The following is a 129,444-nucleotide window of genomic DNA, read 5'->3' as shown; positions in this document are numbered from 1 at the left end:
TCGAAAAGTCGATAATCTACTTTCCTGAAAAGATAATCTACTTTTCGAAAGTAGATAACCAATCCAGAAAGTAGATATTTCCCATTTTCAGATACAAATTTCCGTTTATGATAATTCATATCGAGTAAATTAGTGTAATACTTTTAACAAACGCTAATAATCTACTTCCCCAGGGGAAAGTCGATAATCTACTTTCCTGTAGATATTCCATTTTCGGGAAAGTAGATAAATCAACTTTCCCGGAAAGTAGATATATACCATTTTTGCAGAGGATACAAATTTCCTGTTTTCTATGATAATCTACTTTATAAATTAGCAATATTTCTTACCAAAACGTCAATAATTCATTTCCCGAAAATCGATAATCTACTTTCCCTAGATATCACTTTCGAGTAGATAACCAACTTTCCTGAAAGTAGAGAGAGCTTCCATTTTCTGTGAAACAAATCTCCCGCGTTTCTACATATGATACTGTACTTCGAAAATTAGGTAATATTTTACCAGTTCGCGCCAATAATCTACTTCCTGAAAAGTCGATAATTCACTTTCCTGGTAGATATGCAATTCACTTTTCGGGAAAGTAGATAACCAACTCCTTCTAGAAAAGTAGATATTTCCATTTTCTCAGAAACAAATTTCCGTTTTCTATGAGATGTAACTACTTCGAAAATTAGGTGTATTTTTACCACAAACGTGTCAATAATTCACTTTGTCGATATCTACTTTCTCCTGAAAGTAGATAGCATTCATTTTCGGGAAAAGTAGATAAATCAACTTTCTCGGTAGATATTTCCCATTTTCTAGAAACAACTTCCGTTTTCTATGATAATCTACATTTCTTGGTAAATTAGTGGGTTGAGTTTGGTCAGTACTATATCAATCTACTTCATGAAGTCGATGATAATTCATTTTCCTGAGTAGATAATCTATTTCGGGAAGTAGATAATCAACTTTCCGGAAAGTAGATATATTTCCATTTTCAGAAACAAATTTCCTGTTTTATGATAATTCACGGAAAATTAGGGTAATATTTTCTCAAAACGTCATTATCTATTTCCTCGAAAAGTCGATAATCTATTTCTTAGTGCAGATAATCTACTTTCGTAGCAGATAACCAACTTTCCCAAGAAAGCAGATATTTTCCCATTTTCTGTGAAACAAATTTCCTGTTTTCTACATGATAATCTACTTCAGAAAATACTAGTAATATTTGCGCATCAGGTCAACACAAGAATCTACTTCTCGAATTCGTACTTTCTTTCCTGGTAGATATGGTCTACTTTTCAATCTCGGTAGCAGATATTTCCCATTTTCTGTGAAACGAAATTTCCTGTTTTCTATGATGATAATGTACTGAAAATTAGGTAATATTTACCAAAGGAAGCTGAATAATCTACTTCGAAAGTCGATATAACGCATTTCCTAGGTAAAGGCAGATATTTCATTTTCTGTAGAAAACAAATTTCCGTTTTATGATAATTTACTTGAAAATTAGGGGTAATATTTACTGTGTCGTTATTCATTTCCGTGAAAAGTCAGATAATTCATTTCTCTTAGTAGATTGAGCCTACTGGGAAAAGCAGATACAATCAACTTCCCAAGCAAGTAGATATTTCATTTCTGTGATACATATTTCCTCTGTTTCTATGATAATTCATTTCGGAAAATTAGTAATATTTCCCCAAAAGTCAAAATTACTGCTCCTCAAAAGTCGATAATCTACTTTCCACTTTCCGAAAGTATATAATCTACTTTCCTGAAAAGTAGATACTACGATCTTTTGAGAATCTGAACTTTGTAACCCTTTTGTTTTCAATTTTTTTCTGAGGATTAATTTAAACAAAAAAAATATATGTATTATTTATACGACACATTAAGTTTCTATACAAATAATGTAGCTGCAATATTTATCGTAATGATTAACACCGGAGGGTGTTACTGCTAGGTTAGGTTGCAATACGAAGAATGCTCTGGCAGCACCAAACAACCTCAAAAAATGCTAAAAAACACTTTGGCAGCACCACACAGCTTTTGCCTGGCCCACACAGCCTCTAACAATACTAAAAACGCTCTGGGAGTACCACACAGTCTTTAACAATGCTAAAAACATCTGGCAGGGCCATACCGTCTTTAACAATGCTAAAAAACACTCTGGCAGCACCACACAGTCTTTAACAATGCTAAAAAACACTCTGGCAGCACCACACAGTCTTTAACAATGCTAAAAAACACTCTGGTAGCACCACAGCTTTAACAATGCTAAAAACACACTGGCAGCACCACACAGTCTCTAACACGTAAAAACACACTGGCAGCACCACAGTCTTTAACAATGCTAAAACACTCTGGCAGCACCACACAGCCTTTAACAATGCTAAAACACACTGGCAGCACCACACAGTCTTTAACAATGCTAAAACACTTGGCAGCACACACAGCTTCTAACAATGCTAAAAAACACTGGCAGCACCACACAGTCTTTAACAATGCAAAACACACTGGCAGCACCACACAGTCTTTAACAATGCTAAAACATCTGGCAGCACCACAGTCTTAACAATGCTACTGGCAGCACCACCAGCCTTAACAATGCTAAAAACACTCTGGCAGCACCACACAGTCTTTAACAATGCTAAAAAACACTGGCAGCAACACAGCCTTAACAATGCTAAAACACTCTGGCAGCACCACACAGTCTTTAACAATGCTAAAAACACTGGCAGCACCACACAGTCTTTAACAATGCTAAAAACACTCTGGCAGCACCACACAGCTTTAACAATGCTAAAACACACTGGCAGCACCACACAGTCTTTAACAATGCTAAAAACACTTGGCAGCACCATAAGTTCAATAACAAGCAACACTCTGGCAGCACCACACAGTCTTTAACAATGCTAAAAAACACTGGCAGCACCACAAGTCTTTAACAATGCTAAAAAACACACTGGCAGCACCACACAGTCTTTAACAATGCAAAACACTAGCACCACACAGCCTCTAACAATGCTAAAACACTTGGCAGCACCACACAGTCTTTAACAATGCTAAAACACACTGGCAGCACCACAGTCTTTAACAATGCTAAAAACACTCTGGCAGCACCAACACGTCTTTAACAATGCTAAAAAAACACTGGCAGCACCACACAGTCTTTAACAATGCTAAAACACTCTGGCAGCACCACACAGCCTCTAACAATGCTAAAACACTCTGGCAGCACCACACAGTCTTTAACAATGCTAAAACACACTGGCAGCACCACACAGTCTTTAACAATGCTAAAACACTCTGGCAGCACCACACAGTCTTTAACAATGCTAAAACACTGGCACACACAGCCCTTAACAATGCTAAACACTCTGAGCAGCACCACACAGTCTTTAACAATGCTAAAAACACACTGGCAGCACCACACAGTCTTTAACAATGCTAAAAACACTGGCAGCACCACACAGTCTTTAACAATGCTAAAACACTCTGCAGCACCACACAGTCTTTTCAATGCTAAAAACACACTGGCAGCACCAGTCTTTAACAATGCTAAAACATCAGGCAGCAACACAAGTCTTAACAATGCTAAAAACACTCTGGCAGCACACACAGTCTTTAACAATGCTAAAAACACTGGCAGCACCACAGCCTCTAACAATGCAAAACACTGGCAGCACCACACAGTCTTTAACAATGCTAAAACACTTTGGCAGGGCCATACAGTCTTAACAATGCTAAAAACACACTGGCAGCACCACACAGTCTTTAACAATGCTAAAAACACTCTGGCAGCACCACACAGTCTTTAACAATGCTAAAACACTCTGCAGCACCACACAGTCTTTAACAATGCTAAAACACTCTGGCAGCACCACACAGCCTCTAACATGTTAAAACACTCTGGCAGCACACAGTCTTTAACAATGAAAACCTGAGCAATCACAATTTTACAATGCAAAAACAATGGCAGAAATCACACAGCCTCTAACAATGCTAAAACACTTGCAGCACCACAGTCTTTAACAATGCTAAAAACACTCTGGGAGCACTACACAGCCTCTATCAATGCTAAAAAACACTCTGCCGGCACAAAACATCCTTTAAAAATTCTTAAAAACACTCTGGCAGCACCACACAGTCTTTAACAATGCTAAAAAACACTCTGGCAGCACCACACAATCTTTAACAATGCTAAAAAACACTCTGGCAGCACCACACAATCTTTAACAATGCTAAAAAACACTCTGGCAGCACCACACAGCCTCTAACAATGCTAAAAACACTCTGGCAGCACCACACAGTCTTTAACAATGCTAAAAACACTCTGGCAGCACCACACAGTCTTTAACAATGCTAAAAAACATTGGCTCAGGCATTAATTCTTTCTTCATGCAGAATTACTGTACACAAATATTAATAACAATTACCCCCAATAATGACAATCAACACAGACATCCCAGGAATGTAAAATGGGTATTTATTTTGTACCATCATCTGCACCAATAGTACCATCATCACCATTATCTGTACGAGGCATGTTCAATTTAGTCCTTGACTGTTCACAATGTTTCAAATACAGTAATTGATGAGAACACTGGGCTCGTTAAGTTGATCAGTGCAAAACATGGCATGGCATGCAAAGATGGAAATTATAATACTGTACTGTAATCAGTAAATCAGAATACAGTGTTCCCTCTATTAATGAGCAGTTCAATTTACGAGATTTCGGTTAACGAATTAGCTCCCATAAGGATTTTCAGTTCTATTAGCGAGTACAACTTCTTTTAACGACAACCTTACGAGAAACACGTTTTAGTGTGCTCATCAGCTGATCAGTTAGTCTGCCAATACAGTAATCGGTTCTATGTTTACATTCGTTTCCAGTGGAGTAAATGTCAAGAAAGTTGTGTTCATGAATGTTTTTGCATTTTTTAAATTAAAATTATTGGTCATTCTGAAATTTAGTTTACAGTGAGGGAGTGAGAGGACCAGGTAGCCAACCACAGCGGCCAGCCTACAGCCTCCTCCCCCATCTCAGCCAATCACAGTGAGCGTCTATTTACGTCACGGCCCCTCGAGCGGGCAGGATCTACACTCTGATATCGATTAAAGTAAAAAAAGCCATAAGCGGGTAGGAGTTTTGTTGCTTCAAGTCAACATAACAACAACCCAGAACATTACTTTATGACAAGTTACCTACCATCTGCAAGTACAGTCCTTTAGCTTCAAAATGCATCAAAAATGAATGCTGTATCTCAAAAACAACAAAGTTATGTATGTTTGAAGTTGGAAAAAAATAAATGCAGTTTTCTCGGTTTCAAATTTTGGTGCAAATAACCCACACGATGCGAGGCGCCTCAATTGATGTGTTATGAAGTGTTGCTCCTCGCATTGTCCTAAGGCTTGAGGACAAAGATTTTTCTTGAGGTAGAACATACCATCCCTGACCCACAGTGAGGCTGGTGGCTCAGTAGGACAGGCTACACTCACGGGAACTTCCTGCAGGAAAAACAAGAAAACAGTACCCAAGATCTCTTTACAATTAATTGTGCATAAGTGCAATGGTTAATATTTGTCTCAGATGTGTTTGACAGAAACAAAGACCAAACTGTAATAATTCTCTAAGCCGTCCGTGGGAACCGTAGGGCCCAAGTTCTGAAAACTAGGAGCTATTTCCACGATCTTGACTAATTAACTAAAAGGCAGTAAATTGGGAGTGACATTTCCTTCATTCAGCAAATTTAAATTAGTTATTAGAACCATGAAGTAATTACTATAATACTCTACTTGGTTCGACAAGGAATCGACCAGAGTTGTCACCATCATGCAAGTTAAATGTGGAAACTTTAATGTCACTGACTATCTGATTCATAGTATTGTACAGTACTCGTGATTTTATCTGACGGCTTACCACGGTTAGCTAACAAGTAAGATTGACTGATCAGTACAGCTGCATGCTGATCAGCTTGAAGTTTTAGGGCATTTCTCTGTTTTTGCAAATTGTCCAGGTCATCCTCTGTGGCTACCACATACAAAGTCTTATTAACTCAAATCTACTTACTTCGAGTAGAAAATTCGTCCTTTGCCGTGCATGACGTCATCTGGTCTGCTTGTAGCCAAGGGGGGAGGGAGGGAGGGACTCAGTTACCAGCCAGCCATCGTGTGGTGTGATGGTCTGTAACAATGCCTGATAAATGCGCAGTATCTGGATGCATATCAAATTACAGATTATATGATAAAAGATTGATATTTTATTGATTTCTAAAAGATGAAAAACAGATAAAAAAATGGATTTTATTGTGCATGCAGCAAATAATAGGGTGCAACAGGAGGAAGGACAATACTTGAGAGCTGTTGGCAGTTTTAAATTTTGAATTCCCCAAAGTCTAACTTTCGACCAGGAAACCGGATATGGAGAGACGAGTACAGTACCTATTTGTTGCTTGAAACTGTTGTATAGCCTAGTCATCTGTAATATATCTGGTGGTCATATTGAAAAATTGAAAACCTCTACACATATACGTATACTTGTATTCACTGATTTACAGTAGAGTAGCAACTTACACGGATTTTTCTTATGCGGATTACCCCAGGGTTAGGTTACAATTTCCAATTTCAAGCTCAAAACTTTAAAAATGGGTCGCAAGAATGGACTGTACTTACATTCAAGTGTCATTATAGCAATGTTGGAGAGTTGTCTGATGAGCAGTGTGGAGTGATGACAGTTGTCTTGTTTGAAGCTGCTGCACACAGTCCACAGTGAGGGGGCAGGGTTCAGGGTTGTTGACATGCACTTGTAATACAGAATTCTTACTTGAAGCCACTTTTGTACCATAGTTCTATCTTATAGCTACAGTACTACAAAACAAAATATTTATATTTTTCTCAAAAAACTATTAAATACTGAAAAGGAATATTTAGGAAGTACAAAACATACCACTATTTTCAAATATATACAGTACACTATTTACACATACTTCTTCTGAATTTAGAACTTCTTGAGCGTGTGGAAAGTCTTTGAAACACAAAATTCACAAGGCAAATCCACATTCCTTGTACCAAGTTGCCACATCTTTGTGCTGTGGTTCACGGTGGCTGGTGGGATGGGGGTTGGGAGCGCCATTGTCGGTAGGTCTAACACTGTCCTCACGGCTTCAACAAACTGAACATCATTTCGATTCTGTTCCACCCCATCATTGTCTTTGTTACCTGATACTACATCAATGCCACTCAAATCAAGCAACTCTTAATGAACAGCACTCCTGTCAAGCAAACAGAGGAGTGAGGTGGGTCATAAGAGAGGTCTAAGGACGTGCATCCCTCACTACAGCTGGCGGATAAATGATCACGAGGCACTAGTCTTGAGGCAAAGATCACACGGGAGTTGAGTTGCCAGTTAGACAAATATCCCATACAAAGTATTTGCTCCTGCCTGGACATTCAAAATATGCTGTGAAAGTTAAGAACGCTCAGGAATGTCACCCAGGGTCGCCAAGGTGAATGTTTAGGAATGTCACCCGGGGTTTAATGGTTAAGGGTTATGAATTTTGGACTATAAAATTCACATCACTGAACATACCGTTCTTCAGGAAATACTCTCGGAAAATAACCATTTTAAGGATAAGAATTTTTTAACCCCCCCCCCCAAAAAAATCATTTTCTCAAAATAAAATTTTCTGGGAATTGTTCCTGGAAAACATTAATTTCAGGGACATGAAATTTTAGTAAAACATTCATAACCCTCAAAACATTTCTTTTTCAATTTTGAAAACTTAAAAAGAAATCTGACATTTCTTTGCAGCCCGTGTAATTATCTTTGAGAATACTAAAGGAAAAGTTATTTTATAATGGTATACAGTATTTTATTGCTAATATATCAGTACAATTCATGTTGGTTTCAGTGGTAGTACTGTTAATAAATACAATGGAAGAATACTTCATCACTGACACATATCAAACAAATACATTATGTACAAAAATAGATCGCACTAAGCCAAGTATATGCAGTCTACTCATCATATATACAAAACTCTACCTTACTCCTACAGTGTTATGCTACTATTGTTTTGGTCTCATTAAGGAAGCACCTGTTATGTGAAACATTCTCTGGATGAAAGCAATGCTTGGAAAATAAGTTTGTCCAATATTTGGTGAATGTGCAGATATATGAGCATTCTGTATGGAATTTTCTTACACACTACAGTTATAAAACATGAGAATAAGTATACTTTTTCTATGATACATGATTAAAAGTATACTGAAATATGATATGTGTATCATGCTATAATATTCAAATGATATGTATTACATGTGCAGCTTGTATGATTATGTATATTTATTTCAAACTTAATTCTTTTTAACTAAAAGTTTTGGCTTTATAAACTGTCCAGTCAGAAGAGGTAAATATTATGATAACAACTGGTCCTCAGCTCTAGGCAAAATGTTACAAAAGTATCACATAAAATTTTGAAAAAGACTTGAGGGAATGTTGTATCAAAATACATATTGTTTAAACCTACATTCAGATCTTCTAATATATTTCAGTTAAATAGTGTTTTTTGGCGACAAATATCTTGATGTATATCGTCATCATCAAATTTAATAGTAGTAATTTGTAAGGTGCAAAGTTACTTAACAGTGATACACTGTGCTGTATGTATAAACAGACAAAATTTACAAAGGACCTCACCTCCATTATGTATACAACAGAATCGGCCATTATTAAACTTTGCAAGAAAAAAGAAAAAGAAAGAAAGCATAGTTCCTACCTCCTCAAAAGGTCCAAGACTCTTCTTTAAGCAGCACTCCTATCGTGTACCCATTGACACTACATCCCACCACACTGTTCACGCCAACCCTGTAAGACTTAAGCACACAGGAGGTCTACGTAGGGAAAAATGACTAAGAGGTTGGCTGACCCATCTGGAATCTAGTGTAATGGATGAGGAACTATTGACAATTCATCTCTGAAAACTACCATTGTTAAGGATCAAAGAGCAGCAGATAGGTAGCCCCTTGGTATGTATTCCATTTTCAGTCCAGGTTCAATTTTGGGGTACAGTATTATACAATAAAGTAAAATTAACTCCTCCGTCAATAGATACCTAAATCTGGATACCAAAAAATAGGGTAACAGTTGAAGAAAGTTCTTATAAAATAATGTCCAACGTGATTTAAATTCTAATAAAATGAACATTTTACAACAGACAACCAGACACATAGTGACTGGTGGCAGGTGTGGGAATATTTGATATAACAAAATACTGACACAAGAACCTGGAAAGAATCAAATCTAAATTTGGTTGGAACATAGCTTATAGCAGAGCAACAAAGGGATGTTAGCCTTATTGTCCTATAAAAATATACATATATATTAATATTTACAGAGAACCTTGATTAATGGTCTCAAGTTATAATATTATCACATCAAAATGCTTATCTGTACTGTATATACAGTCCTGAATGTTGCTCAGACAACCACTCTAACACAAAAAAAAATAATAATGAGATATATATGTGGAATCTTACAAAGTGAGTCTGCAAATATGTTCTCTTCACTCCTAATACAGTACAGTACATTCTCAGTAAGTGGCACACTTTTTGTTTGGTAATTTATGATAATGTACCAACAGACAGACAGTACAGTACATCAATAAAGAAAGGCAAAAAAGTAAGCCTGTATTGTAGTACATGAAAGAACACAGAATATTGAGTGCTAGTGAAAAATATAACTGACTCTGGTTTACTTAGTGCAGCAACTTATTTAACTCCATGCCTCAAAAGTTAGAAATAACATAAAGGATTGACACTTTTAAGGTAGTAGTTTACCTGGGAGTGAACAATTGACTTGATGTGTTGATGTTGTGTAATCCCAAACAAGTTTTTGGCTACATCATCTACAACTCCTCTCCAGCACCATGATCAGAGCTGATACTATCCAATAAGAAGCAACTAAAGTCCCTTCAACAATGGAAGTGTTTATAGCTTGTGATCAGCTACTTAAATTGATATGGTTATTCAAGTGAAGTAAATACAATATCTTCCTTGATCACGGCATCTGGAATCTTTTACTTTTTACTTTACTTTTATCCTCTTCATCACTGATCAGCTCGTTAGCCACTTGGGCGGTCGGTCATGTCTCTGTTACATAGTATTGGCAAGTTCTGGGCATGTACAGGCTCCTAAATGTATCGGAACCTATTCCACTGTTGGTCAAGTCTGGTCTTGAATGAGCTCACACTTGGTGCAGTCACAACACTCTCTGGCAGATTGTTCCAAGAGTCCATTACGGTATTCTCACTCCGCCAGCTCCAGGTATGGACTGAGTAGTGCCCTCTGAGATGTTTATACTTTTGTTAGGGATTTTGAATGGTGACATGTTACACCATGGCACATAACCATTTTCTTCTAATCATCCTTGAAATTAAAACATTTCACAGTCTGATTCAGGGATTATGACACTATTTTCCTCGATAACCTTTTTAAGAACACAACATTGTTGACAATCAGACAATGGAAAATCTCTCACCGATACAGGATATAAAATATCAACCAAAATATACCATCCATTATAGTAAATTATCTGTCAACCAAAAATCTACTTAGAATACAGAATAATTTTTTCTTGATATTCCAAATATTACAAGAGAGAAAATGAGAAGAAACTGGACAACCAGGCACCTTGCTCAGTGACTGTGTGTGTGTGGTTGAGTGAGTGACAACTCTAGTTGTTTTCATATTAGTTTGAGAAAAAGTTATATGGTGACTGGAGGAGAATGATGAGACAATGAAAACTTCTTTATAGTCTTTGTATCACTGAGTGTTAGAGAATAATGAAAGAAGTTGGTGTACTGTACAGGTACAGTATTTACAGAAACTAATAAAATTACCTAACTAGCTATGGTGTTGGTAGTGCAGTGGTACATGCCTATCTCTCACTATTGTGTCATGGGTTCAAGTTCTGGCCCAGGCACATGTGGAAGGGTGTTATCCAGGTTGACCCTCACTACCAAATATCATAAGTTTCCTCTGGGTAGTCTAATTTCCTCCTGTACTAACACTGAACAATAAAATTCATAACAAAGTAACAAAGAACAGACTTGAACAGCTACAGTTAAATTAAAGATTTCATGCTTTCCTTGGACACAAGATCATGATAGTGTCCACTTTATGGAAGCCTCTTAGTCCCAAACTTCTAGGTTGACAGATACCTCACTTGACTTTACCACGAACAATCACCCATGATTAGTGTGAATAAATTGTTGTTTGATAATTGGGACCTTAAATGTAGCCTGTGAGGAAATGAGAAGTCATGTAAGAGATGCATTAGATGATGGGTCTGTACCTTCATATACAACATACAGAGACTGTACTGTACTGAAGCTGACTAATTAAAATACTGAAGTTACTCAAAAAACTCCAGCAAGTGGAGAAAATATCAAAATAATGGTTTATGAATTATAAAAAAAAAAATAATATACATAAAAATTTCAGTGAATTAAACAAGTAATTTCACAAAATATTTAACAACTCTAATACAGTTATAAACATTAATTTTAAAGGTTTCATGTCTTATGTGTACAATAACATGTTCTTAGCAACACAATATTGGATTATTCCACCTCACTTGAAGACATTACAAAACATTCATGAGAATCATAAATGTGAACAACCATTAGTTGTCACCTGAACCACTACATGTGTTACAATACAACATTATTCATCAACCAAAGATCTTCATGACACAAGATAATTAATTCCCATCAATAATACAAAGTCATTTACAGTAAATGATACAAAAGATTTTAAAAAGCCAAAGTTAACTAATTAGTTAATACACTGGTATAACAACTGAAGTACTTTCTGATTTTCAGAAAGACTTGAAATGCACCAGGAACTATTACATCCACAACCAATTGTTGTGTTCACATATTTCTGAGATCCATTCTTAAATATAAAACCTGTAGGAATCATTACACCTTAATATTCTAGTATATTAGAAGGCTGATATCTGATACCAGTGAAGATGCACTGTAACTTGGAGGTGCTGTACTGTAGTAACTTCCAATATACATCTATGATGCACAATATTAACACTTATATTAAAGATTCTTAACCGGTGATCACAGAAGTTGGATAAAATGTTTTATCTCCTCCAGGTACTTCAGGGGTTAGAGCCTGTGGTGGGTTGAAGATATTTCCCCTATCCTGTCCCTGATCATAATAACCTCTACCAAACACCCACAGCAGCAGCAGTTAATAATTGCAAGTAAAATTTTATGATCTGATCATTTCATTTAACACTTTTCTGTTACTTCTCATCATATGTTGAAGCTTAAGATTATAATGATAAATCTTTCTTCGAATTTCTCACTATGTACTGATGTCCATAGTACCAGACCAGTTTTGTATTTAGATTTATTCCATGAATTTGTTATGCCCCAAGATTTTTAGTTCATGGTTTGTTGGCATACATGTGATGTGATGTGATGTGATGTGAGTGGTAATAAAACTTAAGAAGTAACAATAGGCAACAGTGGACTTAGGGGAAAGAATCCTACAGGACGGGACAGAGGGAAAGCATCATACTGGATTCTGATGAAGGATGACAAACACATCATCCATCATGCTCAGAAATACACAGTGAGATTAGGTGTATCTGTAGCCAATGACTGAGGCATAGGTGTTACGCTCACTTCTGGGTCCAACTCCGTCTGGAAGAAATATTATACAATTACTTGAGATCAAACTGGTTTAAAAATTAAAATAAAAAAATATGTAAATCACACCTTGCTAATGAGCTAAATGCCATCACAAAACAAGAATTTCAAAGAATTGGTAATACATAACTGACAATTTTGAAAACATAATTCTAGAATTTATATCTAATATGAACAGTATTGTAATTTTATTTGAACTACAATACTAGTCAAGAACAACATTACTAGGCCTCAATCACCTATCAAGACTGAAATAAGGGAAAGTTGGATTATCAGCATAATCCACTCTTCTGAAAATGTTCAACTATTATGTGCAGCGGCTGTAGCCCTCAAAGAAAAATAATCCTTACTTTATTACTGAGTTCATCTTCCCAAGATAATTTTTTTACTCTCTTAGGAATTGACCCATGTGGCCAGGCAACCCTAGTGGATAGGGGACCAGAAGAGCCAGAATGAGGCGATCCTGGGGAGGATGACGTGTCAGGATATGGTGTGTTGGCTGGTGCAGGTGGTGTTGGGGCAGGACTCACTCTATTCTTGACTGGGAGGCCACCCACAGCCCTTGCTGACCCTCCTGGTGATGACCTGACAGATAAAAGATTTATTAATTATCATAAAATTAAACCTGAAATACTGTGTACATTTTTGTTGAATGAAGAAAATGGTTTTCAGAGATCAAATCATAGGATTTTTTGTTCATGCAATCTGATCATATTGATTAATCATTGAACGGAAAAAAAATACAGAAAGTCACACTTTATATAAATACCATTAACAATAAAGTAATCAAACCAAACCATTTTAGGCATATGCTAGTACATTTATAAAATTTGAATGGATTTTTTCATGGGGCTTGCTCTTAGGACACCTTTCCCCTTCTCATGAACATTCCAGTTATCCAATGAATATCCATAGGCACTGACCACAACGTGTGCTTTCACTAGGTATCTTGAATACCAGCCTATAGGGATCTCCTACACTTCACGATCTTGAATATGGTAAAAAGTAACAAAGAACAGATCAACTGTCCGAAAGGCTAGTAAGCAGATAAGTGGTGAAATGATGAATAAAATTGCAAAATGGGGTTTCATTATCTATACCAATGGTTGCCAATCTTTTCTTGGCCAAGGAACCCTGTTAGCAACATGTAATATTATCAGGAACCACAATCATCTACAGCAGTCTTTCCCAATCTCTGGCAAAATGAAAACTAAATTATATCTATGTGAAAAAAATAATCAAGTACTATTTTTTGGTTAAAGCCAAACACGAGTTAAAATTCATTTATGAACTATAAACTGATGAGCTTTTATTTGTTTTATTATTATTAATAATTAATTCTGTGGAACCCCTGCAAGATGCTTACAGAACCCTTGTGTTTCGGTAACCCAGGCTAGGTCAAACTATACTGATATACGAAAGTGATTCAAAAGTGGATTTTACACCTGAATGTTGATGACAAAATGACCTCTATGTACCAGCAAGAGACTGGGTGAAGTACATACAAGAGATTATTTAACTAAACATGGTATTACTGCATTACCATAATCATCATCATCAATATAAGTTTTCATGATAAATTCAATAATTTCCCTGAATGATAATCATTTTTAAGGTAATAGTACCACAACACTGGTAGTCACAACTGTTGGTAATGCACACCAGACTGATGCCTGCACTTTGGCACGTCAACTCCCTTGAGAGATTGGAGCGCCTGAACTTGCCGAGCTTATACTACAGACGGGCAAGGGGTGACCTAATTGAGGTGTATTAGCATCTCAAGGGGCACTACTCAGTCGAGTGTCCTTACTTGGAGCTGGCGGACGCTCGCCCCACAAGGGGTCACAGCTCAAGATTGAAGAAGCCGCAGGTCTAGAAAACTGTGAGGGCAAACTTTTTCGGAGTGAGAGTTGTGAACTCTTGGAACAATCTACCAGAAAGTGTTGTGACGGCACCGAGTGTGAGCTCTTTCAAGACCAGACGTGACCAACACTGGAGCAGGTTCAGTACATTCAGGAGCAGATGCATGCCCAGTACTTGCCAAGAGTGTGTAACAGAAATGTGACCAATCGCCCAAGCGGCTAACGAGCCGATCAGTGGTGAAGAGGATAAAAGTAAAAAGCAATGTTAAAATAACTTACCTGTTGCCAAGGGTGTACTATTATAAACAGTAATTCAATTTATAACCAGAAATTCACATTTACATACCAGATTGCAGACCAAATTATCCCAAAAAAGTGAAGTCTACTAGGTATATATATTTTGTAGCTAAAGGACACTTTGATTTTTCACAATATTTACTTTTTTGAGACCCATGTCCCCAAGATCATCTAAATTAATGAGGTTCTGCTGGTTCAGTGTGTTAGTCACTGAACCTTGCAAATTTCTACGGACTGTCAATGACCATAAATGTCCATGACTTCTCTGGCTTGGAATTTGTTTACTGAATATCTAATATTTCTGGTACACACACACTCTATAGCACATAAATATACGTAAACATTTAACTTACCCCCTGGATGTGGCACCAATACTGCGCCCACTCCCAGCTCTTGCACCATGACTCAGTGCACTTCTAGGTAGGCCATTTCCTACCAGGGATCTGCAGAAATATATACTGTATATATATTTTTTTCATATTAATATCCATAAAATGACATACAGTAATCTTGTAGTTACAAGTATAGATGCAATAAAATGTGTACACAAGGTAGTTCAAGAGGTCTAGAAACTGACTGTATGAGTGTTACATCTGGTAAATAAACTCAAGGCAACAGTCCAATCATTAGGTAAGCTTACACAACTACAGTACGTACACCTTAACTTCCCTCACGTATGGGTTCTATATGCATTGTTAATTTTTAATACCATAATTTTTCTCTTCACATCAAAGGGTGATGTGACTCACTGTTCAGCCCCACCACTGTCAAGTGTTTTCTCACTCCTTGGACCATGTGTTTCCAGCTCTATAATCCAGTACTCTTTTTATTTAATGACACTTTCAACTTTAAACAAACACTAACCTAACCGAGACTTTAAACAAACACTAACCTAACCTAAACCTTAATCAAACATTAACCTAACCTAACCTTCAACCAAACACCCTACAAGACACAAAGAACTGGAGACCCCCGACCATGATGCAGAAAACAATACTTAATAAGTGGTTGTACTCACAGCCCAGGAGAGAAATCTTGGGCTCTTGTGCTACCTTTAACTCCAGACCTCTTAACCCCCAATCCCCCATTACCTGCTCCTCCTCCTCCTTTATCTTCTCCCTGTCAGTATATAATAAATCCCTCAACTTATACCACTGGCTCACCTGATATTATGTCCAGGGGGCTCAGGAGTGCCACTCAAAGACACTGTTGATGCTGTAGTGGAGGATCTAACAGTGCCATTAAGGGAAAGTCCATCACCATGAACTCCTAAGTTCCCACTAGGTGGTGGTGGTGCTGGAGGAGTTGGAGGGTTGGTGGTGGAGGTAACAGGGAATGATCCATTTGCTAGGGGATTTTTGAGGTATCGTCGACTGCCCTGTGCAGAACCTCCAAGAGCACCTGAGCGAACTGAAACTGGGAAAAATACTGTAATTATTTTGTGTTAAAACAATATGCAAAACATCTCAACAGCATTCACCTTTTATTACTACGTATCTTAATATAAACTATAAATGCTGTACTTTCAAACTTTAACCAAACTAAGCAACCAAAATGAGTGAACAATCAAAAGTGCCAAACATTCAAGACTTGCCTTACTATGGTTACACCCCAGATAAATGGTTCAGAGTAAAAGCTGGACTAAAGCAAGGGTGGTTTGTAATACTGCATCACTGTACTTGGTCAATACTTTCATGAATGGGATTTGAAGAACAGTGAAACAAGAAACATGGGAAGGTGTACAAGTTTAACAAATAAAAATATAGGATGAAAATAAGAGGTGAGTCAGCTCCTGTTTCTGTATGATACATCTCAAGTGGGTGACTCTTCAGAAAAGTTACAAATATATGGTATTGATCAGTCTGTTAGTGAATAATTTTAGAAGAGTGTACAGTATGGTGACAAAAAACTGACTGTGAATGTGAATAACAGTAAAATAATGAAAATGAGTAGTAAGGGGAGATAGTGCCATATTGACTATTAGTTTAAATAGACTGGAGGAGGAAGGAAGACATTTCTGGTATCTGGCAATGGATGTGTCAGCGGGTACAACAGCGAGTTATGTATTAAATGACGAAGCGATGGAGGGAAAGAAATAACAAGCGCACTATGACGTGATGTTACATTTATGTGAAGGAAGGGGAGTATTTATGTGAAGGAAGGGGTACTCACTGGTGCTGGCTTGGACACTGCCATTGTTATAATTGTTATTTGTAGTGTGGGTATTGTTGTTCTCAGAGGATGGCATCTCAATCCCCACAAGGCCATTGGGTGAGATGGGGCTGCCCAATGGGGCCATCTGTCGTCCATTACCCTGCATCTGAGAAAGTTTGTTTATGTTAGGTCATGTCTACAACACTGAGATAGATAATGAAGCCATGAATCACATACAGTCACCTGCAAAAGTCCTGTCGCCACTCCTGTTGTTCCACGAACCCTGAGATTCAGACTCGTGAACCTGATCCATTATTCTGTCCATAATGCTTTGGATTCATGATTCTGAATCTCGGGGTTTATGGAACAACAGGAGAGGTGACTGAACTTTTGTGGGTGACTGTACCAACCATAGCATAACCTGCAGCACTGGATATGTTTTACATATGATGGCAGAGCTTACATGAATTACAAAGAAATTAGGACTAAATTAAATGACTGTCTTTTGAGGGGACGCTGTGGTAACCATAAAGATGTACAATAATCTTATATCACTCATGTGCAGACAGCAACACCTAGCATTTATTGGCGTGTTAACTACAAATATCCTAAAAATTCTCTGAATGAATCTTTGGTTTAGTGACTGAGCAGTTCCTGCATCACACACACCAAACTCTTATGATCCTAATAATTTACTTATCATTTAGAGGAAATCCTCAAGAAACTTTTTCTAGCATCAGACAAAATGGCAGTGAATAAATAAATCCTTCATAAAAAGCCATTTTACTTAGATCAGCTAATAATCAACTATCTTCACTAAATATATTATGTATATATAAAATGTTTGGGAAGAGCTATATGTGCAGTAAAAAACTATATGATTGCATACATCTGCACAAAAGCAAAGATAACTCAAGAAAAGAGTGACATCAAGTTTACCTGATGATTGAGTGGAGAGAGAGGGTCCAGCTTGGTGTGGGGGATGTTGTTGGTTACAATCTGACTCATCTTGGTGGGCAGCGCAGCATCATTATCATCCCGACACTTCTTACTGTCATGACAACAGGAAAGACTTAGTCGTAAAACAATACTATTGAAAACTGTGACTCCTAATAATGCTAACAGACATACCATGAATGTTTATTCTGGTTTTATTGAGTACAATAAGAAACTCCAAACTTCTGATGAGAAAAAATAGCATTGTTTTATTGAAAACTTAATGTCACGATCTTCATAAATTAATCAGTATTAAATGAAGGACTGTAAGTATATGAGCAATGATTGAAAATAACAAGAAGCTACATCAGCATGTTTGACAGACCCACATGTTATGAACTATAGCAGTCTGTGTGTGTGTTCTTTTAGCATAATAAAAACAACTTTAAATAAGACAAACTGTATTGACAAACATAAAAATAAATTATTAATAAGACACTGAACCAAATTGTTGTAAAGGAAAAAAAATCTAAAATAGTGTAGTTTGATATCTATTCATGGAACCAAATCTCCTTGATTAAATCTATGGAAGTAAGCCTGGTTATATTGGAAGGTAAAGTACATTAAAAAATTTACTTTAGAAATATGAATAAATTGATCTGAACTACAAGGAGGAAGAAATAAAGTACAACATATGTATTGTTTCTCCCTCAGTCTTACAGTCATCAGTTATGAGGTGGGGTAGACAAAGTACATCACATGTACTGCTATTTCCTTTGGTTCTGTTGAGTGAATGTATCAGTCAGGGGTCTGTGTAAGGAAGTAAACTAAACTGTTTCTTATTCTTATTAACTTTTTTCCACTTCACAATACAGGTATAGATTCTCTGGCATTCACTAACATTCATTCTTTCATTCTGATAGCTGTAACAGATGTGATTTACTGCAAAGTTCCCCTTCCACAGTGAGGCCTCTGTATACTATCCAGCACCACACAACAACATCATGCCTATCTCCATAAAACACTTAACTATACTATGTCCTATTGATGTTAAAAAACACATTGGTCTATATGAAGAGCTTGCAATAAAGAAGTGTAACGTACTACAGTACTTCCCCCTTATGTTCTATTATAGGTCATGGTAGTCTATGTCAATGTGCAAATGGCAAAAATGAGGAACAGGGCCCCAGGTGGTGCTTTACAGATGCAGAAGGTGCAAAACTGCACTTACATGGAGCCTACATTCCTCATTTTGGTAGGTAGGGCAGCAGAGGGATCATCAGGGTATTTTTTGCTGTAACAGGAGTACGTCTTTGTTATCAGTTATCTTGATCGTGTGCATCTTGGACACAATTCAGCGTGAACCAATATTCAACACAAATAGGTGTTTGCTGGGTGTCTCTGAATAATGTCTTGTTCTAAAGCCATTGTCAAGTGTCAACAAAAACTTACTGCTTTACAAGGTCTGATATTTGTGTCTTGTCTGAATAATAAAACTGATAATAACAAAGAGTAATACAGAAAATACAAATATTCACTGACCAAAAGCTACAATCTTTTTTTTTTTCACGTGGAATTTATATACAGTTACAGTATTTAATCTGTACATCACAATCACGTGCTAACACATCACCAAACCTCAGTCATAGTTATCAGTTATATAATACTGTACAGTGTATGTCTCCTTTGTATTTGCAGAGGAGTTACCGGTAAATACAACAGTGCAGATGTAAGAGGAGAGGTTTTCAGAATAGCAAGGAAAATAGTGGGTAGGAACAAGGATGTTGTTGGTGAGCAATGTGTGATAAACGACTGTGGTAATGTAGATGTTGATGACGACGACATTAAGGATGCCTGGAAAAAATACGATGATCAATTACTGTATGATGAGCACAAATAGGACGGGCAGCCAAGGGGCAGTAGAACCAGCACAGGAACCATGACCAAGGACTGAAAGAGAATGGATGAAGAAAGCAATTGATAAAATGAATAATGGGAAGAGGGCTGGAAGCTTTGGGACAGTTGCAGAAATGTTAGAAGCCTCAGATGATGCAGGTATCAATGGTGACCAAATTGACTAATGCAATCATGATGGAATGTACAGTTTCAGACGACTGGAGGATGAATGCAATCATGAATACTTCTAAGGGTAAAGGTTATGTACTTGAATGCAGGAACTACAGAGGCTTGAAACAGCTAGATATGGTTATGATAATTATAGAAAGAGTGAATGAGATATTGATAAAGTAGAGAGTGGGCATAAACAAAATGCAGTTTGGATTTATGCTAGGTGGGGGGACTACAGAGGCAATATGTATGGCCAAGCAACTACAAGAGAAATATCTAGGAAAGGAGAAAATATTTTACTTAATATTTGTGGACTTGGAGAAAGCATTTGACAGGGTACCACATAAAGTGTAAAGTGGACAATAAGCAAACTCGGTTAAGGAGTGTCTTGTTCGAGTGGCTAAGGTACTATATGAGGTGCTTAAAAATCTCTGGAGCGGGTTCATGTACATTCAGGAGCCGGTGCATGCCCAGTACTTGCCAACAGTGCGTGACAGAGACGTGACAGAGACGTGACCGATCGCCCAGGCGGCTTAGCGAGCCGATCTTTTGGTGAAGAGGATAAAAGAAGAGGAAAAGTAATCAGAGACGTGACCAATCGCCCAAGTGGCTAACAGGCCGATCAGTGGTGAAGAGGATAAAAGTAAATGGTGAGGAAAGTGAAGAATCTGAGGTGAAAGTAGAGATTCATCAGGGGTCTGTCTTGGATGTGCAATATGACATTGAAAGACATGAGTTGTTCAGAGCCAAGAGGGTAACTGGGTACTGAGAATATAGTACTGTATTAGCAAAGTTCTGTGTAGAGGCAAGAATAGATGGTTTGGGTGTGTAGAGAGAATGGTTGAGACTCAAATGGGTCAAGAAGTGCATGAATCTAAATCTGGATGGGAGGAGAGCCAGGGGTAGGTTAAGAATGACATGGGGAGAGGTTGTAAGAAATGACATTAGAGTTAGGAAACTGTCAAGCCATCGGGTAATTGTGGTGAACTCATGAAAGTGCGTAAAATGACCTTTGTTTTTATGACCAATGTAAAAACTTCCAAGTTGCCCTACATCACAGGTCAAGGGACAAAAATCCCTGAAAGTTACAATTATCAAACTTATGCAAGATCTTATTGTGATATAAAGTATCTGTGTACTTAGTTTGACTAAAATCCAGTGCTCTTCATCAGAGTAAGATAAACACAAATACCATTCTTTTCTAGAATCTCCTCTGCAAAAGCAGCAGGTAAAAGAAAATTACAGTATATTATGTACACAAAGTATTTGCATGTGAGCCTTACTTTTTGTGTATGTAGATAGCAAGGCAGATGATGATCAGCACAAAAATTCCAAGTAGAGCTCCAAAAATGACCATAAGCAAGAAGCTGGAGGTGGCACCAAGTGGTGACGACCGAACCAAACCCTCTGGGAAGGTGACACTAATGGGTGCCGATGCCTGGAACAGAACAGTGAGATACAGTCTAAGGTTGAGAAGAAAGACTTGGTTACACAATAAAACTGGCTCATCCAGTACATAAGGGAGCACTGCTATTATTCTTAAATGTGCTGGGAGGTTTTGTCTTATACAACAGGCTTATCTAATAAATGTTTTAGCTGGATAGTAATGACCATAAAAGTAATTAGCCCAAGGTATAATGTGAAGAACTTATTATAACACAAAATGTATCCAATATTTATAAGTATTGTGCGTCCATTAAACCATTTACCATTACATAAAGGAATAAAGTTTACCGTTCTTGGTGGGATCCCAGAGTCTCGGGCCAGTACCACAATGTGAGCTACTGTAGAATTTAGTGATGTTAAGTCTCGAATCCTCAACTCTCCATCACTGCTGATAGCAAACATCCTGAAATAGAAAACATAACAATGAAAAGCTCGCTGGTAACATGAAGTTAACGGTATTCAACACACATAATAACCTTGCAGCTGGAAGCTAAAATAACTTGATAAGATTATCACCAAGGAAGATTATAGATATAGCCGAGCCTTTAAAACACAGTTACATCATTGTAACAAATGGAGATATATAGTCATGAGTAGTTCATATTAATGGGTAATGGCAGTGAAGTTCTATCTTCTAATTGGAGGAAGCTAAGGCTATTTACCATGTCTTAAAAAGAGTTCCTAATAAAATTACTCAACTTTCTTTCTCTCTTGTCATTGAAGACCATGTACCAATCACTCCTCTAACAGAGAGAGACCATCCCTAGTGATGAGTAATATGTATGATGGTTGTCTGTGAACTACTGTACTAGTGTTTTGTCTTTTAATCCTCACACCTTAAGACATTGGTCTGTTTACTGAACTTGCATCTTTCTTTATAAGCCAAAGAGAAATACTGTCCAACTTTTAAGCTAAAGCCTTCCTCCTATTCTCAAAATTTAGGATAAAGTTGCCTTGTAACCGATTCAAATCCTTTTAGATACTAGACATCAGTAAAAAAGCTGGAGAAACTTCAAGCTGCCTCTTCTTATACAACCACTGATGGATCACTTAGCCAGAGTAAAGTGTTTTTCTTCAACACTCTTATGGATTTTCTATTAGTCTAAGTACTGTCGGGGTTCTGATGATCTACCCACTACGTACCCTGAGTTTAGGAACAGTCTCCGGCTATATTCGTGCAGTATAAGCACTTCAAATTTGACTGCTACGGATATTAATTTCTTCTGATCAAAATGGATAATTTTTCACCACTTTGAACATCAGTATGGAGTGTAAAGCCTTACAAAGTGCTGTTTTGTAGAGATACTTCTACACATACACACACATGCACACCCACACTCCTTTAGCAACACAAATGTTTCAAGTGTTCTGGGGCGAGGGAGGTACAGTGTACTGTACAGTAATAATGCCGCACAGATACTGAAGTCCTTATGACGAAGACTAATTCCTTTCACCAAAACTCTTCCAGCATAATTGTCTGTAGGGAATCTAAGGCCAGCATCTGGTATTACTCTGTTCTGAACTATTTACTAATTAATCCAGACACTAACATTCACTGAGTAATCTAATTTCCAGTAAGAACAGAAAAAAAAATCCTACTTCGCATCTTGTCCCAAGACTGTGAGAGTTATCTGGTCTCCTCGGTCTCCATCTGCCACTTCTACATTGCCTACTGCATCTCCTGGCCTTAGGGTGGTCGACGTGACAAAGAATTCATACTGAGGGAAGCGAAAGCGTGGATCCCAATCATTTATATTCAGTACCTGTACCTTCAGTGTGGCAGTGTCATTCTGGGAATAAAGAAGATTTTGGGCATTAGTCACTTCTAACGTAGTTCTGCTGATTATTCATTAACAACTAAACTCAAAAATTAAAACATTACAGAGGATTGTGATTTGCCTATTTCATACCTCAAATCATTACTGGTAAGACAGATAAAGCTTGGCAGACACATCAGTACCTGTATACATTTGTAGCTTGGATTTTAATTTCAAACTGGTGTAAATTGATAAGTATTATATTCAGTGCATAAATAACTTAAAATGAAAACTGAAAGAAGCTCCACCAATGTTAGCTCATCTTATAAACAAATACAATACAGTACTCACAAATTCTCCATCATTTACATAGACCTTGAGGTTGTACTCTTGCTTGGTCTCAAAGTCCAGGTCATAGTCAAGGAGGATTTGTCCTGAAGGTGAGATGCGGAACACTCCATCCCCGTCCCTCTCCAGGCTGAACTTAATATTCTGACGGGCAACAAGGAACAATAAAATGTGGAACAGATTGTGTCTTACTGAATAAATTTACTTGATATTTCTGATGTTAGCCACAGCAAAGATCAACATGACACACAAGAACAGAACAGAACAGTACTTGAAAACATTTGTTACACAGTATACCTTATCAATGTTTTTATTGATCATCGTAGGGGCAATGAGAGAGTGCCTCGGTAAGTTTTCCAGCACGGTGGCCACATAGTCCCGCTGAATAAACTGAAGCTGCGTTGAATAGTAGCCTCGTCTGGACAGCGTGACTGTTGTCAGGGCGTACCTATCTGGGTTGTCTACTTGGGTTGCCTGTTAAAATGAGAGATATCACAACTTTTAAAAGAGCATATTCGAATGAAAAAAGAAAAGAAAAAAGTACCCGGTATACAGCATTTCTACCTTAATAGCCATTCAGAAGGTCGATCTTTATGTACAGTACAGTACTGTATATGTATAACCTTCACCTTCCAGTGTTAGTACAAGAGGAAACCAAAGTACCCAAAGAAAACCTGTGATGTTTGGTAGGGTAACTAATAAATTAATGACATTTTATATAACACATACATGAATTCACTTTTCATACAGGAGTGTCTGTATACGACGAATATATTATATCTAGCATGAAAAGCAGTTAAAGGAAGGAAGGAAGTTAACAATTAAGTTACATTGCAAATCTGACTTAAAATAAACATATTTCATGTAGAGAATAACAAACATCTGTAGAAGATATTTTCATATGAGGTGGCAAAAAAAAATATATAAACTAACATACAGAACCATCCAGTCAGGCAGTTATTACAATGATTATGTTAATATTTAAGATAGAACATACAAGTAGTGGAATGATCACCTTATGCATAAATAATCAGTGAAAATATAATGAAAACACCAAAAGTAATAAAACAAAACCAAATATGATTGTTTTATATAGTTCATAACAGCCAGACACTCACCCTAACAACTAGTGTGGTGGGCTGGTTAAGCTGGTCATCAGGGAGGTCCTCAGCCAGGCTCACCACACCACTCTTAGGGTCGATGGTGAACCAAAGTGCCTCCTCCTCCTCTGTTTGGGGAAGTGACGTCATAAATGGAGTAATGATCAAGTTTACTGTTACTTCTTCGGTAAAAAAAAAATTCAAGAAGGTATGAGTTTATATATATGGAATACATGAAGCTAAGACCAAGGTGGCCATGTAGAAAAATCTGTGAGACATATTACTGCAATGTGTTGGTGCAGTATAGTATTGTACTAACCTTTCCTGAAGGAGTAAAACACAGAAGCCATGATGCCTTTATCCCTGTCCACAGCTTTCACTGTCTCTGGCTGTAACTCCACTATGGTTCCCTGCACCAGAACACAACATTCACTCTAAATGGTTCACTATGATCAGTTGGTTTAATGAAATACATACACAGTTATTTAGATACTATACAAATGTTAATATTCTGTTCCCAAAACATTAGAAATATGATAAGCAACTTTATGAAACTGTACATTCGTGAACAAAAGTTCTGTAAACTCTTCTGCTGTTCCACAAACACCGAGATTCAGACTCATGAATCCAAAGCATATATGAACAGGATAATGCATCAGTGTCTACTGCTTCGGGTTCATGAGTCTGAATCTTGGGGTTCGTGAAGCAGCAGAAGAGGTGACAGCACTTTTGTTGACGACTGTGCATATTATAATATAATGTTGTATTTCACTTGGGTGCTGACCAGTGATGTAGGTCTTGGTCTTCACCTGACTGGGAAGTGAACCACACTTACCTTGACTGAGTTGTCTGGGAGAACAGCCATGTAGTGATCCCTAATAAAGGCAGGGTTCTGGTCATCAGCATCTTGCACTTGTACTGTAAGAATTGTACTGCTGCTCTGAGGTACAGCCGCTTGGTCCTGTAGCCAAACATCCACCAGTCAATACAAGACAAATAATTATATTGAGTTCTCAGTTAAAAGAAACTGCAGGGTATGAATAGATAATTGTTTGACGGTTGTTTAAAGAAAATGTGGTACATAATATTACTCCAGTTATAATGAAACACTGCTAAAAGTCAGAAACAATTTAAACTGTATCATAAGTACAGTACCAGTACAATACTTCAAATAAGTAAATTACAAAGAGTGACAAAGTAAATTATTATGTTACATCTCACACTTTTTAAAATTTCAAGACTTACAAAGCTAAATTTTCTGATCAATAAGATAAACTCCAGCCTTTTATTTTGTAGTGTCTTCAATACATTTACCTGTGCAATGATGGTAACATTGAATATAGGAAGACTCTCGAAGTCCAGAGGCTTCCTCAACACTAATGACCCACTTAGTGGGGACTCAAACGTAAACATGTCCTGCAGAAGAAAAAAAAGAATGATAACTTTAGGGGAGGTCTTACATGTGTACAGTATGATGTATCTCCACAACCACAGTACTGTACATTGATCATTTCTCATGCACCGCTCCTCAGCAATGTCCTTATTTCATGTTTCTTAGCCTTGCTATAATTCTGTGTAAAATAAATTTTTACTTCCGTGTATATGCACCATACATCCATACAATGAACAGCTTTAATTTTTACTGTATTAACATGATACAAGAGCACCCCATCACTCGTCCTCACACTTCATTTTTTTTGGGGGGGGCCACAATATGATGGGCTTACCACTTAATGTACTCAAAGTTGTATGTATTTTTATTTGTCATATTAAGTTTTTGATACTGTACTTTCCTATGTTACTTTATTGTCAAAATGTTACCCAATAAACATGTTGCTGTGTAGCCATATGTTGTACTGTTATTCATCCTACACACAAACATAAACTTAAGGTTGATGAAGAGAAACAATATTATTTGAGGAGGACAGGGGTGATAGGAGAGGAAATTAATACAGTATCATGTTTTTTGAAAATAGCAAAAGTTGATTGTGTGGATATGTGTACAGGGGTGCATGTGTGTGACCAGTACTATAATATCTTGGCCTGCCTGTATGAGAGACTCCACACTGCAGGTTCTGGACCGAAAACAAAAACTGAAGCTGTGGGCCCATTCGTGATGTTCTGCCTAACATACAGTATTTATCTTCAAGCAAATATACAGTAATTGTACAAAAACTTTTGATCCCACAATAGAAATAACAAAAAGACAAGTACCTGTACCCAAAGTTGATTTAATCACTTACAACATATCAAAGACAACATACGTACTGTACTGCTGCAAGAAATGGGTACATGTATTGGTTATGTTAAGGATGTTGAGATGCATAATGCTAAGTTTTCAGAATATTTCTCTAAAGACTTTACAAAACTGTGAACACATGACGAGGCTTACAGAGTATGGTCCAGGCTTAATGGAGTACTGGACGGTGGAGAAAGGTCCTTGCTGATCCTCATCCTTGGCCAGGATGTCCCCAACAATCACTGTCCCCACCACCGTCACCTAACGAGGAACAGTTACATTAAAACCTATTGACATTATCCTTTTATCCTCTTCATCCTAACTGTAACAGGGACTGACACTCCAGATGGATGGTGAGAGCTGAAGCTTTAACACAATACTATACTATGTTGGTTTGAAGGTACAGTAGTAGATTCATGTCTCTTGAATGTAAATTTCTACATTCTTTTTTACCCTCTACCATACAAGAAATCATGTTAGCTCATCTACTACTCATGTCAGTTGCTTTATACAAACTTAGAAGTCTTACCTCTGACACATTGACGTAGTACGGACTATTGATAAAAATTGGAGCGTTGTCATTGTCATCTGTCACTCGGATGTTGACAGGGATGGTGATGCTCTGAGGAGAAGACGCTAATCAATACAATGTGAACATGACCAACATTTAAAACCATACATGGAGAAATCATAACTCTACTACTACTACAATAATAATAATAATAATAAGAGGGGCAGGCGACAGGGAAGGTCAAGGGTCAAGAGCATCAATGAACACTCTTCAGATAATGACTGGATGAGGCTTCTGGGGTGAACGTGACCCCAGGTGAAGTAGCCTTGCGGGTGTGTCTACGTGACTCTCCTTGGTCGTAGTGAGCGAGGTGATGACGCGACACTTGACACACAATTACTGTTCCATCACTTGATACCTTGGCCCTTAGGAGTGTTGTGCAGCTTGAAAGACTATCATAAACTTGAACCGCAATTAACAGAAATAATGCTTAACTAACCTTGAGTTAAAACTAAGCTTAACTTAACTTAAACACACCAAACCTTAACTGACGCACCCTAACTTTATTAAATTACGTTTAACTGAACTTCAATCACAGTAAAATTCATCTAACTCACAAAAGGGGCGGATCCAGGGAGTCCGGACCCCCCCACTATTCATCAGAAAATGTCAATACTTTTCCCTTAATGCAGTATTCTACTCAGGCGTTTTTGTATAGTAAAAAGAAATTACTAGTGACCTAAGAATATCTCCTAATATAGTTTCAAATTGGCCTCAAAATGTCATATTGGTAGATTTAAAGCCAAAAAAATGCCCCCAGCTGGGTGGGCTTGCCATGTTCCTCCACCCACAACTTCTTGGACCCCTTTTAATATTCCTGGATCCGCCCCTGCACAAACTGATCCTAACTTAACAGGCGTCTCAGTTCAGCACCGCCGCCGTCGCCTCTAACCACCACAGCGGAAGAGACATGTCAACACTACCAACCAATGATAATTATCGTTTACTAATAGCCTGCCCTACCTTAGTAATTAAACTCTTAATTACTGTATTCCACAATCTCATCCCTCTCTCTCTCTCTCTCTCTCTCTCTCTCTCACACAATAAGGAGCGGGTCTTGAGGGCGGAGTTCGCAGGTCATAATGTCTCAAGGGAAATTAAGTCAACGGGACACAGTTTGTAGGTCACATTATTATACAGTACGTCTTCCTCAATCACCCAGCCGCTCCGCCAGGTAGTAACGGAGTCAACAAGGGCTAGTTACCCCTTCTGTAGTTCCCTGATCACCTGAGGATTAACCCCTCTAGCTTATTTCACCTGAAGATTAGCCTTTAGCTTATGTCACCTGACGACGAAACACCCTCACACTACCTGAGGGTTGGGGGGTTAGGTTAGGTTGGTTAATCTATTGGTGAAATATGCAGGGGGAGGGCACTGATCTCCACAGGTGATCCGTCCCACCACACAGTGACCCCCTGCGTCTTCCTACCTTTAAAACTCCAAACATCCATACCGCCACCACACCGTCACCTGAGGCCTGGATGTGGGCCAGCCCGGCCTATTAGTGTCATCAAGAAGGCGCGGTCCTTCAGGTGAGGGTGTGGAGGTTGTCACTATATCAGACTTGTCGATCCAGTAACATCTGCGTTAATAATCGTCTGGCGATGACAGATAGAACCATCTCCCTCCAGGATTTCACAATTAGATCTACGGTCTTTCAGCGTGTGATCCATGACGCCCTTGTTCCTCGCTGTTAAGGATAGTGTTGCGACCTCAATGAACACTATCAGATCTAGCGATCTCGTTAATCTGTCGAGGTACAATCTTGACTTGTTAGTTTTCTTAATTTCATCAATTAAACTGTGTGGAGTTTAACCAGGGCGAGTTAATCATTTCATCCTCAGCCTCGTACTTCTGTAGTTTACATCTACATGAACTCTGCTGTATGACGCTGACCTCCGTTCTGTACACTAAACAAGAACTGTCGCGAGGTCTTCGTCCGTATTTTTTTTTAAGATGACAACAATTATGTTTATGTCTATATCCTGCTGCAGTATATATTATGCTGTATATATACATAACCATATATACATACAGTACATACATGCATTATGCAGTGCATAAAACACACACACATATATTATACTAAATAATTCGTAATTATCTTCACTGCGGCTTGGAAAGCCGAGTTCCACCAAATGTAAAAAAAAAATTCAGCCACCTGAGCTTGTGGTTCTCGTCTAGCCGGTCATTCTGGATATCTCCGCTGCATGAAAACCCGGCGAGCATTCAGACACTTGCCCAGGTGGCTGCTAGTGAGTCAGAGGAACACTTCACGGCTGTTTTATATCTTATCAATGTTTAAAATGATTTATTTGAGCCCCTTCCCACACATCCTATCCTTCTTGAACCCCTTCCCACACTTGCTAGCCCTTAAGCCCCTCCCCACACTTGTTAGCCCCTTAAGCCCCTCCCCACACTTGCTAGCCCCCTTAAACCCCTCCCCACACTTACTAGCCCCCTTAAGCTCCTCCCCACACTCATGAGTCTTGGGCAGGAGGCTGGTGAGTCACAGTATACTTACAGGGTCGGTAGTCCCTCGACGATCACAGATGACGTTGACTACTACATGGGCTTCCCCCTCCTTGCCCTGAAACGTGGACTTAAGTTTAGTATATTACCCGATACTCCATACACACACACACCCTATAGTATGCTGCTTTACGAGACCTACTGACAATATACACACAATGAGATGAATTTTTGGATATATTTAGAGTATTTGCTCACTATCTCAAATACAAGCTAAACTACTGTATTTATCGTGACACACACACACACACTGACCTCTTTGTCCAGCTTCCGGGTAAGAGTGAGGTTCTTGGAGTTGGAGGAGATCTGGACGGGCGAGTTCTTCTCCTTCAGTCTTAAGTATATGTCTCCGGAGGCACTGGCGTCACCCTCCAGCCTCAGCGTCCCTGAAACATGGCCACCACACCGTCAGGAGGGTACAGTACACCCAGGTCACCGTCAGGAGGGTACAGTACACCCAGGTCACCGTCAGGAAGGTACAGTACACCCAGGTCACCGTCAGGAGGGTACAGCACACCCAGGTCACCGTCAGGAGGGTACAAGTACACCCAGGTCACCGTCAGGAGGGTACAAGTACACCCAGGTCACCGTCAGGAGGGTACAGTACACCCAGGTCACCGTCAGGAAGGTACAGTACACCCAGGTCACTTCGTCACCCTCCAGAACATAAGTCATCGTATCATACATATCGTTTAGTCCTCACACCGCATCGTAAAGTTATCGTAATACAAACATACTTACCGAGGTCAAGTTAACACAAGAGAAAGTATAAAACAAAAATATACCAAAGGAATTAACGTCTTGTGTACTTAAGATTATTTTAAAAGTTAGTAGATTTAATTACGAGGTGAATTATTTCGAATTTTAATGTAATTGGTGTATTATTCAAGAAGGTAAATTATCGTGTATCAGGGAACAGTAAGTCATAATGTTGGGTTAGGAACGAGTTATTAATATATAGTTCAGTTAACGCTATCATGACCTTCAGATTAAGTTTAAGAAAATAAACTGTAAGTCTCGTGGTATAATTATTGCATTAAAAGGTTTAAATATCATTAAATATCATCACAGTGGAAAATAATAAAGTTATCTTCCGAAAGAATAAAACATATGAACGTAAATAATCTCTTTTAATACATCTACTTAACTAATACAAACAACTAAGACCGTATTGAAGTGGGCGTCTAGATCATGTGTAGACCGTGTGCGTGTGTGTAGACCGTGTGTGTGTGTGAGAGTGTGTGTAGACCGTGTGTGTGTGTGTAGATAGTGGTGTGTGTGTGTGTAGACCGTGTGTGTGTGTGTGTGACCGTGTGTGTGTGTGTAGACCGTGTGTGTGTGTAGACCGTGTGTGTGTAGATCGTGTGTGTGTGTAGACCGTGTGTGTGTGTGGACCGTGTGTGTGTAGATGTGAGTGTGTGTAGACCGTGTGTGTGTGTGGAGCCGTGTGTGTGTGTGTAGACCGTGTGTGTGTCGTGTGTGTGTGTAGACCGTGAGTGTGTGTAGACCGTGTGTGTGTAGACCGTGTGTGTGTGTAGACCGTGTGTGTGTGTGTAGACCGTGTGTGTGTGTAGACCGTGTGTGTCATTGTTAAAACATCACGTGAGAGTGTGAGGAGGAGGAGGTTTGAGCAGCTGGTCGACACTCACCGATGACGCTGCCGACGCCCAAACTCTCCCTGATGAAGAAGTTCTCCACAGAGCCGCCCTGACTGAGGAAACATCGGGAATCTGTAACATGAAAGACATCCACAATTAGCAACGTGAATAATAATAATAATAATAATAATAATAATAATAATAATAATAATAATAATAATAATAATAATAATAATAATAATATCAACGGAAGTCAAGCTTTATTTTGCTTCAGAAAATCAGAAAAAAAATTCAGTAGAATCCAACTTCACTAGTGTAGATGATGAGTCGAGTCGGTATTATAGGTGTGTTAACCTTACTGATACAAATATACACATATTAATAGATATATGAAAATACGGACATACAAACACAACTATAAACATGTAATATAATGGTCGACAGGAACAAATTCAGCCGTGGATCCACAATACTCATCACATATCGAAATATGGTCAACTAACTTAGACTGAAAGCTAAATGCTAAGTATGGATTAAGATAAATATCCCATCACCATCCAATTAACTTCTGACATTGTGATTTTGATCCATGACCTTGACACACCTCTCTGCCACGCCAGGGCGGGGAGAGCGTGGTGGGCGTGGCAGCAAGAAGGTGTTTACGTAGGATACACGACCAACACGTCAGTGGCGGCACCTCACGTTGCCCCCACTCAGCCACGGTGAAAGTTAACTTACTCAGGGAGTTAACATAATGGCTTGTACGTGTGTTTATGTCTAATGATGCGTGGAAAATGGTGCGGGCCAGGGCGCGAGGGTTGATTAATGTCCACCGTTTTATCCTCAAGAGCAATAAATAAGTTTATTCAAGTCACTGTGATCAATCTTACTCCTAAACTGGTTCTATGTTGTTAAAAACAGACAAGTTTTCACTAACAACCGGCGGCTCTGATTACTAGACTCGCTGACCAATGAGAGACCAGTCGCAGGCAAGACAAACAAGACGCTGGTAACGATGACTTATTTATTTATGACGACAAAACTGAGTTATTTTACTCTAGAATAGTTTGTGTCTGGAAACTTAAATGTTACAGTTGTTTCAATATTTCCGCGTTGGCTCATAATCATCGTTTCGTTATACAAGGCACAGTTCTGACCCGACCATTGTTAGTTGACGTTTATGGCGGCCCAAAACAAGTTTACCTTCCATCACAGGTCTAATTTATAGCTCCTATGTACCATGTTTGTTTTGATTGACTCGTCTCTCTTTGGTTAAGTAATGAGAGTCGGCGTCCCATCAACACAAGCCAGTTGTCTACGTGTAACAACAGGTAACCGGTTTATCATAATTTTCATGTCTCTGTCTATCTTATGCAGCATTTTTTTTGGGGGGTGGGGGACAAAAATATATGACTGTATCCTCGCATAAACTGGACGCCATTGCCATAATATAAAATAATACTGTACACTTCATAATATATCCCACGATGAGGCTCTTCCCACCAACTCTGTACATTCTATTAACCACCGTTTTTAGGTTCCCAACATCCCGCTGTGCAGTATATCTTGTAAACACGTAATTTACTCTTGTTTCCGTTACTTACGGTTTCCTTCACCAATCTTGCGTAACTTGAGAGATGTTTTACTCCATGTAAGAATAGTTTTATGCATCATGAATTCCACGCACAATTTCATTACATAAAGGAAAGTTGGAAGCGTGTTTGAATCCGTTATTTGCTCACTGGCTGGAAACCTGCCCAAAAGATTTATGAAGGTTCATTCTGTCAGCAAGATGATTCCCACGTAATATACAGTACTGTGCCTCCCACACGCAGGAATCTCACACACTCAGCGACCACCTCACACTACAATCGCGTATTCATATCTTAGTTTTATGCTTCGTGATCCAAGTTGTCATTACGTTACGTTTACGGAGAACCACGAACGTGTCTATTAATCATCATCAGAGCCGCCGGTGTGTGAAAGACTCGAGTTTGGTGCATCTTTGAAGTCATTACCGCGACTACTCTCCCACGCCGGCCTCGGGTTGGTTATAATAACATTTTAACATGAAAGTAAAGAAGAGAGAAAGCACAGCGAGATATTTCCCAGGAGCTGAGGGTGAGAGACTGTACCTCACACTGATTTCTCTTTCAGCAGATGCCACGTCTGGTAAACATTCCGTTATAAGGTCAGCCTAGACAACGAAGATGCTGGTGGGCATGACAACACCGTGAAGCTTAGCTAATGTGTGTCCTTGTGGTGTTGTCAACATTATTAGTACCGTTATCACTCTATTAGAACCACTCTGAAACATTCTATTAATGTTCGCCTTCACTGCATTACTTATAATATACAGTGTAACACAGAAGAGCGTGTAAAATTGTAAACAGTAGCTGATGCAATTTTTCTAACTCATTTACACTAAAATATCTTAACATAATTACCAACGTATTTGTTAATGAGGCCAGGCATCATAGATAAATTATTATCTGAAGAACTGTCAATATCTTCACTGACAGTTACTCGCTACTGAACTGGAACACATTACAGATAATGATATTTCGTGAAGGAATTTTCTAAAGGTTCCAGAATATTGAGGAACACATACCCACAGTCGGCCATTAGTTCCACACACATACAATATAATAATAACTTTTTACTGTGTTCGCTGCAACATCAACCAATAACAATCTTTTTATTTATGGTGTTGAGTTCATGTGTCGATTTAGGTAAACATGTATCAGTTACGTAAAATATACGAGAGTACACACACACACACACACACACACACACACACACACGCACACGCACACGCACACACACACACACACACACACAGTTTCCCTGGCCTCAGTGTGTGGTGCAGCTTCACTCACTCAGCTGCCCCACCAGTCCTGATATTTCCCGCAGTACAACCTGAACACTGATCAAATCTCACTCATTCAACCTAAAGTCATCATATTTAGTATCCCATAAAGCCAATAACACAAATACAATCTCTGCACTCAAAATAACTTTCATTTACAAAACAACAAGGAAGTTTAATATCATAATTTTTAGTTCTTGGTGGAATTGTGTAATCACTAACCGTATTACGCGCTTAAAGACCTTAGTTGTTGAAGCCCAGTAAAGACATCAACAACCTACCCAATGTTGCTTATTATCCTACACGAAGGTAACTATCCTAACCTAACATGGGCCCAGCAGCTCTTGGGGGGGGCAGTGTATCAGGCCAGCTAATACAGTGGCCGTATAACTTAGCCCATCACCTGCATCCTCCATTACCATCTACACCACCTGACCGCTCCATGTATTACGCCCTCTGCCAGCTCACATGCAGGAAGTGGCATTGAAAGACTGTTGCTGTATCTCCTGAGGTCTTATTTGTATTAATTACCGGCTGTTAGCATAGTTAGCGACGACTACTTCTGTTCTACCGTCTGTCACGAAAGTCATCTGGCTTTGTTCCTCGCTGTGGAAGGTGAAGCTTTTTCTGCCCTGCCTCGTTACGTCCCAGATCATAGGTCGCACCTGTCGTAAAATCCAAGAATGTTGGGTGACAGGGCAGCCATGACGCTAATATATGGTTGGAATCTGAACACCAGACCACTTTTTGTTGTGTGGTTTACGGGGGTGTTGTGGCTCGCTGTAGGGTAGAAGGGGTCACGGTGAGAAAGTATAGGGCGTTGGCCAACGATACAAGGGCAGGTCCGTGTTAACACAGTACCGTAGTGTTGCTGCCTAGGTGATGACCAGCTGATGGCCACGTGATGATGTTTACCTATGGCTAGTGTTTACAAGCTTCCCTTCAGCATTACACAGACCAATAAACCTTAGCGGCCTCCACACACACCTTCAAGTCAGTTTTGTATCACTACGTGTTTAATGAACCTTAACGTGTACAAGACTTAGAACTAACGTCTTTGTTCAGTATCCGTCTGTGACTTACATGAGTACTGCATGGTGAACCTGCACTTACATGACTTAAATAAATTGTGTATAAGTGATTGAGTCGTGTCTGTCTTTGTGACGTACATGACTGAATGATGCAAGTCCAATATAATGATATATCTGGAATACATAATTTTATTGTGGTGAAACTCCCGACACTGCACGTTAGACCTGTTTCATAACGCGCGCACCTGTCCAGTTGCCTAACATATATAAAAGTTACCCCCCCCCCACAAAAACATTACTATTACAACAATAAAACGAACACAACAACTCAAAGGTGATCTATTTTTCCTTCTTCAGTATTATATCCCAATTACATAATAACGGCGGCAACATATAGACCCAGATGAGTGGCCTGTTTTAAGGATTGCACTGGAACCTTAAGAGCGGATAATGTTGTCGACCATTTATCTTGTCGTCAATGGATGTTGGGTGAGGCACGGCGTCACATAGCAAAAGGCATTACGAGCCTATCAACTATACAAAAATTGTTTCGATAAGTTTTAAGACCGTGTACCGTGCCTAGAGTGATCCCATAATAAGCATCAACGTTACATAATTAAAATTAAAACCTTAATCTTCTCTATGATGTAAACTTTATGCATTATGTTTCCTCAATATCGTGACTAGCCTGGCTTATCGTAACTTGACTTCCATTAACCGCATTTAGCGTTCCATAACTTAGCGTACGTAATCTAGGCTGATTTCACAAGCCCAGGGAGCGGTAGAATATCAGGTTACTGTCGTTGTGCAATGAAATATTATATTCCCATTGGCTGATTAAGACCTAGACGTATAGTTATATGAGATGAGAGACGATAGTGTGGAATCAACACACACACACACGACCACCAGACTGTCATTAAACAAATACTTGAAACCAGTACTGGATTAGGCTAGTCACAGTAAGCTTTCTCTTCCTCATCCACGTAAACCTCTTCCATCCTCACAATCATGAAGCATCCTTATCTCGGCCTTATCTTGTCCCAGAACTGAAACACCATAAAGAGAACGAGTAATAAATCGTCTGGGAGCAATGGAAAGAAGAGACTTTTTAGACATATGCGGTGAATCAAGAAAAACCGGTCGTAGTCATCAACGCTGAGCGCCACATTTTCAGTTACTTAGAGTGTGTGTGTGTGTGTGTGTGTGTGTGTGTGTGTGTGTGTGTGTGTGTGTGTGTGTGTGTGTGTGTGAAGCTTAAACTAATAATGTTGCTAAAAAATATATGATAACATGTTAGTGTTGATTAAACTGGCTTATATACACACAACATCTATATACTGTAGTTATAAACAGCAGATATATTACACCTTATGATAAAAACGTGTTCCACCCGCTATCTCTACCATGATGTATTAAATTACACGAAACTATTTTCTTAGTTCGAATTAAATTTCCTGGAGTATTGTCATGAGATACAGCAGCGCCTCCTATGGGTAGTGATGCAGTTCGAGGACTTGATCTAAAGTTCGGAGTCTCAGGCGTACTGTACTAACAACTTAATACCCTGACGCACATAAAGTTAACTATTGAATAAATTTAGCATTAGAAAATTAATTACTTACAATATTATTCTGAATACGTGGTTAAGTTTGATGTTAAGTGATATGAGCAGAAATTGGGATATTTTTTATGCACATTACCGCCTCACCTCACCAGTCAGTGAACCATACCAGTTACTTTATACAGCAATGGTCACCAGTTCCAATTGGACGCATCAGTCCATTAACCAGATATTCTTAACTGGATAAAAAACTGATCGTTATTTTCATGTTTACTTTCACCGTTCATATTTAGTTTTGTAAGTTCATCACAATTGACTTTTTTCAGGGAAGCCGAAGACAGTCGACCCAATTAGAGTGGGTACCAACTAACTTACAGTTGGGAAAGTGAAAGGTGATGGGGTGCATTGCTAGTAACGCTGGCTCCTTGTGAACGACGTGTACTATATCCACACTGCCCTTAACTGGCCGCTAGATCCGACCCCTTATCAATTTAACAAGTTATATTTCACACTGATGGGTTAGGTTAGAATTAATAACCACCCTCCTATTTATTCTCCACTACACAATGTTTCGTTAACAACAATATAACATGTGAAGCGTTTAGCCTGGCTCGATTAATCTACTTTGTATTTTGATTACGTTAGATTAAGCTGTTAAGTTTTGTTATATTTGGTTTCGTAGATGAGATTAGAATACGTCCAGGCGGCAGTCATGCATTATTAATGAAGGCGAACAGGAGAAATATACTTGTGTGGGCGTCTGTAATGTGTGGGTGACACAGCCAGCGTACAGAGCAGCGTGTGTCATGCCTACGTACTGCTCCAGGGAAACTGTATTTTATATATATAAATGATCGATCCATGACAAGTGGAACTGGTGGATGGAAGGGAAACACGGGGGTTGAGGTGACTTTCTTTAGAGTGTTAGAGTCAGCCCAACTGTTTCCCTTCCACCTATCATATACTTTAGTTACGCCTCGATCTGTTTTCTATAATAAAAATAAAATGGGGATAAAACCTGACTCCGTCGTCGACACAGCATGTTGTTATCTGCACATGACCCGACCATTAGGAGGGGTGACTCGAGTAATGTCTGACTCCCGGACTCGTTATTACTTTTACCTTACTCTTTTTTATTTAACTGTTAATGATAGTCTGCTCTCGCTAATAGTGCTGTAGGCCTGGCACTGTACAGTCAGTTAGCGGTAAACAAGACTGTGCTGTAGGCCTGGCACTGTACAGTCAGTTAGCGGTAAATAAGACTGTGAATCAGTCAAGTTAGGTTTGGGTTGATAAATCCTGATCTGCCTGAGTAACTTATTAGGTTCAAAGTCTAGCGTCACTCTAGGAACAAACTAAGCCCGGTGTTGTAGTGAGAGCTGGACACGGTAAACAGAGGCAGCATCATGGCAGGAGAGGTAGCAAGATGGTGGTGGTGGTAAGTGTGAGGCTACTTGTTGCTGGGAAAGGTCATGCCGCTGGTACACAACAACCACTACTACTACCACAACCATAACACACTTAAACGGGATACTTACATGTCCCTTATATCAACTATTAACTTACTAAAATAATTCTTTGGTGGTTTTACAATGTGTGTGTGTGTGTGTGTGTGTGTGTGTACCAGTGATTAAGACGACACCGGAGTGGAATACCTCGGGTGTTTTTGTTTCATGTATACAGGTAACTCACGCGTATGGAATGTGTACTGTATTGGGTAATCTTAATTACGTGTGCTGCACATAGCGTGTCCGGCACGATGCCCGGATTGACTGTCTGTCACCCAACCCTGGACTTAAACAGATTACTGTAAGTGTCCTCTAGAGCACATGTCTATCTGGGTGAGCTGGCAGCGAGCGTGTCCTCTTAATTACTTGGGTACGCTGAAATGAAAAAAACTTTGAGAGTGAAGTGCCGCGGGTAGTGTGTCCTGCGGGGCGCCGCCGAGGTAGAAGACGCGTCTCTAGTTCTTGACAGTGCGTGTGGTAGAGTGGTAGGGTATTGGGGGAGGCCAGAAGTGAGTCAGTGTAGCGGCTGGTCACATCATCCCCATCTGTATTGATCGGGCGTCCCTCTAGCTCACGTGACTCACGCCAGCTAGCACGTGAAACAGATGACAAGTGGCAGTTTACCTCTTTATCTGTAAATCCCGGAAATGTTTGATTCATCCTCTCAGAAATATCCTACACCTTCAGGTATAATGCGTCAGGTATAGACTCAGGAAAGAGAGATTTAGTGGGGTTAGAACCTCTGTTGTGCTGAGTGTGTTTTGGAGGCGTCTTGTGTCATCTCCTGACTGCCTCCTCCTGATGCTCATTTGTTTCTCCTCGTACTGTTGTCTGTCTCAGTTCCTTATTGATGAGACTCTGATTATATGGTGTTGCGGTTATTTTCTTCACTTTACAGGTTCATTACAGCATTCCTGGAAGTCTAATTATTCAGTTTATTCTTGGATTTTCACAGAAATTTCCGGGGAGGCGATGTGGACCCAGGGATGGTGTGGGAAAGTGGGGTGGGGCGCAGAGGTGGTGTAGAGGGGTGGTGTAGAGGGGTGGTGTAGAGGGGTGGTGTAGAGGGGTGGTGTAGAGGGGTGGTGTAGAGGGGTGGTGTAGAGGAAGGTCGACAGGGTATGATCACTATATGACGGAGCACTGCCTGTTTTGCCCCGCCCAGCCCCTCCCTCCCTTCACCTACTGCACCCCTTTTCCCCTCAAAGCCCCTCACGACCCTCCTGCTGCACCTCCGCCCCTTCACCTCCCTCTCCTACTGCACCTCCGCCCCTTCACCTCCCTCTCCTACTGCACCTCCGCCCCTTCACCTCCCCTCCTACTGCACCTCCGCCCTTCCCCCCTACTGCACCTCCCCCTTCACCTCCTACTGCACCTCCGCCCCTTCACCTCCCTCCTACTGCACCTCCGCCCCTTCACCTCCCCTCCCTGCACCCCAACCCCCCCCCTCGTGCTGCACCCTTCCCCCTCACCACCCGACGACCACTGATAAGACCCACTCATCGGCTACACCAGCGGCTGCTCTTTGTGCTCCTGGTTATGACTGGTGAGCCGCCCACTGCAACACAACAGCTTGACTCATGTACCGGGAACCTGGAGGAGGGGGGTGAGGGGGTGGTGAGAGAGGGGAGGGGGGGCAGGAGGAAAGGATGCAATGGAGAGAGAGAGAGATGAGGGACGGTGGGGAGAGGTGAGGTCAGAGCAGGTGGAAGTGCGGGAGTGCTGAGGGCGGGCGGGATGCTGATGGCGTGGGCGGGATGCTGACGGCGTGGGCGGGATGTTTTGAGGTGGGCGGATGACTAAGCGGTGATCACTAGGTGGCCGGATGGGTGGGTGGATGATGGTCAGTATGTGGGAGGGTGGGTTGGGGTGGTCAAGAAGAGGGTGGGTGGGTGGGTGATGTGCTCCCCTGCCTCTTAATGAGCGGTGCTCCTCGTTAAGGTGTCACCTGGATATTATCCACCAGGTATACTGCCACTGTCTTCATTACCTACCTGTCTTAACCCCCCCCCCCCTCCTGATTGCATATCTACCCTCCTCTTCACCTCCGGTTCTCTCGAGGGAAGCAGGGAAGGAAAAGAAGGGGACGAAAGAGAGGGTACTAGCTCATTGAACCTCCTACCTACTCCCTGTTCTTCCTCCCATGTTCACCTCAGTGCTGGTCATCCACCACCGTGTTCTGGGACCGAGGAACACTCCCCTCCTCCGAGTCCTTGTCCTCACCCCTTCACCAGGTCCCTGTGCCGCCTCCCCAGGTCCCTGTGCCGCCTCCCCAGGTCCCTGTACCGCCTCCCCAGGTCCCTGTGCTGTCTTCCAAGGTCTTTACACCCTTCTACAGATACCAGCACTCCCCTCACTGAAATCGCTCTGCCTCCTCCTCCTCCACAACCCGGCAGCGTCAGCATGCAGCTCACCCACCTTCCTCCCATGGAAAATTGTTCCTAGTTTATGTTGTTGTGGTAATTAAGGATGGCCGAGAACCACTCCCTCCCTCCCCTTATCCCTCCCGCCTCCAGGTACCTGACCGTGTGACCCAACCCTAGGTCATTCATATTCTCTGAGGGTAACTCCTAATGATGCATTCTGAGGCCCGGGTGTAATGAATGAAGGTGTGTGTGTGTGTGTGTGTGTGTGTGTGTGTGTGTGTGTGTGTGTGTGTACCATCAGACACACACCGCAGGACCCGCTCTTCCTCAGCAATGTCTCTACCACTTGGTCTAATCCTACCTTGTTTAGAACTGTCCTTCCCGTGCTACACCATGTCGACCCGTGCCACACCATATCCACCTCTTGCCACACGTTTACCACACCATGTCCACCTGTCATATAATACCTAACCACCCACACTAAGTCCACCTCTTGCCAGACCCATACCACACCATGTCCACCTCTGTTACACCCATACCACACCATGTCCACCGCTACCACACCATGGCCCCCGGATCTAGTATACCCCGACAGGTCCGCCAGGCGCCGTCATCTGCACACAAAGCAGAGGACGTGAGCAGAGGCCGGCCAGAGCCACACCTGCTGCCCCGACAGACTTAATGACTCCCACACCTGCACATACCTGAAGCTCTCCTGTTTTAGATCATCTTATTTTCATTTTCTTTGTTTCAGATGATGTAACACCGTCTACCACAATTTGAAACGGTGGCATGGCTGAGTGGTGTGGTTGTGATGGTGTGGTTGCGATGGTGTGGTTGTGGTAGTGTGGTGTGGTGTGGTTGAGAATGTTATGAATGGTAGTGTCGAGGAGGGATTGTGTCTGATGCTGTGTGTGTGTGTGTGTGTGTGTGTGTGTGTGTGTGTACAAGTTAGACACACACACGCTACTCTACCTTTTGAAATTCGTCTCACTCTACGTATGAGTTCCTTACCTTACCACTCCCTGCCCAAGTGTTCCTTACCTTAACACTCCCTGCCCAAGTGTTCCTTACCTTACCAACTCCCTGCCCAAGTGTTCCTTACCTTACCACTCCCTGCCCAAGTGTTCCTTACCTTATCACTCCCTGCCCAAGTGTTCCTTACCTTACCACTCCCTGCCCAAGTGTTCCTTACCTTACCACTCCCTCCCCAAGTGTTCCTTACCTTACCACTCCCTGCCCAAGTGTTCCTTACCTTACCACTCCCTCCCCACGTGTTCCTTACGTTGGGCGAGGCAAGGAACACACTGGTCTTTGCCTCACTGTACGTAGGAGCATCTCGCCTCATCCTTTTGTGTTGCTCATTATGGAAAACTTGAGTCCCATTCTCTCGTGTGGTTTAATGTCTGCCTAGAACAACAACCTCATCATCCCGCGGGTATTATTGTGTTGCCGAGGTACAGCGTCACACATAAACCGTGTTGACAGCGGCCACCACCACACACACAATACCCGTGACGTCATCCTCCACTGGGGTTTTTTTTTTTATAACCCAGCTCCCGCCATCAGAGACCCCGAGCCTAAAGGTTGTTTTCTTTTTGTTTTTGCCACCGTGTAACTGTATCGAGTTTCACACAGAAGAAAAGTTTTGTTTAGCTGTGATGTCTATATATTGTTTTTTTTTACTCCTACAAAATTTCAGAAGAAGATAGAAGAAGACAGTTACAGTTTGATCCCAGACAATGAAGTGTTCCACGACGATCATTCAACAAAGCAGGGGACGCCATGACCTCTGAACGCACCACGAGCCCAATGTGGTTTTTTTTTTTTTTCTTCCTCGCGCTTCCGTGAACTTTCCCCAGGTCGCGGCCCAGTAGCTCCACCACCACCACCACTACCTCTTTTCAAAACCGTCCAGGGAAAACATTAAAACTTCTCAATAAAAAAACAAGAGAAACTGGATTAAATGTGAGCGGAAAAGAAGAAGTTAGGAGAGCGTGTTGGAGGGTGCGGCGGCCAGGTGATGGTCTTGGTTCATTATAGAGGGAAGGGGAGAGGGGAAGGGGAGAGGGGGGGGTAGGGGAAGGGAAGGGGGCTAATTGTAGTATTGTGAGGAGTAAGACACACGGCTCCACTCATCTTTATAACTCTCTGATAATCTTAATTCAACCCACTACCTTCTGGCCCCCGCCCGAGACCACTTATACAACACACACACGCACACACACACACACACACACACACACACACACACACACACACACACACACACACACACACACACACACACACACACACACACACACACACACACACACACACACACACACACACACACACACACACACACAGAGTTCTGTTTTATCGGATCACCTGAGTACTAATCCTCCAGTTTATTTCACCTTTAGATTTACCACCCTAACCTAACCTAACCCCACAGGTGAAATAAGCTGCAATGACTAATCTTCAGGTAATCCGTAAATCCTATTATAACCCACGACCACTGAGGCCTGACCTAGAACAACAATACTGTATTTTTCTTCATAGATAACTTAGCGGTGTTGGAGGTACTGCGCAGGTAAACACCATGAGAAAAACAACACATCATGAAGCGCACCGGATGACTTAACACACACACACACACACACACACGTGCAGCAGCAACAAGGAAACAAAAAAACTAGTTTGATATACAAGAAAAGAAAGTGGCCTGGCAGGCGTCATTACCGATAGCCAGGATTTTATTTAGCGAGTTAATAACGTGCCGGTAAAATACGGCACCGGAGATGGAAACTTAAGTAGCCGGTGCGGAGTATGAGGCCGGCTACTCTCACCGGAGTTGACAGCTACAGATAAAACCGGTTTAATAAATTGGTGAAACAAGCAGATTGTGCCACTTTACACCGTTGTTGTGTGAGTCAGCCGGGGATGTTAGTGGCGCACGGGCAGTAGTGGGGTATAATGGCGCACAACGCTCTAACACCACCACCAGCAGGAGTGATGGAGGAGGCAGCTCACCACCTGCCACCACCATACACAGCACCACACCATACACAGCACCACACCATACACAGCACCACACCATACACACCCCTTCCCTCACCTAAAACAAGAGTAACCTCTGCCTCGCCCCCATCATTTCTCACCCACAGATCATAATTTCCTCGGCAATATATAACATCAAGCTGAAAGTCGTCGAGGATTTACTCTTATCTGGCGCGGAAAATCGATTTAATATCACTGAACCGGATATTTTGTGAGGTGGTGATAATGTCGTGGTTTTGGTCAATAGTGGTCATGGTTTTCGTTTGGTATTTTCAGGATAATGTGTTGGGTTAAGTTGGGTTGGGTTGGGTTGGGTTGGGTTGTTAGGTTGGGTTGGTTAAGGTTAGGTTGGGTTTGGGTTGGGTTGTTGGGGTTGGGTTGGGTTGGTTGGTTGGTTGGGTTGGGTTGGCTATTGGGTTACTAAGGTTGGGTTGTTTGTTACGTTTTTAACGATTATGTTAAACCAAGTCAGTGTTAACCAATATCACTAGAATAAACCTAACCTAACCTAACCAATACCTAATAACCAATATCTCCTAACCAACCTAACCAATCTCCATAATAAACCTAACTCTCCAATATCTCCATAATAAACCTAACCTAACCAATATCTCCATAATAAACCTAACCTAACCTAACCAGAACAAAGAAACCAAATCATTTCTCAGTATTGTAAAATGTGTCAAGATCTGCCGAGAGGTTTACCACGTGTCCCACTACAGTAATACCTCCATATAACGAACTTCTCCCTCCATATAATCCGTTAAATGCGGGGTTTCATATATAACGGAACCTCGATATAACGGATTTTCTTCTATATAGTTCGTTAAATGGAGGTTTCATATATAAAGGAACCTCGATATAACGGATTTTCTTCTATATAGTTCGTTAGATGGAGGTTTCACATCTAACGGACCCTCGATATAGCGGATTTTTTCCATATAATCCGTTAAATGCGGGGTTTCATATATAACGGAACCTCGATATAACGGATTTTCTTCTATATAGTTCGTTAAATGGAGGTTTCATATATAAAGGAACCTCGATATAACGGATTTTCTTCTATATAGTTCGTTAGATGGAGGTTTCACATCTAACGGACCCTCGATATAGCGGATTTTTTCCATATAGTCCGGTATATAGAGGGTTTACTGTACTCCTATTCCTTGCTGTTTCTACCACCATATCTTTATTTCTCTCTCGTGTTTCCGTCTCATTTTTTTTTAATTATATAATAGAATTGAATCTGTCTCTCTGTCCTCAACTAGCTATGGAGAGACAGACAGACATAAATGGACAGACAACCAGAAAGACAACAAACACACACACACACACACACACACACACACACACACACACACACACACACACACACACACCAATGCGTCTTAAATCCAGCCCGCCAATAATTGTAACAGAGTAGCAACAAATGACTGTGTGTGTGTGTGTGTGTGTGTGTGTGTGTGTGCGTGTGTGTGTGTGTGTGTGTGTATGAGCTCACTTTTCATGCTTTCACTCTGTGCCTTGGCTGCCTCTAACCTTTATCTGTTGAGTGCATGAAGGTATTTTACCCTCTAAATATTATGCCTTGTGAAGCAGAGGGGTGAAGCCTTGGCCCAAATTGACTCTAGTGAACGTGTATGACTTTCAGCTTAGAAACCTCAGCTTATTTACCTTGATTAGGCACCCCAGCTTGTTTTCCCTGAAGATTAGACACCCCAGCTCTTCGGCCTCAGGTGTGTGTGCTTATTTGGCTTCAGGTGTGTGTTTATTGGGCTTCAGGTGTGTGTGTGTGTGTTTGACAGGTAATAATAATCTTAGTAGCTCTTGTTGATTCATCTGTCCATCAAGGTCCAGCTGCTTGCCCTCCTTAATCCTCTTATACTGATGAGTCACACACACACACACACACACACACACACACACACACACACACACACACACGACTCGTATTACCTGCAGGACAGATGTTCAGCCCTCAGTCCTCACCCTCCTTACCTGGCGACCCAGCATGAGGTATAATAGAGGCCACCACACACTGACGCAACTACCACCATGATGACAACCACTGCGGCAAGGTTACAGGTCTGTCTGTCTGTCTGTCTGTGTCTGTCCGTCACGTTTACCGCCAACTGCAGGCAACACACAACCCGCGGACAAGATTGCTGCCAGGTTAAAAGCTTTTACATAAAGGATTTCACAAGGGTCTCCAGAACCATAATTTGTGAACCCCTGGAGTTCTTTCATCTATTGTCGACTACAGGATGTGTAATGACCCAGAAACGAGCACACACACACACACACACACACACACACACACACACACACACACACACACACACACACACACACACACACACACACACGAGAGAGAGATGGACAAGGAGGTAGCGGCAGTGAGACAAGTTCCCACATTTAACTCTGGCTCAAGTCGTCTATATATACATAACTGCAGTAACAAATGAGCATCACATCTTAAAACAGGATCCAACGTCTGGTGGGTCGCTGACGTCAGGAGGTCCAACATCACTCTGGAAATCCCACTCGTGTTGTTTGTTAATAATGTATTCCTCATATACTACCTAGCCCCCCCCTGACACATGACACACTTGACATATGACACATCCGACAAGGACGTAGCTAATAAATGTGGAGACTGAAACCCTTGACAAGATAATTAGTGATGACTGTCAAGCTCCAAACCCAAGTTAATAATAATCCTCGGAACCTGTCTGTCTCTCTGTCTGTCTGTCTGAGCAGCAAAACATCATCGTCACAGGCAAACGAGATGGTTCGAGGGTGAGAGGGTCGAGGAGGAGAACAAGCAGATGTAAATTTTATAGTGGTTGTGGGAGGCGGGGTGACGCCCATCCAGAGGCACCACACCCACCACCTCCTCCTCTCCTCTTCTTCCACCCACTCCTCCTCCTCTTCTTCTCCCGTCCCCTCCTCCTCCTCTTCCACCCACTCCTCCCCTCTTCCTCCTCCTTATTTTTATCCTTCTCCCACCTACACACACACACACACACACAAGGAACACGTACAGGTGAGACATACATAACAAGATACATACCAGAGGCAAGATACATGCTCCCGAGATATGGCGTATCAGACACACACACTCGGACACATGCAGTAGGAGGCTGAGGAATGTGCTATTGATCCAAACAGATTCCAAATGTCAAGTGTATTGTTGACAGCACAGGCGGGAGGTGAGACACAGGTGGTGAGACACAGGGAGAGTGAGACACAGGGATAGTGAGACACAGGGATAGTGAGACACAGAGGTAGTGAGGATACACACGAAGCTGTACAACACGAAGAACCGATAAGAGTAAGAGTGGGCGAGAGAACGCAAAAACAACACCAACAACATGGCGTAGCGAACCATCGACCACCTCCCTCCCCGCTCCTCACACACACCTGTCTCATTTCCGTTCACACCTACGGTCCTACACCTGTCCTGGACGCAATCAGAGCGGGCAGGTATGACGAGGGGGGTAAGGTGGTATAAGGGCGGGGCGAAGTTGTGTCGACTCAGATTATAGCGAGTGTTTTTTTTTTATCGCTGGTGGACTTGTTTAGCGGTGTGTGTGGTGGCTTGTGGGGGGGCCTCTGGTTTCTGCCCACCTGACGCTTATGTCACCACCGGGAATATCGTCTTTATATCGTCGGTCGGAGGTTATCGGTCACGAAGAGGGGGTAGGGAGGGGTAGGGGAGGGAGGGGGTAGGGGGAGGGGAGGGGGGTAGGGGAGGGAGGGGGGTAGGGGAGGGAGGGGGGTAGGGGAGGGGAGGGGGGTAGGGGAGGGAGGGGGTAGGGGTAGGGGAGGGAGAGGCAGGGAGAGGTAGGTGGGTAGGGGTGGGGTAGGGGAGGGGAGAGGAAGGGGGTAGAGGGAAGGTGGTAGAGGGAAGGGGAAGGTAGGTATTTATCATGAGTGCCGCCCCCTCTAACACGGCTTGCCAGGGCGTGTCCTCAGCCACTCGCTATAAACGCTGGATTCTTGGGGGGGTGCGGCTCTCTGATGCAGGTGGTGGTGCTCGCTCGCCCGCCCTCCACCACCTGGCCTCCTCAACTCACATCTGTCCACCCGATGAATGTTAAATTCATCACCGACCTCCCTGACTAGACCCAACCTAACCTAACCAACCCTGACGTAACCTGTCCTAACCTAACCTAACCTAACCTAACCTAACCTAACCACTCCACTCCCTCATCAGCGGCTCTGCACCTGTCCTCCACACACCAGCTGCGTCCCACACCACCTCGCTGGGCACGATGGTCAACGAGTGAGTCACCAAAATATATATCCCCTTCTATATTAACTGACCAGCTATCGTAGTCCTCTCTTAACTCCAGCTATCGTATGTGTTGGGATATCTATAAGGTATATATATCAAGTGTTATAGTCGAGGATAAAGTGTGTTTATATATGAATACATTTCCAGCCATACACATCAAAATACCAGATAAATTGAGTTATGAAGAAATGTATCGATATAAATCCAGTTATCATGTGTATAGTAAAGATAAATAAGTTCAATGGTATATATAGTTTTAGGTATGGGAATGTATATAGCGCTTAATTGTTTATTTTGTGGGTGTAACGCCATCTGTTGACACCCGTCCGTACTATTGTGGGTGTACCGTACGTAACTATTACCCCGTCCGTACTGTCATCTCTTCCTCTGCCTGTCACCTCACGTACAGTTAGTGGGAAAAAACTGCCGTGCATCTATGGACACACACACACACACACACACACACACCAGTTTATACAGAATTAAGAGACATTATTTTTACGGTTCAACCTTGCTCGTCCACAAACACATCTATTAGTTGTATGTGTGTGTGTGTGTGTGTGTGTGTGTGTGTGTGTGTGTGGGTGGCGGAGAGAGAGAGAGAGAGAGAGAGAGAGAGAAGAGAGAGAGAGGCCACTGGTGTACAATTCCCATACGTGAATGCCGGAAAAAGATGTACAAAACAATAAAGCGATACAATACCAAGAATTAAGGGTTATGTCTGTGTACACCTGTAGTGATGATGATAGTGTAGAGTGTAGCTGTAGGGGTTATGCAGTTTTATAAGGGCCCCGCAGTGACTGAATTCCCCCCCTCCCCCTATACGGCCCTTAACTGTTCGTCACTTTAAAATACCAGTACTTGTCCTTGCACCTGTACCATTCCCTAATAAGTTACAGTAATCCAATTAATCACCATTTCAAAATAACTGTACCTGACCTTACATCTGTACCTGTATCTTAACTGCAATTACGTCACTGTTGCATCTCACATATACATAATACATCCACATAATTCAAACTACTGTGTACAAGAGCCTACCTGTCGTGTCCATTAGCCAGGTGGGGGTCACGAGTCTTAACACCTGTAATTACCTGCCACTGCACCAACACACCTCACGTGACCTACCGAAATAAACACTGTCGGAAAATTGAATATTAAATTGAGTCTGTAGGAATGTTTGATGATCCCGACGAACAGTTTGTTGTGTGTGTGTGTGTGTGTGTGTGTGTGTGTGTTTCTCCAAGTTCAAGGGACAAACACATACAAACTTTTACACACTTTTATTCTTGAAGGAAAAAAATATCCTACAGGTGTTCATAAGGAGTAGGTGTACCTTGGCTAATACACCTGTTTGTAATTAGTCAGTCACCTGTTAAAATACACCCCACCCATCCACCCATCACCCACCCAGTTATCAACCCACCCGCCTACCGCCACCCAAGGTAAGGCTAAGTACAGGTGTGCACTGAGTGTTATTACCTGGAGGGAGAGAAAGTGACCTACCACTCATTAAACCAAGACCTTTAATTCTTTATACTGTCCACTGAGAGAGAGAGAGAGAGAGAGAGAGAGAGAGAGAGAGAGAGAGAGAGTAAAATATAAACCAAGCATAGACGACCAAGAGGTGACCATAAACATAAGAACATAAGGAGTCTGCAATAAGCCGGTTGGCCTGTGCATGGCAGCTCCTGTCGAGAGTTACTACCACTCTCTATCATCCATGAACCTATCCAGCCTCCTTTTGAAACTTTCCAGCGTTCCAGCACTTACTACAAAGTTGCTAAGCTTGTTCCACTCGTCCACCACCCTATTTGTGAACCAGTTCCTTCCTATCTCCCTCCTAAACCTAAACTTATCCAACTTGAATCCGTTGCTCCGAGTCCTATCCTGCTCGGATATTATAAGAACTTTATCTATATCCCCTTTATTGATTCCTTTCACCCACTTGAATACTTCTATCATAGATCCCCGCACTCTTCGTCTTTCTAGGGAATGCAAGTTTAGTTTCTTTAACCTATCCTGATATGGAAGGTTTCTAAGCTGCGTTAGTCACAAGAGCGTGTGATCAGTGAGGACCCCTCCCCATTCAGTAAGTCCATCAGCCATAGAGCTTACTGACGCACCAACATATAAACACATACCTGGATTGTTTATTCAGGTAGACAGTTAACACAGAAGGATGACCTGAACATTAGACACCCTAACGTTACCTTGGGGAAGTTTAGGTTAGGTTAGTGTTAGGTTTGGTTAGGTTAGGTCAGATTTGGTTAGGTTAGGTCAGATTTGGTTAGGTTAGGGCTTTTAATCATCAGAAAAAAAATAAGTCGGGGTGTCTAATCCTCAGGTGATCACAAGAAGAATACAATGACCCAGTAGAGTCAACACGCGAGAGGAGGCGGGCACCACGACCCCAGCCACAGAGAAAGTGGGCAACAGCAGCGGGTCCTGAGAGTACCTGGGGGCCCCTATGAGAACCTGGGGGCCCCTCTAACACCTGGAGCGTGCTGCTGGGTCACGTCTGGCCCGCTTACCTGCCCAGCCACACACACCTTCACCTGACGGGAACCTGTGACGAACACACACACACACACACACACACACACACACACACACACACACACACACACACACACACACTATATGTTAGGTCAGGTCAGGTCAGATTGGGTTAAATTAGATTAGATTAGGTACTGTTAGCATTAGATTAAGTTAAATCAAGTGAAGCTGAATCATTAGGTGACATAAACAAGAGAACTTAACCTAACCTAACCACACCCGGCTGTTGACCTTCAAACAATAGTCACACCTCATAGGTTTTACTCTCCAGTTTCCTCGAATTTATTTATTCATGCATGAGAAAATAAAAGGAAAATTAGAGTGTTTTTAAAGGGTTGCCAGATGTCGTGGTGATAGTGGTGATGGTGGTGATGGTGGTGGTGGTGGTGGTGGTGGTGGTGATGGTGATAGTGATAGTGGTGGTGATGATGGTGATGATGATGAAGAAGAGGGGGAGGAGTAGGTGTAGTAGACAAGACACACACATTCACAACACATATGAAAGGTCAGGAGTCACTCATTGGCTGATGTAAGCCCTAAGAGGTGAGGGAAACACTGAGATACACGGATAAGACTTTCACAACACAGTACAGATGTCAAGGCAACTAGGGTCACCTGAAGAATAGTCACCCTGGCTTGTTTCACCTGATGATTAACCACCCTGATGCTACCTGGGGTGAGTAAGGTAAGGTAAGGTAAGGTAAGGTAAGGTAAGGTAAGGTAAGGTAAGGTATTTTCACTGTCACTAAATCATGGCACTAAACACGTCACTCACTATGGCACTACACGTCACTAACTATGGCACTAAACACGTCACTATGGCACTACACGTCACTATGGCACCGTGTGAACCACTCAGTTTTAATAAGGAGAAACTCGAGTATTTTTTTCCCCACCATTAGTGACGCCTGAGTCTCTTGTTCCTTGATAATCCTGGAAGAAGAAACACAATGGGGGTGTTCCTTACATTGTTACTTAGAGAGACGTGGATAATGGCGCCCCGAGGCTCTCATTGTTACTTAGACGTCGTTACTGTTATTAACCTCGATAATTAAGATGAATGGAGACAGTGGCAATGATCTCTATAACACCTGCAGGGGGAGAGAGAGAGGAAGAAGGGGAGAAGTTGGAGGGGGAGTGGAGGGGGTGATGGGGGGAGGGTGATGGGGGAGGAGGGAGTGGTACAGCCGTGACATTTGTGTGTGTCGCTGCGTCGCAGATGTTCATGTGTAAGGTGATCGCCCGACTGACCTCACCAACACGGCCCCCACCACCACCACCAGCACGTGCACCACCACCACCACGTGCACCACCACCACCACGTGCACCACCACCACCACCACATGCCCCACCACTACTACCAGCGTGCACCACCACCATGCCCCACCACTACCACCAGCACGTGCACCACCACCACCGTGCCCCCCACCACCACATTGCACCACCAGCACGATGCACCTACTACTACCCTCCTCCATACCCTCCACCACACTACCCCCTCCTCCTCCCCACCTCTCACAAGACACTGCAAACAGATCGAACGTCTACATAACCCCCAACACACACACACACACACACACACACACACACACACACACACTACTAGTACTTCTCTACATACATACATACCTGGTCACCTGTCAGCCCAGAAGACGGTCTCACTTACCACGTATGGAGGACAGAAAGAAGGTAGTGGGTCTTAGTTTATTAACAAAGATGCCAGGCTGCATTATTAAAAGGTTCCAACGTCAAATTCAATCCTTCACCCCCAAACTGAAACGTGAGAACTAGGGCCCTGGTAGATGTCGTCGGGCCTGGTACAAGTGGGGTCTGGTAGATCTAAGGCCTAGTAGATCTGGGGTCTAATAGAACTGGAACCTAATAGAACTGGGGCCTAATAGAACTGGGGCCTAATAGAACTGGAACCTAATAGAACTGGAGCCTAATAGAACTGGGGCCTAATAGAACTGGGGCTTATTAGATCTGGGGCCTCCTAAGACTGGGGGCTAGACACACGACCTTCTGATAATACAACAAAAAATTCCCCAACTTGACAACTCAAAACGAGAATGTCAACAAAACATTCCCGTGATGACAGAAATGTTACGGAAACATTCTATGGTGAGCTGGACGGTGGAGTGACGTCAGTCCCTTAATGTAAGTGACATCAGGAGACAGAATCCTAATTGAAGTGAAGTCAGCGATAATCCCCCACCAGATAGTCTCTCTCTCTCTCTCTCTCTCTCTCTCTCTCTCTCTCTCTCTCTCTCTCTCTCTCTCTCTCTCTCTCTCTCTCTCTCTCTCTCTCTCTCTTATCTGACCCGTATTTAATTCTACAACAACTGGGTCAGCCAAAACAGAATCATTAAGTGGCTTTTAGCGTGAGTGTCGTGACTTCTGGTGGATTACTGTGGTCTAGGTGGGTTGGGTGGGTTGGGTGGGCAAACACTATAAAATCGCTATACAAGTTTACATTGATTCAACCTATATCTATATAAACACAATACAAGCAAACAAACAACAAATCAACTCCACCAAACAAAGTCAACCAGAGGAACTAACAAATAATAACACACACACAAAAAAAACCAGACGTGTGTACTTGAGATTTAATACACCCAATACACAGAGCCGGAGTCCTACACCCTGACAGGCCCTACACGCGGGACTAAGAGGATTACACTTGACGCCCTCTGGTAAACCTGTTATTTAAAACATCTTGGAGGATAAACTGAGGGTAATCCTATTCCATTTACGGGTCCTATGATATAACTGTTTCTCTTATGGATCCTATTACAGAGATAGGATAGATAGGTATGGTTGTCTTGATCACTTAATTACCTACGTCAGTATAATAAAATATTCACTAATAATAATAATAATAATAATAATAATAATAATAATAATAATAATAATAATAATAATAATAATAATAATAAAAATAATAATAATAATAATAACAAGGTGACAGGATAGGTGAGGTGTGTAGGGGAGGAGAGAGGACAGATGAGGAGACGACACAGAGCATCTTACACACACACACACACACACACACACACACACACACACACACACACACACACACACACACACACACACACAGGCGCGCGTGCATCTTATGAGATATTGACACCACCTGCACCAACACACACATGTTTACGGTCACGTGATCACACACACACATTGAAGATTACACACACACATACATGAGTACACCCCCCCCTCAGACCAGATCATCAGTCAACCTGTCACCCCAGTTAGTGTGATCATGAAGACAATAACAGTCATCACGCCACACACTTCAATGACTGGCTGAGACAGTCCCTGGTAAACGGTGTGCCAGTCTCCCTGTTATTATGATACAGTATTCAGGGAGAAGTGCCAGTCTTCTTGTTCCAGTCACGACAGTCAGAGTCCAGTCATTTTAGGAGATGATGGAGGAAGGGGAGGGAGGGAAAGAGGAGGGGGATGGGAGGGAGGAGAGGGATGGGGAGGGAGGGTGGGGAGGGAGGGGGATGGGGAGGGGGGAGGAAGGGAGGGAGGAGGTGGGGGGGGCGGATGGGGGAGGAGAGGAGGGAGGGTGAGGGGGGAGAGGAGGGGGAGGAAGGGAGGGCAGGAAGGAGAGGGAAGAGTTGGAGAAAGAAAATGAAAGAGGGAGAAGGAGGCAGGGAGACGAGAAGTGGAAGGGAGAAAAGGAAGGGAAGAGATTGGAAGAGGAAGGAGAGAAGAAGATCGAGAGTGTGGATGGAGGAGGAGAAAGGAGAAGAAGAATAGGGGATAGAGAGGAGGGAGGAGGGGTGCAGGTTTGTCCCCCTCCTACTCTCCTATTCCTGCCTATCCACTGTCCTGCTCTCTCCCTTTGTCATGTATCCTTCTCCTCCCTCACCCCCCTTCCTCCCTCAGCCCCGAAAAAGCCACAATGTATCGCTGATCAAATTTCGACTCTCTCTCTCTCTCTCTCTCTCTCTCTCTCTCTCTCTCTCTCTCATTGTGGGGATTAGGGATTCCAGATTGGGAGCAGTGTGTGTGTGTGTGTGTGTTGATTTGTCACGAAGACGAAATATTTGTGAGTGTGGTGGGGAGGGAGGTGGGGGTGGGGAGGGGGAGGAGGTGGGGGTGAGGGTGAGGGTGGACTCAGTGAAGGGTGAAGATAACAGGGGAGGGAGGACTGGGAGAGGAGGGGGAGGAAGGGGGAACTGAGGGGGGAGGCACTTCCTTACCGATGTACCCTCGTTATCCACTTGCTTCCTCCTCTACCATCTCCCCCCTTCCTTCGCTAACCCCTAAAGGTCCAAGTGGGGAGGTGAGAGACAGGGAGAAAAGAGAATGAGGGAGAGTGAGGGAGGAGAGAGAGAGGGAGAAGAGGAGAGATAGATAATTCGTCTCTCTCTCTCTCTCTCTCTCTCTCTCTCCTACGGATCAGTAAAATAAAGGGGACTTGAAGGGCAGCGCTGAGGTCAGTCCCCCGCACGAGGTCACTGAAGCAAGTCATGAACGGGCTCTTCCTCCTCTTCCTCCCTTCATCTCCTCCTCCTCCTACTCCTCCTCCTCCTCCCCCTTCCTCCCGTCTTCTCCTGTTTCCGTTTCTTCGTGTCATTGCCCTTCCTCCTCCTCCTCCTCCTCCTCCTCCTTCTCATTCTTCTCCTTGTTTTCCTCCTCCATTTCCTCTCCGTCATCTTCTATTCCTCCTTATTCCCTTCCCTCCTCCTCATTATGTGTAGAAGGGCGGCGTGGTGGGCTGCGTAGTGGGTGGCGTGGTGGTGGGCGGTGGGCGGCGTGTAAGGAGTGATGGCCTGCGGGTGGTGGTGGTGACCTCCAGTGACCTACCACGACCAAGGCCTTACACTGCCACCCACCACCACCCCTGCCGCCCACAATCACTACCACCACCCTGCACTCCACACTCACTACCACCACCCTTGCCACCTAATCACTACCACCACCTGCCGCCCCACCACCCCACCACCCCTGCCACCCCACACTCCCACTACCACCTCCTGCCCACCCACCGCCACCCCTGCACGCCCACACCACCCCTGCCCACCACCACCCACCTGCCCCTACCACCCCTGCCGCCCACCACCACCTGCCACCCATCACCACCCCTGCCGCCCACACACACCCCTACCCCTGCACCACCCACCACCCCTGCCCCACCACCCACCACCACCCCTGCCACCCACCACCACCCCTGCCGCCCACCACCCACCACCTCATCAAACATTACACCACGAGAACAAAACAAACAGGAATATTGGAAAATAAAATATGGCCGGTCGTGAGGTCACCGCCCCGGCCTGCCAGTGAACAGAGCTGACGACTGGCTGACGGCTGTGGCTGACTGCTGGCTGACAGTATACAGCTAGAGAGAGAGGTAGAGAGTTTATTATAGCAGATATACAACAGGTGTGCCGAAGGACCTATACATTAACACACACACACACACACACATGTAATAAATCAGTGTAATAAATCAGTGTATTCACTCCCAGTAAACACTGCTCCCTACACTGTCACTATGTTGAAATGAACTGTAGTTTGAGCTGATCCCCATCTAAGTTATTATATGTCTTATTTGTGTCACTTGTATATTATTTGTAATTCGTAACCCATTCCCCAAATATGTAACTGTATATTTTCAGCCTTCTGGCTGCCAAGCTCTTTCAATAAACCGTTAATTATTATTATTATTATTATTGTACACACGGTGTTTTCAGCCTTTACTGTGAGTTTCTGTAGCCAGCCAAAGCGGGCGGGCGGGTGGTGAATGAGCGTGGGTGAGGGCGGTGGGTGCTGAGCAAACGGTGGGTATTAACATGGATGAATGGAAAATGGTGGGTGTGGGCAGACGTGAGCAGGCGTTCGGTGATAACGAGAACCGACACACGACAGCACAACACCAATCATAGCAACACTTGATTACCATTTTTTTTTGTTCGATTCTGATTGGCTCTTAAATGGAAGGCTGATCATGGGAAGGTGTTATGAAGGGGGGTAGAGAGAGAGATGTTGCTTTAACCCTTACAAAAAGTTTAGCCTCGAACCTACATCACCATGACTTATTTTATTTATTTTGTCTTCGTAACTTAATTTTTTTCACTAAGTATATTTTATTTACACTTTTATTTTATTTCTGACATATTAATCTACAAGCTATCTGTTGTTTACTTTATATAATTTATTTTAGACCACCTGAATAATCTCCACTACAGCTTATTTCACCTAACTTAACCTCACCTCACCTCACCTAACCTAACCACGCTAAATAAATAACACTATAACACTTGTAATTATTCAGTGTTATTAGTTATCAATTATTTTACTTAGTGCTTCTGTTAGTAAGAATATTTGTGCCCGTTATCCCTCACCAAAACACCAGTTGCCAGAGAGCCAGCCAGTGAACCGACCGATAATAATTTCTAATTGACCTATCAGTTCAATGTCCGACCATCGACACATTACTTCATCTCTCTCTCTCTCTCTCTCTCTCTCTCTCTACGTGACGTCATCAAGAGGTCGTGACTCCCTACACAGGTGAGGTAACGGGCTGCCGTCTCTCACAACTATGGCTCTATATAATTACGTCAGGTAGATAATTAATTAGTTGCATCACCTGAATAATATCCACCCCCTTATTTCACCTGAAGATTAACCATCCTAAAAGCTATTGTGGGGTGGGGTGGGGTGAGTCGGGGTGGGGTGGGGTGCAGTGGGGTGGGAGTGGGTGGGGTGGGGTGGGGGTGGAGGTGGGGTGAGGTGGGGTGGGGTGGGGTGGGGCGGGGCAGGGTGGGGTGTGGCAGGGCAGGGCTGGGAAACAAGAGGGCGCCACGCGACCTGATAAAATAGTGTATTATGATCATATCAGCGGCCATTACCAGCGCTCTCCCTTAACTTGACCACAACAGATTACCTGACACGCCATCGTCAGCAGGGGGGAGGGGGGAGGTGAGGAGAGGGATAAAGATAAGAAGATGGTGAGGAGGACGAAGAGGAGGAGGAAGAGGAGGAGGAGGAGAATGAGATGGTAAGGATTAGGAAGAGGAATAGACTGAGAGGAGGAGGAAGAACAGGAGGAGGAAGAGAACAACCAATAAGGGGGACGTAGAAGAAAGAATAAAGAGAAGAACAGGAGGCAAGGGGAGGATGAGGAAGAAGGTAGAGGAGGAAGAATAATTACGAATAGAGGAAGAGGAGGAGAAAGAAGAATAAAAAGTGGAGAAGAAGAAGAAGGAAATGGAGGAGGAGGAATAAGGAGGAGGAGGAGAACTGAGGACACGACAAAACCTTTCGTACTGTCACGTTATAATCAATCAGCCTGTGTGTGTGTGTGTGTGTGTGTGTGTGTTATTTTTCAAGCAACACTGACCTTGACACCTGACCTCATTACGGATAAATAGTTTCCTTGTGTGTTTATAAACCTGTGTAGCCAGTTTATGGTTGGGAGTCATCCACTGCTACTACCGATGATGGCGCCATGAGATGAGAAAGGGACGTAACCACAGACAAACACCCGGACTGACTGGGCTGGGTTGGGTTAGGTTAGGTTAGGTTAGGTTAGGTTAGGTTGGGTTGGGTTGGGTTGGGTTGGATGGCACAAGAAAACACATTTAAAACGCTAACTATGCCATCAGGTCTTTTCAAATTACAATACAAACAACTATTTCGAGGCAATAACACGGACCATTTTGACGTTAGGAGCAGGTCGCCAACACAGCCGTCAGTTCCTCCTCCTGCGTGTGGTGGTGTGAATACTGACGAAGTTTTCCTCTCAATAAATTACAAAAAGAGTTGGTGTTAAAAACCCAGCTCCGGTGAATGTTCTGAGTGAAGGTCTGTGATAAAGGCAGGATATAACTCAGGTGTCGTAAGTGTGGGGAAGACGCGTGCGAGGGAGAGAGGTGGGTGAGGGAGAGAGGTGGGTGAGGGAGAGAGGTGGGTGAAGGGGAGGCTGCAGGTGGTGACGTCACACTATATACCTCACATACACTTGAGACAGTTTAAAGCAGACAATCCGCCACGACCTTTGATAAGGAACTTGTTAACGTCAGACCACAACTGCCTCGGTGAGTAGCAATGATGAGATAAGTTTTCGAGGAAATCCGGCGGGTGACTGCAGGCCCCGGCGGCAGTGTTCCTGAAGGGGCAGGAGACAATGCCGACAACTTCCTGGTGTGTGTGGAGGGCAGGTGTCGCCCAGGTGAGCACACCCACACAATACCCGGAAGGCAACGTTCACCGCCACGAACCTTCCCTCACGATCCAAACTTTTCCACAAATCTTTCTTCCGGCAGCAGCCGCCTTCCGAAACCTAACCTAACCCAACTTAACCTAAAGTGACAGTTCAAACAACGGGAAGACACTCACCTTGGGCAGACGCGGCAGACGGCAGCAGCAGGAGGGACAAGCACACCACCAGTGTCGTCCATATTGGCCGCCATAACTTGAGGCCACCTGTCCACCGCCAGTTATTACAAGAGTTATTTCTACCTAGTGACCAGTGACGCACTCGAGGCCAGAGTGACATGTTCTCTTCACTCTGCTTCACATTAGTTCTCCACTCGCCACTCTTATTAAAATCACTTACACTCTGTTCCAGTATATGTCCACCACTCCGTGTATAGTTCGTCAGTAAAGGACAGTTGGTGGAGGTGTGAAGGTGTGACAGCGTAGAGCGACAGTGTCTAGGGCGGTGGAGTGTGGCAGGAGTGTGGTGGGGGGCAGCGAGAGTGTGGTGCGTCGCCTTCCTGGCCCTGTCGTCTGTACGCGACGCCCACCACACACCAGCCCAGTCCTCCTCCATGACTGAGACCCTCTCAGATTCCCGCTGATGGAGGTGAAGGGGGTGTAGGAGGGCTTCCTGGCAGCCCACAGGCACGCGTCACGCCGCCATCAGATCCTGCCGAGAGAAAAGGACGCGTTAGTACGTGTTTAAGAGAACTGAACATAACCAAGACGACGACGACATGATATTTATGTATGGCCCCCCACTGACACTGCTTTATGTATCCTGGGTCACCGCCACTAACACGTGTCCTGAACTACACACACCACACCACACCACATACATACCACTGCCACCACCACATACCTACACTGCCACCACCACATACATACACTGCCACCACCACATACATACACTGCACCACCACATACATACACTGCCACCACACATACCTACACTGCCTGCTACCTAGCACAGGCTGCACTGTAACACTGATCAATACTGATGAATGTTTTATGGAGTCTTCCCAATAACCTCATCCTGGCCTCTCCCCACAGTACTTCCTCCAGCTCCCACCCCACACAACGTTCATTTTCTCACAAACTCACTAACTTTACGAATATAAAGTCGGATTATGTTTCGTTATAAAAAAAATGGCGTTAATTATGTTTTTATGGATATTAATTTGGTGTGTGTGTGTGTGTACAATAACCAGCAGGGTGTATTGGTACAGTGAAGCCTATATTCACCTCTCAACCTCCCTACCACACACACACACACACACACACACACACACACACACACACACACAAGCACACACACTTCACCAACGCTTTCTGTCTCCTCTGCAAACACTCCTGCAAGAATGTGTATTGCAATGTTTACTGTTTGCAAGATGTTTCAATGTTAGCAAAATGCCCACGGTGTTTACAGTGGGTCAGTCAAATTCTCTCAGTACACCAGTCAAATTCTCTCAGTACACCAGTCAAATTCTCTCAGTACACCAGTCAAATTCTCTCAGTGAGGGAAAAATTCTCTCAGTGGGCCAGCCAGTTTGAGGAAGGTGATTAAAGCCGCTAATAACGTTGATACAAATGACCCAATGAAGTCTTGAGCATCTGACTGTGGCAGCCCTCAGTGGTACAGGGGAGACAAAATGCACCGACCACTGAATAATGAAGAGTGGTAGTAGTAGTAGTAGTAGTAGTAGTAGTAATAGTAGTAGTAGTAGTAGTAAGGGTGATAATACCGACGCTCCATACCAAAACATATTTACCTTTCCCAGGTCTCCTCTCCTCCCCTGCCTCCCTCCCTCTGTCACGTGACCACCCTGTCTATATGGAAGAGAGAGGAAGAGGGAGAAGAGGAAGAAGGGAGAGAATAATATGGGGAGGGGGGGGTTGTTCTTACCATACATATAATTATACATTAAAATCATACATTAGAACACCTCGTAAATTCATACACCAGTATACATGAAATTATACACTAAGACGCATCCAAAATTATTCACCACATAGAATAACACAACAAAATCACCCATAGACACAACACAGCACAGCACAGCACAGCACAGCACAGCACAGCACAGCACAGCACAGCACGACACATTTCAGGATATATAGAGCACTCCGTCACACACACTCTCGTCACCCGTCAAATTAACACCGTCACATTAAACACCGTCACATCACATTAACACCACGTCACAAGGAACACCGTCACATTAACACCGTCACATTAACACCGTCACATTTCACCACGTCACAAGGAACACCGTCACATTAACACCGTCACATTAACACCGTCATTTCCTGCACCTCAAGTAACAGCGAAACAAGGAAAGTGTATGTGCAATGGATGACGCCCCTACATCACTCTTATTGTTGTTATTATTGCCTTATCTCTGATTATTTTGATAGTTCTCTTAAGTGAACGTGAGGGGGGGGAGGGAAGGGGAGGAAGACAGACACAATACACCAAGAGAGAGAGAGGAAAGGAGAATGTCATCCACAAGAACTGGAAGACTGAAAAACGAGGAAACTATGGTTGAAAATAAAGAAAAGTCATGAAAACGGGTCATGGGGGGAGGGGAGGAGGGAGGGTGTTAGGGCACTAGAGTAGGGAGGATGGTTAAGGGTGACACCAGCACATTCCTCCTAGCAGGATCCAATTATGGTATGATTGAACCAGAAGTTTCACTGTAACCTCACTAAATGTTTGTTTACGGTTCAAGGTTAGGTTAGGTTGGGGTTTTAAGTTGGGTTGGGCTGGGTGGGCTGGGATGGGCTGGGTTATGGCGGCTGGTTCAGGACTGAGTTGAGTTGGGATTGGGTTAGGTTAGGTTGGGTTGGAGTTGGGGTTGAGTTGGGTTAGGTTAGGTTAGGTTGAGTTGGGTTAGGTTAGGTTAGGTTGGAGTTGGGTTAGGTTGAGTTGGGCTGGGTTTAGGCTGGGATTCCAGAGGCTGGGTTGGGCTGGGTTGGAGTTAGAGTTGGAGTTGGATTAAGGTTGTCATGCCCCGCAAGATGTCTGATTAGAATGTGTTGCCTTGGCCGGGAGGTAGGTGTGGAGGGTTGGTGCAGGAGGGGGGGTTGGTGGGGAAGGGGGACAGGGAGAAGAATGGTTGAAGGATGAAAAGGAGGAGGGAGGTGGGAGGGAGGATGGGAAAGGGAGAGGGAGGGGGGACCTGGACCAGGTTAATGATGATTGGCCTCCAGTGCTCTCAGGAGCGCCAGGTGGAGGGGAGACGGGAGGCCGGGTCGCTGTAATCAACTCACCTGACCCCCTCTCTCTCTTCACCACGTCGAGTATGTGTCAATGTCGATACCTATGGCGGCTTCCTGTACGGCATATTGTAGGGGGTATTTGGTTAATTGTTTATAATGGGAGAGGAAATTAAAAAAAAAAGATAGGAGTGATGCGCGTCTTTGTTACTCCGTGTGGGTGTGTCCAACATGGTGTGGTGCAGGAAGTGTGAGTCTGCCCCCACCCCCACCTTCACTGCGTCTTTAAAGCGTCACCTGCCGTCCATCATCATGCCAAGACACCTATATTAATACCCTCCCCCGACCCTGTCTAGGCCCCATAGGTACAACACACACTGCGATACGGACCCACCCACCTACCCATCTCCCTGGTGTTGGGGGACAGAGGCAGGCTAAACCAGTTTTCCAGTTATACGAGAAATTTACCTCACCAGCCATTAGGGATTCTTCCCCACAAAGGACGCGGGACACCTGAGGGCCTAATGCAGCGCCATAATAATGATCACAGGCGTGGGTGTCCGTCATCAACAAGGCCCCTGACAATGGCTGGCTGACGTGTGTCAATGTTGGTGATGCTGACCAAATGTTGACGCTGTGCTGACGTAACCTTCCCGCAACTGACGCCTCCCATTATTATTCTTCTCCTGACGCTAAAACAATAATAAAAAATATAAATGTGTCTGTCTCCAGCGGTAAAATAACACCGAGGGGACACAACACTGCCGCCGTCCAAGGCCTCGTGTACGTGTCCCCCAAAGTCGAACTCTTCATATATCCCCGAACGATCTCAATTCCCTTGGGTAAAATAAACGGATCAGCCTTATATTATGGAACTCACCCGAAGTCTTGGGGGTCACCAGAGCCCGTGCCAGGACAGTCGGTGATCCCTTCAGGAGTTACGAGGCGGACAGGGAGGTCTTGGCACAGTTACGAGACGGACAGGGAGGTCTTGGCACAGTTACGAGACGGACAGGGAGGTCTTCGTACAGCTACGAGATTTGACAGGGAGAACTGGCACAGCATGAGACGGACAGGGAGGTCTTGGCACAGTTACGAGACGGACAGGAGGTTCCAGCCAGTTGATGAGGCGGACAGGGAGGTCTTGGCACAGTTACGAGACGGACAGGGAGGTCTTGGCACAGTTACGAGACGGACAGGGAGGTCTTGGCACATTCCCTAGTTTAGTAATAACTACAATGAAGGTAACAACTTGTTCAATATTGTTTAGTGATTGTGAAGTAATTTCTAATGACAACAAAAACAACAACGATAAACAAACATAATAAAAATAATAATAATAATAATAATAATAATAATAATAATAATAATAAAAACAAGAACAACAATAATAACAACACATAAATGACATTAAACCCACCACAAAACTCCATCACAACCCGTATATAAAACCAACACAAAGAAACGTAAACCGGAACTAAGGACGATAATAATTACACAGATCATAATGTATGGCTGACGGTCCTGGAAACTGGTGAACTTTACACACCCTTAAGTAGGTGTTACGTTACGTTACTGTACAGGTGTTATGGCGCGTTACTGTACAGGTGTTATGGCGCGTTACTGTACAGGTGTTATGGCGCGTTACTGTACAGGTGTTAATAACACCGCCATCACCTTTTTACCTTCAATCACTAATCACCGGATTCTCACAAATTAACAAGAGTGGTTTATAGTTTATACCTGATGTCTCGTGGTGTGTAGTGTAGTGGTGATTGTGTTGTAGTGTAGTGTGGTGTAGCGTGGTGTAGTGGTGATTTTAGTGTAGTGGTTGTAGTGTAGTGTAGTGTAGTACAGAGGCGCGAGAGAGAGAGAGAGAGAACGTCGATAACGGAGTGTTTTGTGTTAAAGAAGTGGTTATGGATGGTTAGTGGCTAGTGGAGGTACCATTGAGTCTGTCTGTCTGTCTGTGTGTCTGTCTGTCTGTCTGTCTGTCTGTGTGTGTGTGTGTCTGTCTGTCTGTCTGTCTACGGTAATGTTCTACACTACACTTGTTAAATCAGCTAAAAACAGTACTTAGGTTGTGCGTATGAGTGTGTGTCATATAGTGTGACGCTAGGCCTTCTCACTATGCTAAATTCACTGCAAAATAACTACCCAATTTCTAAAAAAAAATACTTTATATCTCCCACAATGTAAAAGCGTAATTGAGTCTCGTTATAAAATTACATGGAGCAATATTTCAATTATACTGTGTGTGTGTGTAAAAATGAAGATAACGATATATAGAGGTGATAAGAACGAGGAAGACGAATGAGGAAGGGCAAGGAGGAGGCGGCAGAAGAACAAGGAGAAGGAAGAGAAGGAAGAAGAACAAGGAGAGGAGGAAGGAGAAGAACAAGGAAGAGGAGGAAGGACAAGGAGAGACTGGTGAGCGGGGAGGAGGAGGAGGAGGTGGGTGGGGCAGGTGTAAGGGGGTAATCACCTGTACTCTTAATGACGTTACTACTGTACCTAGGAGGGAGGGAGGAGGGAGGAAGATGATGAGGGGAAGAGGACGGAGGGTGTGTAGGCTCCTCCACACACACACACACACACACACACACTGGGTAATACAAGGTACTTTTTCCTCGTCAGTCAACACACAAAACTTACTCCCGTACAAAAACGATTCTCTCCGAGGCCATGATTCGGAATACCTGAAGATCCGCCCCTTAGTTTATTTCACCTGAAGATTAACCACCCTAACCTAACCTAACCTAACCTAACCTAACCTAACCAAACCTAACTCTAACTCTAACCAAACCTACACTACAATTAGCCAATAATGACAAAATATAACGGATACAATCGTGAGTACAGTTATGAGGAGGTGTGATTGTCATTACGGGCCTCCTGTCACCAATACCTGAGGAGGAGGAGGAGGAAGAGGAGGAGGAGGAAGAAGGATACTCCCCGTCACACCTGCTTGTGTTACCTGGCCAGAGCGACACAACCCACCTGGGGCAGTGTAGTGAGGGATCCATGGCGTGACTCATCATCTTAGTCACCCCGAAACCTCCTCACGACTCACGCACCTCCTGAGTCACTCTCGAGACATCCTCACGACTCACGCACCTCCTGAGTCACTCTCGAGACATCCTCACGACTCAATATACCCGCCGAGTCACTGAAGCCACCCGTCGCACCTCGCCCCTTCACGACGGTAAAACATACACACGCAGTCCGGGGTCCAGGGTCCACGATCTAGGGTCCAGGGTCCGAGGTCCAGATTCACAAAGATCACTCAACAGATATCAAGGCAGTGTATCTATAGTTAAGGTAGAGTCTCAGTGCAGTTCTGTGGCCATTTTGGGGCTGTTACCTTAAATTAAGAGTTCAGTTTGATGCGGTTTATATAAATATAATTATTACGTTAATCTGTACAGTAATTCATCCTTAACTAGGACAATTATAACCCAATTTCAATACAGTAGAGTCTCAGAGCAATTTTGACGCCATTTTGACCGCCATCTTTGTATCTTCTGAAGAGGGTCGTTCACCTGTCTCACGTCTCCTGAAGGTGTAAACAAATTAATTCACCTGTAAGACGCACGAGGACCTGAAGGGGAGTACCAGTCAGGTGTGTTGGTTCAGGTGTTCCGAGACGCAGGTAACGAGGGGTCTTAGTGGGTCAAGATATGTAAATACAACCTTTTAGTAATACACACAGTCTAAATGGTATTACAGTTCCGATACAGACTGCATACTGTAATGGAGGTTTTATAACTATCAATATGTGTTATGTATTAGTACAAAATCAGACACAGGCAATAGTTACAGTAATTCCCAGATGGTTACTGAATTGTGAGAATTGTGTAACGTTAAAGTGAATACAGTTTCCCTTTCAGCTGGTTACATACACTCGGGGGATGATAGTCGTGTTACAGTGAATCATCTTCCCGGAGTATGACTGACTGACTCACTCTACTGACTGACTGACTGTACGTACTTCTTGCAGTGTGGGACCCGCTGGCGTATTTGCTCTTACTGTGGGAGGATTTTGTTACGTGTGTTTGCAGCTCACACACACACGAGTGACCCCACGACCCACTCTCCTTTCTCCTGCCTCGTCACCTGGTCTTAATGACAGCCTCTGGTCACGGTCTTAATGTTCCAGCCTATACCTGCCCCCCCCCCCTCTCCCTCCTACCTTGCCTTACCTTACCCTTCCTGTCCTGTTCTCACGCTCTCTCATACCTCTCTCTCTCTCTCTCTCTTCTCCTCATAACATTATCACTTCACCTCACCCACCCACCCACCCACCCACACTGTGACTTCCCGCCCCGCCACCCACCATTTCTCCTTCCCGCCCAGCCCCACCGCCCACCTGCCCCGCCGCTCCATCTGTTGCCCTCACCATCACGGCGGGAGGCCACACCGTGTAATCAGGGCGGGCCAGTCTCCACGCGGTGAGGCAGGGGGCGTCAGGCTTCTCCAGTAGAGGGGAGGGAGGGGGTCACACACCTCCCCTCATCCACTTATCTCACCCACCTCCTTCCTCCTAGCCCTCACCCAGAGGTTCTTACCCAATACTCCTCATACTCCTTATCCAATCATCACCCCTGCCCTGCCCTGCCCTGCCCTGCCCTGCCCTGCCACAAGGAGCCGCTCTCACAGACGGTCACATAACCCTGCTGGAGGTTGTCCTTGAGCAGGTCATTTCACCAGCGTCAACACACAGAAACAATCATTCGGTGTTGTCCTCCACGTCACACCACTACACTCAATTTTCCTCATGTTTTTATAGTGAGTGAGTGAGTCGTTCTGACACCGTCCTCACCCACCACCACTGTTTACTCATCAAGTGTACTCATCAGCCTCGACGTGAGCGACTGAGAAACATCGGCGCATAAGAATCCGTCGACACGGCTGGACGGATCTCATGTAAACAAATGACTCGCAGGCGGTGTATCCTTAACTCCTGAGGACGACTCTCCCACGCTTTCAGGAGGGAGGCTGCAACATCCTGGAGCCACGAGGACGACTTTCCCACACCTTCAGGAGGGAGGCTGCAACATCCTGGAGCCACGAGGACGACTTTCCCACACCTTCAGGAGGGAGGCTGCAACATCCTGGAGCCACGAGGACAATTCTCTCACCCCCCTTCAGGCAGGTCCGGGTACATGAAGATGAGTTAAGTAATACAGCCAATGTCGGCGACCCTTGCGGCCAGGACCATGACATTACTAACCTGACCACCACCACTACCACCACAACCACCACCACTACTAACACAACTACCACAACCACCACCATTACTACTACTACTATTACCACCATCAACACTACTACTACCACCACTAGTACCACAACTACCACCACCAGGACCACAACTACCAGCACCAGTACCACAACTACCACCACAACTACCACCATTACTACTACCACTACTATTACCACCCCCACCTCCACCACTAGTACTACCACCACGAGACAAAACACCATCCAACACCGTCTCACCACAGCACATTCCTGGTCCGGTTATCACCATCAAGAGTGACTTAAGATGTGCTGGGATGTGTTTATACCACCACCACGTGACATTACTTAATAACCCAAGCTAACAAAAGCACATTCTTGCCCAGACCATCACTACAGGTGTATAAGATCTACCTGCACGTGCTAAAAGAGATATAAAATGAACCTTCACGACAAATGCCTCTTTTGATGGCACACATTATACCAAATATCAGGTTTTAATCCACGAGTCTAAATTGGGAAGTGGGGGGTGGGAGGGGTTGAGGGTGGGGAGGGTTGAGGGTGGGGTGGGGAGTTGAGGGGTGGGTGGGGGATGAGGGGTGGGGTGGGGATTGAGGGGTGGGGGAAGTTGAGGGGGTGGGGGAGTTGAGGGGTGGGGTGGTTGAGGGGTGGGGAGGAACAAGGAGTGTATTATTGTCGCGTTTGTGTCCGTGTTACGCTCCTCTCCTCTCACCACTAACACAGTCACACCTATACGAGCATTAACCAACGCTCCGGGGCCAATGCTCACCTGATAACCTAATCTAACCTACTTGTCGATAATCGCTATGTTACCTGGACATGTTGGGAGGAGGGAGAGGGAGGGAGGGGGAGGGAGGGAGGGAGGGATTTCAATGAAGGTGTATACGAAGCTTGGTAAGAACAACAGGTCGGGAGACGGCGATAAAACTACCATGATGACGATGATGAATGATGATGATGACGATGTGATGATGATGTGATGACGTTGATGATGATGATGATGACGATGATGATGATGATGATGATGATGATGATGATGATATTGATGATGTTGATGACGATGATGATGATGATGACGATGATGATGATGATGATGATGTGTGTATTGATGATGATGATGACGATGATGATGATGATGATGATGTATGATGACGATGATATGATGATGATGACGATGACGATGATATGATGATGATGACGATGATGACGATGATGATGATGATGATGACTGCAGGAGCTCTGGTTAAAGTACTGGTGGTCAAAGTAAAGGTTCAAGTGATCAAGGTCGAGGGTGTCGATTGTTCTTTGCTTGAGGATCTGACGTTGTAGTTATCTTTCATCTGTTGTGTTGTGTTGTGTTGTGTGTCGTGTCGTGTCGTGTCGTGTTGTGTTGTATTTGTGTTGTGTTGTTGTGTTGTGTTGTGAGTCTCGTCTCTACAGTATCTTCTCTTTCCTTTACGTGGCATAACCTCTACTTCTCTCCAACAACTTCAATATCTCACACACCTCACCTCCTCACCACACCTCACCCTCCCTCACCACACCTCACCCTCCCTCACCACACCTCACCACACCTCACCCTCCTCACCACCTCACCCTCCCTCACCACACCTCCCACCACCTCACCACACCTCACCCTCCCTCACCACACCTCACCCTCCCTCACACCCACCCCCCTCCTCACCTCACCCTCCCCACACCCCCCCCTCACCACCTCACCCTCCCTCACCACACCTCACCACACCACCCTCCCTCACCACCTCCCCTCCCCCCCACACCTCACCCACCTCACCCTCCCTCACCACACCCCCACCCACCTCACCTCCCTCACCACACCTCACCACACCCCCCCCCCCACCACCCCCCTCCCTCACCACCCACCCCCTCCACCACCTCCCCCCTCACCCTCCCTCACCCTCCCTCACCACACCCACCCCCCCCTCCCTACCACACCTCCCTCACTGCAGGCGTTGTCTCCGGAAACCCTGATGACCCACAAGGAAGGAAGCATCAAACCTCATCATTACCTCCCTACACACCTCTCCCCCTCTCTCTCTCCCTCTCTCCCCTCTCCCTCTCTCTCCCTCCCTCCCTCCCTCCCTCTCCCTCTCCCTCAACTCCTTGTTCCTTACTCACTACCTCCCTTAAATTACCCCCCTAGTTCCCTCCTCTTACCTCATGCCACAGTGAGGGGGAGCACGACAGAGGTACTAGACAGGGAGGGAAGGGGGAGGGGTGAGGGAAGGAGGGAGGAGGAAGGGAGGGGGAGGGAGGAAGGAGGGAGGGAGTGGGGGGGGAGGAGGGGGAGGAAGGGGGGGGGGAGGAGAGTAAGGATGAGGAGGGGAGTGGGGAGGGTGAAGGATAAGGTAGGGAGAGGGAGGTAGGAATGAGGAAAGGTAGGCTGGGTGAGGGAATGGGAGATGGGAGGGGTGGGGAGGGGAGGACCCAGACTGAGTCCCGCCCACCACTAGGGTGTAATTATAACAGATTTAGGTGACTGTGAGGCGGGTCTGAGCCATTACCTGCCCACCCCCACCGCACCTCCCTCACCCAGCCTTTCCCTCATACTCTGCCCGCCCCCACCGCACCTCCTCACCCAGCCCTCCCTCATACTCTGCCCGCCCCCACCACATCTCCCTCATACTCTGCCCTCCCCCGCCGCACCTCCCTCACCCAGCCACAAGGTCAAATAAGCTATAGGGTGATCCAACAATTACGGCTGCTGAAGGTCTATCTTTGACGACGTATCCAACACTCGACCTCTGACCTTTAGCGCCCGGGTCATGGCAACATTACTCACCCAATGAACGTGGTGACGAGAGCCGTTCCTCAACAGCTTTGTGGATTAATAAGTTACGATGGTGCAAAAATTAGGCAAGAAATATAATAAAATAAAGTTAGATCAACCTAGTGTGGGCGCTCATCGCTGTGGGGGTATGTGGGTGTGGGTATGTGGATGGGTGGAGCCTATGTGGGTGTGTAGATGTGGGTGTGTAGATAGTCGTCAGCGAGGTGTGAGGGTGTGTTGTGTCGTCACGCCACACCCATACACCCCGCCCGTCCCGCTATTTCATGCTCTACTAATCTATCTCGTAGACCTTGAATCACTATACAACATCTACTTCATACCTAACCTAACCTAACATTCCTGGAAGCACCGTGTTAAGTGGATAACTATACAGTGCAAGAATCACCCGCGTCAGCAAGGTCAGAGTACCCTCTCCTGCAGAACAAGTCCATCTCTACACAAGACGATAGAATAAAGTGGTTCGTGTAATAGACGCTTTGGCAGGACGCGGTGTTCAGCGGATGTCCGGCGGCGACGGCACACTCATCCCCCGCCTGGCTGAGTCGGTTTACTTCCAGACCGTAACCCGGAGTACCAGACCATCTAGGACCTGTAGACCACGACGGGCGTAAGACCATCCAAGACCTGTAGACCAAAACCGCTCAACAATATCCACTAAGACTACAAAAATTACCCCAGAAATCAACTCCAGTTTCATTCACCTCTCTGTCAACATCCGACCAACACATTTCCCTCAGTTTCCCGTTTGTTTACACCCGTGACCATCGTCTCATCCGCCACAGTCTTGAGATGGCCGAGGACTTCCTTACACTACACTATCCTGGCATCACTTTGGCCTCCACCACGACCACACCTAAGGGGGGGGGGGGAATATACATCACGTTACCTTGTCATGATAGATCACTATAATTTCACTGTTGTCGTCAGAATTATACAGGCGGGGGGGTCTAACACGAACACCTTACTGACGGGAGCGGTGGTGTGTGGAGCCCGAAGCTGTCTGGTGTGTTGAGATGATTCTTGTGGTAGTATACATGCCACTGATCATACGTGAGTAATCATACACTTAGGGGTATTATTGGCTATCGTACGTGACACCATAATGTATACTCTCCTCAATATATCATCATACTCATCATCCTTGTCTCACACTCCCATCACTGTAACTTTTGCTATTACACACACACACACACACACACACACACACACAAAGATGCCTAACCAAACAAAAACAAATAATGTATCAAGAAAAATAATAATTGTAAACATGACAACTACTCAGACTATTTCAAGTGACGTAAAAGCTCTCAGCTGATTGGTCGAGAGAAGGAACCACTCTGTATGACGTCAGGAGACAAGTGGCCAGCTGACCTATGGACCATGACCGAGGGTGAACCAGCTGTGAGAGGCGTCCACTGTATACTACTACACCAGCTGTATGAAGCAGTCTCTGTGTATGGTCTTAAGTGATACGTGACCTGCCACTTCAACTGTGACCCTGTGACCTGAGAGAGAGAGAGAGAGAGAGAGAGAGAGAGAGAGAGAGAGAGAGATCCAATGTCACTGCACTTTACAACCACCCCTGTACTGCCCCCTCCCCCCCCCCAGTATTTTGGAGGTAATAAACGCCTCAGGTAGTAATTAGGGCGGCACGAGTTAATGATATTACTGGGGATAAAATATGTTACTTTTAATAGGTCTGACACACCTGTTATAATCCTACTATTACCACTATTACTATTACTACTACTACCACTATTACTATTACTACTACTACTACTGCTACATGCGCACCACAATCTCTTCCTTTACCACCACATCCCACCTCCAACACCACAACCACCATCACCGTCTCCTCCACCACCACTATCCCCGCCGTCCTCGTGTTCAGGTGCAACGTGTAGCCTCACAATGGCAACGGTAAAAGAGCTTTATGCATCTCATTGTTCCGCCCTAACACTCAGACTGTTGTTGTTGTTGGTGTTGTTGTTGTTGTTGTTGTTGTTGTTGTTGTTGTTGGTGGTGTTGTTGTTGTTGGTGGTGGTGTTGTACTACCCCTGTTGTTATTATCCATGTGTTTGTGTCTAGCATTTACAAACAAACAAACAAACTAACAAACACACACACACACACACACCAAGTATACCCGCGTCCCCTCACTTCATCATCACGAGTCTTCACGCCCACACACGCTAAAACCACGCCCACTTAAGCTAGATTTATTGAGCTGTTCTTTATAGTACATCTTGTGGCACCTTGAAATATCTTTACGCCCATCCGCACGCCCGCCTACCCACACGCCCGTCTTCCCTACGTCTTGACCCAGCGATCATCCGGGTTACACACATCATTAACTCCGGGTTGCGTACTTTACCTTATCCATCAGTCAGGACGCCAGGCTGTGTCTCCGGCTTAATGTATCAACAGACACCACCTTGATCTAATACGTGTTACATCCGTGTTATGTTGTGTAGGTCCTGTAGGTTAGGTTAGGTTACGTTACTGTTAGGCTTAGGTTAGGTTAAGTTAAAGTTAGGTGAGGTCAGGTTAAAGTTAGGTTAGGTCAGGTTAAAGTTAGGTTAGGTCAGGTTAAAGTTAGGTTAGGTCAGGTTAAAGTTAGGTTAGGTCAGGTTAAAGTTAGGTTAGGTCAGGTTAAAGTTAGGTTAGGTCAGGTTAAAGTTAGGTTAGGTTAGGTTAGCGGTGTATTGACCACGAAGATACACCATCCACTAAACCTTCCTTTCATCTATCCTTCCACCATACCACGCCCGTCCATGCCGCTACGCCTGGCCGCCCACACACACACACTCCGCCGAAAACTTAACACTATTTACACACCATCGTCCAGGCCAGCGTTCATCACACACAATGTGACCACTCGCCCGCAGAACCGCCACCCCCCCTCCTTCTCTCATTCATGGTCACATACACTACAGACCGACGCCATAGGACCTCCAGACTACCTCCTCCTTTTTTCTTTCTTCTTCTTCTTTCTTTCTCCTCTTCCCTGTTCCTCCTTCTTCTCCTTCCTTTCTCTCCTCCTCTTCCTCTCTTTCTCTCTTCCTATTCCTCCTCCTCCTCTTCCTCCTACTTCTCCCGTTCCTATTCCTCCTCCTCTTTCCTCCTCCCACTTCTCACTCCCATCACACGATGCGTCAGTTACACTTAGTGTGTTGGACATACGTTTACTGGCCTAACACACCCCACTATCCACACTACAACACACTTCACTATCCACTTTTCTAACAAACGCCACTCATCCACTTCTTCTAACACACCCCACTATCCACACTACAACACACTTCACTATCCACTTTTCTAACAAACGCCACTATCCACTTCTAACACACCCCACTATCCACAGTACAACACACTTCACTATCCACTTTTCTAACAAACGCCACTATCCACTCTTCTAACACACCCCACTATCCACACTTCACTATCCACTTCTTCTAACACACCCCACTATCCACACTATAACACACTTCACTATCCACTTTTCTAACAAACGCCACTATCCACTTCTTCTAACACACCCCACTATCCACACTACAACACACTCCCGCTGGTGGAAACTAACTAACACCAGACGAACGTTCGCCCGTCTCTTGTCTGCCTCGACACACTGATGTATAAGGCAAGAGCAAGAGGGTGTTTCCGTCTGGCGAGAGCTGGACCGGCGGGTTAGCAACATGAATCAGACTCGCTGTACTTGGCTTAAATAAATGGGACCACCTGAAGAATCACCACCCCAGCTTATTTCACCTAAAGAATAACCACCTTTACGTTATTTGGATGGGAGGGGGGTGAGGTTGGGTTGAGTTGGGTTGGGTTGGGTTGGGTAATCTTCAGGTGAAATAAACTTGGACGGAGATTCTTCAGGTAACCTAACAAAAGAAAAATAGCATTACAGGACAGGTTACACAGGCTACAGGCTACAGAGAGTAACCAACACCCTCTCCATTCATCCAACGTAATCCCATCTTCCTGACATGACTGGTAATGTTGTTGTCTATAGAGGAATGGAATGTTTTATCAGGTGGTTGGGCTAAAGAGACAAGACCTGTGACCAATTCTCTCGGCCACCACCCTCAGCAGGTCTCTTGTGGTGGACGCCGCCTTCGGGAGAGATGTAGGATTATTATTTCTACCATGAATGTGAAGTAACTCATGCGTGGGTTACCTGTAAACTCTTTATAATCCTGATTTAGTACTGTATAAGATGGTAGACGGCCTTGGGTGGGTGGGTGGGTGGGGGGTAGGTGAGTGGTGTGTGTGTGTGTGTGTGTGTGTGTGTGTGTGTGTGTGTGTGTGTGTGTAGACGACCAATATGAACACGTACACCCGACAACTAGTAATCTGGCGACATTCTCATAAAAATCGAAACAAATAAACTCCCACAGCCTCATAATGGCCAACAGGTAGCCCTTCATTACCTGACACACACACCTGGCGACCCTGGCTGATGAGGGTGACACTAGCTTACAGGAGGTGTGTCAAGGGGCAGGTAATGACACACACACATGACACTCCGCATAGGAATAAAACATGACACTATACAAGACACTCAAGACATGACTATATGACAACCAGACATGACACTATATAACCAGACATGACACAATATAGCCAGACATGACACTGCATATGACAGCCAAACATGACACTCACTCCTACTATGTATTACAACAAGATGACAAATTACCAACACCTAATATTCACGTGAGGTTAAACAATAAGGTGTAATGAGCACATAGGTTGATGTAATGTGTTATTCCTTCACTGGCACATATGGTGGGCGGGTCTTGGCACTGAGGGGAGGGAGGAGGGTTAAGACTGACTCTCTCTCTCTCTCTCTCTCTCTCTCTCTCTCTCTCTCTCTCTCTCTCTCTCTCTCTCATATTCAAGTCTCGACATGGAATCATCGTCCTCCTGCTCCTCCTCTTCCTCTTCCTCCTCCTCCTCTTCCTACCCCCTATCCCCTCTTCCTGGACGCCGTAGTTCCTGGTCTCTGGCTCATCACAAAACACCTGACCACATTTTTCCCACCACTCGCCCTTTTTTCCCAACACTCACAGTTTTTTTCCCACGCTACCACCATTTTTCCCCCGCTCTCACCCCACACCACATCTTACACACGTCCGACTTCCTCAATGGCATTAACTTTATGAGATGAATGAAATGTGAAGAATGGGTGTCAACGGTGCACTATTTACTAGCTCCGTGTTGTATTTTGTGAAACTTAAAAAAAATGGTTAAGTAAATAATGTCCTATTATAATTATCCTTATTCGTTATAAAGAGGTGGTTTCATATCTAACATACCCCTCGATATAACGGGCTTTCTCCCCTACGCATAATATAAAAATACACGAATTGTTAAGACAAATATCCACAATTTTTCGTTCTTTTAAGTTTAAAGGGTCATTTAACTCAAGAAAAAACGAAGAATGTAGACTCACCGCTTTAAGAGATTTACTTACGGGTTACATTACGTCTTTATATTATCACTATTTTATAAAATTTATGTTTCCCTTGGTTTGTTATTTTACGATCACACGCTATGCACATTAATAGTTGATGTATGTACGATAACTTGTGTACGATATATTAAGTAGGTAAACTCATGTAAGTGTACGATATATTAAGTACGTTAACTCACGTACGATAACTTATGAGCAAACGTAAACACACAACCTCTCCTGTACGATAATAATCTCCACAAGCACTAACCTCCAACACCATAGGTACGATAACACACCTCAACACACGATAAAACACAAACACGCAGCGTACGATAACATGAGAGTGTGACCATCACCAACACAACTATGCAAGGTAATGTTGTCTTAAGCCACACCAACACACACACAGCGTCAAACACCCCGGGCAAGGATGTGGTGTTCGTGAGGACACTTTATAGTACACTGCCTGTCAACAATACTGTCATCTGAACAACTTACTAACAGTTTTCCCTCAGTGTAAATTAAAGTTAAACTGTACTGTAATAGTGGCAAGAGAACCTATACGTACGATAATGTGTCACACGGCACGTCAACACCCAGCAACTGTACGATAGCATAGTGGCAAGAGAACCTATACATACGATAATGTTTCACACGGCACGTCAACACCCAGCAACTGTACGATAGCATAGTGGCAAGAGAACCTATACATACGATAATGTTTCACACGGCACGTCAACACCCAGCAACTGTACGATAGCATAGCGTCTCCTTTTACACAGACACACACACACACACACACACGTCTTCTGAATAACCCAGAGATAACAGTTTTAGAAGCTGTGTAGTGTGAAGAGACTAACTAACTAACATACATACATACATCTTTTGATAGACTTGACATTAATCTTATCTAGTGTTAAGTGAACGTATCTAGTTAATGTAAGAATCTCAGTATAATAGTAATGCTATTTTGGGGAGGTCGTTATTTTATGTCGACTAACTAGCAACGTTAATTCTTCCACACATACGAGCAATACACACTAACTGTATTTTATGAATGAGTTTAAATATTTTTTTCTCTGTTTTAAAGAGTGGCACAGAGATTGACAGTCAGGCAGCGAGGCAGTGACCCGTGGATATCTCACAGTTATAATACAGTTAGGTGAAGCGACAGTCAATCACCATCAGCCAGTCACTCAGTCAATCAATCACGTCACCGACAGATGTTCAATTACGGTATTGAACGAGTGTGTCACTGAACAGGAGAAAGTTTATGAAAGTTTTCTCTTGTAGTCAGGAAAATAATGTCTTATTTTTCACTCATAATAAGCAGCTGTTAAGGGAGATGTGTGTGTGTGTGTGTGTGTGTGTGTGTGTGTGTGATGACCAGGTATGATTTTTATGATTAATTAATTTATGCTTAGTATTAGTCTCTCTCTCTCTCTCTCTCTCTCTCTCTCTCTCTCTCTCTCTCTCTCTCTCTCTCTCTCTCTCTCTCTCCTTCGTATAACCAGAGAACATAACAGCAGTATTGGTTTGTTTCATTCTTCTCATTTCTCCATTATCATCCTCTTCCCTCCCTCCCTCTCTTACCCACTTCATTCTCTACCTTCTCCCTCCTTCCACTACATCAAAACACCGCCACAACACCACCATCACTCATAGGTCACAACACCACGGCTAACACCATCACTACACCCCTTCAACACCATACACGGCCACGTACACGCACTAACAAATAAACAGTCGATAGGTCACCCTCCCAACACACAATACCTTCCTCTTGGTTGGAACATCGTGAGCCAGCGTGGGTTATCGTGCCTCCCCCAGGATATTACTCCCCCACGCTGCACTCACTAACTATCGTACACTCTCAATTATTAACGTGCTCTCTCAGGGCGGGGGGGAACACACGTCGTACATCCAGAACTATTTAACCTCATCCATCTCCACTCATAAATAAGCGGCCTTGTGTTGTTTTGAAGTCGTATTTAATTCACATACACTAGTAATGCTTAGTCAGGACTGCTTATTATTACTTGACGGCGCCGCCCGGGTCAATCTGCATATATCATCCGCCACGCTCGTTCCTATCCGGCCTAAGCCAGTTACCTGCACCCCGAAACACGGAACCTGACCCTCATTTGCATTTCCATTACAAAAAGCAGAACGGATCGAGACGCCCAGCTGAGCACAAGTGTTGAGTCCTAAGATGAGTACAAGACCAGAGCCTCAAGTGTTAGGTCATTGCCTCAAGTGTTAGGTCATTGCCTCAAGTGTCAGGTCATTGCCTCAAGTGTGTGGTCTCATTGCACTCAAGTGTCAGGTCATTGCTTCATGTGTCAGGTCTGTCATGTAATCAGGTCATGTGTGTCCTTGCCTCAAGTGTCAGGTCGTTGTCAGTTGCTTCATGTGTCAGGTCAATTGGTGTCCTCCATGTGTCAGGTCATTGCTTCATGTGTCAGGTCGTTTTGCCTCATCAGGTGTCCAAGTTCAATTTGTCTTCCAGTGTGTGTGTCGTCGTTGCCTCAAGTGTGTGTGTCGTTGCCTCAAGTGTCAGGGTCATTGCTTCATGTGTCAGGTCATTGCCTCAAGTGTCAGGTCGTTGCCTCAGTGTCAGGTCATTGCCTCAAGTGTCAGGTCATTGCTTCATGTGTTAGGTCATTGCCTCAAGTGTCAGGTCATTGCTTCATGTGTCAGGTTCGTTGCCTCAAGTGTCAGGTCGTTGCCTCAAGTGTCAGGTCATTGCTTCATGTGTCAGGTCATTGCTTCATGTGTAAGGTCGTTGCCTCAAGTGTCAGGTCGTTGCCTTAAGTTACATACCAGGACAACTACCACTACCATCACCACTACTACCACCATTACCACTCTCCATCACTATCACCGACACCATCATCCTGAAGGAGTGGATGAAGGTGTAGGGGCTGGGTGTTGTCTTGAGCAGCTACACACACAATGACACCCTCTTAACTACACAGCAACACCCACACCTGCCTGACTACACCCGACAGTTGACGCTGGATGACACTGACACGATACAACACAGTATACATCAGTGTTCCAACTGTGTCTCTCTCTCTCAGTGTTGCAGAAGAGGATGATTTGTGTTGCAGAGTAGGTTAGGTTAGGTTAGGGTTGTATTAGCGTTAGGTTACTCAGGTGAAATAAGCTGGGACGTCTAATCTTCAGGTGATCCCACAAGGGTCAGCCTCACCACCTGATGATTCACAGTTTGCACACTCGACCTGACATATACACCCTCCCCCTCCCCAGGCCAGGTGTTACCCCCCTCTCCCCAACACCTCCTCCCCAGCCCAGGTGTTACCCCCCTCTCCCCAACACCTCCTCCCCAGGCCAGGTGTTACCCCCCTCTCCCCAACACCTCTTGGTCAGGATATTGCTCCCTCTCCTCCACCCCCAACCTGGAGAGCTCCCCCCTTCTCCCCCACCACAGGTCAGGAGAGTGCCCCCTCCACCCGCTCTTCCTTCCTTCCTTCTCGTGATAACAGGTGTGTTGCTTCGAGGAACAGCTGTCCAACATGCCGAGTCCTGAAGGAATATCTGCCTCCTACAAGAAGCTAATACTTGGCCGCAGGAAGCTCGTGGTCGGCGCCGTAGATGTAACGGAGAACCTGCGTGTCAGCCCTCAATACAACGAAGACGTCTGGGCTACTGTGGAATCCTGGAGGAGGTAGGTGCCTCTGGCGGTAATGCAGGAAAGGGCGTGGACCAACCCAAGGCACAGGAAGACGTGGGCGTGGGGGGGGGGGCGTGTTGTGGACGGACTCGGGGCGGGGGCGGCGGGGGGGGGAGGAAGTGTGGACAGAGGAAGGTGTGAGCGCATGAGGAAGAGGAGGTGCTGTGGTAGGGAGCCTCTGTGTGGTGGTGTTGGCAGAACTGGTGGTAGAAGTAATGGCAGGATTGGTGGCAGAGATGGCAGGTGGCAAATGAGGTGGCAGGTGATGGTAGCAGGTAGTGGCAGGTGGTGGTGGCAGGTAGTGGTGGATGGTGGTGGCAGGTAGTGGTGGCAGAGGTGGTGGCAGTGGCAGCAGTGGTGGTCGAAGCTGAAACATTCCGTTCCGCACCAGTGACCCGCCCTCCTCCTCCCCTGACCTGTACCTTAATATTGTAACTACACTTTACCTTTCTAACGGCTGTCTCACACACTTCCATATTCACGTGACAACACACTCGGGGCCCTGAAGTGGAGTGTGTTACCTGGGAGTGTGTTGAGTGTGTTAACTGGGAGTGTGTTACCTGGGAGTGTGGAGTGTGTTACCTGGAGAGTATGTTAATAGTATCTCAGGTTGAGTGAAAAGTGTGTTACCGAGGGAGTGTGTTAAGCAAATATCTTCTGGCTGCAAAATTCTCACTGTATAACCACATCAACCTAACCTAACATTAACCGAACCTTAACTTAACATAAATTTAACTTGACCTAACATTAACACGACACAAACATGACCTACTGTACCTCCAGTGACCTAACATATACTTTCACTGACCTACTAAGACCTAACTCAACCCTAACCTAACTCACTAACCTAATCTAACCTAACCTAGCAGTAACCTTATCTAACGCTTAAACTAATCTAGCGCTTAACTCACCTAACCCAACCTAACCTAACCTAACCTAACCTAACACTATGTACACAACAAGAAAGTGTGTGTGTGTGTGTGCGTGTGTGTGTGTGTCTGTTTACAGTGACCGCCAGCAGGAGTCACGGGCGGTGAGGCGTGTGGCATAACAGCCCCCGCCCACCACCACAACCGCCCACATCCTCACCCGCCCACCACCACAAACCACCCACACCCTCATCCGCCCACCATCACAACCGCCCACCCTCATCCACCCACCACCACAACCGCCCACACCCACACCCGCCCGCTCACACCCTCATCCACCCACCACCACAACCGCCCACACCCACACCCGCCCACTCACACCCTCATCCGTCCGCCCACATTCCTTTTTAACACATTTCTCCTGGCGGCCTGCACCTATCCGACTAACCTACCCGCACCGCAACAAACAAACGGATACTAACACTATACCCACTATCCACACAGTACCCGGATGACCCGACTAACACACACACACCTACGTTAAGTAACTCGTTTATCACCACACCTGGTTTATATATTACTCGGTATATAAATTATCCAGACGAATTATTATGATACAATTATATTAACTAAACGCTTATAAGTTATCCAGGTAGACTGAATTATTAAATTATCCATCAGGTGTTTGGCATCATACTATCCTCCACCCCCCACCAACCCCCCCCTCCCACCCCCTCCTCCCCACACCCCCAACAGTAATTAACCGCAGAGAAGTCCCCAGAACCTACAACGGAGCAAGATCCCGCGTGCGGTCATCTGCGGGTGTCCTTGACTGCGGTTAACTGGTGGTCACGAACGCAACTTTCACCGCCTCCCGTAGACCCTGGGAGGGAGGGAAGGAGGGGGGGAGGGAAGGAAGATGGAAGGGAGGGGAGGAAGATGGAAGGGAGGGGAGGAGAAAGAAGGAAGAGACGAGAAGAAAAAAAAGAAGGGAGAAAAGAGAAGGAGGAAGTGTAAAGAAGAGACAGACAGACAGACAGACAGACACAGACCCTCTACAGCACCACGGGAGGCTACGGAACCCGTATTTATGATCCAGCTTAACTCTTTTTATGTGAAGTTAACTGCTCTCTCTCTCTCTCTCTCTATCTCTCTCTCTCTCTCTCTCTCTCTCCAAAACGCCAACAATAACGTCAAACATATCATACTTTTAACCACACTTACAAATACTACCACACTTAACCACACTTACAAATTCTACCACACTTACAATTAGCCTTAATATAAGTCTACGGTCATGCACAAGTTTCACCAGGCATTATTAGAAGATTCATATATAATAGTGGCATTAAGTAATTAGAGAGAGAGAGAGAGAGAGAGAGAGAGAGAGAGAGAGAGAGAGAGAGACCCACAACACAACAGTTCTCAGACCAAATAAAGACGATTAATGTTTTTTTAAGTCCAGAAATTAATGCAGGTTGGGTTGGGTGATGGTGTGGGAGGGATGGTGTGGGAGGGATGGTGTGGGAGGGATGGTGAGGGAGGATGGTGTGGGAGGGATGGTGTGGGAGGGATGGTGTGGGAGGGATGGTGTGGGAGGGATGGTGAGGGAGGGATGGTGAGGGAGGATGGTGACGGGAAGTGAGAATAGTGGAGGTGGTGGTAACAGTGAGCTAGCAGGACAGGTGGTGACACCGGAGGTTTAGCAGCTTATCTGGTCACACTGGTTGGGTTAGGTGTGGGGGGGGTGGGTGGGGAGGAAGTGGGGGAGGGAGCAGGAGTTGGGGGAGGAGCAGGAGTTGGGAGGCAGGAGTTGGGAGTGTGGGGAGTGGGGGTGTCTTCGAGAAAATGAGTGGGTTTGTGTAGGGAGATAAAGAGAGGGGGGGACACAGGAAACGAGAGGGAGAGAGAAGGAGGGAAGGAGAGAAGGAGGGAAGGAGGGAAGGAAGGAAGGAAGGAAGGAAGGAAGGAAGGAAGGAAGGAAGGAAGGAACAGACTAAGAAGGATTATCGCCATCAAGTAAAACAGAGACACAACGCACCGCCCCCCTGTTAAAACACACACACACACACACACACACACACACACCCCACCACGGTGAATGGGCGCGTTATTTCACCACTTGTTGACCACCAACAGTTTTATAATAAGTTCCTCTTTTTACATTTTCATTTTTATCCGCCTTACGACACAGCGGTAGTGAGGAGACGACCAGGCCAAAACCACCTCTATGGCCGGGAGTCAAGAGGGTCGATAGTACCTTACCTCGGGGCCTGACTCAGCAACCCACTGGCCGCTTTGCTTTAACTCTCTTTACTCTGGCCGGTGAAGCGAGTCGCAGCAACACAGTGACATCCCACGAGGCAACAATAAGCTTCAAATTAGCATACATACAAGCCACTGTTTTAGACCATACAGCCCCCCCCCTCTGATGTTGATGGGTTCAGATGGTGGTGAGGGAGGTGTGAGAGAAGGAGGGGGTGAGGGAGAGGTGAGGGGGCGAGGGAGAGGTGAGGAAGCGAGGGACAGAGGTGAGGGAGGTAAGGAGCAATATGGTACACCACCCCCCCCCTCCGCCAACAGGGTCAACACAAGCCTACACAACACCTATTAAACACGTGTTACCACAGTACTACACAGCCAGGTATTACGCTGTCTTCAGTATGGTTAACTTATGGTCATACTAAGCCATACTGTCATATTAAACTACTCACTATACCTGGGATCATCATACTAACATATTAAGTTACTCTAGGTTAGGTTAGGTTAGGTTAGGTTAGGTTAGATTAGGTTTGATAGTTTAAGTCGCTTGCCTATACGGTGAGGACTTTGGGCAACCATCAACCCCCCCCCCTTCCCCGGCCAATCTCGCCCTCTCGCCCTCTCGCCCTCTCGCCCTTTCGCCCTTTCGTCCTCTCGCCCTCTCGTCCTCTCGCCCTCTCGCCCTCTCGCCCTCTTATCACCCAAGTCTTAGTAAGTAGACAGGAACTCCACGTGCGTCCCTTCTGGCCGTCGTGACGCTCTGCTCCTTCACCTCACACAGGATATAAGGGGGGGGGGATAAACTAACTCCCGTCGACCTGTACTACGAGGGGTAAATCTGGTGGTAAATCTGAGGGTAAATCTGAGGGTAAATCTGGTGGTAAATCTGATGGTAAATCTGATGGTAAATCTGGTGGTAAATCTGAGGGTAAATCTGGTGGTAAATCTGATGGTAAATCTGGTGGTAAATCTGAGGGTAAATCTGGTGGTAAATCTGAGGGTAAATCTGAGTGTAAATCTGGTGGTAAATCTGGTGGTAAATCTGATGGTAAATCTGATGGTAAATCTGAGGGTAAATCTGGTGGTAAATCTGGTGGTAAATCTGATGGTAAATCTGATGGTAAATCTGAGGGTAAATCTGGTGGTAAATCTGGTGGTAAATCTGATGGTAAATCTGGTGGTAAATCTGGTGGTAAATCTGGTGGTAAATCTGGTGGTAAATCTGAGGGTAAATCTGGTGGTAAATCTGAGTGTAAATCTGGTGGTAAATCTGATGGTAAATCTGGTGGTAAATCTGAGTGTAAATCTGAATGTAAATCTGTGGGGGAAGACTACCAACACTGTCTACTTCCAGCCCATAATAACGCTAATGATAAAAGGTCAAACGATGGTCATAATCACCTTGGTATTAATTACCCGTGATCACCTGAGTACTGTTTATGTGGTTGTTAGAGGTCACGTGGTGGTGGTAAAGACCAGTGACCTTTAAAACAACCACAATAACAACCAACCACACACCAGATACTAAACCAACCACCTGTAATTAAAAACAAAACAGGTGATTAATAATGGTTGGTGCCTCGTCAACCATACAGATGACCCCCGAACAATCATCAACCACCGGGCGGTCTCCACTAACAGCCGGCTCCACCAATCAGCGTCGAGGACCTCTTGGGGTGACGCTCTCTTAGTGAAATTTTCAGTGATGTTGGCCTGATGTAACGATGGCTTGTCAGGCGAGTGTGACCACCCGCGTGAGGAGGAGGAGGAAGAGGTGGGGGGAAGAAGACAAAGGAAGAGGAGGAGGAGGAGGAGGAGGAGTGGTGGGGGGAAGAAGACAAAAGAAGAGGAGGAGGCAGGAGAGGAGGAGAAGAACGTGAGGTGGTTACCGTCTACTATGATGCCACAAAATAATAAGGAGTATGGAGGGGTGCACACCGTAACTAGCCCAGGTGAGGTAACACACACAGGTGACCACAGAGGGGGAGGGGAGGGGAAGGGGCAGGTCATGATGAAACACACCTCTTCTACTGGTGGTGAGGGAACGAGTATGTATGTATGTATTGTGTATGTCTGTATGTATGTATGTATGTATGTATGTATGTATTCATTGCAACTGTAGTCTCACCTGAACTGTAGGAGGGGGTGAGGGGTGAGGAGGAGAGAGGTGAGGAGAAGGGGGGAGGGATGAGGAAAGGGTAGGGGGAATGAAGGAAGGGGAGGAAAGAGGAGGATGAGTAATGAGTGACAGGGAGGAGGAAAGGGGAGGAGAGGAGAGGAGAGAGGGGTAGGAAGGAGAGGTGAAGGGAGAAGAGAACTACGATACAGTACACTGTAGTACAGGGCGCTACAAGACGTTACAGTAGAGCACGTCACTCACCACACTGGACACGTCACTCACCACACTAGGGCACGTCACTCACCACACTGGGCTCGTCACTCACGGGTCACTCCTCACCTGTAAAATAAAGACCTTGTTAGCATCGTCTACATACACAATAACAATATACCTGTTACAATATATCTTATGGTAAATATTGATAACAATTAACAAAGTATTATTATCATCACTATCACCATACACTATAAGATGATTAATTACACCATACCTGGGCACCATAGTTTATCACCATCATCACCATACTACCAACATTATCCTGACTTTACCATCACCACACCCCCACTACACACAATACTCTTTCCCTCCTCCTTACCCCCCTCCTCCCCTCCCCCCTCCTTACCCCCCCCTCCCCTCACACGATACACCACCGCTAATGACAGAGGAACAAAAGTGAGGTGAACTTTTGCCACGCACTAGTAGATACGCTGAAAGGCAGATATACCGCCAAATGATGGGTATGGGCCCGCTCTGAGACAATGGCCCTGGCTACTGAACCTGATGGGCATGACCAGGTCCGGAGACAATGGCCCTGGCTACTGAACCTGGTGGGCATGGCCAGGTCCGGAGACAATGGCCCTGGCTACTGAACCTGGTGGGCATGGCCAGGTCCGGAGACAATGGCCCTGGCTACTGAACCTGGTGGGCATGGCCAGGTCCGGAGACAATGGCCCTGGCTACTGAACCTGATGGGCATGGCCAGGTCCGGAGACAATGGCCCTGGCTACTGAACCTGGTGGGCATGGCCAGGTCCGGAGACAATGGCCCTGGCTACTGAACCTGGTGGGCATGGCCAGGTCCGGAGACAATGGCCCTGGCTACCAACCTATTGACTCAGCCCCCCAGCATTATAAAAGCGACTAGTTCAACAATGTGAAAGTTATATATTGTAAAAAATGACCCAATTGCTGTGTCATCTCTAGTTCATCTTTGTTTCGCTATCACTGTTGTCTTGAAGAGGTGAGGTGGTATGGTTACTATCACATGTCTACATAACATACATACATACATACATACACACACCGAGAGAGACAAACACACACACACACACACACACACTGCAGCAGATCACACATTCGTCTACAAATTAACAGGTGAGTTAAATATTGTTATATAATGAGGTAAATCTCACCTCTCCCGTGACGCTGTGACATTAACCTGCTCACGTCTTCATTAACCTAATTTCACCTGAGCTATTTAACTCCTCCTTTATAATAGTCATGCTATTGCTAGTTATGATTCAGGTACTGTCACCAGCATTAATGACGATCACACACAAACACACACACACACACACACACACACACACACACTATTTTGTATATAAAGATAATAAAGCTATTTATTGTTTTTACTGTTTGTTAAATATCTTATTTATTACTTCTGTGTGTGTGTGTGTGTGTGTGTGTGTGTGTGTGTGTGTGTGTGTGTGGTCTCAGTACAGGCACACACACAGGGAGAATTTTTGTTACAACACCTGAAAAAAAAATCGTGTTACTCAAGGTAAAACATAAATATGAAATAAAAATAAATTCATAATAAAAAAAAAAGCCTTGGTTACATTATTAATATTTGTTCAACGTAAAATTAAGTCATATTTTCCCGCGACCCAACTTAACATAATTTCAACAGCATGCAATAACATTATCATTATTATTAGTCCTAGGAAAAAAAAGCTAATTCAAAGATAAACACGGACCTATGCTGGATGTGACCCAACTGATCATCCTGGGGAAAAAAAAATAACCACTGGTCTACGCTGGATGTGGAGGCGACATTCGATCTACATTCTCCCACCAAAAATAACACTCCCTTTCGTTCCCTTTTATTTGTGCGTGTGTCTCTGCAGGTATATACATATCTTAAACCTCACCTGCCCGCCAGCGAGGTTTTACGGCTCACGGAGAGACCCATTACCGAGGAGCATTAGCATAAAATCAATGATCCGTCAATTGAAAACCAGATTGAAACCTCCGCGCCCTCTCCCCTCATCCCCAAGACCAGACCAGGAGGCAACAAGTGTAAGAGTTCATTAGTGTAACCGACCACAACATAAACACTGTTATTACCACCAACCATTTTCTCAGCACTCGGACCCGACCCACACTACACACGCTCGTTAACCATACTGAAAATTTGAAATGAGACACAGAGGCTGAGAACGGCTGAGAACGGCTGACGATATATGGAGCTGAGAGGAGGCAGGCTCTTGATATACACACACACAACAGGAGAGACTCACACTAATACAGTTCTCAGATAGGATTCTCAGCCTTACATGCCCTGAGAGATAAGCACTTGAGAAACACACACCAATACAGTCATTAGAGACACTTCTGGCAAACGGATTTTCCTACTATCGCTTAGGACGTTGCTACACAATACTGAACCTAACCTAACCTAACCTGAGACACCATACTCCTGACACCACTGTTGCCTGGTATAGAAGTTACACACCATCTACCAACACCATCATCATACCACTAGCACCTACCAACACCATCATCATACCACTAGCACCTACCACCACCATCACCACTATGACAACACCATCAGGAGGGCCTCGTCTATATTGCCACCACATCGTTGAGAGTGAGGCAATGTATACCATGAATGCTGGTGTTTAATGCTCCATCGCCCCTCAGTGTAGAAACGACAGGTGAGGTGAGGAAACGACAGGTGAGGTAAGGTAACATCAAGGTGTAATGTTTTGGTTGTGAGCGTCTGCTGTGGCCTGTGGCGGACTGACAGACAGACACGTGCAGGTCAGTGAATAAAACTCTCTCTCTCTCTCTCTCTCTCTCTCTCTCTCTCCAGGAAACATCCTGCCTGTTCTCGTTCGCCTATGGGTGGGGGAACACTGCTTTACCACACACACACACACACACACACACACACACACACACACACACACACACACACACACACACACACACACACACACACACACACACACACCACCCAGAATAAGCTAACTCGCTCCTTCAGCCCTCACTTAAGCAAGCACACACACCATCGACCCTGTCAATCACTCACCCCACCAACAAACAACCTCCCCCCTCCCTCTTCCCCCTCCTCCTCTTCCCCTCCTCCTCCTCCCCCCTCCTCCTCCTCCCCCTCCTCCCCCTCCTCCTCTTCCCCACCTCCCCTCTCCCTCCTCCCTCCTCTTCCCACCTGCCTCAGTACAACAATATTTTTTCTTGAGTTGTGAAGTTGAGATCATGTAGAAATAAAGTCAAGAAAGGTGTGTGTGTGTGTGTGTGTGTGTGTGTGTGAACTGCCATCGCCTAACTAACCTAACCAAACATAGTTCACCTGCTTGTCTTATTTCTTCGTCTAGTGTCGTATTTTGTCCTCCAGTACCTGAAAAGAACCGCAGGTGTAGTGAGGAAAAAAGTCCAGTGTGTGCCTGCAGCCGGTGTTACTATTTCGTCAAGTGCAACCGGGAGGAGGGGGCAGGAGGGGGGAGGGGAGGGGGAGGGGGGAGAAGAAAAGGAGGTATTGGAGAAGGAGGAGGAGAAGGAAGAGCAATTGATGGAAGAGGTAGAAAAGGAAGGGGAGGTGAAAGAGGAGGAGGAGAAGAGGAAAGATTCAGAGAGCGTCTTCAGATTGTCTCCAGTACATTTATCTCCACGTGTGTTATGTTATTAACTCAGCAGGCGAAGGATCGATCCCGGACGGCAGTAAGAAGAGGCACAGTCAAACACCCAGTGCTTTAGTGACCAGTCAAATACCCAGTGCTTTAGTGACCAGTCAAACACCCAGTGCTTTAGTGACCAGTCAAACACCCAGTGCTTTACTAACTCACAGACCAAACAAACCTCTCCAGTCACCTCTAACATTCACACGCAGTCTACCCGCTTCTTCCAGCCAACTGTGTGTTTACCATGCTGACTCCCCGCCCGACACACACACACACACACACACACACACACACACACAGGGCACTCTCACCAGGGTTGTTTACACATAAATGAGAAAAGAGTAAAAAATAGAGTGTAAACGAAGTGAAGGTTTCTCAGAGGTGGTGTGTTGGTGTAAACATTTCTCAATTTACAGGTTAAGTTTAGTTCGGTTCGGTTAGGTTAGGTTGGGTTAGGTTAAGTTTGGTTAAGTTAGGGGCTATTACCCATGGGACCCACAACAGCTGGGACCTATTAGAGGCAAGAGGTCTATTACAACAAGGGTCCATTAGATGTAACGCCCGTCTAACTAGTTACCAACGTGTGTGTGTTAACTCTCACTGGCAGATGACCACGACGACACTGGAAAAACAGTCAGCCATACCATTTTAAAAGTGGACACACATACCCCCCCACACACACATCCCCCAACCACATGTCCCCCTACCCATGCCTTGCTCCTCTACCCCCCCCACACACCCCCCACCCACATGCCCCCCCACACACCCCCACCCATGTACCCCCTACACCCCCCGCCTAATGCAACATCCTCCACTCCACTTACTCCTAAGATACAGTGCCTCTCTTCACGGGTCACCTGCCCTCTACAGCCCCTCCCCCTGCCTCAGCTCCTCCCCCTCCCTCGCTCCTTCCCCCTCCCTCAGCCTCCCCCTCCCTCGGCTCCTCATCCCCTCCCTCGGCTCCTCACCCCCTCCCTCGGCTCCTCCCCTCTCCCTCGGCCCTTGTGTTAATATTCCCTCAATAAATTGTATGATTGGATTAACACTATACTCTCAACAACAAACAACAACAAGAACAACAACAATAAACAACAACAATAAACAAGAACAACAACAAACAACAACAATAAACAACAACAACAACAACAACAACAACAACAATAGTACCATGGTCTAAAATTCTATATATTTACTCCAGGAGGCGAGGTTGTAGCCACTAGACCATTGTGTATTATTCCACCCCACGTTCATTCCTTCTCTCCCTCTCCTCCTCCATCCATCTTTCCCTCCCTCCCTCCTTCCTTCACCTCCTTCTCACTCCTCTTGCCTCTTTCCCTCATTCACGTTCTCCATCTTCCCTCCCTCCTTCTCGCCCTTCTTCCCTCATTCCTTCCCTTTCTCTCTCCCTCTTTTCTTCCCTCCTTCCTTTCGTTTCTCTCTCCCTCTTTCCATCCTTCTCTCTTCCCTCCCTCCCTCTCCCCCTCCCTGCTGGCTGTTGACATGACACGGTTACCATCACAAGGTGTACAAGAGAGTAATTAACACAGACCCACACCCACACCTGTGTCTCTGTACGGCCAGGTTAATTAAAATATACCTGGTACATTTTCCCTCCCACATGAACTGGTAGTAATATAACTGTACCTGTTAATAATATAACTGTACCTGCTAGCACTATAACTGTACCTGCTCTAATAGTATAACATAACCCATATTTAATAATGAAAATATAGTAATAAATTAATCTATACATGACAACTAACCTTGATATATGAAAATACCATCAACGAGCCATGGTAATCACACCTAAATTTCCTTCCTTAGACAAAAACATATAAATACAAAAAGTTAAATAAATGTTGAACGCAAGAAAATCACCCATGTTTATCACCCACCATTTTCCTGTACAACATTTAAACACGCGACAGAAATACAGTAGCGATTTTGAAACAGTTTGCTGAGTTTGGCTCGAGTCACCGTGACCCAGTAAGAGGGGGAGAGAGAGAGAGAGAGAGAGGGAGGAAATAAATATGTTTTTGGAGCTTCTATACGTAATCTTCTACGACAACAGGAGTAATATACCTTGAAGATCCATTTGGTTGTGTAGTGAGCAATACTAAACAGAGCGTGGCCACACCAGGAGGACCAGTGAGTGACGCAACACACCGGTAGCAAAGTCAACCATGGAGGCTAGGCAGGGCTGGGCTGGTCTTCTGTCTGTCTGTCGCCTCAGTAAACCTTGACCAATGGTTTGCTCTTTTTACCCCATGTGTGTTCACTCTCAGGCCTGTGTGTGCCAACCATCAACAACAAAAGCCAACTTAACAAAGATTAATGTATCTTTTTTTTTTGTCCCTAAAGTCTAGTCGTTAACTATAAGAACGAGCAAGTAGTAAAGACGTTATCTAGTCTTATGTCGAAAAACCCACCTCGATATATACAGGAATGTACAAACATGAAGCTGAGTCGTCATATTTTCCTTGCAACTCATCGCCAGAGGTTCGAGTGTCACGGCACCATTATCCTCGGCAGATCACTCACTCCACTATGGCGCCATAACTACCTACCACCACCACATTATCATAACGCACCAAAACACTCGCTAGCACACCGTACACACGTCTGTCTGGCAAACCATCCCCATTGTTTTACTTTGAGTTCATCACCTTGAAGACGGGGAAAGGGAAAGTTCTTTGAGAGGATCTGTACCACATGTCACCACAGTGGGGGAGAGGGCAAGATAGAGGTAAGTAGCCACAGGAGAGGGAGGAGAGGGGTAAGGAGTGAGTGGTCTATCTACTTCACCCCCATCATCAACCACACATCTTGGCTATTTCGTGGTCGTCACAATGGCCCATTACCTTACCATCAAACCTGTAGCAACACATCACGTCATCAGCTGGTCCAAATACATCGTTTATACAGCATACATCCTTATACATTATACATCATAAACACCTTTTATTAATTTTCCTCTATTCTTCTTTCCCCCCACCTTTTCCTTTTTCTTGCCATCTTTCTCGTCTCCCCCACCACCCTTCACCCCCCCTCCCCCCCCCCACCATCCCTCGTGACACTAAAATTAACTCCTTCAGGTGACGGTACAAGGTCAGCCTCCAGGGAGTCATTGAGGCTCTCACGTCTTACAACACAACACAACACGACAAAACACAACACCACTACCGCAGGGGGGGGGAGGGGAGCGGGGGTTGTGGCGCCCGACTGTGTTTACCGGCGTCTCATGATGTACGTTCGTGTTTTATGGCGTCTTTAAGGTGTTTTGTGGCGGCAACTCTTGGATCCTGTTTAGTTAAAAGGTGTTCCTGTACAGTAGGGGGCGAGAGGACCTTCCTGTAGATGATGGTGTGGGTCCATGGGCGGTGTGGGTCCTCTGTAGGATGTCAAAGTTGAGGAACATCCTGTGGGTCTTGTGTCTTGGGAGGAAGAGGAGGAGGAGGAGGAGGAAGGAGTAAGGATGGAAGATGAAGAGGAAGGAGAGGGGAAGAATGGGAAGATTAGGAGTAACGGAGAGGGAGGAGGAGGAGGATGAGAAGGAGCAGTTAAGAAGGATGGGGACATGAGGAACACCGATGAACAAGAGAGAGAGAGAAAGAGGAAGATGATGAAGGTGGTAACAGGGAAATAATCTTACTAGTGACCCCTCTCCCCTCCTCCCTCCCTCCACACTGTGTCAACAAGTAACACCACACGCTGAGACAACACCACCTGTCGCAGTGTTGTGTGTCGTGACCACAACACACACCTGTCCTCACCACCTGTCCACCACTCACAAGGCTAACGCTAACCTAACCTAACCTAACCTAACCAAACCAAACCTAACACTAACCTAACTTAACCCCCAATCAGCGATAGGGCAGTTAATCATCACCTAAAATAACCTAGGGTGTCCAATCTTCAGCTCATTTATTTATACCACTGACTCACCCGGTACCAACTCAAGAGACAATTCGAACCCGGATCCGAAAATTTGCCAACCTAAGTACAATAACCACTCCACCACCACACCTCCTACCTGACCTTCTAGCGACAGGACAATGCTACTCCACTCACCTGTAATTAACGAGAGCGTAGTTGTTAATTATATATGTTAATTACACTAAATCACCTTGAAGGATTATATACCCCCCCCCAACAAAGGCCAATTAGTATCACAAACTGCAATTCACGCTAAGTAAAAACAATGTAATGTTACCTGTTATACGACTCGTTATTCTAGTTTATAACATGTATTATACCGCTATATGATGCTGCTGTTCTTATATATAGTGGCTGAGGGGAGGGGGGAGGTGAGGGGGTGTTATTGCCTCTTGTGTTTAGGAGGAAGTATCGTCTTTTTCTCTCAGGTGTACAGGAACGCTCATTACAACATGGACGGCAGGTAACAGGTAAACACCTTTATTCCACTGATTAATTGGATTATTAAGCTCCCGTCTCCTGTCGTCTTACCTCCCCTACTGTGAGAGGATGGAAGAATGGAGAGCTGGAGGGAGGGAGGGAAGGGAGGGAGGGAAGGGCAGAATAGAGGGAGAGAGGGAGGGAAAGAGAAGGGAGGAAGGGAGAGAAGCAGTTATGGAGAATTCAACACAGGGGTAAATAGTGAGCCTGAGTTTGCCTCCACCTACACCCCTACCACCATCACCACCACTACTACCACCACCATCACCACCTTAATTCCTACCACCACCATCACCACCACTACTACCACCACTACCACCACCCTACCACCTCACCATCACCTTTTTCACCACTACTACCACCATCACCACCAATTCTACCACCACCATCACTACCAATTAATTCTACCACCATCACTCACCACCCTACCACCACCATCACCACCACTCCCGCCACCACCATCACCACCACTCCTACCACCACCATCACCACCTCACTATTTTACCACCACCACCACCACCACTCCCACCACCATCACCACCACTCCTACCACCATCACTACCACCCTCAGTACTCCCATTAATCACCACCAACTGTTTACCCAATCTAGACAATCAATCAATAAAAACAAAACACATTGTCTTTCACATAAACAAAATGGTTTAACTTTCTAAAACTGTGAAGAAGTTGGATTCTATTATGGTGTGTGTGTGTGCGTGCGTGTGCGTGTGTGTGTGTGTGTGTGTGTGTCACCGCGGGGCAGAATGGTGACGCTTTCCACCATACCACACGTCTCCACCATAACACCCAACTCACAGCTCACTTGGCCCTCATACAGTTCACTTGGCCTCACACCTCACCTCCGTCGTCTCAACACTCAACATCGACCTCTCTCTCTCTCTCTCTCTTTTCTCTCTCTCTGTCCTGTTTCGTCTCTCATCCGTTTTGACATTAATTATGTAAAAATATGTTATTCTTTTAAGGGGAACTTGTCACTCCTTGACTTGATTTGACAATTCGTGGTTGGCGATGGAGATATTGCTGGTGAGGGTAGGGGTTTGGGGATTGGGAGGGAGGGAAGGAGGGAGGGAGGGAGGGAAGGAGGGAAGGAGGGAAGGAGGGAGCCTACCTAACTGCTCCCACCCGCCATGTTGTGGATCTCTCACCTATGTACCACCATTATACTCATTTATACTCCATCAATCTCAATCACTTTCCTACCACACTCGCCTCCAATCACTCACTCAACCACACCACCACACTCACCTTCACTCAACCAACTTTCCACCACATTCATCTACCTGGCGTTAAGGTATCGTTGTTATTTACTGTATCAACATGTTACAGTGCGAGTCAGAAAGTGCATTGTTTAGCGTTACAGAATCGTTACAAACACAATAGTACAGGTGGTTACAAAGGAATCATTGTTGGCGATAGTGTTACATAAAATACAGTACTGGTGTTAGTAATAGTCAGTTTAGCGTTACAAAAAAGTTAAATGGTGGTGTTACAGAATAATGAACTCTGGCGTTACAGTGTAATGAAGTAGATAAGTTACAGAGGTGGAATGGCTGTACTGTACCCCCTCCTACCACCACCACCACAATACCCCCCCATGGTAGGTAATTCTCCCCCCATCCCCCCACAAAGGCCTACCTCTACGCTGATGGCCTCTGGTATGGTCTAACTCGAGGTAATCAGAACAGCAATTACGTCCAATTTAACTTGAAGGGCGACTTTAAACCATGGTCGAGAAACTCCATAATAGCTCCTCCTCATTCCTCCTCCAACACTCTCTCTCCCTCCCAACACCATCCTCCCTCCCTCCAACACTCATCCCTCCCTCCCTCCAACACTATCCCTCCTCCTCCAACACCACATCCCTCCCTCCCCCAACACTATCCCTCCCTCCTCCAACACTATCCCTCCCTCCTCCAACACTATCCCTCCCTCCTCCAACACTATCCCTCCCTCCTCCAACACTATCCCTCCCTCCTCCCTCTCGTGGTGGCTTTCGTTAACGCACTAACACTAAGTAAAACTTCCCACGCGTCAACATGGTTCTATTAACAAAATTACAAATTGTAAAAACAGGTCAAACAGTCGACCAAAATCCCACAACAGGTTTTAGCCGCACATAATAGCAACCGTAACTAAACGTCGCCGTGAGCTTGGTTGAATCACCGTAATAATAATAACAACAAGAAAATCCTCCAGGTAAGACAAACTACTACCACTCGTCCAGGTACTCCCACTCGTCCAGGTAAGACAACTACTCCCACTCGTCCAGGTAAGACAACTACTCCCACTCGTCCAGGTACTCCCACTCGTCCAGGTAAGACAACTACTCCCACTCGTCCAGGTAAGACAACTACTCCCACTCGTCCAGGTAAGACAACTACTCCCACTCGTCCAGGTAAAACAACTACTCCCACTCGCACCCAACGTCACAATTTACCTCAATGTAATTATCCCAAAAGTAAAGCTAAGAGTCGACGAGGCAGAAAGACGAGGCAACAGACATATGTTTGTAGGGTAGCCATTAAGCCATTTGTTGGTTCGTTGACATCAAGGGGAGGAGAGAGGAGCTCTTTTGACCCCAGAGTGAACGCGCGAGGCAGCCAGGACCAAGCGAGCGTCCCGCGTACCTGTGGCAGCGGCGGTGTTCCCTCCCTTAAGAGAAAGTTGATGTCAATTACCCTCACCTGATGCTCAACACTTGTTATTTTCTGTGCAGGGAAGTCTATTGTGCTCTCTCTCTCGAATCATCGCTACCCAAACAATGACCCTAACCTACCCTAACCTAACCTAACCTTCCCTCAACCTATCCACCCTCTTCTCTCCCGTCAATAACAATAAATGAAGAAATCTCAAGAGGGAAGATAAGATAGAGAAGACTTCAAGACGGGTGAAGATAATGAAGAACCAAGACATTCACCTGGAGTCCAAATAACAGAAGGTGGGTCTTCGCTTCCCTTCACGTCATCAGCACCAACAGGACGTGGCCGAACAATACGGTGTAATGAGTACCTCAATAAACAACGCCGGCGGGAGGGTGGTGTATGGCGGTGGTGGTGAGTGGTGGAGAGGTGGTGTTGTGGTGGTGGTGAGTGGTGGAGGGGTGGGGAGGGAGGCTTCACAGTAACAACAACAATAATAACAATAATAAATAGAATAATAACAATAATGATAAAATAAACACAGGTCAAAATATACAATCATCTCAGACTTACTTTAGACAAAAACAAAGTTACTCAGAGTAAAGTAAATAGTGAGGCACCCAGCTTATTTTACCTTAAGATTAGGCACCCCAGCTTATTTTACCTTAAGATTAGGCACCCCAGCTTATTTTACCTTAGGATTAGGCACTCCAGCTTATTTTACCTTAAGATTAGGCACCCATGACAAGAAGACATTGACCACACCTCTCACCTGTTGTGTAATTAGAGTGTGTTTACCTGTGTACCTGTGTGGCGTGGCAGGTTACACACTATGATTCACGAGCAGTAGGCAGCCTTACATATAGAGTGGCAGACTATACACCGTGTGACGTAGATGGTTACACTAAGTGGTAGGTTATACACTATGTGAGGCAGGTGGGACATGAGGCAGGTGAGGTATGGGGCAGGTAGGGTATGGGGCAGGTAGGGTATGGGGCAGGTAGGGTATGGGGCAGGTAAATAAGTCAGCCCCCTCCACCCCATCTCCTTACACTACCATCATCATCTATTACTGCTGCTCGATACCAACACTAATACCACCATTAGTCACTCCACCCCCACCCGGCCCACTCCACCCGGCCCACTCCACCCGGCCCTACTCCACCCGGCCCTACCACTCCACCCATACTACCATTACCATACACAGCCCATCTTCCTAACTCGCACCAACAAAATTTCAACATCGGGCTAAAGATTGTTATCAGCCGACAGAAACATTATTTAAATTCTGTACTCCTCCTCACCACATGTCTAGAGTCGCCTACCATTCATACAAGGGATAGAGGAAGGGAGGGATAGAGGAAGGGTGAGAGGAAGGGTGAGATACGGATATTGAGGCTGTGGGAAAGAGAGAGAAAGAAGAAGAACAATAATAAGAACAAGAATAACAAAAAGAACAAGAGGGGCTACACGTGAGGCTGGCAGGGGTCTAGGTTTGGCCTCAGCGGGATCCTCAACACACTGGCCATTCCTTGCGACTCGTGATAAATCAGATACATGTTCCGCTGTGGCCGTCAACTCACCCCCCCGTATACAGATGACACGGCTCTAAATGAGAGGATCTTGAGCAGGAATACATGAATATGGTGAGTGTAGAGACGTGGCCGGAATAATTGACTGTAGAACCTGTAGAACTTTCCAACCAAACCTTAACTCATTTGCCATCAATCTTTCCATCCACCGCAGCGACCTGACGAACTAACTAAACCAACTTAAACCAACTGTGTTATGTAAGTCAATCATTCTCTAGATGTTGCTATTACAGCCACCCACCACACGATAATCATACCACAACAACACCTACCACTATTAATACAACTATCATCATCACTACTACCATCACCACTACTACCACCAACACGAACACTATTCACCACTCACCACCATCACCACCATCACGTAGGGGTGGCGGCTCCTCACAAGGGGGAACAATAATTATTTAACGATGGCCATCTTAACTACCGTGGCTCTGATGACCTTACCTGCCGCATAACCCAGACTGTTTGGAAGGAGGGGGAAGTGAGGGGTTAAGGAAAGGAGATGAGGGGTAAGGAGGGGAGATGAGGGGGGTAGGGAGGGGTGAGGGGGGGTAGGTGGGGTGAGGGGTAAGGTGGGGTGAGGGGGGGTAAGGTGGGGTGAGGGGAAGGTTAGAAGGGGTTATACACTAAATACACAACACCTCCTCCCCCACCACCCCTCCTCCCTCTCCTCCTGTCCCCACCTTTTTTGTAGAGAAAGGAGGGGTGAAAGAATAGAGGTGGGGAAAGGAAGTTATAGTTCGGAAATTGAAGAAATTTAGGAGGTAAGAGAGGGCCGAGCTGAGCTAATAGTGTGTTGGGATGTGTCGGTCCTTCACCCTCTTCTTATCGCCTCCCCTCCTCCCCGAGAGAAAGAGGCTGGGTGTTCCATGTAACCTGCGGGGTCATGATAACACCCGACCCCACCAAGACCTATCACTAGTTATTATCCCTCTCTCTCTCTCTCTCTCTCTCTCTCTCTCTCTCTCTCTCTCTCTCTCTCTCTCTCTCTCTCTCTAACATCATCTTCCTCATTATATACCACCACCACTTTACCATCGTCACCATAATTTCACCATCACTGCCATCACCTCATCATCACTTCACCATACTCACCACCAGTAATTTAATGGCAGCAGGTACTAAACAGACACACACACGACTCGTGACTATCCAGTACCTGCGTCAGAGCCGAGGGAGTAATATATTGTTGGCCTAACTCGCTATCAACCCGAGAGAGAGAGAGAGAGAGAGTAGCACCAAGTGAATGCGAGTAAAGAGAGTGAGTGAGTGGTAAAGTGAATCCAACAGACTCAGCCGGGAGGGAGGGAGGAGCAACTTTGTAGTAAGTGCTGGAACGCTGGAAAGTTATAAAAGGAGGCTGGATAGATTCATGGATGAGAGAGTGGTAGTAACTCTCGACAGGAGCTGCCATGTACAGACCAACTGGCCTATTGCAGACTCCTTATGGTCTTCCTTCCTTCCTCTACACACCTGCCTAGTGCTCGTTCAGGTGTGCTAATGATTCCCACGCCTGTCCCACCACTATATCTAAATTGTGGTAGGGTCGTTGCAGGTCGTCTAGAGGTCGTGATGCAGGCCAGTGTTCCCACGGACTCCTGAGGGGACTGTAAGCCTGTGGAAGTAGGGGGGCAGAGGAAGGAGTGGGTGACCAAGGCTTACTGTGTCATGTTTCAGCTGTGGTGTGTCGCCTAGACAGTGTGGCGCCACGCGGGTCACATCCCTCCGAGGTTCCTGGTTTAAGTGTGGTTATATCAGAGGTGTGGTGGTGGGATAACCTGAAGATTAGACACCCCCAGTTAATGTCACCTAATGATAAAACGCCCTAACACTACCACACTGCGCCATTACCAGCATCCTATCGCATACCACAACCACCACCACCACCATCCTGCACCAGCACCACTATCCTACACCACCACCACCACCATCCTGCACCAGCACCACTATCCTACACCACCACCACCACCATCCTGCCAGCACCACTATCCTACACCACCACCACCACCATCCTGCACCACCACCACTATCCTACACCACCACCACCACCATCCTGCACCAGCACCACTATCCTACACCACCACCACCATCCTGCACCACACCACCACCACCATCCTACCACCCATCACCACCACCATGCCACCACCATCCTGCACCAGCACCACCACCACTATCCTACACCACCAGCACCACCACCATCACACCACCACCACCACCATCCCGCCACACTGCATCACCACCCCCGCCCTGTGCTAGGTCTGACCACCCTCCGGCCAGCTGTGTTCTGACTCACCTTCAACGTCCGCCCAAAAGGTTTTAAGGCAGGAATAAGACGATGTTTCGACGGGTATATGGTGAATGTAGTGTATGTGTGTATGGTGTTAATGGGCGGGCACCCTATAGTGTAATGGTCAGTATGTTTGTCTCGCAAGCGAGTGGACCCGGGTTCGATACCCGGGCAGCGTGAAACTATGGGCAAGTTTCTCTACGCCATTTGCCTCTGTCTACCCAGCAGTAATTGGGAACCTGGATGTTAATCGATTTGCGGATCGTGTTCCGGGGTAATGGTTTGCCAGTGCAGTTGGCGAGTTGTCCGGTCTTCTCAGACTATTCCTTAACACTGGGCCATGCAGCTCGTTAACTCAGGGTGTGGTTGTTGTGTTGGCGACAGCTTCTACACCTTAAACAAATTCACACCTTGGTGGCCCTTGGGCCTGCCATGCTCGTACGAGGGCAACCATTATTATTTTATGGTGTTGTGGTGTTATGGTGCATGAGTGGTGCATGTGTGTGTGTGTGTGTGTGTGCGGTGTTGTGGTGCGGGTGGCCGTAAAGGTTGGTCGTCTCTACAGCCAGGCCAGGGTGGTAGGCCGTCTCTACAGCCAGGCCAGGGTGGTGGGCCGTCTCTACAGCCGGAGGTGGTGGGCCGTCTCTACAGCCAGGCGAGGGTGGTGGGCCGTCTCTACAGCCAGGCCAGGGTGGTGGGCCGTCTCTACAGGCCAGGGTGGTGGGCCGTCTCTACAGCCAGGCCAGGGTGGTGGGCCGTCTCTACAGCCAGGCCAGGGTGGTGGGTGAGGCACTGCACTTCAGCTCCGTCTGGTTAAGGTCAACGATACAGGTAATATATTCTCTTATAGACAGTAACTGGTGGTGGGGTGGCCAGGGTCACGTTGACGCCCTCCGCCCACCTCACCTGGACCTGCCCGCCTCCACACTCACCTGTGCTTCCACCCTCACCTGTGCTTCCACTCACCCTCCACCTCAAATACTGTGAGTGAGGGGAACTAACTAGTGATGCTTCTTAGGTCAAGTTCCACCCACCCAGGAGAACAGTCCATTAAAACACTCCGGGGACTATACTCGTTAACTCCTCCACAAAACTACTCCAGCGAATTAATAAACAAACACTTAATAAACCAACACACGGAAACACTGCAACACTACCAGGAAACACTGCAACACTGCCAGGAAACACTGCAACACTGCCAGGAAACACTGCAGCACTACCAGGAAACACTGCAACACTACCAGGAAACACTGCAGCTACCAGGAAACTGCACACTACCAGGAAACACTGCCACTACCAGGACACACTGCAGCACTACCAGGAAACACTGCCACTACCAGGAAACACTGCAGCACTACCAGGAAACACTACCAAAAACAAAACCCGGAGTTAAATACCAGTTCCGTGAAGCAGTCGAAACTCAACCATATCTCACTAGCTCCTCTCCTCCCCACCATCCTCCCTCCCTCACCATCGCTCCTCTCTCCCCATCATCCGGCCCCCTCCCCCCTCCCCCACCGCTCCTCCCCACCATCCGGCCCCCCCTCCCCACCATCCGGCCCCTCCTTCCCTCCCCCCAATCCATCCTCCGGCCCCCCCTCCACCACCTGGCTCACAAGCATCTTATCAACAATCTAGGTATTTTCAATAATTCGTCAGTGGGTGAGCCAGGTGTAGTGAGCCGGCTGGGTGGTGGCCTGTGCCTTATCCTAGCCACCTCACCTACCCACCCACCCATCACCCACCACCCACCCTCCCCACAGTGAGGGTGAGTGGCCAGTCCTCCAGGTATCTGATTCATTACAGGTGAAGTCTCAGGTTTAGTCACTCGTGTGGAGGGAGAAAGGGAGGGAAGGTGGGGAAGGTAAAAGAAGGGAAGGTAGAGGGGGAAGGTGGGGAGGGAGGAGGTGAGGGAGGGAAGGTGAGAGGAGAGAAAGGTGGGGGAGGGAAGGAGGAGGAAGGTGGGGAGAGAGGGAGGGAGGGGAAGGAGGAGGGAGGGGGAGGGGGAGGAAGGGGGAGGAGGGAGGAAGAGGGGGGAGGAGGGGAGGAGGGGGACTCAATCAGGGTTTATGAGTACACTGACCAGTTTATGTCACCCAGGGCAACACATTCCTCACTCATCCATTCCGGCCACTCATTGTCCTCAACACCTGTAACTCATCAGTCCGTCCACTCATTGTCCTCAACACCTGTAACTCATCCCGTCCGGCCACTCATTGTCCTCAACACCTGTAACTCATCCGTCCGCACTCATTGTCACTCAACACTACCTCCTGCACCCCTTCCCCCCACACACTATACTCATTCTAATACTACCTCCTATAAGCCCCAGCACCCACAGTGCCACACACACTGCCACACACACACACACGCCACACACTGCCCACACACACACACACTGCACACACACACACACTGCCACACACACACACACTGCCACATACACACACTGCTACACACACACACACACAGCGCCACACAACCTCTGGACTTTGTATTATTAAAACCATCTGAACAGGAGTACATTCATGAATATTAAACGTACACAGAGATGGTGTGTGTGTGTGTGTGTGTGTGTGTGTGTGTGCCAGTTTGTGTTGTGTGTGTGTTCTGTTGCATTATAAACACAAATGAGGGGAAAAGTGTTTGTTTTTCTATATAACAGCTGTTGATGTGATCGGTATCTACCCTCTGACACCACGCACCAACACCACCTCACCAACACCACCTCACCAACACCACCTCACCAACACCACTTCACCAACACCCACTTCACCACACACCACCTCACCAACACCACCTCAGCACCACCTCCTCACACCACCCAACACCACCTCACCAACACCACCTCACCAACACCACCTCACCAACACCACCTCACCAACACCACCTCACTTACACAGGTTCACGAGGCATAACAACACGTGCCTTTGTTTACACTTTCACAGTCATCAAGTAACTCGACTTTTTGCTCCGACACTTAATATCACTTGTACACACACACACACCTCCTGCAGTGGCGATGGTGGCAACTAAATGACCCCCAATAACACTCTAACAAACGCCAGACTCAACATCGACAGGCGAACGACAGGCGAAGCACCATATAAGACCAGGTAATATATGACACAGGCGCCAAAGTTGACACACAAGCCGTATATATGGGATAGTGATGTATGATTATTTCAATGACACACCCCAGGTACTGTACGGGTCTGATAGCCCCTCCCGCCACCTCACCCCGCCCCGCCCTGCCGCGCCCGCCTAAAAATACGAGACGACGACCAGGTGGAAAATGTTGGTAACTGACAGTGATCACCATACAGGATCACCATCCCCGTCACCAGCCCTGAGTCACCATCCCGAGGCATCACCAGGACGGGGAGATAAGAGACGGGGGGGGGAGATATATGGTTGTATTTATATGTGACAGGTGAGAGACAGAGAGAGAGACAGGTGTGTGTGTGTGTGTGTGTGTGTGGAGAGACGAATGGTTGTTAGGGTGTTTTAAAGTATATACTCTCTCTCTCTCTCTCTCTCTCTCTCTCTACCCTTCCTCATTGCACTCTCCCTCTTCCTTTCCTTCCCTCCTTCCCTCCAAGGCGCCCTCCACCCACGCCATGGTGTTGGAGGCAACCAATAAACAGCGAGAACGGGTCGACCACATACCTCACCATGACATAAACCTTCTCTCCTGCCCTGGCATTAACATACTCCCTCCCCTCCCTTCCCTCTCCTCCCTCCCTCCCTCTCCCTCCTTCCTCTTTGCTTCTCCCTCTACCCTCCCTCCCACGCCACACTCATGGTTAAACTCCCTTACCTTGTCTGACTCTCCCCTTCCTTCCTTCCTTCCTTCTCCCTCCACACTCACGCTTATGCTTCCTTATTCTCCCTCCTTCTATTCCTCCTTCTCTCGCTAACTCCAGTAAACCACCCCGGTCCACTCTTCAGATTGTGTGTGTGTGTGTGTGTGTGTGTGTGTGTGTGTGTGTGTGTGCGCTCGGCTAAGGCACCTTCATCCGGGTTCCACAAAGGATCACGAGGTTAAATAGTGTGGTCTACCTGTATCTAATAACTGACAGGTTAATTACTATCTCCTAACTCTAGCGAGACATTCCTGCCTTCACTGTATCAAGGTTGGGATAATATTGCTCTTATAAATACTTCTCATCGGTAATGCTTGGATCATAAATATTACGTGGGTAAGATTCGTTTATGTGTGGTTTATGTCTGTACAGGTGTGTGATGGGTGGGTGAGTACAGGTGTGTGGTGGGTGTGTGAGTCAGTACAGGTGTGGTGGTAAGGTGAATCAGGAACAGGTGTGAGACGAAGCAGAAAGATGCAGGAAAGAATAAATAAATACATAAAAAAGAATAAGAATAAAAATAAGAAAATAACTAATATTTAACGAGAAAAACAAAAGACGAACGAGAGAAAAAAATTAAACAGGTTTATTAAAAAAATAAGAAAAAACGAAAGAAAAACGAAATAAGTAAAACAAAAATGAAATGAAATAAAAAGGTTAGAGGACAAAAATACGATGACGAAACAATTTGAAAACGAAAAGAAGAAAAAGAATAAGAAGAAATAAGATGAACACGGGGAGGAAAAAAACGTATTATTGGCCAAATGGAATGACGGCAGACGAAGGTACAATGGGAGGAGGAGAAGGAAAAGAAGGGAGAGGAAAGATGGAGGCAGGGCAAGAAGGAGGAAGGGCAGAAAGGAAGAAGAAAGAGCAGAAGGGAAAATAGAGAGGAGCAAAGGAAGAGAGAGAGAGGAGGGGGAAGGGAAGAGGAAAGGTTCAAGAGCACAGGATTGTCCTCCTCCTCCTCTTCCTCCTCCTCCTTCTTCCTTCTCCTCCTCTGACTTCGTTCCAGACCGTCCTTCCCACTATTTCATGACTCGTGCCTCCTCCTCCTCCGTGCCTGAGACCTCCAGGTGTTTCTCCTTGTACCCTGAGACCTGTAGAATGTACGCACCCCGAGAGCAGTGTGTGCCTGAGACCCTCCACCAACACACACACACACACACACACACACACACACACACACACACACACACACACACACACACACACACACACACACACACACACACACACACACACATGTACCCTAAAACAGGTAATTTTTCGCTCTAAGTGATGATTTTTGGTACTTGGAAGGACAACCCTGAGGCAACAGCTGCGCCACACCACATCGCCAGCACAAGCTAACAACAGCGCCTGACGTACCCTTCCCACCGCCACCCTCCCTACAATACATCGCCAACACGAGTGAACAACACCGCCTGACGTTCTCCCTCCTCCCACCACCAACCAATGACGCATATGTAAGCTTCTACGCCAGACGAACCTTCGCCTGGCGTTCTATACATACACTGGCGATTGAGAGCTTGTGTCGTGTCGTCTCAAATGGCCTTTTTAAATAATACCCCACCAAATTTATTCCATTCATTGTAGTAAAAGTAAATAAAAGTGTGATGAACATTATAAGTGTGGTGAGTTACTTAAGTGTGATGAACATTTATAAGTATGGAGAGTTATTTAAGTGATGAACATTTATAAGTATGGAGAGTTATTTAAGTGATGAACATTTATAAGTATGGAGAGTTATTTAAGTGATGAACATTTATAAGTATGGAGAGTTATTTAAGTGATGAACATTATAAGTATGGAGAGTTATTTAAGTGATGAACATTTATAAGTATGTGAGAGTGAACACGTGAGGACTGAGAAGCACCAGGCGGCAGTGTGAGGAACTAACAAGAAGTATGAGAGAATGACGATACGAAAGCGTCATAACAGTACATGGGTGGTGATAGTGGTGGTGGTGATAGTGGTGGTGATAGTGGTGGTGGAGGAGGAAGGTGTCCCCTGGCCGAGGTTAACAACAGGTATACGGTGTGTTGGACGCAGGTGTTAATTTAGCATTACGTACAGCGGCTGAGTGTGGACAAAGAACGGTGGGGGGGGGGCAGGGGAGGGGAGGGGGAAGGAGGAAGGAGAGGACGTGAAAGAGGAGGAGAATGAAGAGGAGGAAGGAAATGAGGAAGGGATGGAGGAATGGGAAGCATGAGGAGGAGGAAGAGACAGAAAGGAAAGCAGGAAGAGGGGGAAAAGGAGGAAGGAGGAGGAGAAGAAGGAGGAAGAACAGGGAGGAGTAAAGCTGTTTGGGAGAGCTGGATTTAGGTCCATGGACGGACAGGGGGACGGGCGGACAGGGGGACGGGCGGACAGGGGACGAACGGACCGGGGTATTGTGGAACGTGAGCGGGTGAGACGGACAAAAAAGAAACACCACAATCTGGCCATGAGAAGAGTGTGGAACTTTTAAGCATCTTGGGCAAAATCAGAGGATTCACGGGCACAGATTGTGGGTTAGCCTGGGTGTGGGAGGTTATTGATGTGGCGGGGAGGGGGGGAGTGTAGGAGGAATGATGAGGAGGCGAGAGGGAGAGTGTAGGAGGCATGTTATGGAGGAAGGGGGGGAGGGGGAGGAGGGAGGGGGGAAGGGGAGGGTACACCTCAGTTTGCTCAAGTACATAACCGCCGTGACCACCACCACCACCATTCACACCTCCTTCTACAGGGTGTTCCTCTCTTTCCTAGGTGACCGCCAGGGTGCACCAGACACTCCCTATGTGCACCAGACACTCCCTAGGTGCACCAGACCTCCTAGGTGCACCAGGCCTCCTAGGTGCACCAGACACTCCCTAGGTGCACCAGACACTCCCTAGGTGCACCGGACCTCCCAGGTGCACCGGACACTCCTGAGGTGCACCGGACACTCCCGAGGTGCACCGGACACTCCCGAGGTGCACCGGGCACTCCCTAGGTGCACCGGGCACTCCCTAGGTGCACCGGACCTCCTAGGTGCACCGCCACGCTTCACTGCCTCCTCTACCTCATGCTGTTTCCACCTGGACTACTAATTAACTATCTACCTTCTTCCCAGCCTCACCTGTCCTGTGCTCTCTCTCTCTCTCTCTCTCTCTCTCTCCTACCCACCTCCTCACTCCACCCCTTCCTCCTCACTCCACATTCCCACATCCGCCCAAGCCTTCCACCCTAACCTACACACCTCCACACTACCCTAACCTAACCTAACCTAACCTAACCTAACCTAACCCTACACTCCCCACCGCCACACTCCCACACCCACCGCGGATTTACGAGCGTGAGCAGGCAGCTATGCATGCAGATTACACACATCCTACACATTGAAGTTGCCAGCCGTCCTCCTACCAGCCAGTCCCCCCAGCCAGCCAGTCCACCCCCCAGCCAGCCAGCCCCCCCGCCAGGCTAATGTGCTCTGCCTCCAGAGTGAAGAAAAAATTATCGACTTTGGGGAATAATTTACCTGGCATTTCATTCATCTTGATGTGAGAGAGGGAGGTGAGGAGGAGGAGAGTGGGTGAGGAGGAGGAGGGAGGAGGAGGTGGTGAGAGAAAGAGGAGGGAGGGGAGGAGGGAGGGAGGGAAGGAGGGAGGAGGGAGGAATGACTGTGGGGGGAAGGGATGGTGGTTGTGTGCAGCAGAGAGAGAGCGTCACGGTTGAGAGATTTCCATTTTTGGGTCTTTAGCCTGAGGAAGGGGAGTAGGAGGAGGGATAGGAGGTAACAAGGGGTAGGAGGAGGAAGGGGAAGCAAGGGGAGTAGGAGGAGGGTACATCATCGTCATCATCATCATCATCATCATCATCTCATCATCACCACCACCACCATCATCTACACCAGGAACCAACATAAGAACATCCTTTAAATAGTATTGTATGTATGTATGTATGTATGTATGTATGTATGTATGTATGTATATATGTATGTATGGTGTTGCTGTGGAGTGGACGCTGTAACCTAGCAACAAGGTATTGAGGGCCACCCCCCAGAAGGAACGTTCGCCGTACACTGGACAACATGAGGCAACTAACTCGTCTGCCCGCTGGTGACGATGTTGGTGGACCACTGAACACATCGCCTGGGGAGGGGGTTGGGAGGAGGGGTTGTTGGGAGGGAGGAGGTTGGGAGGTAGATGACTTACTTTTTGCTTCATTTTTGGGGAGAATTGGAGATGCAGGACACTTTACGGACGGACACTGACGAACAGGGTATAAATATGAGACGTGTTGTGGTTTTTGTTATAATTTTGAGGTTATTTTAGGAATATATACGTTATATAACCCCCAGAGAGGTTCATATATTATACCCTTGACCCCCCCCCCTGAGAATCCTGTAACCCCGAACCTCTCTCTCTCTCTCTCTCTCTCTCTCTCTCTCTCTCTCTCTCAGCACTCGACCATCTGTCGCATTCAAGACAACTACCTACCCTCTTCCTTCCTTAACCTCTCCCTTATTCTTCCTCCTTCACCCCTCCTCCTCCTTTCCTTCCTTCCTTCACCCCTCCTCCTCCTCCTCCTTCATCCCCCCCCCCTCGAGACCACATTCAATGGTCCTGCGGTCACCGATGTCCCAAGTGAATTCTATTGTTCCATCGGTGGTGCTGCTTGATGAGTGGTTCCTCCTGGTTTAATGGTCGTGGTGGTCCAGTGGTCGTGGTGGTCCAGTGGTCCTAATGGTCCAGTAACCCCACCTGGTTTAGCGGTCATCACGGCCTGATAGTCATCATGGTCCAGCGGTCATCATGGCCCGATAGTCATCATGGTCCAGCGGTCATCATGGTCTGGTGAGTTGAGTGTTCACAGCGTGTATGCATGACTAGTACCCCCTCCCCCACACCACCATGCCTGCCTCCTCCTCCTCCTCCTCCTACCAATCCCCTCATGCCCCCTCCTTCTCCCCTACCCATTCCCCCTCCTTCTCCCCCTACCACCCCCCCTCCTTCTCCCCCTACCCATGCTCCCTCCTTCTCCCCCTACCCATGCCTCTCCCCCTACCCATGCCCCCCACCTTCTCCCCCTCTTAATACCTCCCTCCCCCTATCAAATCCCCCACACCCTCCCCTCCCCTTCCCCACGCCCTCCCCCACACTGCTCACTAGTCCTGGGGTTGACATACCTAAACAGTCGTACTCTAATGGTCATTACCGTTAACTAGAGGCAAGAACAGTTACGGTACAGTGTCAGGGAAATTCATCCGCCATCTAACCTGACCTAAATCTAACCTAAGCCGACCTGACCTAGCCTAACTTAATCTCACCTAACCTGACGTTGCCTAACCTAACCTACCCTAACTTGACCTAGTCCTGGCAATCTACCCAAGCCTAACCTAACCTAACCTAACCAATCTGTCCCAGCCTAAATCTAACCCTAACCCGACCTGACCTAACTAAACTAATCTAATCTAACCCTAACCTAACCTTACCTGACCTTGCCTAGCCTAATCTAATCTGCCCTGACATAACCTAACCAAACTTTTTTTTTCTAATGTAACTTCACCAAACGCTACAAAACCTAACCTAACCTAACCTAACCTAACACACGTAACGATAAAACAATCACATAAATTTCTCCTCTTTGGCAAATTACACGACTCTTAAAAAATCTTTACGACCAACATTGAAACTTAATTAACGAGTGATGATAAGCTCTCGCTCTCATTGTCTGTGAGGAGGGTGGCGTGACGGGTGGAGTGGGGGGGGTGGGGAGAGGGAGGTGGGGGGAGGTAGGGGAGGAGGTGGTGGAGGTAGGTGCTGGTGAGAGGTGGGATGGGGAGGGGAGAGAGAGGTGGGGGAAGGGTCAGTCACTGCCCACGTAACAAATTTAAACTTGAACTAGGCGTCTCCTTTGTCTCGTCTCAGTGTGTTGAGGGATACCCTTCACGCCGCTGGCCAGTGTGAGGTTAGGTTAGGTTAGTTTGGTACGTTGGGTTAGGTTAAGTTAGGTAAGGATGGTTTGCTTAGTTTAGGTCAAGAAAGGGTCAGGTTAGGTTAGATATAGGTTGGTAGGTTAGGTCAAGTAAGGTCAGGTTAGGTTAGATATAGGTTGGTAGGTTAGGTCAAGTTAAGGTCAGGTTAGGTTAGATATAGGTTGGTAGGTTAGGTCAAGTAAGAGTTAGGTTAGATATAGGTTGGTAGGTCAAAATAATAATAATAATACCATCCATATCAATTTCCTTTACACTTCTATTATCGAATACAAAGTCAACCTATACCTACCCATACTAACCTAATAACTAACCAAACCAATAAAGCTTATCGACTAACAGTGGCAAGCAGAAGTGAGGTCATATGTTGCACACCAAATCTATGTATGTATGTATGTATGTATGTATGTATGTATGTATGTCACAGGCAGGGCAGGTCGATGGCTCAAGATGGTTCGATACATTTTCAAAACTTGACTGTGAAGCTTATTGGTATTGTGTGGGAGTGAGGACACACACACACACACACACACACACACACACACACACACACACACACACACACACACACACACACACACACACAAAAAGACCAATTAACCAAGACAACATTTATTCACTAACACTTTTCTTCGGAGATATACAACACATTAACTTCAGTATAATAGTGGCGCCATGACCCGGGTGCCATTATAACAGTGCCGTAACTCCCAGGGCCTCTACAGCAGCAGCAGCGTGAGGTGAGGTAATGTGAGGTAGGGGGAGGTGAGTAGGGGAGGTGAGGTAGGGAGGTGGATGCCTGCCAAAGGGAAAGTCTGTATTACTAGGTGCCCCCGCCTACGTTGCCCCCGCCCCCCAACCTCAGCTTTAAGTGGGTGGGGCAGTACTGGTGGCAGGTTGGAATTAGGTTAGTGTCTGAGTTAGATCAGGTCATTGTCTGCTGAAGGTAAGATACACTAGAGGTCATGTTAGGCCAACCCTTCCTTACAGCTCAAATGTTTACATCACTCCGCTGGAAGACTGAGCTCATGGCAGACTGTACATGAAAGACTGGGCTCAAGGCTGACTATACAGTACACACGATCTTCAGTTGATGAGGGTCGTCACGTCCATCATGGTGGCGTTGTCTTACGATGATGTGAATGTTAAGTTAATGTGTAATGAATGTTTTGGCTTATACGAACAGAAAACAAAAGGGAGGAACACATCGCCCTGAGGAACACCGCCTTCCACGAACTAAATTTAGCCTATGTATCGTTAATAGAAAATTTAATATCTACCTCCGTGTTATACAGAAGACACGAGAGCTGTAAGGAGAGGAGGAGATGAGATGAGATGAGATGCTGGGATGGAGCTGTGAATGAGAGAGAGAGAGAGAAGAGAGAGAGAGAGAGAGAGGAGATACAAGTTAGTGTTTGAAGTTACAGATACGTCATTCCCCAGGTGATGACTTGATACAGGTGCTGCCCGAATGTAAATATTAACTAATGCATCCATGAGTTACACAACCGCGTCCCTGTACACAGTATAGGCACCAGGCAGCGCCGTGTGTTGACAGTCTCAAAATGGCGGTGTGTTAATTCAGATATACCCAGAAATATTCCATCTATTATCTGACCGAGTTACATACACACATTACTGGTCCATTAACCTGTATATGAAGAGACACACACACACACACACACACACACACACACACACACACACACACACAACACGTGGCCTTGAACACCATCTCCTCGCTAACTCTAAATTCCATAAATGTCGTTTCTCGCACCGACACGAGGACCCTGTCCCATAAAGGTGTGGAAATGCCCAGCGCCAGACACACACTATCACCCTCCTCCCACACGCACACGATCACGACCACACACACGAGCCATGGACTCCACTAGTACACTTCGCCCCCTCCCCAAATGTATCACGGAGAGGTTCTGAATTCCTCAAATGAACACTACGACTCCTGTTGTCTCGGTAGTGTTGTCAAAATCCTTCGTCCGTTGTGTTATATTGTCTCACACAAAATCCTTCTATCATTCCATATTCCTTCATTTCTCCTTCTTTATCATCTTCTTCCATCTTTAGCCTTCCTTTTAGTGACATCTACCTCCTTCTATCATTATCCACATTCCTTCACTACTTCTTCTTCTCCACCACCACCACCTTCCTGTTCAGATTGGCCCTTACCTCATTCCCTACGTCTCTCTCCTTCCAACACCTGTGACACCTTGCCAACACCACCACACCAAGACATTTCCTCATTTCCAACAGCTTCGTGCCAACACCTGCTCCCCGCGTGTTGGCTTCTGATTCACACCTGTCTCACGGTGGGAATAAAACAAATAATCAGGTTGGTTTGTTACATTACCTGGGGAAGAGGGAGGATTGTGGTGATGGGGGAGGAAAGGGGGAAGAGGGAGGGTTGTGGTGATGGGGAGGAAAGGGGGAAGAGGGGAGGGTTGTGGTGATGGGGAGGAAGGGGGGAAGACGGGAGATTGTGGTTGATGGGGAGGAAAGGGGGGAAGAGGGGAGGTTGTGGTGATGGGGGAGGAAGGGGGGAAGAGGGAGGTTGTGGTGATGGGGAGAAAGGGGGGAAGAGGGGAGGGTTGTGGTGATGGGGAGGAAAGGGGGGAAGAGGGGAGGGTTGTGGTGATGGGGAGGGAAGGGGGGAAGAGGGAGGGTTGTGGTGATGGGGGGAGGAAAGGGGGAAGAGGGGAGGGTTGTGGTGATGGGGGAGGAAGGGGGGAAGAGGGGAGGAATGGTGGGATGGGGGAGGGAAAGGGGGAAGAGGGAGGGTTGTGGTGATGGGGAGGAAAGGGGGAAGAGGGGAGGATTGTGGTGATGGGGAGGAAAGGGGGAAGAGGGAGGATTGTGGGTGATGGGGGAGGAAAGGGGGGAAGAGGGAGGATTTGTGGTGGGATGGGGAGGAAAGGGGGAAGAGGGGAGGATTGTGGTGATGGGGGAGGAAAGGGGGAAGAGGGGAGGATTGTGGTGATGGGGAGGAAAGGGGGGAAGAGGGGAGGGTTGTGGTGATGGGGGGAGGAAATGGGGGAAGAGGGGAGGATTGTGGTGATGGGGAAGGAAAGGGGGAAGAGGGAGGGTTGTGGTGATGGGGGAGGAAGGGGGAAGAGGAGGTTGTGGTGATGGGGGAGAAAAGGGGAAGAGGGGAGGATTGTAGATGGGGAAGGAAAGGGGGAAGAGGGAGGATTGTGGTGATGGGGGAGGAAAGGGTGAAGAATAGAGAGGAAGGGTTAGGAGGGGAGGCAAGGAAGAGGGAGGTGGAAGGTGAGAAGGGGGGTGAGGGGGTGAAGGAAGGGGTGGAGTAAGGAGGGGGACACAAATGAAGATGCTGTTGGGAGAGAAGAACAGGAGAAAATAGGTTAAGTGAAAGGGAAGAGAGGCGGCAAGAAGGATGAGAGAGAGAGAGAGAGAGAGAGAGAGAGAGAGAGAGAGAGAGAGAGAGAGGAGCCAAGGTTCCTACTGAGTAATCACCCTGTCCGCCAATTTAATGTTTCCCAAATAAACAAAGATTAGATCAGGTCAGGTCAGGTCAGGTCAGGTCAGGTCAGGCATCATAAGTCAAGTTCCTTAAAAGTAGCGACAATAAGGAGGCTAACGTCACAGTGTTACTTACCTTGTGTCGTAACGTGACGGACGGAACCTTCACACACACGTCACATTTTGTAAGGGGGTCGTTCTCTCATCTTACCTGGAACAATGGAGAGAACACGTTAGTACAAGACAGGTGAGTCTCTCTCTCTCTCTCTCTCCTAAATCTCACTGTGACTTAAGTGTCCTATCCCGTCCCAGTCAAGCCCCCTCTCACCTCTTCCATCCCGTCCCTCTCTCACCCACACCTTTCCACTCTCCTTACCTCTTTTACGCCACCTTCTCACCTCACCCCCCTTTTTCCGCCACCCTTCTCACCTCAACTCTTTACGCCACCCTTCACCCCCAGGTAGAGAGGAGGCCCCACATATATGTGTCGTGGTGCTGAGTTACTACAGGAGCTGAACAGCCTCCCTGTACCAGCCCTCACCTCCGACACCCTCACTCACCAGGGTGACCACTGCCTCCTAACCCAGGTGACCACTGCCTCCCAACCCAGGTGACCACTGCCTCCCAACCAGTGACCACCGCCTCCTACCAGGTGACCACTGCCTCCAACCTAAGTGACCACTGCCTCCCAACCAGGTGACCACTGCCTCCTAACCTAGGGTGACCACTGCCTCCCAACCTAGGTGACCACTGCCTCCTAACCTAGGTGACCACTGCCCAACCCACATAATCTAATCTAACTTTACCTAACCTAATCGCATCTAACCTCACCTCATCTAACCAACCTAATTTCAACTAATCAGACCTGACCTGACCTAACCTGATCTAACCTATTCTAATCTGATCTAACCTCAACCAATCTAACCTAACCTAACCTAACCAAACAAAACACACACACACACACACACACACTGGAGGAGGTCGAGGCGAGACAGACAGACAGACAGACAGACAGACAGACAGGCAGACGGCAGACAGAAAGACAGAAAGACAGAAAGACAGACAGACAGACCTTCCCATACATTAATTAAACAAGAGAATGTATAAACATGATTCAGCCCCCAGTCCCAGCTCACCACGGGGATTAATGACTAGATTATCACAGATTATTCAACCAGATTTTACAAGATTATATTACACCATTATACTACCGGATTATAGGTTATTACACGGATTATGTTACCGGATTATAGGTTATCACACGGATTATGTTACCGGATTATAGGTTATCACACGGATTATGTTACCGGATTATAGGTTATCACACGGATTATACTACCGGATTATAGGTTATCACGTGGATTATAATGCAACCAGATTATCACACAGATTGCACTTCAAAACAGCCATTAATTATACACCATGATTATTCTAGATTATTCCACAATGGCACGAGATTATATTGAATTATACTAAAATTAAAGTACCGGATTTTTACGGATTATAAGCGACTAGAAAATAGGACGGATTATACCACTATATTATCACAGATTATAGATACTATTACGCAGATTACAGGCAGAATAACTACACCGATTATTCTATCAATACAGATTATACCAGAAATTATCCAGATTATACCACAAATTACACCATGAAAATTATCCACCACTTAAATCCAGCAATTATACCAGTGACCACCATAATTACTATCGAATATAATCACACGATCATTCCACAGATTATATAACTCAAACTTCCACATCCAAATTATACGGCTCTAAACTTATAAACCCAGAGATGATTTTACGATTATCCCACGAGATTATACCAGATTATCCATAGATTATACCAGATTATTCTATGAGATTATACCAGATTATCCCATGAGATTATACCAGATTATTCCATGAGATTATACCAGATTATCCCATGAGATTATACCAGATAATCCCATAAGATTATACCAGATTATCCCATGAGATTATACCAGACAATCCCATAAGATTATACCCAAAGCTACGCCATCTGTTTATCTTGCCAGGATTATTTACATAATCTCCCAGGGCTCGAACTCCACAATACAACCAGGAGTTAACGCGGCGAAAATCGATTACATAAACCGTATATTTCTTCACTCTGGCGTGTTTAGTTATAGGATATATGATTATAGGGAGAGGATATATATAATATTAGTGAGGTTTTTAAATACTATTATGTTTATATTCAAGCGACAGATGGTGTATATATGAGAGAGAGAGAGAGAGAGAGGAGAGAGAGAGGATGTTTTATGTTAATTCCGCTTTGTATATTCAAGTTTACTCTATAACCCGGAGAGAGAGGTGTGTGTGTGTGTGTGTGTGTGTGTAAAAAGAAAGAACCAGCATCATGAAAGCCAGTCTTGCACCATCTGTGACTGACACCATACACCAGCTACACCATCGTCTTATCATGTAAAGATACACTACACTACACCATCTGTCATGACGTTAGGTTAGGTTAGGTGGTTATAAAAGTACCGTCACTATCACCTTACTTATCATCACCATCCATTCACTGAGACACCATACGTCACTAATCATTTTCACCATCAACACCATCCTATAGCGATTATCACCATCATCACCCATACACTCGCCTTTATTACAGGTCACCATCATCATCATCATCACCACCCACAGCGACCATCACCATCCTTCATCATCGTTATAGTGAGAGGTCATCACCGCCACAAAGAGGTCCACCATTAGTAAAGAAGGATTTCTCTCTCTCTCTCTCTCTCTCTATTTCTTCCTGCTTCACTCGTGTTCCCTTAATTATTTTCTTAGCCCCCTCCTCGTCTCCCTACCCTTCCCCCCACCTCCTACCCTTCCCCCACCCCTACCCTCTTCCCCACCCCTACCCTTCCCCCACCTCCACTCCCTTCCCCCACCTCCCTTTACTCCCTATCCTTTCTTTTTAATTATTCTCACACCCCGACCTCCTCCTCACATTAGTCCTAACCAGTATGTTGTTTAGGACCTGTCACTAGAGGGTGAGTGGTTAGGTGTTTCAGCCCCCCCCACCACACTGGGAACTATCCTGATTTACCCTTTGACAGCTAACTCATATCCACCAATACTGTGTTGTGGATAAAAGCTCAACCAGACAATACCCTGTTGGACAATTCTCTATTGGACAAAATAACACGATTCAATAACTCACCATATTATCAAATTATCCTACTTCATGGTGTTATGCTGGGGTGATAGCGGTGTTATCATACGTCTACACCTGCCACACACCTGTTAATACCTTTAATTAACTAATATATATATATATATATATATATATATATATATATATATATATATATATATAATATATATATATATATATATATATATATATGTGTTTCCTCCTGGGACCCTGTAGTGGAGAGAGAGAAAAAAAAAAAGAGAGAGAGAGAGAGAGAGAGTTGAGAACATACCATCAAAAACTTCTAAATTTAATTGTTTGTATAACTATAGAGTGACTCGTATATTATGTTGACGGACTCACCTGGTGTTTTAACTTTTATAGGTAAGTCTCTCTGGTACATGTGTTACTAATCTATAATTAAAGTGAGAGAGAATGTCTGAGCAGCAGTGTGGGGTCAGGTCAGGTCAGGTCAACAGCCCGGGAGAGACAAGTGTACCAGAACGCAGTATTTCGTCCCCACCACGGATCAACGCACACCACCACACACTGTGACACCCGCAACCTAACCCATCCCAACCCAACCTAACCTAACCCAACCTAACCAACCCACCAACACAGTAACCCACTAACCCACCACAGGATACCCCACACCCCTCGTGAGATCGGCAAAATACCTCTTTGTTTACTCCAGAATGCACAACCAGCCGGAAATACAAGCACAGGTAGCAGCAGACAGAGGTGGGGAGGGGAGAATAAGGGCATGGGGTACAGAACAGAGGGAGGTCAGGAACCTTGGGGTACGGAAGGAAGGGTTATGCAATGAGGGGGGGACAGGAGAGGAGGGGACTAACTATATAACTCCGACGGGATCAAACTACAGCAGCGTCTCAACACTATAATATATCATTATTATTATTATAGTTGTTGACAGGTGAAGGAGGGGGCGGTGGCGGAAAGATAAGGCTCATCAACATGCATGCCACGTCAAGATGGGATTTATCATGGCCGGGGCGTAGTTAGCGGAGCAATGCGGACCTCGAAGGTTTAATATCCTGGAGACTTATACCTGTAGGAGGAGGAGGAGGGCGGTGCTGTTATTTTTTTTCAGGGACAAACCACACGTACCACTACAGGGTGTTGGGGTATAAGAGACAGGTGTACTCGTAAGGTAAATTGCCAAGGTGGAGGCTACATTGTGATCAGAAACTTGGATGATGATGATGATATTGAGACAGTTTATGTAGACAGAAAAATTACAGAAGGAACGACAATAACAACAAGTAGTACAGAACAGATTACACCTTCAGGGTACGATAGTAATTCCAGGGTAGAGTGAAGGGAGGGAGGAGGGAGGAGGTTGATTCGTTTCGAGGGCACCCCAGGTCGACCCAGCTGTAAATGGGTACCTGACAATATAAAAGAAAAGTTTGTGAAGAGAGGGCAGTAGAGAGGTACCGACCACAATGCTGGTATTGAAGTACCCTGCACCAAGTCCAAAACGGAACAACTACCTATCATGAGGTGACAGGTAACATTCATACAGGTAGCGTCTTTACAGTATCCACACAGACAGACAGGTCGACATACATACACCCACCGCTACAAGGACGGGATAATATAAGAAGTAGTAAAGCTCCCGGTGAAGCTTAAAAGTGCTGGTCTATGACAGAGAAATGTATATATATAAAAAAAGAACTTCAGCTTGTCCATACCATTACCACCACCACACCATCACCACACCTCCACCATCGCCACCACACCTCCAGCTCTCATGGTTAGTCGCTGTGAGCAATCATTTCCTTCTACCCACTTACCTACCTACCTTCCTCCTCCTTTCCTCTCTCCCTTCTCCCTTCCCTCCACCACCCTGCCCACTCCTATCCTCCTTCCCCACCCACCTACCAGTCCACTTACCCACCTACGCTTGATATCATTATCTTCAATCTTGCATAATTACGACTAATTACGCCACATCTTCAGGGTCATCAACCTTGTCCTCCCTCCTCCTCCTCCTCGTTGTCTAGACCTCCTCCCATTCATCCTTCACTCCTTCCCTCTCTTTCTCTTCCTTCCCTCATCTTCCTGTCTCCCTGTCTACACACCTTCCTCACTCCCTCTCTCTCACATTCCCTTCTCCCTATTCCTCCCTCCCTCCTCCTCCTCCTCCCCTCCTCTCACCCCCACAGTACAAGGTCAGGTGTGCCCCAGACCTTGTTTTGTTTCATCATCTGCCCCGTGTGTGTGTGTGTGTGTGTACGTGTGAAAGATTGTGTGGCTAGGTGTATAGACCTTTGGGGTACATATGAATGTGCAAGTCCGCGTGTACGAATGAATGAGGGTGCGTGTCTACATACAGGAATGAATGAATGAATGTGTGTGTGTGTGTGTGTGTGTGTGTGAGCGGGGTGGGTCTGCATTTTTTGTGTGGACATCTGCAGGTGTTACATTACCAAAAGTCGTGGAGGATTATGTTTCTGTACCTGCTTCTGGACACACACACACACACACACACACATTATAATCATTATTATTGTGGAGTCTGTCAACCAACTTAATATTCACTCAGCCTAGGTAGTAAGTGCCTCGTTACGTTCGTGTTCATGACTGTCTCGTTACGTTCTCGTCCATAACTGGTGCTCGTTCACTCACCAAATAAAATTAATTAATTACATCAACCAAGTGGCTTAAAATGCGTTAAGATTAATGGCGACACGTAATTCAAGATGGTGTAAAAATTAAAACTGAAAAGATGGCTAGATAGTATAAGTTTGGCTATAAAATTACTTTTTTGGCTATAACTTATAAGGATGGCTATATGTTCACATTCTTTGGCGACTGTTGTTGGCGTGTGGTGGTAGAGGTAGACCAGTATAATGGTAGTGGGATGGTGTGGGATGTGTGGTGGAGGTAGAGGTAGGAGTGTGACCACCTCAGGTAGTAATGGTGAAGGTGGTGATGGTGTGGTGGAGGTAGAGGCAGGAGTGTGACCACCTCAGGTAGAAGAGGTGATGGAGGAGGCGGTCATCACCACATTTGTCACTGGTTCAGACCTTCAGGGTGGCCCATTACCTAACAGCACCCAGAACTCACTCACCCACCCACCCACTCACTCACTCACTGGCTGGGACCCGCACCCTACCCAGGCAACCACTAATACTTCCTTCACAAAAAAATCATAAATAAATAAATATAATAATAATAATAATAATAATAATAATAATAATAATAATAATAATATTGACAATAATAAAGATAATAATATTCAATAAATATACAACAAATAATAACCAAAATTATAATAAAACTAAATAAAAAAATTAACAAAAATAGTAATGTACCCAAAAAATTACAAAAACACAAAAACAAAAAAAAACAAAAACAAAAAAAAACAGACACTGACGATTGATCAGCTGACCTGGTAGTTCGTCTGTCTGTCTGTCTGTCAGCAGTACACGAGGAACTGTAGCGGTTTATGAGGTACGGGTCAGCCACACCGAGTCAAACCACTACAGTACAACGGGCACGTACACTAAAGTCACGTACAGGGGGCACGTACCCAGGACACGTACCTCCCGCCACACACGTTACGGTAAATACCCGCAATATCCGGTGCCGTGACGTCATCAATAATGAGACGATGAGCAGTGACGGGAGGAAAAGGTTGTCTGTGGCTGTCTGTGTCTGTCTGTCTTTGTATCTCGGTCCCTCACCACCAACCTCCTCCCTCACCACCAACACACCCTCCCTCACCACCAACACTCCCTCCTCACCACCAACCACCCCTCCCTCACCACCAACCTCCCTCCTCACCACCAACACTCCCTCCCTCACCACCAACCTCCCTCCCTCCCTGCCTCCCTCCTCACCACCAACCTCCTCCCTCACCACCACCACCAACCTCCCTCCCTCACCACCAACACACCCTCCCTCACCACCAACCTCCCTCCCACCAACACTCCCTCACCACCAACCTCCCTCCACCACCACCACCAACACTCCCTCCCTCACCACCAACACTCCCTCACCACACCAGCCAGCCACCAGGTAAATCACGAGTCGACTCACACAAGAGACAGTAATTATTTCTCCCCAGGTAACAAATGGGAATTTCTCCTTAATGAACAAGTACCTGCCGCTTGCTTACCTGGTGTAGACTCGGGTACTACTACTGCTACTACTGCGACTACTACTACTACTGCTGTTGCTACTCCTCCTACACCACCACCTCCTCCTCCTCCTACACCTAACCTATCCCCACTCCAGACACACGTAACCTAACCTAACCCTAAACAGGCCAAGTCTTATCAGCTGTGGGAGATATTCACATCCTTTGACCTGAAACAAGATGGAGTGAAGAGATTGTGGCCATAAAGTGGTCCATGTGGCCATAAAGAGGTCCATATATGGCCCTTGGAGGTGTATAATAATGTTGGGGCAAGTTTCTGGTCTCCTGGCATGGTCTCCAACACTTGACTCTCGTCCAACTTGTCTCCATACCCGTCCTGGGTCTCCACCTCCCTCCATCAATCTCTCTCTCTCTCTCTCTCTCTCTCTCTCTCTCTCTCTCTCTCTCTCTCTCTCCAGTCTTTGTAATAATAAAAACCTACAAAGAAACTATACAAAATACACTATAATACAACAATAAAACAATAATACAACACACACACACACACACACACACTGTCAACAAACTCCAATAGTGAAGAAGAGCAAAGAGTCGGTGAACCTCCTGTGATAAAGAACTTGTTTTGAGGGCGGACGAACAGACAGACAGCCAGACAGCCATCCATCCATCCAGCCAGCCAGCCAGACAGACAGACAGCCATCCATCCAGCCAGCCAGCCAGACAGGATCTAAATTCCTATATCCTCCTTTGGTCAGACGAGGTCAAGGTGGAGAATAATATTAATATAAAAAAAACTTTACTCCTACATTTATTGACCATGTTTGATCAGGAGCAGCATCACCCGCCTTGACTGATCTTACTGCTGGATGTTTAATGCGCGAGGGATGATTGAGTTTTTTGTAATAGGATGAACGTAACTCAGGGTCGATTGTGGGATATTTACCTGATGAATCTCCACCCCAGCTGAAGATTAACCACCCTAACGCTAACCTAACCTAACACTAACTGTCCTAAACTAACCTAACCTAACCTGATACTAACTATCTTAACCTAACCTAACCTATCTAAACCTAATACTAACCTAACCTAACCTAACCAAACCTAATACTAACTAACCTAACCAAACCTAACCTAACCTAACCTAACCTACCCTCCACGTTAAGACCAGGACCACACACGTGAGAAGTAATTACCACCGCCTCACATCTGGGTCACCTGTGGGGCCAGTGACAGGTACTTTTCTTAAACAAACCAATACGTAACTACTTCCCTCATCTAAATGAAATGCAAGTACTTCCCAAGCTAACAAGAAAAGGCACGTGCTGTACTTTCCCAGCTAAGAGAAACAAGCAATGAAAACAAGAGCATGGAAAGTACCTGTGTGATGATGGGGGAAGAGGAGAAGACAGTGATGAATGGAAGAGGAAGAAAAGTAGTTACCTATTACCTGTGGGACGGGTAGCGGCGGGGGGGGGGTGGAAAAGGGATTAACAGGTAACCAGGTAACATGTGTGTATGTGCGCCCGGGGTTACCTGCCCATCTTGGTAATTAGTGCACTTCCCCCCCCCCCTCCCCCCTCCCTCCACCAAGTAGTGAAGGCGGGGCACCATTATAAGATTCGACGTTATAAGACTCGACGTTATAAGATTCCCGACGTTATAAGACTCGCCGTTATAAGATTCGGGACGTTATGAGACTCGCCGTTATAAGATTCGCCGTTATAAGACTCGATTTTATAAGACTCGCCAGTTATAAAACCGCCGTTATAAGGATTCCGATGCTATAAGACTGCCGTTATAAGATTCTCGACGTTATAAGATTCCGCTGTTATAAGATCCCGCCTGTTATAAGACTCGCTGTTATAAGACTCGCTGTTAGTAAGATCGTTGTTATGAGAGATTCCTCGACGTTATAAGACTTTCGCCGTTATAAAACTCAAGCGTTATAAGACTCGACGTTATAAGACTCGACGTTATAAAAACTCGCCGTTATAAGATTCCGTTGTTATGAGACTCATGTTATAAGACTCGCTGTTATAAGACTCTCAAGCCGTTATAAGACTTTGCCGTTATGAGACTCCGACGTTATAAGACTCGACGTTATAAAATCTCGCCGTTATAAGACTCGCCGTTATAAGACTCGGGATTTTATAAGACTCGTTATAAAAATCCTCGTTAGTTATAAGATTCCGCTATTATAAGACTCCGACGTTATAAGACTGCCGTTATAAGATTCGCCGTTATAAGACTCCGATTTTTATAAGACTTCGCCGTTATAAAACTCGCCGTTATAAGATTCCGACGTTAAGTAAGACTCGACGTTATAAGACTCGACGTTATAAGACTCGACGTTATAAGACTCGACGTTATAAGACTCGCCATTATAAGACTCGCCATTATAAGACTCGCCGTTATAAGGCTCGCCATTATGACTCGCCGTTATAAGACTCGCCATTATAAGACTCGCCATTATAAGACTCGCCATTATGACTCGCCGTTATAAGACCAGCACCAGAACACCAACAAGCATCACACCAGGAACTAGGACACGAGTTACCTGGCCACAAGGGGGTAATGAGGTACACCTGAGCAGTGACGTAGGACACCCTCACCTGCTGTCACCCATCTTCACTACTCACTGTTGATTTGGTCTTGTTAATGAGGGCACAAGGCAATCCACGTCACCTGAAGAATATACACCTCGGTTTATTTCCCAAGTTACAGCTCAAGACACATATGTTTCTAAGACACACGTTGAGAAACACACACACACACACACACACACACACTTTCCCTAGCTCACGTGGAGGTTAAGACCGTCTGTGTGTTAATATTCCGCCTCCCTTGATGGTGTTTTCGTGATAGTGGTCATGGTGAGTCTGCCGGTCCAACCTTCACTCACTCACGTTCACTCAGTCATGTTCACTCAGTCAGGTTCACTTAGTCATGTTCACTCAGTCATGTTCACTCAGTCATGTTCACTCAGTCATGTTCACTCATGTTAATTCACTCATTCACAAAGTCATGTTCTTTCTCTTATGCTCACAATGTCATGTTCAACCATGTTCACTAGGTCATATTTTTAACCCGTCTGTCAGTTCGTTTCCCTGAGTATATCTGTCTATCCGTTTATCTATCTATCTGTCTATTATGCAAGTCCGTCCGTCTGTCTTTTTATTTACATGTCCGTCAGTCTGTTCGTTTATCTATCAGCCATCTGTCTGTCTGTGTCCATCTGTCTATCAATATATCTATCTATCAGTCCGTTAGATTAAGCCAGACAGTTTTAAGATACGTTCACATATATCAAGCTTGTGTTTCCGTCCTGGTTGTGAAAGCGTTAAGACATTTTCACACTAAGGGGAATTATTTATCCTAGGAACCTTTGAGAATAAGACCTCCCCACCGAGTCCCCCTCCCCACCGAGTCCACCTCCCACCGAGTCCCTGACTACTGAGTCCCTCACCACCGAGTCCCTCCCACGAGTCCTCCCCACCGAGTCCCCCTCCCCACCGAGTCCACCTCCCCACCCCTAGTAGGTACCTCAGCAGCGTTACCAACACTTCTTAAAGCACCGAAGCAGCCTGATACACCTTTGTTACCCTGGAGGAAGGTAATCGAGAAGTTGAATCCGCAGTGAAATGATAAGAACGTTTCACTTTCTTCAACCACCAGCTAAATAACCTGTTCTTTGGGTGTCAGTGTGGTGGTGGTAGGTGGGTGGTGGGTGGGTGGTAGTGGTGGTGGTAGGTGGATAGTAGTGGTGGTAGGTGGGTAGTAGTGGTGGTAGGTGGGTAGTAGTGGTGGTAGGTGGGTGGTAGTGGTGGTAGATGGTGGTGATAGAAGGTAATAGTAATGGCGGTAGGTGTATGTCAAAGGTGTGAGCTGGTACACAACAAGTTACTAACACACACACACACACACACACACACACACACACACACACAAACACACACACACACTTCTTGTAAGACCAAATCCAGTATCTGTTTGGGTCATGGCAGAGGTTAGGAGGTGGCACGATATTGTGTGTGTGTGTGAGAGAGAGATAATTCACCTAAATAGCTCGTCTAGTCTAGCCAAAACATCAACAACTCGTCCTAACACCAGGTCGGTCTCCCATACCTCAGAATCGACCAATAAAAACACGAGTTTGTGAAGTTAAAAAAGTTTCCAGGTGTAGTGATGGTCAGAGGCCCCCGCTGAGTCTTCCATCACGTCTTAGTACTTGTCTATAATAATGGCAGGTTCTTCCCATAGTTAAAAGACCCGTTAACAGGATGATGGTTGTTATTAACGGAGAGAGATTTAAGTCGTGGCTGGCCTGGGTAGTTTGCATAATAGGGGGGGTGAGGGGAGGTAGGGGAGGGTAGGGGTCGATCTGGGCACCGGTAATGAACATATATGGAGGGGGGAGGGGGAGGAAGGGTTGGTGAGGGGAGGGGAGACAGATGGATCGTGGTAATGGTAAGGGCCATTACCATCTTGCCTACCTGCCTACCTTTCACTGTGTCATCTCTCTCTCTCTCTCTCTCTCTCTCTCTCTCACGCCACACACTCCTCACTGCACCCACTAACGCACCTTCTGAGGACTCCGCACCAACACTGAGGCCGGCAGGTGGTGGTAGCGTGAGGATACAGGTGGTGAGCGCTGGAGTAACACACACCTGCCCTCCATCACCTCACACCCACCAGCTGCTGCTCCACTATAACACGCCCTCTGTGGTCACTGCATGGATGTTGTTACCTGATCAACTACGGGTGATAAACTACGCCCATGTGGATTAATGTGTTGTTTTGTAAGGTCGAGGCTAATCTAACCTAACCTGACCTGACCTGACCTGACCTAACCTAACCTAACCTAACCTGACCTGACCTGACCTCACCTAACCTGACCTAATCTACTCAAACCTTAATTAATATAGTCTACCCTTATGTAACCTAACCTAACCAAACCTCGAGCGAGAGAGAGAGAGAGAGAATAACGAGATTTATCAGTAAAATTAGCCAAGATGTTTTAGTACGAACTCTTATTCATTTAAAGATTCTGTTCGTTCAATAAACACCAAAGATAAACAGACTCTTCTATCCGTTCTACTTCATCACGGTCGATCAGTGCTTCCGGTACCTGACAACTGGCTGCCAAGAACCTTCGCTTATATAAACAACGAACGGGTTTATTTTTCGCTTGTTACCAGTTTGTGTAGACTCTCTCTCTCTCTCTCTCTCTCTCTCTCTCTCTCTCAGATTCTATAGGTGATATCGGCCACAATCAATACCCATACACCATCCACCTATCCATGTTCACCCATCCACATCACCCACCTACCGGTACACTCACCATATGACCACCCACACCACCCACCCACCTGACCACCCGCTCGCCACACCCAAAATAGGAAGTTCCATTCATTTTTAAAGTTTTTTGTTGATGCCGCCAGGGTGCGCGTGAGAGAATTTTGATATATATGATTTTTGTGTCGTAGACGGTAAGAATGTGTGCGAGGGTGAGCGTCTATTTCTCTCCGTACCCCCAGACGTGTGTGTGTGTGAGGGCCCCGGGTCAGGTACTTCTTCCCGGCAGGCGAAGGTGAGGTAGGGGACGCGGGCCAGGTACCACGTGAGGAATGTCCCGCCGCCCCAACCCACGTGGGTGGCCAGGTGGGCGGGGCAAAAATCCTCACCACCAGCTGCACACCCGCCCAGCCCAGCCCAGCCCCGCCCCACACTCCTCCCTGCTCCTGTCCTCTCCAGACACACATGGCAAGGAGTGGCACAACAAAACCCCTCCTTCATAAAGACGCTTCTGCATCCCCCCCCCTCCTCAGTCTTCCTCCTGCACCACATCTCTCAGTCTCCCTCTCGCACCCCACATCACGCTCCTCCCCTTCTTTCTCCTTCTCCATCACCTCCCTACAATCCTCTCTTGCTCTAATAACCTTAAAATACAGATAGCAGAGCTGAAGGTGTGTGTGTGGGGCGGCACCCGTAGCCAACCTCACCCACACACAACACCGTCACCCAGTGATCAACCACCTCGCCTCCCTCCCTCACCTCTTCCCTCCCTCACCTCCCTCCCTCACCTCCGTCAGGCCATTATGAGCCTCACTCCTGGTGGCGGTAGAGGAGTAATCACACGCAGGACTTAACGATCCCCCGGTCATTATCTCAACAATGACCGATACAAACACTTGATTAAAGACGACCAGGCATTAGTCCGGCGCCCCATCACAATTTGCGGTTTGGTTCTTCTGCCAACAGTGCCCTGAGCCCTCGACCAGACCCAGGAGGAGGTGCTGGGCCAGAGGAGGTGCTGGGCCAGAGGAGGTGCTGGTCAGGGGGTGCTGGTCAGGAGGGTGTTGCTGGTCAGGGGGGAGGTGTTGGTTCAGGGAGGTGCTGGGCCAGAGGAGTGCTGGGCCAGGAGGTGTTGGGCCAGGGAAGGTGTTGGTCAGAGGTGTTGGCCTAGGGTGTTGGTCCAGGGGGTGCTGGTCCAGGAGGTGCTAGTCAGGGGGAAGTGCAGGGGCCAGAGATACACAGCCCGGGAATTACAAATGACAGCAGTTCTCATAAATTCCCCAACAATACAACTACACAAGAACATTTTCAATACAATAACTGTCAACTCGGGAATAACAATCAACTACAATAAATTCTCAATTGTTTGCATCTTATAAAGAAACTCTATAATTTTCTCCTCTCGCGTTGTAGCTTTTAACAATATAAGTTGGTGATTGGGGGGCGGGGGTATGATGGAGGGTGGAGGGAGGTTTGGAGGAGGTGAGGTAGTGAGTGGTGGTGGGTTAGGGCAGGGCTGGGTAGGTTGAGGCAGGGCAGGGCAGGGTGAGGCAGGTTAGAGAGGGTGGGACATCTTACATACATAACCCATAACAAGTATGATGTTCTTTATCAGGTTATATTGGTCGCCGACCAATTGAGGAGGAGTGTGGGAGGAGATAACACCACCACTGTCCCAGACTAGTGGCGTGACATACTAGCAAACTCAAGTCACCAAGGGAGGAATGGCGGGGGTGGGGGGGAGTCTGAGAGGTAACAGGGGAGTCTGAGAGGTAGCAGCAGGGGAGGGAGTCTGGCAGAGTCGAAGGAGGGAGTCGAGGTAGAGGGAGGGGGGGGGGGAAGGTGAGGAGGGACATCGATGGCTTCTCTACCACCCACCACCACATCACCTGGACTGGGAGAGTGAGTGTGAGGACAGACGACTATAGACGAGACATTAGAGGGAGAAAATAAGAGATGACAGGAGAGAGAGAGTGAGAGAGAAGAGAAAAAAGGAGGAAAGGATGAGAGTGAGGGAGATAGAGAGGGAAGAAAGGAGGAGAGAGGCGGATGTCAGGTGTGGTGGGCACAGTAAACAATAAGCTGACAACGATAACAAAGATGACACACACACACACACACACACACACACACACAGGGAGACAGACACACGCACACACATACAGGGGAGACAGACACACGCACACACATACACAGAAAATACACACCGATACAAAAAGACAGGTGGGGCGGGGCGGGGCGGGGCAAAAGGGAGCACAGGAAACGTCACCACAACACCGGCGTCTCCGTTAAAACAGACCGGTAGCTGGAGACATCTCATGGGATGGAGACTACACCTACCACACCTCCTACACCCCACCTCCTACTCACCACACCACCACCTACACCCTACCACCCACACACCTCCACCACACCTCCACACCACCACACACCCACCCCACACCTCCACCACACCTCCCACCCCACCACACCTCCACCCAGCTACCACACCTCCTACACCTACCACACCTCCTACACCACCACCACACTACCACACCTCCTACACCTACCACACCTCCTACACCTACCACCTCCACACCTACACCTCCACCTACCACACCTACACCTACCCACACCTCCACCACCCACCTACCCTACCACACCTCCACCACCACATCTACACCTACCACACCTACACTACCACACCTACCACACCTACACCACCACTCCTACACCTACCACACCACCACCCCCCCCACCCACTCTCCACCACCTTGTACCTATTACCACCACCATCAACCATCACTACAACCACCCTACTAACCACAACCACCATCACCACAGCCGTCAACAGTACCAACGGAACACAATAGAGTGATATAGCGTTAATAAACATCCACCCCCACGTTAGGTTAGGTTAGGTTTGGGTTACGTTACGTTAGATTTAATCATCAGGTGGAATAAGCAATGGTGTCTAATCTTTAGGTGAACCGCCCAAACGCATGCTACGAGTGTTGAAAGTAGGGACGACTACTCTCCACCCATGTAGTACCGCCGAGTGGGAGGGAAAGGAGGGTGAAGGGAAGAAGGGGAGGGAGAGGAGGGTCAACGCCAAGTTAAAAATATCTCTTACCATTCCTCGCCTTAGTGGTGGAGCAGCGGTCACAAGCATGTCTAGTATGTTGCCGCCCTCTACCTCCTCCCCCCACCATTCCTCCCCCTCTACTTACCTTTTCTCCCACCCTCTCCTTCTCCCCTTCCTCCCAATCTCCCTCCTTTCCCTCCCCCTCACTCTCTTCCCTCCTTTCCCTCCCCATCTCCCCATCACTCTCTTCCCCTCCCCCCACTCGCCATCACTCTCTTCGCCTCTCCTCCCCCACTCTTCCTCCCTCACCACATACCAGACCAGGGACGCAGCTGACATACATTCATTCACTCGGACAGTACCACAATGAATGACATTCTTCACGGCTCATTGACAGGGAGTGTGGATACTTATACCCCTCCCACCACACTAGCCTGTGCCCTCCCCACCACACTAGTTAGATCAGGCGAGGCAGGGGCAGGCCAGGGGCAGAAACACAGGGGCAGGGCCAGGGCAGAAACAGAGGCAGGGGCAGGGCAGGGCCAGGAGCAGGGCAGGGACAGGGCAGGCGGGCCAGAGCAGGGCAGAGGCGAGGGCGACAGGGATTCAACGCAGCATCAGAGAGTAAGCCATGATTACTTACCACTCACCATACAGTAATAATAATAATAATAATAATAATAATAATAATAATAAAACTAATTATCTTTGAATGAAATATAAACATAAGCCTTAAAACCTTCACTAATACACATCTATATAAACCGTTGTACACATCATT

At 45.6% G+C, this 129,444-nt stretch overlaps 2 protein-coding genes across 3 annotated transcripts; one reads left to right on the top strand and one right to left on the bottom strand.

The window, feature by feature from the left end:
- Window positions 1–7,834: 7,834 nt before the first annotated feature.
- On the bottom strand, window positions 7,835–59,755 carry LOC121872296 (protocadherin-7-like). 2 transcript variants are annotated; one of them, XM_042374990.1, is made up of 21 exons: window positions 59,227–59,755; window positions 31,672–31,752; window positions 30,278–30,408; window positions 30,015–30,080; window positions 27,449–27,541; window positions 27,073–27,180; window positions 25,995–26,096; window positions 25,516–25,641; window positions 25,000–25,114; window positions 24,699–24,808; window positions 23,878–24,054; window positions 23,584–23,724; window positions 23,075–23,265; window positions 21,764–21,878; window positions 21,313–21,467; window positions 17,966–18,077; window positions 17,045–17,192; window positions 16,036–16,288; window positions 15,226–15,315; window positions 13,064–13,298; window positions 7,835–12,707 (listed from the first exon to the last, which is right to left on the bottom strand). In XM_042374990.1, exons 1-21 carry the CDS (start codon window positions 59,660–59,662, stop codon window positions 12,624–12,626), a joined length of 3,069 nt encoding a protein of 1,022 aa, XP_042230924.1. In that variant the 5' UTR covers window positions 59,663–59,755; the 3' UTR covers window positions 7,835–12,623. The 2 variants fall into 2 exon arrangements, with proteins under 2 accessions (XP_042230924.1, XP_042230925.1); XM_042374991.1 differs by having other exon boundaries at window positions 25,000–25,090.
- Window positions 59,756–79,387: 19,632 nt separating this feature from the next.
- Window positions 79,388–85,805, top strand: LOC121872231 (circumsporozoite protein-like). Its single transcript, XM_042374898.1, has 3 exons — window positions 79,388–79,539; window positions 83,507–83,988; window positions 85,684–85,805. The coding sequence occupies exons 1-3, from the start codon at window positions 79,388–79,390 to the stop codon at window positions 85,803–85,805; spliced, it is 756 nt and encodes a 251-aa protein (XP_042230832.1).
- The last annotated feature ends 43,639 nt before the right edge of the window (window positions 85,806–129,444 follow it).

Source organism: Homarus americanus, unplaced genomic scaffold (genome assembly GCF_018991925.1).
Source record: "Homarus americanus isolate GMGI-L3 unplaced genomic scaffold, GMGI_Hamer_2.0 scaffold5589, whole genome shotgun sequence".
NCBI classification, from domain to species: domain Eukaryota; kingdom Metazoa; phylum Arthropoda; class Malacostraca; order Decapoda; family Nephropidae; genus Homarus; species Homarus americanus.
Note: the sequence above shows the minus strand (reverse complement) of the source record. Positions and strands in the feature narration are given on the sequence as shown.

Excerpts from the sequence above, each read along its gene's own strand:
- LOC121872296 (XM_042374990.1), bottom strand. The coding sequence starts at position 59,662 with ATGGAGGAGGACTGGGCTGGTGTGTGGTGGGCGTCGCGTACAGACGAC. Across the intron at positions 24,055-24,698 it reads CCACCACACTAGTTGTTAGG|GCAACCCAAGTAGACAACCC; the intron begins GTGAGTGTCTGG and ends TCATTTTAACAG. Across the intron at positions 13,299-15,225 it reads ATTGGTGCCACATCCAGGGG|GTCATCACCAGGAGGGTCAG; the intron begins GTAAGTTAAATG and ends TTTATCTGTCAG.
- LOC121872231 (XM_042374898.1), top strand. The coding sequence starts at position 79,388 with ATGCCGAGTCCTGAAGGAATATCTGCCTCCTACAAGAAGCTAATACTT. Across the intron at positions 79,540-83,506 it reads ACTGTGGAATCCTGGAGGAG|GGGTAAATCTGGTGGTAAAT; the intron begins GTAGGTGCCTCT and ends CTGTACTACGAG. Across the intron at positions 83,989-85,683 it reads ATCTGAGTGTAAATCTGAAT|GTCCGGAGACAATGGCCCTG; the intron begins GTAAATCTGTGG and ends GGGCATGGCCAG.